The sequence below is a fragment of the Necator americanus genome, chromosome I (assembly GCF_031761385.1).
Source record: "Necator americanus strain Aroian chromosome I, whole genome shotgun sequence".
Lineage (NCBI taxonomy): Eukaryota > Metazoa > Nematoda > Chromadorea > Rhabditida > Ancylostomatidae > Necator > Necator americanus.
In genome coordinates, this window is record NC_087371.1 from 6,562,767 (window position 1) to 6,706,945 (window position 144,179).

The 144,179-nt window shown below is 38.4% G+C and overlaps 3 protein-coding genes across 7 annotated transcripts in view; all 3 read right to left on the minus strand.

The window, feature by feature from the left end:
* Positions 1–316: 316 nt before the first annotated feature.
* RB195_004727 (uncharacterized protein) lies at positions 317–50,099 on the minus strand (the record flags this gene model as incomplete). 5 transcript variants are annotated; one of them, XM_064182701.1, is made up of 26 exons in its annotated part: positions 317–385; positions 1,766–1,863; positions 4,896–5,005; positions 5,060–5,166; positions 5,338–5,397; positions 6,516–6,677; positions 9,769–9,894; positions 9,951–10,019; positions 10,079–10,180; positions 11,336–11,438; positions 11,513–11,654; positions 11,760–11,814; positions 13,687–13,870; positions 13,984–14,105; positions 14,884–15,017; positions 15,272–15,329; positions 15,390–15,501; positions 15,570–15,649; positions 16,042–16,184; positions 16,709–16,808; positions 28,368–28,400; positions 32,703–32,787; positions 32,834–32,926; positions 38,796–38,859; positions 38,935–39,015; positions 49,967–50,099. In XM_064182701.1, the coding sequence occupies 26 exons, from the start codon at positions 50,097–50,099 to the stop codon at positions 317–319; spliced, it is 2,625 nt and encodes an 874-aa protein (XP_064033965.1). The 5 variants fall into 5 exon arrangements, with proteins under 5 accessions (XP_064033965.1, XP_064033966.1, XP_064033967.1 ...); XM_064182698.1 differs by lacking the exons at positions 28,368–28,400; positions 32,703–32,787; positions 32,834–32,926; ... (1 more) ...; positions 38,935–39,015; positions 49,967–50,099 and adding exons at positions 17,610–17,678; positions 17,758–17,880; XM_064182702.1 differs by lacking the exons at positions 317–385; positions 1,766–1,863; positions 4,896–5,005; ... (16 more) ...; positions 16,709–16,808; positions 32,834–32,926 and adding an exon at positions 24,001–24,105.
* A 27,290-nt stretch (positions 50,100–77,389) lies between these two features.
* RB195_004728 (uncharacterized protein) lies at positions 77,390–84,327 on the minus strand (the record flags this gene model as incomplete). Its single annotated transcript, XM_064182703.1, has 5 exons — positions 77,390–77,555; positions 79,137–79,329; positions 79,398–79,593; positions 81,512–81,606; positions 84,174–84,327. 5 exons carry the CDS (start codon positions 84,325–84,327, stop codon positions 77,390–77,392), a joined length of 804 nt encoding a protein of 267 aa, XP_064033970.1.
* A 58,384-nt stretch (positions 84,328–142,711) lies between these two features.
* Positions 142,712–144,179, minus strand: part of RB195_004729 (uncharacterized protein) — a gene marked incomplete at both ends in the record, with an annotated part of 4,169 nt that continues 2,701 nt past the window's right edge. Inside the window, 6 exons of the mRNA XM_064182704.1 lie at positions 142,712–142,840; positions 143,297–143,416; positions 143,497–143,634; positions 143,721–143,803; positions 143,938–144,031; positions 144,096–144,179. The exon at positions 144,096–144,179 is cut by the window's right edge and continues 36 nt beyond it. Of these exons, the coding sequence (XP_064033971.1) occupies positions 142,712–142,840; positions 143,297–143,416; positions 143,497–143,634; positions 143,721–143,803; positions 143,938–144,031; positions 144,096–144,179 (648 nt within the window). The remainder of the gene's footprint in view (positions 142,841–143,296; positions 143,417–143,496; positions 143,635–143,720; positions 143,804–143,937; positions 144,032–144,095) is intronic.

Consider the following 144,179-nt stretch of genomic DNA (forward strand, 5'->3'; position numbering starts at 1 on the left):
TAAACAAACATTTTTCTACAAGTATGAATGGCAAGCAAATTTTTTTCGCCTATTAACAAGACGTTATCAATTAGTAGTAGATCGATAAATTAGTGCGATTCAAATGAAACGATGTAATGAAGACCGACAGTGGGCAGTAGAAGTCAGGCTCGTGGTAGACTTCTCGGAAATCGAACTTCTCTATTTTTCAGAAATTCGGCCATTTTGTCCTGCCATAAAGAAACCAGATGATCGAATCACTGTAACGATTCGACACAGGCTATGGAACTGCTGCTGCTTCTATCCCTTGATCGTTCATAAAAGTTTCATTCAATGATTATTTAGGCTTCTTTTCTTTTTCACGTCCATTTGACGATGGTGTCACTTTGAATTCTCGCCATTCACGCTGAAAAATCCGAAATTACAACTAAAACGATAGTTCACTTAAACCTATAAGAATCATATAACTTGCTTGTTCAGCTTTCTGAACAGGAACCTACTCTTGAGTTCATTTGATCGAAAATTCTTTAGAGCTGTACTGCCACCTATCCTATTTTTGCTCCTAAAGGCAGCATACCAAGAATCTGGGGTGGTACGGACCTCAGGTAGAGTGTCCGTATACGGTGTCGTAGATTATGGAGACCGGGGTGGTTCCGCTCATCTCCCCCTGAATCACTGCAAGCAGCCGGTCGCTGAATGCTGTTTTCCACGATGCCTTCTATTGCAGCGCGCAACCCTTGCACGCGTAGCGTCCCTTACTGCCTATCGGGGCAGTCCGAATTGATTTTCGACGAATCGCATGGCGGAGGCGGGGCAAGGAGTGGAGCGTTGCAATGGATGGCGTAGTACAAAACAGCATTCTGGAGGCCGCTGTTTGCAGTGATTCAGGGAGAGATGAGTGGATCTACGACGTCTCCATAATCTACGACCCCGTATACGGATACTCCACCTGAAATCCGCACCACCTCAGATTCGTGGTATGTTGCCTTTAAGCCTATTAACAATTTCAAAATATGAAGAACAACGTAAATATAATCAATTCGATTATTTAGTCGTGAAGTCGCGGCTTCTAATGTGCACCTGGGTTTTTTCACAAGTAGTTCACCCTTAACACTAAACCCCCCATCCCTATAATGCCGTTTTTATGCACGGAGCGGACTTATAAACAGAAAAAAATTATTTTCATTTTATTAGTTCGCACAGATGAACATGAGAACAACTCTATGATGATAGGAAGACAATTAAATCCACGAAAAAAAATTATCTTTTTATACGAAAAACTTCAAAAGATCTTCGTGCCGGGACCAAGGGCCCTCATAAACGAGGAGGCGATATAGTTTTTTTACTATTTTTTGCTTTGCTGATTTTGAAGATAAACTCTACGAAAATCCAACTCCATCGCTAGATGATTTTCATAGGTGGTTCAAGTTTGAGTTCGAAACTGTGACTTCAATAAATACGATTTGGTTCAGATTATATTTCGAAAACAAACTGATACGAGAAAGAAAATTTTTCGCAAGAACCACAAACGACGCAAAATACCAAAATTCGGTGGAAAAAAGTGATGGGATTGATGATTTGTGACTTAGAGTGATTTGTTGAGGAAAAAGTCCTACGTGCTACTTTTATTACGGTGGGAAACTCGCGCGAGAGAGGTAGGAGGGGAGAGGAGGAAGAGGTTTTTTGCTCTCATGACTCCTTGCACATAAAATGGTAGTTTTCTTTTTCTGATACTGCACTATGAAGAAAGTTCCTTAAATGAAAAGAATGCATATTGATCACTTACCAATTCTTTATCGCATGGTACCCTCGATAAATAATCTAACACTTCGTTATTATCAATGTAATGTGGATTACGTAGCTTCTTTGTAAATTTGTTGATACCTGTAATAGCAAACTTCGAGCAAATTCTGATGAATTAAAGGACCAATCACAAGGTCCCAGCAAGAAATGCACACTACTAATGGTTATCATAATATCTTTCAGCTGAGAGGCAATCGCGGTGGAGCATAACAGTTAGGATCATGAAAGAACCTTTTCTAGCATTAGTCATCGGTGCAGTTCTTTCAATTTGGCCCCACCTAGATCTCAGGCACTAGCTCCGCAGCACCGCTTCGAGCGCAGCCGCCTACGCAACTGCAGCCGGTTTCATGTCGTTTCATTCCAATTATAGTTATATGACGACTAGCGCAGAAAATCAATAAAGCTTGCAGCTCATTTTTCTCTGTTGTGCTCTTAGAGCGGATTATAGCGCCAACCAAAGATCAATCGATAATTTTAGATCCAATAATCTATGATTTGTTGGATTTGTTGATCTCAGCTAGAATTTAACTCGACTTCGCGGCTCACACTAACGTCTATAAATAGCGTGCATTAAGGTGAGCCTCTTCTCTTTTCAGAATTGCAACAGTTTTCCAACGGTAGTAAACGATAGCAGTTTTTTCCCTTGCTGAGGCGGCGTCGAAATTCCCTGCGAGTTCTTTTCCAACATTCTTAAAGGTGACAAAGTCACTCTGGTAGCACGGTTCCGCTGTCTTTCTCCGCCTGTGCGCTGTTTCGGTCCCGCCCCTGCGTTCGGCAATAAAATGACGACTGCGCTCTGCGTTATTCTTAGTTGTCCTCGAATAAGTGCAGGGACCAGCTGCATCATTGAGAATGGAGTGAGAACATCTACACATGTGTCGAACCACTACCAGTCAAGCAGCTTGAGGAGGAGGCGAAGCAGCTCCCCAGAGAGGTGACCTGGAATTCGCAGCGGCACGGGTTCATAAGTCTGAGGTTGGTCCATTCGTCTCCGCCACACTATTCGTAAGTAGTAGCCATGTATTTTAGTGCGGAACATAAAGTGGGCATATCCTGTTGTCATGTAGTGAATTCTGATGCAGATGGATGGAACCAGGGAGTCTCCCACTCCTACTCACGTCTGCACAATTGAAAGCAGAAGTCGGTAGGAATATGCCACCATAACGCATGTCCCATTGCAAATTTGTAATGCGATAACAACATTGAATGTGTGTGTAGGTCATGCGACAATCTAGCACTAAGATAAAGGCAGTATAACACGAAATTGATGATGCTGGAATCTCTCCAGGAAAGAGATAGGGTTGAGGGTGTAAGTTAAGAGAACGAGGGTGACCACGCTCAATTCCCTTTAATTGTCATGGAAAGTGACGTGGGAAAATGCTTCTTTGTACGTCTTTTTCTTCTTTTGCGGCACCTTATGCCCCAGTTTCGTGCACACGTTGGTTCCCTGACCAGCCTATCCATTGATTTTACTTGAATGGGCCTAAGGTCACGCTGGTCTTCGTTGCCTACAATCTTAAAGGCATCACACCACGAATCTGAGGTGGTGCGGGTTTTAGGTGGGTTATGCCTATACGGGTCGTTGATTATGGAGAGAAGGATGATTCCGTCCATTTCTTCCCCATTGCCGTAAAAAACGACCCGAAAGATACGACTTCGAACGTTCCGGCGCGCTATTTTCCACACGAGTTCGATTGGAGCGCACCAGCCTTGAACAAGTGCTGCATCTTCCGGGCAGTTTTTTTACGGCGATTAGGAAAAAATGAACGGAATCACCCTCTTCTCCATAATCTATAGGAATCCATAGGAACTCTCCACCTAAAATCCGTAGTACCCCCAATTTCGTGGTATGCTGCCTTTAACCGTATTATCACGAATGTGTTCAGTTTCATTTTGTTCAATTGCTACTTCTTGTAGCCTTTCTAATCACTTTGTAATGTCTTTTGCAAACGTAACGATGACTCATTTTTGAGTTTTTTCGGTCAACGTTGTCCAGCGTTGGATTAGCAGTTTTTAGCCTTGCACTTGCAACGATGACTCATTTTAGACAATCTTGTGTAATCCTGGCCGATCAGCAGTTTCTTTATACTATCACATGTGCTGGGCTTCATCGTGGTTCGCTGCGCCTTTGTTGTACCGTATAATTAGGGACGAAATGCTCGCTGTATCGTATCACCGTCTCCCTTTCCTACTTTGTTTGATCGCTCACTCATTCATAGTAATGTATGTTATTCTGTTGCTGTTATCGTTGTTATTATTGTTATGGTTTAAATACCAAGTTTGAGGGAATTGCCGATAAAGTAGTGAGTATCAAGCGTGGCAGCGACAGAAGATAATAGGAAACGATAAGAAAACCTAAAACAAGTAAGAGTTGAACAGACTAGGACTTAGCACATTCGTGATACCATCTTTAGTTGGAGAGATCCGAACATTGTCAATTTCCCGATATGCTGTCGTTGAAGACTAGGCGAGTTTGATAAAATTAGTGTAATTGGATCAAAATGGCTTAAAGGCATCACCCCACGAATCTGGAGTGGTACGGATTTCAGGTGGAGTATTCGTATACGGGATAGTAGATTATGGAGAGAGAGATGATTCCGTCCATTTCTTCCTAATTGCCGTAAAAAACGGCCCGGAAGATGCGGCGCCGCACAGGGCTGGCTCGCTCCAGTCGAACTCCTTGAAGAAAATAGTGCGCCAGAACGCCCGAAGCCGTATCTTCCGGGCCGTTTTTTACGGCAATTAGGAAGAAATAGACGGAGCCATCCCACCTCTCCATACTCTACTATCCCGCATACGAATACTCCACCTAAAATCCGTATCACCTGAGATCCGTGGAGTGATGCCTTTAACGCTCGCTGTACTGCGGCTGCAGGAAGCGGCGCGGTGGAGTGTGGCGGTTGTGATCGATAGGGGATCCTCGTTAGCATCAACTAACAGTGATGACAGCTCTCCGAGTGAAGCTACTTCTGAAACACTCGCTCCGCTTAGGGCTACCCTTCGGATGAGCGCCCAGAAGTGAGGGAGCGCAGTACTTCTAGCTCTAGCTATGTATAAAGTATTATATTCACAAACATTTCCTATACGGACAGTCATTAGAGAAGGTAGCTCACCCCAAATCATGATGATCCATCGCAAAGGCACAAAATATAGTAGGACGGTGACGACTGACAATACTGCTATAGCTAACCACGACAACCACGGTGATGAAAAGTTAAAAGTGCTAAAATGACAGACAGACTGAATTTGGAAATTAGGGGAGCACTTTAAAACTCACTTTCGAACCCGTTGCAATAGTGCACAAATAAATACCAGAGTGTTTTGCACGACCGTCAACGTCTCCTGTACAGAAGATAATGTGTCTCGAATAGAAGAAGATGACGACTGGAATGAAATGATGATGAAGAAGAACATGCAAGCAAACAAGAAAAACTGCTAGGATTATTAAATTAGGAAGGAAATCTCAAATTAGAGTGAGGTGAAGTTAGGTGAAGGTGACGTCATCTAAATCACATAACCATTCATGCATTCTTTTTAGAACTATGAATAACACACTTCCTTGTCCTTTGATTTCGTGGACGAGTTGTGAGTTTGTTTTGTGGGCGTGGGCAGATCCTGAAACGAGAAACGCACACAACAGTGCATGCACACAAGCAAACATCACACATACATACATACATACATACATACATACACATCAGACCTAAGATTTATTGTCAATAATAACTGCTACTGCAAAGATTACAACCATGAAGAAAATATCCAAAATCACATGCTCATTTCAGGGTGCACAACAGGCACGACACGAATATATATGTGAATACGCAGAACGGTTAGTGAAAGTGAAGAAATTCTAATCTAAATCTTAATTGAACAAGGAAAGGGCTTGAAAATTAAGGGCTTTAGTTAGTTAGTCAAAAAATCATCGTTAGCAACTATCAGAGGAGTAAAAGAGAATTTGGGGAATATTAGGAATCTTTTTGTTTTTGGAATTTAGAATCCATACGGAGATGATCACGTAAAATTACGACATAAATCCAGCAAAAGTGGGGATGTTCCTCAAACGCATGAAAATACCATAGGCTATACATTGTGTTTATATTTAACTGCTAGCAGACGTATGAGTAATTCAAGCGGAGTACAGCACGAAATTGACGAAGCTGGGAGCTCTCCTAGCAAAGATAGTGTTAGCGATGAAGATCACGAGTATGAGCGCTTTCTCCAAATTCTGCTGAAGAAACGACGCAGAAGACGATCTTCCCGCACTAATTTTCCTACGAGGCAACCTGCAATGCGCCACCCCTTTGCACGCGTCGTTTTTGTGGGCGAGCGAACGACAATCAACGTGGTTTCCATAGCGGCTTTTTCAACGAAAATCAATGAATATGCTGTGTTGGCGGAACCGTTGCGTGTGCAAGGGCGGCGTCGTAAAGTGCTTCGTAGGAAAATTCGTACACGAAGGTGTTTTCTCACGTCGTGTCATGTTAATAGAGTACCTCGTAGGAAAGTTCAGTTCGAATGCCGCTTCCCATCCCGTTTTTCACGAAGGTTACTGGTAGTTGAGCGTTCGTTCATACTCGTAATCTACAGTTCTAATCCTACCCTTTACTGGAGAGATCCCAATATAGTCGGTTTCGTGTTATGTAGCATTTAAGTTCTGCTGCTGCCGTTACAAAATGCGCAAAAAGAAACATTAGAATAATGCGGCGTAGATTAACGTTCGCAGATCTCACCTTCTCTTCTTCACCATCTTCATCGTATCGTAAGGAGATGTTGTCGTAACGGGGTGATAGCTCTTCTGCTACTCGTTTGTAGATGAGACATTTGGCGAATAGGAGTAGAAGCAGAAGAGGAATATGATAGAGTTCGAAGTAGTAGACGCTAACGACGAAAATCTATAAAGGAACAAATTCACATTTTGAGAATGACAAAGAATGCGAAACTATAATTTCTGTTGAAACGTTCGTCATTTAATGAGCCTCGCCATGGTAGGATGTCGTATCGATTTCTGATAAGCTGTACACGAGGCTGTCATCAAGTGATATTATTGTTATTATTATTGTTACTATTGTTGATTGTACCTTCTGTAATCTTTGCCTACACAATTCTACCCGTATTTGGCAGAGCATTAGTGTTTTCGAAAATTGTATCCCAGAACGGTGGCAGCCCACGTATACTCCGAGATGGGTTGATTTCCATCACAAACAGCTGGTTGATCATTGTTAGGATCTTCTTAAGCGTCCATTTGGAAAATCCACATAACTCTGCTCTGGATTTTTTCCTACCAATTTTTTTGTTCTTATACTAGTCGAACAAGGAACTTGAAATCTCGATACAACAGTGATTCAGAACAATGAGAGAGCAAATACCACAAATTGGAATGATACGCAACGAAATTGCACAATTCAAGAAGGAAGACCTGCTTGTCAAATGAAACAAAATGGAGGGAAATATTGCGACGTTGGTGAATGGGGCCGATTTAAAATTTCTTTGTAAGCGTTGTAAAGTCTCAAAGTTCTCTCCTAGTGAGAATGAGCTGTTCAAGAATAGCAACGCTAGTGAGTCGCTCCGCCTGAGGTCCTCCAGCGGTTTGTTCATTATCACGACGATGATAGAAAATAAATGAGGCGCACTGAGGAATGTATTGAATGACTTCTGTGTTGATTCACATGTTGTCATTATTGGAGTGCTTATTTACAGTATCATGCTAGATTATAGAGGAGGTTGTAGAAAAATGACAACAGGTGCATGTATCTTACAGTATTAATGTCCTAAGTCGTTTGGGATACAATTTTGTTACATGAATCATTAAGATTCTGTAACACGTGCTTAATGCTGATAGCAGTCATCGCTTGGATTGGAAGCAGGTGCAACATTTTTTCAAAAGCACCAGATGCATTCCTTCGTATATATAGTCGATGCAAGTAGGCTAAATCAGTGAGATGATAACTTTTGCGCCATATTCCTCTTCTGTACCTCTGGTTGTGTAATCCTTGGCTGATTTATCGTAGTCGTATGAGGCACCCTCCAACTCGAGATACCCTGCGACTCAGTCTGACCCCTCATTTTGCATTTTCTCGAACGGAACCGGCCCTGAACAGCCCATCTAACACAATGCACAACGGACGCGAGTTTGAACAAACGAACATCATGGTGAAACTTCATCTTCTTCTGCAGTGGTCGATGGTGTTCAGAAAGACTACTCAACGGATTTTCTCAAGGTACCTGAGGTTGCTCCAACTACAGCAAAACCATTTGGAGCTTGGTCTCGCCTGGCTGAAGGAATGGAACAAATTATTCGTTCTTTCATCTTGGCTGCTAAGAACGTGCCAACAAAGTGAAGAGCTTTCCAGGAAATAGCGAGGAACACAAGACGTATGCAACGTGCTGCTGCAACGGCTACGCGAATTGAGCTGGGCGAATCAAAGAATGGTGCGTTGACTGCTGCGATCAAAGGTCTCCGCGCCAAAGTTGAGGACTTTCGCGCATGCCTTGTTCGCGATCTGCAGACTCGAATCAGTCGTAATCTGAACATCCCAAAAGATGACCATAGAAAATTAATAGGTAAGGAGGGTGCTCCTTTGGGCCAGATAGAAGCTGATACAAACTGCCGTACCACAATCCCCAGCAGAGACACGGCTACGGCAGCGATAAAAATCGTTGCATCTCGCGAGGATGTCGAAAAGGCTATGGCGTGCATAAAGTCTGTATCTGAAAGAGTTGAAGGCTACAGAGTATATCGAATGCCCTCGGATCTTCTATCCATTCATCCGTGAACCTTTCAATGGCACTTACGACAAGTTCACTCTCGAAACTGGTGCCAAAATTAATATACCGCTAAGCCAATCTAACAATAAGGTAATCGTTGTAACAAAGGAAAAAGAAGGTGTACATGAAGCAATACCTGTGATTCGTGGAATTATTTCTGACAAACAAGCGACAACGAAATCTGTGACATGCACTGTTGCAAAGGTCCAAACGATTTGGAACGTTAAGACTATAAGATGCATGCACTTGTAGCCATTTTTCTACAATTTCCTTTATAATCTAGCATAATAGGGTGAACAAGCACTCTATTAATGACAACATATGAATCAGCACAGAAGTCAATCAACACATCCCTCATTGCACCTCATTTACTTTCTACCACCTTCGTGATACTAATTGCATTTGACATGAAGTGGCCCATTTTTGATTGAAGGCATCACCCTACGAATTTTAGGTGGTACGGATTTCAAGTGGACTATTCGTATACGGGATCGTAGACTGTAGAGAGGAGGTGATTCCGTCCATTTCTCCCTGTATTAGTGGAAACGAACGATCCCGGCATGCTGTTTCTTATGACGGCTTATGTTACAATGCGCAACGTTTGCGCTCCCCCCACCGCCTCCCCGCCTGTGATTCGTCGAAAACCCATCCGAACGAGCGAGGCGAGAGGCGGCGCAAGGGTGGCGCGCTGAAATGACGTCGTAAGAGACAGCGTGCAGGGGTTCTCCGTTTCTACTGATACAGGAAGAAATGGACGGATTCACCCCCTCTTCATAATCTACGATCCCCTATACGAATACTCCACCTGAAATCCGTACCATCTCAGATTGTGGTGTTTTCTCGATGTTTTTGTGGCTTCTGATGTGAGAGTGCCTCTTAAGATTAAGAAGTTTTTCCTCCACCAGTCAATTTGTTAAAAAGAACAAGTTTACAAAATTTGTCAATTGGTTTTTCCCTGTTGCTTTTGTTTTGTGGCACATTTATAGGTGTTTTGAAACAAATAAATAAAGTCAAAATATAATCGATTTCTCATCAACGTCTCTTTGAATCTACTCCGAATTTCTACATTCTCGCTCAATACTGCATTTTGTTATCTCTTGAGGTTCTACTAGGTATACAGACAAGTTTTGATCTCCCAGCTTTTTCAGGGACTGAGATCAGTTATAGAAGTATTAGAACGATTTTAATTCTTTTTTAACGCTCCAAGAAAGAGCTTACCGAAAAAGCTGTGATTGATCTGGTCGTTGAATGCCAATCAAAACAGCTTTCAATGTAGTTTTTGTAGTCTACTACAGTTAATCCAAACTCTTTCAGCTCCAAAACAGTGTTACGGAATAATCCAGCCTAGAATTGAAAAATAGAGGTCGCTCATTAGAGGTTTTATGCTGCTTCCAATTCACCTTGAACTTCTTCTCCACTTCGATAAACTTTCTTTCTCGTGGATTGAATGTACGAATTGCTGCTCTTAACTGTAAAAGAAATAATCAGTCAGTGAGAAAAAAAGAGAAAAAAAGACCAAAACACTCACTGGATTCCATATTACATCAAGTTCGAGAAGAATTTCACCTTTTACTCGAGTATTCAACTTTTTGTCTTTAAGAGCATACCATCGCCTTTCGCAGTTTTTAATCTGAAACCCCTTATATTTATGATCAAATTCTGGAAGATTCTGCGAATTAGTGCGAATTTAGTAGTTTTTTCGCTTCCCGTATGGAATTCCACAACTACTGGAACCACAAATCTAAAGGAATAGCCTGATCAAAACAACATGAAGCCGGACGCAGCTGCCGAAGCTACTGTGCTCGAAGCGATACGGTGGAGCGTAACAGTTGGGATCGAGGTGAGACCGTCTCAAACTGCAAGGAGTGGTGCTAACAAGGGTCCCATCTCGATAGTCAAGAATGTTTTAAGACCATTTCATGTTCTGTTCACTGGGAAGCATCATAAACACAGTTCAATATTGGAGGATAATAATCCCTAGGGAAATGCAAGTGCAAACTTGCACAGTAAATCCAAGTTCATATCAGTAGTAGATTTGCAGTTGTACTACTGGATCCTGATCCTGTCTGTGTTATGTGTTCTGTGGATCTACCGTCGGTGTTCGCGCGGCGTACGCGCCCTATTCCTCTCGAATTATCCGTGCTTACTCACGTATGAAACACTCAGAGTGATGGAGCGTACCGTTTCGGATCGAGGTGGGACCATTGCTAGCAGCATTGGTCCCGGCAGTTCGCGGCGGTCCCACCTCGTCTCCAATCGCTACGGTCCACCGCACCGTTTCGACTGTAGCCGCTTACGCAATTGCAACGAGTTTCATGTCCTTTTGAACTGACTATAACCGTTCACTTTTTCCTACTCTTCACATTTTATATTTATGCTTAGTTGTCCAGGATCTGACATAGGGAAGAGCCGGGGCAAAACGGCTGCATATGTGGTTACATTTTAATTTTCTTCTTGCTTCACCCATCCAGAATGAAGGCGTTCACCAACAACATGAGACACCGGTGACCCACACAGTGTATAAGACGAAGTGTGATATGGGAGACTTATTTTTAAGTACGTCTCTGGTATTTACTGTCACTACGTCAATAAAGCTGTCCACCTCTCAGTATGGTACCGTTCATTCGTCTGACGGACTTCATCGCGGCGACCGTCCAACTACCTAATATACCGTAACCTTTCTCTAAAACGGACTAAACGTTTGGTTCACTCCTGAGTTGCATAGCAAAAATTATATTTTCTCCGACATATCGAAACATAGAAAATAGGACCGTTCCAAACTAACCGACATTAGCGGTATAACGACTTTTCCAAGAAATTCGAACTTGTTGTTCGGATCTTCGTCATAGACGGTCACCTCCAAACAAGTATGGATGTCTTTTACACTACTGAAAATAATGCACATAATAACTGAATAACATAAACTGAAAATTTGGACCTTTAATTTATTTACAATGCTCACAATGTGAACAGCTTATTCCATTGAGGGTTAAGGGTCCTGTATTCTGTATGAGTTTGTAATCGTGTATTTACAAGCTCCAAAACTGCAAATGGATCACTTTTTCCACCGAGATCCTTTGCTTGGAGATCTTCAGCACGGAAAACTGGAAAACGGACCATTATTTCGTCGTTTACCGAGAAGAGAGAATATCCGCGAAGAAAATTTCCGTGCTACACCTGGAGCAGTATTAAGAATCAAAGAAAGATACCTTTTACAGTTAATTGACCGATATCCTTAATGTCGTCAAAGGTGTGCAGTAGATCCTGAAAATGAGGGTCTTTCACCCAAGAAAGAAGCGATGAGCAGTCGGATATCTGAATTGGAAGGAACCCTATGCATGCATGCAAATGCTCTGCGAAGACCGCAACTTTTGAGAGGGAATTTTTGAGGTCACGCCCATTTTATTAAAGAGTGATGATTAGTATCATCTAGGAAAACTTTCTAGTTTAGTGAATGCAGACAAGTTATTGTCGGAATACTTAACAAACAAATAGTTAAGTAGTAAGTAAATAATAGAAAATAACAATATATATGTAGTTATCATTATAAGGACACGACGTCTATTGCGCTTGATGCAATGGATTGCGTTAAAAGAAGACCTCCGCCGCCTCCTCGAATTTATTCGAACTTGAAACAGTGAATGCAGACAAGTTATTGTCGAAATTTTATTCATTTATTTCAATTCACCAGCTTGAACGTCCGGCTAAAGCCGGACTTCAGGCTTATTTTGGTGTTCGCTCCGCTCGTTTTCACCGATCAATAAGAAGTAGCAGTAGCGACATTTTTTTGAGAAATTAGAATTGTTTTTTTTTTCATCAAAGTTCTATCCATTTTTTTTACCCGAAAACTTAAGTATAGATGAATGATTTTATGGTTTTTCCTTAAACTCTCAGTTCTATATTTGGAGAGCAATCCAGCTTGATTTCACGTCTATGTTTCCCTCAAACCTCCACAATTTGAAACATCATTCGAAATATGAGTTTGCTCCGTTCTCAGCTATTAGCAAGAATGATGTGCTATCACGGAATGACTTGAATATCACTATCGTAGTGATAAAAATAACGTTCTACGTCAGATCGCGTAAATTGTTGGTTACTACTTATTGCATTTAAGCAGTCGTTTGCACGTGTGTTACCTCCTTTTGAAAAAGGATGACAACAGCGTTAGGGAGACATGCTGGGAAATAGATATGCGAAAGAACCATGCAAAGCCATTCTACTGCCTTGGGGCTCCCGCGCACTCCGACGCAATGGAACCCGTCTACCTTTCTGGCAACAGCGCACCATTTCAACCCCGTGGGACCCACCCCAACCCGTTTTACAGCTCTCTGGCTCCGGGGCACGAATTCGACGTCGTAGTACTCACCCAATTTTATCGCGTTGAGGTTCCAGCGCACCAAACTGACGCCATAGTATTTGTCTCCCTCTGAGGGATTTCTTGACTGAGACACACGCATACACAGATGCAAACACGTGGGAGAATAAGCCCGTTATTGTACAGCACGATAGTTTGCAATTTTGGGAGTATACATTCACATAAAAGTCTATTCACTCTCACTAACATATGAGAGAAACTAACTTGCCTTATCAAAACCAACATACATATTCAAAGAGCTTTGGACAATGGTAGAAAGGTAGAGCGCTCGCCTATCAGCTGTATGGCAATGGTTCGGCACCCAAGCGGTGCAGAGTTTTGCATCGTTATGAAGTATTTTCGTGACACACAGACAAACACACACACATACACACACGGACTAAGCGCGTTATTATATAGCATGATTTTTGTTTGACGATGCTACTGGTGGAGCACAATAAAAATAAGTATGAATACAAATAAATAAATATAAATACAAATAAATTAAATGTAAAAATGGCTACTTAGAACTAACTATCTCTGCTTTTATTTAAAAAAAGAAGACATGATTGCGGCCTTTTACAGTATACCATGATGTGTACCTACGAAAAATACGTTGAAATACTGGGTAAACTCGTTTTCTCGTTTCTCTTCTGATACGTAAAAAGTTTAAAAAAGTGGATAAAGCACTTCCTAGCGAGTAAATCTTTGGAATCACTTAAGCTATCCTATTCCCGCCCAAAGAACGTCAATTTGAAAAAGTTTGCATTCAAGTCGCTCACATATCGCTCCACCATCGAATTTCTCAGATCATTCTGATTGAATTCCGTCAAATCGACGACACTATCCTTCGAATGACTACCGGATACGGTAATCAGCAGCAGCAACGATCCACATGCATCCTCCAAATTGTACCATTTCTGGATGGTTTGATCACGTGGGAACGCGTGCAGATCAACTGCAATCCTAGACAAAATCGACACGTTGGCGAATAGAGGGTTAGAGTTGTGGGAGCTACATGTGGTTATGTTATGGTCAACTAATCGTATCCGATGACGGTACATATGTATGTACCTTACCTCCCGATACAACTTGTCGTACGTTTGTCCTGACACATAACTTCAAGCGTTTCCGAGCCGAATTCGTAAATATGTAGATCGAATTGTTCGATCCATTTCGGATCCGAGCAACGATTGCAGATCTGAAAATACTCAAAATTGTCTGCATAGTGATTCAATTCAAATTTATTCCAATGTTCTATGACATTTGTGTGGATATTTTCGATGAAATGCATATCATATTGAGATGGACCAGCCAAGTAAAATATCAGGGATTAGCTCTGCGAGAACTGGTCCCCGACCCCTATTCATTCCTCTTAAAAGAGTTCTTGAAGTACTTTTCTCCAATATCGAAGTAGTAAGAAAATCCGGACACAAACTAATCGGACAGAAACGCGTACTAATTATTACACTAATTATTACTGATTATAATTACTAATTAGGCGGAAGTTAAACCATGAAAGTTATGAATAACCAGCTTATAAGCATTTGAATCAAATTTTTCGTCCTTGAACGGAAATATTTCTAAAGTTACCTAAGATAGGACAAATTATGCGAACTATGATATAGACTAAGCCACGACCATTCTATTTTAAGAGTTTTTGTTTTAAAGGACGTGGGTTTACCATAAGTTATCAAAGAGGTAGCAGGCAGAGTTTGACTGTAAATGTATGCCAATTTAATTTTTTAAATGTAATTTGTTATTATATAATATTATTAATACAACTTCTAATCTATTTTTTTTCCTTAGCGTAATTTTTTCTTTCTAATTACCTCAATTACCCTTTTTAATGGTCGCAAAAAAAAAACTAAAAAAAATTTGTTTCGAAAAAAAGAAGTTTAAAACAAGTTACTGTCAAATGAGCTAATGGACCACGCTTCGTAAGTTAATTAGTAGTTTTTCTAAGAAACAAAACTTACTTTACTCTTATATTTTTCACATCCTAACTTGAATTTGCAGTATGGATCAGGAAGTGCGGTTGAGTTGTAATTCGGGTTGAGATTTCGTCCTTCAACGAGCACGATGTTCACCACGGACACCCACATTTGCACCACTATAAATCGAATATTCGAGTGTTCGAATAATTATGAACTATAACAGAAGAGGAGACTAGTGCATGATACTGAATTCTAACAGTAGTTGACGATTTTTTTCCGAGTGAGTATAAATCAGAACAAATAAAAGTAGGAGGCAAGTCTGGTTTGGAAAATCGTAATTGTTACCATCAAATATTCGAATGAGCATTCAATTGCTTCACTGGAATTTTTCTTTGTAGTAAAAATAGCTCAAAACTTCATAAGTGCTTACATTTTTCCTTTTTCTTCGCCACTTCCGACAATACTCCACGAACTGATTTTTGGACGAACTAAAAAAAATGAGCTAATCAATATATTGATCACGTTCGCGGTTAGAAACGTATGCTAGCCTCATCCTTCTCGTCCATTGTCAATGGTACCACTGAAATTGTCAGAGAAATAGTGCCAAGTTCTTCGGTCGGTGATGCATCGTCGACTAGATCAACAATCTTCTCAGAAGGTCTATAAAGAGACAGTACAAGCCAAGTATGAACTGAATTATAAAGTATAAAAATCAATAATTCACTTACTGGAACCATTTCACTTGACTGATGTCTATACTTGCACATCCCATAAAATCATCCGTACAGAATCGATCGTAATCGTATACCTAGAACGGTAGGCGCTGGTTGTGATCTAGTAATTTCAAATTTTCGAACGTTGCCGAAGTTTAATCCATGTTTGTTTGAAGACTCCAGAATTTTTTCTCAAAAGATCTAATCCAAAAGTGCACGAAAATCTTTTAAGGTGGGCGAAACAGTTTATTCTTGATCGTTTTTGTCGGGTCGGGTCGGGGAACAGTTCTCGCCTATCAACAAAACCGTTTGAAACATAGAGAATATGTTGGCTTGATGTTTCAAAAGTAGGAGAGCAGTTATTGTTCAAATTGTAATATCAAATGGGGTCCGTGCCTCAATTTCATCCAAGAACCTCAAACACCTCTAATTTCTATTCAGAACACCAGCGTTCCTCACAAAAAATCAATATTTATAAAAAACGTACTTCGATAGAGATCGGAGAGGTCATGTCTTCGGCAAGCATCTGAAACTCTTCATCCCATATTGGGTTCAAATTTTTGAATATTGTACTGCTTTTGTACACGATACGATCTTTGTACTTGAACTTCACATATGGATCGCTACTTCCTAAAATCATATCGATTGATAAACAAAGGAAACGAAAACTCAAATGTTAATATTAAATAATAATAAATAATGAAATAATGATAATAATTTATAGGGGAAGCAGAGCACTTCACTAACACTAAGGATGGAAACACGTCTGTTATTTTTCACGTAATTCAGCATTAAAGATTCTATTTTCTCTATTTTTTTCCATTTCCTGTGTTTTTTCTCCTCATTTCATCATCATAAGAAGAATCCAAACTTATAGGAATATATATGTGAAGTATAAAAATAAGAATTGTAATAAATATAAATATAAATTTTATATGAAAGATAAAAAAAAAATACTTAGCGGTAGCTCCACAACTTTTTTGAATCAAATTTCAGAGGGGAAAAGATTTAAGCACTACTAGTACGGCTTTAAACTGCCCTCCACCACAATACAATGCCTTATTTAAAAAAAAAAACAAATGACAGAACAGATTATATACAGCCATTACATTTTAAGAAATACTTTTTTTTCGTTTTATAGTCCTATTTCCTACCGGATGCATCTCGGATCGCAAGATTTTGTCCTTCTTTCAAGCGGATTTTCACGAGGAGCGTAACATACTTGATTTCATCGTCTTCAACTGTTTTTGAGGGCTGAAACAGAAGTAGAAATACCGATGGGATAATAAAATTAATGGAAGAGATCTCAAAAATTTCTAGAATTTTCAAATAGAAAAAACCTGTAATGTCTACTAGTAAAATAATATTGAATAATCAATAATTATCGACTATAGTTTCAAAGACTCTTTGCTCACAGAGATGAGACGTGAACTTAACAAATAAAACTTTTTTGTGAAAATAATGAAAATTTCAGTACTTTGCTCTTTGCGTCTTATAAACTTTTGTCCAGGAACATTTAACTATCCAAGAAATTTAAAGAAGCATTTTTATTCCCATTTGAAAATAATTTCTCTTGCTGAACGTTTCTTTTTAGTTAGTTCTACGCCTCTGCGATAATTTTTGGATATCATCATCACTCGGTCACAGATCGGTGAAAATATTTGGATACTCTTTCGAGTCAATCGAACACTTCTTCAAAACCTCTTTGTTCCTCTCAGTTTTTAAAAAAAAGTTTTTTTTTCTGATTGAGAGTAATGAAAAAAAAACTCCTCATCCCGACTAAACAACACAAATCGTAGGTAAGTCGAAGCTGATCTACCGGATCGATAATCAAGTTAAATAGGATATACTTTGGATACAATATCATCAACTTCATAAGATTAAACGATGTTTTACTTAGTTATAAATGATGATTATTGTTTACCAAGTACTGTAATTATGTAAATAATTGTTAGGAGCTAAAAATCACCAGTTTTATTGTTGTTCACTCATTAAATATTGGTTATTTATTAATTTTGAACATTTATTTATCTTTGAATCTATTGAAAAAATCACCAAGAGATCATAATATGCAAGCTTTCGTTGTAGCGTACAGTTCCTGAGGAGAATCTCTGTTTCAGAATCCTAAACAATTCTTTATTGTTTCAGAACGTCGTCAGAAGATTGTGACAACAGAAGTATGAGCTACTTAGGTTGTCCTCACCTCTCCATTATGCGAATGCCTATCAAGAGATGCTCGTCTTATGAAATTTTTCAGTCTTAATGAAACTGACGGCGGTTTCTCGTCGATTCGTGAAAGAGAATGTCGCTTTACAGCGAATTCCATGCGCAACTAATCGATATATCGATTAAAAGGATTAAAATGGCCAACGAAAACTAATCAAGAGAGTGTGTGAGAACAGTTACAAACTGAGACTAACAGTCTCAAAGAAGTAACGTTAAGCATCGAAAAAGAAGTGTTGCGGAAAAAACCCAAATTGAGCGACCTCAGTGCTGTAAATAACGAGAAATATTGACAGCGTAGGCGGATGATAAAAGGCCCGGACGATATTTCATACTTCGCCAAGCATTGAGAATAGAATAAGCTTGAGGGCATAATTCTCGTCCAAAGACCGACGCGTATAAAAGAAGTGCTCCACAAGAGGTGAGTGGATTCGAACATGTCCAGAAAACTCGTACTTCGATAACGAAAGGAACGAGAAATTTCAATCAATCAAAAATCAAGAAAAATCCAGATCATTTTCTTATTGAAAATTCCGGGAAAAAGTAGAGAGTCCAGAGAAAGTGAGGAAGAATAATAAAGCTCTGTTGTGTTGACCATCGCTGCTAATTGAGATTGATAAATGAGGAAAGACAGATCGAATGTGCTTCTCGTGAAAGCAGTAATTCAGGATGAGGAATACGGAGAAGCTTGAAGGAGTTACTGTGTGAACAGCTTCAAATTTCGAAATATAGCCTCATAAATAGGGAATTCCTCCAGAATGTTGAGCTTTTTTCTATGCAAAATTTCAGAACTAGAACTATAGAGAAACTCTGCTTTTCTGCTGTAGTGTAGATATATCCCTATTCGTGCAAAGATCGCAACATCGTTAATCTCGTGGCACGTTACCCTTAAGGATCATTTTCATCTTTTCTTTCGGCATTCTGGATCTTGCACCAATAATGGTGTAGTCCCGTGCCGCATGCGATAATTTCCTTTTCACTCCATTTTTCTTAGTGGATCTGAACAACATCACACTTCCCTTAAAGGCATCACCTCACGAATCTGAGGTGTTACGGATTTCAGGAGGAGTATTCGTATATGGGGTCGTAGATTATGGAGAGGAGAGTAATTCCGTCCATTTCATCCTAATTCCCGTAAAAAACGGGTAGGACGACACAGCTTCGAGCGATTCGGCGCGCTATTTTCTACAACGAGTTCGATTGGAGCGCTCCAGCCTTGTGCACGCGCCGCATCTTTCGGACCATTTTTTATGGCAATTACGGAGAAATAGACGGAATCACCACCTCTCCATAATCTACTATCCCGTATAAGAATACTCCACCTGAAATCCGTACCACCTCAGATTCGTGGAGTGATGCCTTTAAAAAAGCTGGGTCGTACGTTTCAACGAGGACACGAGCCGTGAACAACGAAGTATCACGAGACACAATAAAAATCTACAGCAAGGATACTGTAGATTCGGTCTCCAAGAAGTCAAGCTCCGAGTCTACTTATCTTTTTTTAGAAATACCAACATCTTGCACCGCCATCGAAAGCGCCTACAGAAAATTATCTTGGCTTCTTTGGTCATATATTAAGGAGACCAGCAGATGGCCTTGTTCAATGAGTTCTGAGGATTTTGTTGGGTTTAAGCTGGAAGAGGCCATCTTGCTGAAAACGGAAAGTTCTGGACTGCTGAGGTGGTGAAAGAGGAAGTGAGGATACTCGAGGCAGTTCAGACGAGACGTAAAGTTTTGCAGTACATGAAATAGCGATGAATGGAGTGATTCTGTGCAAGCTCTCGCAGAAGTTCGAGAAGGTTGGGAAGAGCTTAGGAGTTCAAGGACGACGCACATCGGCGAAGATGCGGTCAGTCGGGTCAGGCGATAATATCAGCCTGCCGATTAAGTTAAATAATTCATATCGCACGGATAAAAGTCATTGGAACACCGAGGTACGTTCAAATTGATTTGCAACACACAAGAAAATCATGCCGGACCAGATAAGTGAAATACAAGCAAGATCTTATAACTGATTCATGGTTCACGAAATAGTCATTTCTGGCTGTAGAACAACAGCAACCAGTTAAGGTTCTTTTGATTATAGAGACTGCCTTTCATTTTTTTATGATTGAACCGTTAATTCTTTCCTTCAAGGTATCACTGCGCTCGAAAGGGGTGTAGTTCCCCTATCGATCAAAAGATTAAGAGCAATTACTGTGCCGATGAGGTTTTTAGATGCAAACACTTAATGAACTTAAAAACATAATTAGCCTCATGTTTCGACTTTTTTGTCTTCTTCAGAGGCCTAAATAGAAGTTGATAAGAACAATCTTACGTTCATTCCGTCGCGCGTCACACTACCCTGGGTCAGTGTTCCGAGAATCGTTGAAGATAGTGAAAATAGAACCCATATATATTGAAACTAGTCTTCCGTAGTCCTTCAGTGGATGTTCGACCGCTAGTAGCACGCGCTTATCGCGCTGTACCAACAAATGGGTATTGCTGTGCATGGATCACCAACGACGATATGCAGTAGCGGGCAAAAATCAATTGACAAACGATTTTTGAGGTTTTCTCCTTTGGAATTAAAAGCTTATTCTGAAAAGTAGATCTCACAGCTTTTCAAAAATAATAGTAATAATGGAAAAGCTACGTAAACCTATTCTCAAAATAACCTTCTAATCCCAAATGACACATATGGTGCACGTTTGGGGGCGATTCAGAAATTTTCGGAAGAGAAACTCTCAGAAAACAGTTTGTCAATTGATTTTTGGCCGCTACTGTATGTAAGAGAAAGGGGAAGAATTTAAGTGCAGTCGGGAGCTGCACTCGTGTAGAATATGAGAAGGATGGGAACTAGTGTATTTATTAATTCATTTATTTATGAAGTCGATATAAGATGTACGAGCAGTTTGGTGGAAGCAAACGACAAAATTTCAAACAAAAGAATAGTGAACGCCTAAAAATTTGATAAACTTTTTCAAACTTTCTTCAACTATGATTTATGCACTTGTGTACAGTGAGGTGAATAAGATCTGGTCATCTGGAATGGACAGAAAATAAGAAAAGAAGATTGTAAATGTAAAAAAATTAAATAATGGATACGTTCAATCTAGTATGAGCACAGAAAACGTTGACAAAGTAGTAAAATGACGACTCTGTCGTGTTTAGGGAAAAAAATCGGAAAATGAAAAAACAACAATTCAATTCAAATAAATTCAATTAAATATTAAGATTAACGGTAAGCAGCAAATAAACATAAATAGCAACATTTAAAATCTGTGTGTAGTTGGCATAGAAAATGTGGTCGTTGCGATTGGGTGTGTGTGTATGTGTATGTGTATATGTGTATATATATATACGTATGTCTGCTTATTATTCTGTATTTCTGTCTAATTGTCTATTTGTCTGTCTGTCTGTCTGTCTCTCTGCCAAGAAGAGAAAGATGTAGCAGAAAGTGTAGCAGACGCAACATTTTATTCAGGAACCTTGCAAAAGTCATAGTTTCAAGCTATACGTACAAAAGATTTCCTTCGTATTTGTTCCTCGCCAGCCCGCCATAGTTCCAGGATATGTCAAATTCAGGCTTCCAAGTAATCTGTCGGCGACAGAGAAGTGTTTACGTGAGGAAAAAGCAAAAATGAGAATGTTGGGTACTTCTTTACTTCCGCGCCTATATTCACATTCCAAATCCCCAGCAGAAGAAGAAGAAAAAAAGAAAGGAAGAAAGAAATAGAGCTTGAGTGGTTAGGAATAAAGAATCAGAGAAGAGCATGGATAATGTGGATAATTACGTAATCCTACCGCTTCCTGCCCCAAAGAGGTAATCAAACAGCCATTTTCCTTCCTGACGATCAAGTAGACTATAAAAGACACTTAGTAGTAGGCGTGACTTTCCTGTGCTCTTTCCATCCACAAAAAGTAGCAGCAGCAGCAAATAAACATCCGGTCTAACGAAAAACCGGAACCAACAACAAAAACAACATGAACAGGCATGAAATCATTTCGTAATTAGAGGCCTTACAAATTCTACACAGGCAAAAAGACTAGTCTCTGTTTTTTTCCCCTTCCGTGTGCGCAAAAAAAAACGTTTTGACAGTTTTGCAAATTTAGAACCCATTCCCCCAACCCCTATCGGAGGTAATTACGTTAAATCATGACTTAAATCCAGAAAAGATGAGAATTATTTTCAAAAGCACGAAAATACCATCAGATATGCATTTTGGTTATCTCTAACTACTAGCAGATTTGTTAAAATTTCAAAGCCAGGATAGCTTCAGGAAGTTGACGATGTTCAGGCAAAAAAGAGTAAGCGATATAGATTAGGAGTATGAACATATTCACCCTCACTTCCCCCAAAGTATGCTAAAAAAAACGACGCTAGCGTAGACGAATTCCCGCACGAATTTTCCTACACCTTAGAACGCGCCACCCGTGTACACTCGCCACTTTCGCACGGGAACAGGAGACAATCAATGAGGTTTCGCCAACGGCCTATTCAACCAGAAGCAATGGATATGCTGTGCTGGAGAAACCGGCGCATGTGCAAGGGTGGCGTCATAAAACGCTTCGTAGGAAAATTTGTACATTAAAGTAGTTTCCCACGAAGTACTTCACAGCAAATAAAATAACAAATAATTCAAATAGGAGGATTCAATGTGAATGGAACATTAGTAATGTATATCCGTCACGTTATCGCTTCGTGGAGAGACCGTGTATGCTATTTTTGAATCAGGCTGGGAAAACTTCCCGGGGTTTATGGGATTTCACTCACAATATGGTGGTGAGATACATATAGGCTGGAAATGATTTGGGAAAAACGGGATTTTGTTCAAGCAGCTCACGACCAAGCACAATTTCATTTTTGCAACTGAGCGAGACACACCTCACCGAAACCAAGAAAAATAAAACAAGGAGGTTTGAAAATCAAATTTGAAAAAGAAACCTGACAGCCCACAAATTTCCAGAAAAATTCACATTTTGGAAATTGATTCACCGGTGGGTCACAGAAACGTCAACATAAACGCGTAAGAATAACATAAATTAGTTAAGCGAAAGAATATTCGCGAATGAATGTTATGATTCAAATTTTAGATTCAGGTTATTTAATTCCGAATCGTTTACGAGTTATGAGTAGTTAGTGTAAAGTTGTGTTTATACTAGTACGTCTACGCTCAGTTCGCCTACATATAACTCCAACATTTCGGATTCCAATGGAACGACCGAAGAAAGAGATTATTATTCAGGAAAAAAGCAAATGCTTGAAAATTTACATAGTGGAGAAAAAACTCTGCTGCAAAAATATATTGTTGAAAATTCTGAAAATGATGAAAATATTTTGCGAAATTTTTCCTGTCTTTGTGTGATAGCTAGTACAGCACAAACGCCTTTAACTCGGTCCAACTAACTATTCATCAAAGTTTTCTTTTCTGGAAAATGATATACACATCCGTAGAAGCTACAGTACTCTTCGTGAGTGATTCGTGAGCAGATGACAGAATAGTATTTTAACTTCATGTTTCCTGAAATACCAATAAAATCCTAACACAAGTACCAGGAGAATCGCTGTGTTGCACTAGAGCACACATTCTGGTCGAAATCATCCTAATAGGGGAAAGTAGCAGGGGGATAAATAGTGCAAGCTAGTAAGTATAGATCTAAAAAGTAAAGTATAAATAGTAAATCAAAAGAGCAATAGGAAAAAAAGAAGGTTTTTGAAGGAGAATGAAAGACGCAGAAAAAGAGAGTTATCTTCGTATTGCGGTCAGCTGATACATTTTTATTGTCACTGGCTTTCCGAAAAGTCATCGTCGAATGCGCTACCGTTTTATGTGACTCTCGCCGTTTCATCGCCGTGTGAAAAATCTTATCAATAAACAATAAAACATCAATCAATAAATTCTATTACCGGTCCGAATCACATTTGTTTGAAGTAAGCGCTAAAAAAATCTGTGCTATAAGGTGCGGTAGATATACTCGGCGCCAAAGATGTTTAACCGGGATAACGCGACGCAACCGCGACAGAGACGTCCACTGATCATAGATGCGATAGTAGAAGCCAGTGCCCTTTCATCTTTGCACGGTTCGCGAAGGGATTCCCACCACTTTCGCTGCACCCTTTCACCTAGGAAGATTCAGCTCCTCCCTATGCCACTGATATTTATACTAGCATTACTGCCCTCAGTCCATCTATATATACGTCCTCAAAGGAACGACAGAAGTAGGAAAATAGATTAAATCCTTAATTTAGAGGTGCTCGTCTATTGATACCGTAGCTTTCCCACAGCGACAGACTTTTCGGAATATCATTGTCTGCGTTCGTCACGCGTGCGTCGCGTCCGCCTGGCTGAACACGAATGACGTCGACTGCACAGGAACAATTTCAGGAATAGAGAAGTTATAAAGCTCCTGTATAATTTCCTTTTAATAGGTCGTTCCATTTCATTCACTTTGCTTAATCTTAGCGACATTTACAGAACGCGACTAAAGCCCCACACGAGCAAATACAACTCGATTGAAAGTAATTTAACTTCGGCATTTGATTGGTAACATGTTGTTTACGATGTAGAGATGGCAATCAAATGGCAAAATTAAACAACAAGCATTAGTGGATTCCATCGAGAAATTAACAAAGAAGAAACTGATGTATACGACTTAAAGAAAAAACGGAAAAAGAAGGGAACATGAAGATCACAAATTGAAATGTTTTCTCGTGAGAATTACTTAAGGAAAACACGTTGAAAAAAACCAAGCGGAAGCTAGGAAACAAGCTAAAGATTGGGCCGACGTTCCTCTTGGTTTAAAGCGGCATTCACAGGCAATAGTAACAAATTTATCTTACGTATTCGAGGACTTATCCCAATGAAAGGAGACGTAGTAGGCTCTCGACTCCCTTAACATTTGATAAATAAAGTTGAATTTAGAGCCTTTTTAACGGATTAGGTAAGACGTGGTTTGTGTAAACCACACCCAATCCTCCTGTTGCGAATCGCCCACCAAAAGAGTGGCATAACCGCGTCTCGCACCTAATTGCGCGGGTTCACACCAGCGAGGTGTGAACCTAGGCTACCTTCCCCGCGAAGCTCCGCCCACTCGGGCCCAGGCAATATAAAAGGTGCCGATTTCAGAACTCACTGTCTGTTTCTGTTCCTGTGATGCCTTTTTCGTATGCTACTGTAGGGTTGTTTTACTCCGGCATATAACCGCAGGTTTCGATTCTGTGCATGCAGTAGTATTACGTTGTGTATCGTGCGATTTAGAACGCACGTGCATGACATGTGCAGGGAAAGCAACCATAGTAGGAGAAAGGGATTTGGAGTGCAATATAGTAAGAGGAGCCACGCCGACGCCGTAATCTTTGGTGTTACAGGCATAGAGCATGTCCCAGAGGTGCTTCTCTCTCCTATAAGTACTCCGTATCAATTCTCCTTCATACTATGGTGTACGATGATAGAGAAGCTAATATTAATGTAATGATGTGTTATCGAAAAAGAAAAGAAGCCCTTTGCAGACATGCCCAGGACCCCAAGTTCCAAAATCCAGTAAGCTCCGAAAGAAGGGAATTTGGCCGAAATAAAACTGCAAAAGATAACTCTTCCATTCACCAGGGTCAACTTCACTGCATCGGGCAGAGGTCCGTGAAAGGTTGAACGTAGTGAAGCGAGTTTAAAACCATAGAAAACACTTTGAAGTTAAAAATTAATCTAAAGTCATCTAACGTAAGCCAATTTCCGGAGTCTAAGCACTAGAAGACACAAAAACTTCACGACTTCGAAGAATCATCTTATCGTTTTTATTGCGTTATATTCTATCATTATACCAAATCGTCGTTTAAAAAAGACGGCGTTGAAGACGTCGTTTTCTACGACTATTAGAGAGAGATGAGCGGAACCACACCAGATCCCGCAATCTACAACCCCATCTCTAGCCCCTTTCGTGGATTCACTGATAACGTCAGATTCATGGTATCCTTCCTTTAAGACAAGGTAGGTAATCTCTTTTCAATTATTATTATCATTTGAGCGTAAATTATCATTTGATATCGTATGGATTCAAAAAAGAAACACACTTCCATGAAAAGAACGGATTCAGAGAAATAGAGATGCGACAGACTGACATATAGACAAACAACTATCTTCAAAGAGCTAACAATATTTCTGCAAATAGAAAACAGGGTTTCGGTCCCCAAAAGAAACAGCCGATAACTGTGCCGCAAATGGCAGGAAGCTCCACTCACAGACAATTGCCGCATGGTCTCAACAATAGCAATAACTGTTTCAAGCGCTCAGATTATGGGTGTGACTTTAACGCAATAACGTCATCCATTTAAAATACTGCGTCAATCCTTATCTGAAGACGTCATCCACAAAAATTTCAACTGCAGGAGGAATGAGAGGATGCAGACAAGCAGACGCGAGTGAAGTCCTATGCGTAGCTGCTCTGCATCCCTGCCTTTTCAGTGTTTGGTGGTGACAGTCCGCAACGGAAATAAGAACTTTGGTGCAATTACTGTTAATTGGACCCCTCAGCGAAGTAAAATATACATTTAATGGAAGAAATTATGGTCAGATTTTGATCCGCAACAAAAAGTAAACCATTCTCTAAAGAAAATCCATGAACTTTCTAAGAAGGATCTCTGGTGAGCGGCCGCTTCAACACGTGCATTACAAAAGTAAGACATAGATGTAACAAATAGAAATACATTTGGACGAGTTCTTCATCGTTCCAGAGGAACGGTGTTTTTCTCAGAAATGAATTCGTCTGCGAAGAAACGTTGAACATTTTTGACTGAAAGAAGATTAATCCATAAATTCATGTCAGACAACGACAAGAAAACGCGAACCATAATGAGATGTGATGAGGAAAAAAATGGGCAAGAAAGATAGAAATTGGGCATTAAAACAAAGGCATTAAAAGTGGAAATTTGAGAAGGAAACATCGCTATAATCCATGATCATACATTTGTCGAGGACTACCAATTGCAGAAAACATTCTGAAGTCGCACGAATCTGAAGGAAATAATCCAGCAATGGAACATTGCTAAAGAATGACTTGGGATGGTCGTGATAGCGATAAGGACGACATCATTAAGAACAACCGGGCGTGTCACACGTTGTTCGATGAACAATTGTTAGTTCAAAGAAGATTAGGATTACAAAGACATTAGGATTGTCTTATGGTGCTAAGGCACTCGACCAGAATCCTCAAATATGAGCGGGGAATATGGGATGGGGGAAGTTGAGATATACAGTGGGAATATGAGCAGTTTGTGTGAAGAAGCCGTCAAGGGGAAGAAAAAGGAGAAACACGGAATTTGGAATACATTGTGGGCAATAAATTCTGATTCAAACATCTCTTCACTAATGCTTAACAGCTTTCATTCTGTTCTCTTAGCCCACGTAAATCCGCTCTAAAAAGAACGCGTGGAGAACGTGGAGAACTATGCCCCTCCTCAAGCACATTCAGCCACGCGCAGCTCTAATAACAAACTAACAGCAATCTTACAAATGTATCTAATCAATATTACAGTTGATTTATCAGTGTATATTACTTTATCAATGTAATTGTTCAAACACCGATAAAGGCTCAGTTACCCAAGTATGAGGTTACTCGGCATAGGCGGGCAATATATTATGACGGAGAATAAACCCGCGCGGCCACTCTACACGGAGGAAGGCGACATGCCGATCCCAAACCGTTACAAATATTATCGATTTTTTAAGGTCGCTTATACTTGTTTAACTCCTAACTTTTCGTGGTAATCCTGTTTATACTAAATGTAACAAGGAATTTGAATATACTCCCTGAGCGCGAACCAGCCACCTACCCGCAGTGATATGTTGGATGTCACTCGGATACGGTAAAAAGGTACTGCTGTGGAACACACTGGCAAAGCCTAACCAAAGTAGATCAAAAACCTAGGAAAAGCATGGAATCTTTGATCAAAACTCTCCGAATCGTTACGCTGAACTGCTGGACATTGTCGATCTGAAGTATTCGAATCAGTCGGTGTCGATAGGCGTTTCAAGCGAGACGCCAAATGTCCTAGGATATGGAACAGGACCAAGAGATGGATTCTTGCTGCTTTAGATCGAGAAGGTTAAGCAGAGCCGTGTTGAAAGACGACTTCCCTCGGCAAAGGTGCGTGGAACCTCGTCCGGTGACATCAGCCCGCCGATCACATCAAGTAAAGTATAGAGTGCCGAAAAAGTGAAGAACATAATCAATATCACACAGCTCCAGCTGCAGAAGCAGTTGTAATGCTATCATTATCGGTCATTCCGCAGAACAATGACAGCAGACACAACCGTGAAGGAACAACTTCACACTAATGCTTTTAAAAACACATATTTTTCCCTTACGAAGTGATATATTGACAAAAAAAACATTCTAGAAGGAAATTTTCAGTTTTCACGTCTCATTTAAATCAGGAAATTTTTGAACTAGCTTTATAGAGCATCACTCCCGATTTTTGCAGGGTTTCGCCGATTTCGATAGTCAAAATTAAAAAAAAAACCCACAATTTAAAATTTTTTCATATTGTTCAGAGATCTAAATAATGTTGAACGAGTAGCGCAGAAAAAGGAGAAAATATTTGAAGAAACTCACCATTTCCGTTTCAACCGGGGTGGTTTTCTCTTCCTGGAAAACATTTCATCAATGTCAGTGAAATCAGTTAGATTGACAAGAAAAAGGCATGTTTTTTCCTTTCTTTTGTTTTGCGAGAAAAGGACATCAGATTAAGAAATCTTTCAAATTTCTATATTATTCAACCGGTTTTCGTCGCAAAGCGTTCTACTGTTTTTAGTACTGCTTATCAAACCAATCATTGGGACGACCTGCCCGGAAAAAACCAACCTTATCAGATTTGGGAAAGAATGTCTTCGAAACCATATATATTTCGCAATGTGGTCAAACAAAAATGATATAGGTCTATGGATTCTTTTGATATTCACGGAAAGCGATATCATATTCGCACACATTTCACGATAACAGTCAATGCGAGAAAAGTTCCCGGCTAGAGACCAGACGGTAGAGTAAAGAAAATCGGGGAAAATTGGTTAACAACAGATCACGCACTCCTAAAAGAGCTATTTCTGTTTATTTCTTCTTTCTATTTATTTCTTTATTTATTTGTGGGTAAATGCTTAAAAAAAACAGAAAAATACGGAAGAGTCCTCCTTATTCGACGTATTTTTTTAATGTATTTATTAACTCGAATCCTCCGTCGTCTAACTCTAACTGGGCGTCTAACTCCGATGCACAGCGGAGCTTTGTCCTCCAGCAAGTTTCCGTCTCCCAAGCTTAGAAGGAACTTTACACATCCGACATTCCGACTTCTCGGAATCGGAAGCTTAGCTAAGAGTAAACCACTGCTAAGATTCACGACCGTCTCAGCAAAATGTCGCAAAGTGGCTCTCTGATACATATAGGTCGGGCGGCGACCTGTAGTGAAAGCTAAGCCCGCCGTAGCAGGACTGCTTAGTTTGGGGAAAAGTTTTCTTGCCACTCTAGCATACTCACTGCCCTGCACACTGGGCCCTGGCATCCCAGACGTCGGAAGGTATGGCGACCGGTAAGAGGCGATCAAATCTCACGTTGATCAGGACGCCTTTGATTCTGGACCAAGGCGACACAGGACCAGACGCTAACCTGCATGCCCTTCTCGGAACTCCAGAGCGTATCAAATTTCACCTGATTGCTCCGCAGGAGACCAAGTGCAGAAGGAGCGACGTATGAAAAATGAATGACGGTTCACTCGTCATTAGCGGAGAGAAGGTTCCGTCGCAAAATGTAGGCGGTTTTGGTTTTTTTGTGCACCCATCTGTCGTCCATCTTGTTGATTCTCACGAGATCCTGTCACTTCGTATGGCCATTCTTCGCCTCCGCCCTCTGCGTCAAAACCCATCAGCATCACCAACTGCTACTCACCAACATCAGCACCTGACGAATACGAATTGGACGCGTTTTACGAGGAGCTGGAGGAAGTGATCCGCAACGAGAAGTCCTTTTACAAATTTGTCGTCGGGGATTTCAATGTAAAACCGGGAAAAGCTACAGAAGACGAGCACACAGTTGGAAGATTTAGACTAGGGGAACCAGAACAAAAATCGCCATCGTATTACCGGCTGCTGTCCGCCGCTTGCCTCTTTCATGGAAATTCTCTTTTCATGAAGAAAAATCATCGTTAGTGGACGTGAGAATCACCCAATGGTGCGACTCGTGCGGAGATCGACCATATACTTACTAACCGGAGGCGGTGCCTACTTGACGTCTCGGTAGTACCATCTTTTTGTAGTAGTTCTGGTCACCGTCTCCTTCGCGCGAAAATACGACTTAGCCACACGACGGAGAAGAACTATCGGCAACGAAGGAGAAAAGAAGTCGTCTACGACGACTGCGTACTCGAGAGCTCTTTGCCCCAAGGCAGATGGAGAAGGACCCAAACGTGGACCACGAGATGCTGCTCAGATGATTACGAGCCTGTGCTGAGCGTGCCTTGAACAAACTTGGATAAAATTTCGAAGACCATCAAGGAATTGTTGGAAAGAAGAAGGACTTCGAGACTTGATCCGAAGCTGCACATTGAGCGGTTAGTAGTAAACACTAACTGCAGAAAAGCGTTGCAGGAGGATCCTTTGAAACACAGGCAGAAGAAGATTATAGAAGCAGCACAAAGAAGAACGAGTCTAAAAAAGTGCCGCAGGGATCTCGGCGGATATAATATTCCGCTAGCAGCCTTGTTGAGCGAAAACGGGGCTCGCACGTCTTCTCGTCGTGAGAAGGAAATCATTACGGAGAGGTTCTACTCGAACCTTTTGAAGTTCTGTTTCAATCTCGATTATTCCCACTGCTGAAGCTGCACCACGGATTCTCCTTTTAGAAGTACGAGTCGCTATCAAAAGCATGAAATCTGGCACAGTCTCCAGGTCTCCGGACCTAATTTTATATCAGCTGGTGGCCATCCACTTCATGTAATGTTAGCGGAGCACATGACGTCCTACCTTCAGAAATAAAGGATTCCAGAATAGCGGAGGACCTCGCGAACCGTTCTTATCCATAAGAAGGTGAGCGATGGGAGCTTTTGAAGTACCTTGTTGAGCGTGTTATACTAATTATTCACTAAGATTATCCTTACGCACATATCTAGGACGCCGGATGAAGCTCAGCTTCAAGAACAAGCTGGATGCCGTCGAGGGTCTCCTTGAACCATATCCAGACCGTGTCGAGGGTCATAGAGGTTCGCCGAGAATACTGCCTGCCCCTTGCTCTAACCTTCTTCGACCATGAGAAAGCCTTAGGCAGCGCAGAAACGAATGTAATACTGTCAGTGCTGGTCGATTAAGATGTAGACACGTCGTATGTGAGGACATTAGCCAACTGCTACGATCGATGCACCACTAAGATACAGCTTTTCCACCTCCTCCTCACCATAATCATTGGAAAGGGAGTACGACAAGGCGATGCTATATCGCCAAAGCTGTTCACGGCTGCATTGCAGTGGATAATGAAATCACTCTCCTGGGAAGAAAGGGGCATACGTGTTGATGGCAGATTTCTCTCGAACCTTCTTTTCGCGGACGACATCATTCTCTTTTCGAGCAGTTCCAATGGAGCAGAAACGATGCTCAACGGATTGAACGAAGCAGGGAGCAGAAAAGGACTGTGAACAAACAGAAAGAAGACGCAGTTCATGAAGAACGCCTACTGCAAGGACGGAGAAGTACACTTGAAGGCTCACAAATTGTGGAAAGTTCATCATACGTATACCTCGGATCTGTGAACATGGAAAACGAATTGAAGGAAGAACTGAAGAAGGAAGGATGAGAGCAGCATGGGTACCATTCGCACCCGTCAGGAAAGCTACGGACCAACTGACGGACCAAGATCTTTGTACCCATCTGTTCAACTCGACAGTTCTTCCAGCGCTCTGATACGCAGCGGAGACATGAGCAGACACTGCTGCCACGTCTAGGAAGCTACTTACTACCCACAGAGCCCTTGAGAGACGTCTTCTGAATATAAGATACAACAGCTAGCCGGTCTTCGCAGGTCTGACTTAAGAGGAATGTCTCGTCTTTGCGACCGTCTTTGTGAGGGGAATATATATCGAAAGCAAAACATAGATGGGCCGGTCACGTCATCAGAAGAATCGACGATAGATGGACCAGAAGAAACGAAAAGAAAAAAGACCGCTAGAGTTGATTCCAATAGATGCTAAACACCCTCGAAGGAGGCCGCCAACGAGATGGGGTCCGTGTTGGCTACACGGAAGGATCAGCTGAGAGCTCAGCTAGGTACGTCTCAAAGACCTCGTCGAGACGACGAAACGAGTGGAAGAGATGCTGGGCCGGCATGTCCAGTAAAGACGGGCCATCCAATTATCTAAGTAAGTATTACCTCAAATAGAGATTTCATGGGGAAAGACTTGTGCCCGTTTTTTGCTTTTTTTTAGCAGTTCGTCAACATGTCAGATGGCAATTTCAAGAAAAAAGGTCTCTGCTGGAAAAATCGTGAAAATCCTGGCAAGAAAGGACGTCAAAAAGGCGCAGCTATCTACCTGTCTTCGTTAGAGCGTATTTATAAGCACATGAATTCTTTCCAAGAGTTAAAATGGAGTCAGAAATGGAATTAGCCTCTAAATATGAGGGAAAACACGGGGATTCGAGCGGGAACATGAGGATGAGCACCAAACTTGTCGGGTTTCTTAGCGTTTTTAGAGGACGCGAACGACAACGGTAAAATTCTTCTGCGTCTCTGCCATCCTTTTATAGTGGCAACAGATTAGCAAATTCTATTTTTCTTTGGAGAATTGTTTTTAAGAGGAAAGTGTGCGATATACGTAGGTAAAAATTCAAATTTCCCTCGCCCTCGCAACCCCGCCCTTGCCCACAAACCATCACGGCCATGAAATTTTTGGAAATTTCAGGACTTAACACTCACCTTTTCGACTTCTTCACAAACGGTTAGAATATCGTTCTCATCGATCCGTCGGTCCAAATCGAAAGAACTTAAACTTTTCGGTTTCCTGAAACGTGAAATAATCGATGAATTTTGAAGTGGGCGTTGCTTACCGATATGGGTCCGACTCGGGTGTGGTAATATCGGTGCCGTTGGGGATCGTGTTTCGCTTAAACGCGAGCGGATCACGGTTCAAGTTTGTTCTACTGAATTTTTCATGGAATATAACTAGTACTAGGTGCTAAGTAATCTAAATGTAACTAACGTTGCGCGATAGAGTAAAAATTCCCAACACATAGAAGAATAAACGAATCACGGTACAGCGGGCTGTAGATGGGACTCTATGCTGGCATCGTACAACAAAAGCAGCGCCATATCGAAACTTATTAGTATTCCGCATAAAATCTCTCATAACGTAAAGGGAGGAACATCTATGTATAGACGAATCGGAGCATCCAATATATATTCTTGTATTTTATAGGTACAATCACTCAATCAATCAATCAATCAATCAATCAGTCAATGGCTGCAGATTAACGCTGATCTACCGACTGTACAGGACAAGAATTTTCTAGCAAAAAATGTAATGTGGATGCGGTTTCATACAAATTTCAAAAATGTACCAGAACAAAGCTTGATTTTTCACGTAGAATCGCATATTTTCCACGATCAATTGACTTTTTCCTCGCGGACAGCTCATTGTAGCTGTTCGTTGTTCGCATAGAAGCTGTGTAGCATATTATTAGTATCGATTTTGGAATGGCTTTGTTATTTATTTGTTTTTTTGCCACCGCTCTGTATCAAAACGATTTCGTGAAGTTTCGAAGGTTTTGGTGGTGGAGATGAGCAAAGTTCCGTATTTCCCACACACGCCAAAAACTAGCATATAAAATTTTCTTCGATTTTTAAAATTTTTTTCCGCAATGCTCTGCTAAAATTACTATTCAAAATGATTTGTTATTAGAAATAATTGTTTTGAGAAAAAATAAAATAAAATGATTTAGATAATTATTCTTAGTCATGTCAATTTCAAATCATTCAATTCAATTCCTCTCTCATCATAAGAACTGCTCTTAGTTTTAAAATATTTTGACGTTGGTTGAAGACTTGTAGCAATCCCTATCGATATCTTATGTGAAAAAAAAGAAGAAGAAAAAAGTATGAAAAGAAAAGAAGAAAAAGAGGCAGTGCAGTTTCTTTCGCGATTTTATACGCTAACTTAGATTGTTTTTTGTATCGATAAGTATGAGATGAAGTTTGTTAGTAATTCTTTTGAGCGCCCATGGGAAATTCGAAAATTGGCCCTCCATAATTTGAATATTATTTGCATTTTCTTTGAAATACAATAGCACAAAAGAGAACATTTTGAGATTTGAGAACGCTGAAAGCGTCGGAGAGAACAAGAGAAATTTTTCTTTTTGTCCTTCAGCTAGTTTTTTTCTATATTCAGTTCCTTTCTTTTGGGATAAAAATAAAGATAAGGAACCAATTCGTTCGTGATCGTTGATCGTCGCCTAGTTCTAAAATTAGGATAAGTATAAATAAGAGGATGGTCTTCGGCTTATTGTTGTCATTAGCTGCTTCATATGATGATAAAAAAGAATAAAGTGAAAAAACAAGAGATAAAAAAGGATAATGTATCTGCAGTTAATCAATCCGCTTGGGATGCGCCACCACTTCAATTCAGAAACGTTTGAGGTTCACGAACGCGAGTCTAGCCTCTAAAATGCACTGGGGAGGGGCTATGTCAACTCAGAGTTTTTATCCTCCCAGATAGGTCTGGTGCCAATGTTTCGATCCCAGTGGAATGAAACGCTTGGTGAGCACTAGGATCCGTATAGAAAGAACGAAAAAAAATCTCTTAAGATTAGGTTTAGCTTTTTGAATTTCTCCAATTCGGATTCGAACCTCCGATCGATCGTGCGGACAACGGAACCTCACACCGACTGCGCTACACCCGCCGGTACCCTATCAGATTTTAACGACGAATACCATATGTATTGTGACATGATATTTCTTGCTATAATACGATCCTTCTAAGTTTATGTCGAAAAAGGTGAATAGAAGAGGGAATGAGGCGCTAAATAAGGTTTGGTACATCCACACTGAGTGAAAATACAAGATAAGAGACGAGAAGTCTCGAACGGCTTTCAAACTGGTAGGATCTTAAAATGGGCAAACTGGTAAGATCTTAAAATGTAATAAAATTTATCATTAAATCAGCAAACATTAAAGAGATTCGAGCAATTAACGAAATAAGGACAAGAAAAGTGCGATTCAGAAAAAACCTCATTATAAATTGAAATGCCGAACATTGAGCAGCATTGCAATGATTCTTTCATTTTTTCACATACGGCTCAGCAAATTTATGCTCGACCCACAAATAAATTTATCGTCGAAAAAAATTTGTCAACAATAAAATTTCTCAATAACGCGTTAAACTGTATAGGACAGCGAATGGGCAGAAAGATGACGATAGACATCATTATCATCACGTCGGCCTCTATGAGTCTGCGATGCTGCTGCGTCAAAGTTGACGCGACGCTATGCGTGGCCACACGCTTATTGTATGTGCACGAGAATAGCACGACATAGACGAATCCAAATCAAATCGATTCACAATCGCTGCGATTAAAATCCCCGCTTATGTTAATATGAGCACAAAATGAGGGGGAAACACAATAATCGATTTTAGTTCGAAGGTTTTTTTTTTCGAGTCGTCGGGCGGAAGACACAATGACCGATGTCGTCCTGGATTTTTTTTAGTTGTGCCATCGAATATTATTGGATTTGTGGTTGAGAAACACGACAGGGAGAAAAAGAGACAGAAGTGTGACAGGTGGTGGCCATGAATGCGATCATTTTCTGTTATGAACCACATTTGAACAGCAATGAAGTATTGTTACCGTATGTACATTGTACAAATAAAATTTTTAACGACAAAGTGACGCATGAGAGTGAGAAAAATGATGAGCCCAAGCTTCCTGCAGACAGCGAAAATAAAAGATTTCCCTAACTGATCACCAAAATTATTCAGAATCGCAGCGATTCTTGTGTGATCACTGAAATTATTTGAATCGCAGCAACTTCTAGCTGATCACTGAAATAATTCGAATCGCAGCGTTCCCTAGGTGATCACCAAAAATATTCGAATCGCAGCGATTCAATCGTGATCTCAATCTCTTCGTTGCATTTTTTCTGCGTTTTCATACTATCGTTACTCTAAACCTTGAACTCTTGTTTTTTCCACCTCCATATTGCGAATTTATTCTCCACTACAATATGAAAGTTTTTTTAATCGCAGAAAAAGATTGCTCAAGCACGCGATATCGCTCAGCGATTGTTCATAACTAACAGCAATCTTATATTCGAGATTATAGTTCTTACATGTACAAAAAATTACTACTTGAAATATTCTTTGGCGATGAAAAAAAATATCCGCTTCCCATACAACACGAGGTTTTCCCATAATAATCAAATTTAAAGGAATGAGAGAGAGTAGGAGGAATGAAAAGAAAGAGGGAAATTAAGGATAGGAGGACACAAAGATTCCCAGTCAGCACACTAAATCAGTAATCTTTCCTTTTTTCACCACATAAACATGAACCAAAAGAAAGTCGACCAATGAGAACGTCGAGAATAACCAATAGGAATGTCAACCAATCAGAGATGAGAGTAATGAAAATCTTACACGATACTGAAATAAAATAAAATAGAATGATTGCTGATACAGTAAATTTTTGAAAAGCGCTGGATTCTAAAATAGATCTGTTTCTAGTGTCATCGGTATGGGTTCACGGATACTAACACAAGGATATTAACATTCTTCTAAAAAAAAACAGCAAATGAGGCGAACGCAGCAGAATCCGTGAGTGTCGCCGTGGATTTGAGCGGCAACCACAACGCAGTCTGAATTTTTCGCCATCGGAGCTCAATAATCAATCAATCAGGGATGTGTTTGTTGAGCGAAACGGGACTACATAATGAGAAAATGTTTCGAAATTTTCCGACTGTGCAAATACTGTGCCGATAAAATTTTGCCGTGCGCCATTTTTGGGGACGTGGAACATCGGCATCATTTGTTTTGGGACGTCACTTTCTCAGATTCAAAATCTTTTCGATTTTTGAAGGGTTAATAAGGTGGCGCGCCCCCACCCCCCCCCCCCAAAAAAACCCCCCGGGGGGTAAACCCCCCCCCGATTTTTTTTTTTCAGGAAAGAGCCTAATTAGGCTGTAAAAAGTGCGTGTGGCAAAACGGGAGGAGCTGTATAATTCGATGAAATTTTTCCTGCACCTTCGTTCGACTGTGATTTGTGAAATCCTTAAAGTACATCCAGAAATTGCAATTAGCTCAAACAATGCGAGAAACCTATGCATTCATAGTCCTTGATATTTCCGGACGTCTAGACGAATTTTAATCGATAATGAGGAACAGAAAGGGGGGAAATGAAGAGAATTGGTTGCTACAGTCTAAAAATGCCGCAAGAAAAATTCTCCAGAGCTAATTGAATCCGCTAAGATATTTAGTACTTGGTGGCGGTGGTGACTCTACGGTGGGACACACAATAAAATGCGTTTTTTTTTGTTGTTGCAAAAATATGCAAAATGGCGACAATTTTTCAAATTGCATCAAATTCCTCGTTTTATTTCCTTTTTTCGAAACATGAGATACGTTCACTAAAAATACGTTAACTATTTTTTTAACACTCGAAGAAGTCCGAGAACTCGATATCAAAACTTGAAGACGAACGAAATTCTCAGAAGGGGTTCAGAAATTTCCCAGCACTAAGAAAGATAATCTCCTTCAAATAAACTTCTCTCCTCCGATACGGTATTTAGTGTACTACTATTAATTCACCATTTTTTGCTGCGAAAACGTTTCCGCGTAACTTTTACGAAGAATTCAATTTTTATTTCAAGAATGTATAAAAATAGGACAGAGGAAGATGAAAAAAGAAGAATACATGCATGAGCGAAATGAAATAGTAACAAGAGTGTGATATTTTTGGAACAGCTATTTACCTACTTACTATGAGTCCATGTACAAGAATGTAAACAAATATTCCAGTAAGGAAACATGTAAACAATCGAAAGTCAGAAATTGGAAATACTAGCCAAGAAAAGTATTATAGAGCAATGAGGATTGACTGCTGCCCCGTACCTCATACCTCTGTAATAAAAGGATACTGTAGTGTCCGCTTGGAATTCAATTTTGCATTTATAATGGATTACGTTGAATAGTTTTTAGGAATTTAAATTTAAAGTAATTAAGAATTAACAAATTTAATAAACAAGTAGGTGTAGTTAATATTACTAATAGAGTAAATAACGATAATATGAACTAAAAAGAGTAATGAAATGAATATCTGTAATAAAAAAAATAAAGGAAAAAGAACAAAAGAATAAACAAAAGGGAAATGAACATTTCACCTTTTTGTGAGACCACAAACCATTTTCTCAAAATTCCAATAAATGATGAATGAAAAAAATAAATGACTAAATAAAAATATATAAATAAGAAATAAAGAGAAAATATAACAATTATTCGCGATATGAAAAAGCATGTATCATCAAATCCATCCAATTCCTATGAAAATGCCAAAGATCTGGGAACATCTGGGATTTAAGATTATCTCCACATTTGCAAAGCACGTGCATATCACGTGCCAGAATAGAACTGCAAACAAACATTTGTAGGTTTACATCTGGATGACTAGATAACATGAGCCGTGGCGGGTGAAAATCTTCAAAGTACGCAAATGCGACTTTTTTATTGCAAGCATTGTAAAGTGTTCAACTTTAACCTTTTGCCTGATCTTAGACAAATTCAGGATCATCTCCAGAAATTTTCCTCTTCAGAAACTATTTACATATTTTATAACGGAATAAATAGTAAAGTAGTAAATGAAAACAAAACGATAATAATAATATTTCAAACTTTCCAAGAATGAACCTCTCAAAAAAATAATGAAAACTCAGCGCAAATACCTTACTCCTGCTGACACACACCCCACACCCCGGTACCAGTTCTCGAATTAATGAATGAAACAATAACATCGAAATGATTTGACTCACTTAGTAGGCGTTAACGATGCAAAAATCTTCCTCAATCGACTCCGTCGTGCACGCGGAGACATTTCTGGAAAAGCGAGGTGAAATTTGTGGACACGGTGAGAAAACGAGCAAAAATTCCGTTCGAACATTTGAAATGAACCTGCCACTAATTCGCCGACTTCAACGATTTCGTTGAGCTGATAGGACGAGTCGAGTGACGGGCCGGCACATCCAAGAAGTTCTGAAAGCACAAAAAACGATCCTTTGTTCGAATTCAAAAGAATCCCCCTGGAAAATTCTTTTGTTCCTCAAAAGAAACGTAAATTAATTAGCGATGCATGTGCCGACGTTTTTTTTTCTGGAAGGAAGAATATCTTTCGCGTTACGTTGCTTTCTTTGTGTGCCAAAACGCTAATTTAATTTGTTGATGTTGATCAAAAATCGAATTTTTTGATGACAACTCAATTCTAACAAATTTTTCTCTCTGTTTTGCAGCAATTTAGAATTTCGAGATTTAAAAATAAATATAAAAAAATACATTTTTCTACTAATAACAATATTTTTCTTCGCTCTTTTCGATCATCTAATATATAATAGAGAGTATAAATAATATAATAAATATAATATACTATAATATAATATATGAATAATGTAATAAATATAATTATAGAGCAAAAAAAATTGAATTATTATTTCATTGAGTGTAATTTTTTGAAGAAATTAGCGACGGTACTGTAATATCATCGATACCTTTGTTTGCATGAGCGGCCGCGACGCATCCGCAGCAACTCGCGCACCGGCCTCTTAGCCTCTGCCCTTCCCCAATTCCGTTGAGCACGTCGCGGTCGAGCGAGCAAACGCTGGCATCGGAGCCTTTAAATGTACTTTGCACATGCACAGATGGATTCCAACCGAAACCTCACAACTACGTCAATTTTTACTGATTGATCGTTGATCATCCGATAAAAATTTGCATAGCTGCGAGTTCAAAAAATCAATAGCTGATTCCTAGAACTTTTAAACTCATATAATACTGGATCATCATATAGAATATCTCCGGATCTTTCGGTGAGTAATCCAAAAATTCAGAGCTTTTCTCCGCGATGAAGGAATGAATCGTGGAGTTATGTTTAGCAAATGAAATACCTAGTTTACACTTGACTTTTCTTTAAAAAAAACAACAACAACAAAAGGAACGACATGAGCTCGTTAAACCGCATGGATAGAATTTCAAATCGTCAAACTTTTGATCAGCTGACTTCATTCTAAGGAACGTAATAAACACGACATCAATCAATCAATAACTGATCGCTCTCCGAATCACGCAGAGATTTTTGCTGTGCAAACATGCAATAAAACAGGTTGAGGCTCTAAAAATCATCGCAAATAGGCCTTTAGACTTTTGACAGCCCAGAAAATGCAAGAAACTGATTGTTCGTCCGGAAAAAACACACACAAACACACATAAAATCAATGTTTGTCTGACATGATGGTCGTTTTCGGATAACGATGACTTCACGCGATTGTTGGTTGATGTGAAGAATGTGTCCGGAGCGATCCGAGGCACGAAAGAAAAAAAAACATCAAAATAATTAGCGCTGCAGAACGGGTTCAACTGTCTTCTTACAAAGGATTAATGGCGACATCAAAGATCTGGATTTTCGTTGTAGAGAGAAGAAATGTTCATTAGACGACTTCAATTAAAATCTTAATCAATCGTAATTATTATTTTATCATTATTTAATTAATTATGTATTTTATTTATTTTCTTTGATTGTATTTACATTAATACAATTGTTAAGTATTTAACTATTCTTATTATCATTTGGTTATTTATTACAATTATTATTAATAAAGAAGGTGGACGAATGACGTGTACGCAATTGCACCATAAACAATTGAATTAATTTATTAATTTTATATTAATTAATTTCAATTTAAACAATTAGATATAGGTATCAGCACGTATATCTACATCTGAAATCTGAATAAATAAATAAAAAATGTGAAGAATAAAAAAAGATCTGGAATCAAATAAAAATGAAAATGAATAAAATAAATACGAAATTTAGAGCAGAAAAATCTGAAACGAGTTTGAATACGTAATTCAATGAGACTGAAGAAAGAATAAGTAAATAAATAAATTCCTAATAAAAATTATAAATAAATTATAAATAAATAATAATAAATAAATTATAATTGATAATATGATAATTATATGCGAGAATTCCCGATAAATTCCTGTGGAAATCTAAAAACAGATGACGTGTCTGCAAATGCACCATAAACCATGGACTTTCGATTCCTAGCGTTAGATATTTGTGTTAGCGCATAACCACATACCCCGTATATCCTACGCTTATGCGCAAAGGCATAAAATTTAATTTTTGCGTGCCCATTACATTACATTTAGATTTAGATTTACATTTTATTAAATTTATTACTGTTTGCTGTTCGTAGAACACCTAAAGGTCTACGGTAGATGTTCATCAAAATCAAGCTGAGGATCGCGTAGCTCTGTCATTGGTCCATAAGGTAAAGCCACCAATAAGAGATGTCATAGGAACATGTGTATTTATGTTATTTACAGTATAATTAATAATAATATACGATTATATTAACAATTTAACTTGTTTTAAAAATATTTTTATGGGAATGCCACAACGATCCGAACAAAATTTAGAATAAGAGGAGAAAATAAGCTAGAAAAATCCACTGGAACAATTATCTGATGGAAGATAAGGTCAGTCTGCTACAAAAATTCAACTTCAATCAATAAGGCACAAAGCCGACTGGTTCTAATCAATTTTAATCAATAACAAAACGGGGGAACTATTAAAATCTAATGAAATCCTCCTAAACCGCGTGTGATCACATACGCATCACCAAGAACTCTGAGCACGTGACTTTACTGTGCTTGATGAGGAACGCGAGTGCAATTTGAGACTTAATTCCACGAAGAAAAACGTCGCCGAATTGGGCTAACTAGGGGGGTCCCACAGTCCCTGGAGAGTTAAGAATCTGTTGAATTCGACTAACAAGCAAGGTCCCAGAGTCAAGAGGAACTAAAAACTCACAACTGCTTATGTTGTTTGGCTTGTTGTGCTGTGACCACGCCCACAACGGTTAGCGTGCAGCAGATTCCCTGATTTAGCCATTTAAATCACGCTTGCAAAAATAAAAAAACAAAAAACCTCGAAAGATGATTTCCTGACAACTTTAAGGAAGATCATGAACACGTGTAAGAGTGTTCCGCCACATTTTTTTTTTTGAGGAAAAGTTTGCAGTGTTGTTAGATCGAGATTTACAAAAAGAAACTAGAGAAATATATCTAATATGAATTGTTGGTGGACTCTGCAGTAGGGACCAGTTCTCGTCACGACCATTCTCATCGTCGCACTTAGTTACGCATATATTGCGTGAATTAATTCGACGGCTTCCGATTATGGTGAACGCGAAGTTTACAACAAAAAAGTAGAGAAAAATGTCTAATATGAACTGTTAGCAGACTGACACCGTTCGCTGGGGATCAGTTCTCGTCACTCCCATCCTCATCGTCGCACTGGGTAAACATATATTGCGTGGATCAATTTAATGTTTCTCGATTTTGGTGGATGCGAAATTTACAACAAAAAAAAATCGGTGAAATATATTTAATATGAACTGTTAGCAGACAGACAATGTTCGCTAGGGATCAGTTCTCGTCACAGCCATTTTTATCTTACACTCACTCTTCACTTAGCTGAGCATGTCCTGCGTGATTTACGACGATGACTCCTAATTTTGGTTAAGGTGTCAATGACAGGTAGGAGAAATCTGCGTTGATGTCGAGCGAGAACTGTTCCCCTGAAAGTGCAATCAACCTAGGACCAACCTTTCATTGTATTATGAATAATGAATTGTTGTAATAAACGAATAGAACACAAAATAAAATTATTTCCAGATTATTGAGACCAACGCCCATCATCTTTATACACAAGTTTTAGAGACGGAGGAAAAATGCAGGGAATCATAAACAATGAAAGAGGACACAAAAAAAAGAGCAAGAAAAAAAAATGATGTAGAAGGTTGAGAAAAATCGTTGCAAAAGCCGCATGCGATTCCAATATCCACAAAGAAAAGTGAAAAATGTGATTTCGATGAGCCAATGAAATGTCTAGGACCAGGTGTACTGGAGGGAAAAGAAATAGCTGACGAGAAACAAACAACACGAGCCATCGCACCACCACCACGTGTATCCATAGCAGCGTGAAATATTTCAGGATGAAAAGCAACAATCAAGAACTCTTCCCTGTTTTTCACGTGGTTATTCAAATAAAAACAAACAACAAATCAATAAGATTCTGTGTTGTATCGATCATTTTGTTTGTTTTCGAAGAAAAAAAAAACACAAAATCTACACGAACGCGTACAGCATAAGAGGAACAACTGCCACAAATTGTTCGCCTGGATTGTGCCAAAACTGTTTTTTTTTGTCGATACACTGAACAGTTCTGTTTTCTTATAGATGATAAATGACAATGATAAAATAACAGTGTGGTTAAACACATCGTAGAATCGATCGATCGATTGGAAATCATGAAATTAGAGAAGATAATTTTCAAAATTATCCTCTGAAATATGATACATTGTGTGAGCGGTGAAATTGAACCACATGAAGAACGAGCGTTTTTGGGGAAAGAAAAAAAAACAAAGTGGGGCTTAAAGGGAAAGAAAATAGTGATGAACATAGTTCACATAATGAAAATTGCAAAAAAAAACTTACCTTAAAGGCATCACCACACGAATCTGAGGTGGTACGGACGGATTTCAGGTTGAGAGTTTGAGAGTTCCTATACGGGGTCGTAGATTATGGGGAGGAGGGTGATTCCATCCATTTTTTCCTAATTGCCGCAAAAAACGGCGCGGAAGATGCGGCGCGTGCACAAGGCTTTCGCGCTCCAATCGGACTCTTTGAGTAGAAAATAGCGCGCCGGAATGCTCGAAGCCGTATCTTCCGGGCCGTTTTCTACGGCGATTAGGAAGAAATAGACGGAATCACCCTTCTCTCTATAATCTAGGGCTCCGTATAAGCATAACATACTTGAAATCCGTACCACCTCAAATTCCTGGGGTGATGCCTTTAACTAGAAGAAACTGATGAATAACAAAATATGTGCAAAAGAAGGTTTAGGTATAAGTAAGAGAAGTAAGGTAAGTAAAATAGGTAAGAGTAAAATAAGTAAAGCAAGTAAGATGTAGTAATAAATATATAGTATAAATATATTACATTGCTATCCGCGGCATGAATTACATCTCCGCAATGATATGTATAAGTAGATGTGAATCTCTTCAGGACCTCCAACGGAAATCAGGAAAGGCGATTGAACTCGGTGGTGAATCCAATCGCCTGCGTTGTTGCGCCAAACGACTTCAATGGCTACGTGAAGGATACGCAGCAGAAATCTCGCATTTAAGTCTTTCACTAAGCGTTTCTTGACTCTTTTCGTCTACGAAGTCATTCCTTCCTTTTCGACTTTCAATGAACGTCGGTATACTAGGATGTCGTATGTGATTGAAAGAGTAGGCATGGAGTTTATTTATTTAGTTGTGAAGAGATTTGATCGTTTAAATTGTGAATTGAATCGCTCATTTCAAGCTCTGAAGAAGGGGATTTTGCCAAAATGTTATCCAATAAATTCTTTAACAGCCTCGTGTACGGCTCGTTAAAGACCAACACGACATCTATGAAGTCAGGCTACAAGTCTATTTCTCTCCTTTCCAGGAATCCATGATGAACGGAGAGATAATCCACAAAAAGATCAGCTAAAGCTTGCTCAGGATTCAACCCAACGAAATGTTTCCGATCGGTTTCTAATCTTGTAGCCAAAAAAGTCAAGCTAGCTAGTCTACCTATCCGCTATTCGCCCTAACAATGATCTTATACGGACACAGGGAACACCACTCACGGTAATGGAGATCAAACTCAACGTCTCGAAAAGGAAGTGCTGAGACTGCTACTTGGCTACTTAATATACAGTATACATCTAGAATGATCGTTTCTGTTCCTATAAACGAGTATGGAGTGAAGCTTCATCGAGACCAATGATGATGACTTCTCCAGCACGGCCACTGGATACGTAATCGCCTCGGGGGCATTTACTGAACAGTCTGCGGAAGCCTCTTTACGGCTCTTTGTGTTTTCCCTTTCTCGGTTACGTCATGCGGAGACTGTTAGATCGTATTTTCAACTATTTAATACCATTCAATAGGAAAAATAAAAATAAAGATATCAAAATAAAAACAAAAAAAATGAGGCGGGTGTTGCGCAGTTGGTCAGAGGTCCGTTGTAGCCACACGGTCGATGGTTCGAAACCGCCCTAGTGCAAACCGAGCCGTTCATCCCTCCGGGGTTGATAAATTGGTACCAAACTTGTCTGGGAGGATAAAAACACTGGCTTGATCATCGGCTGGCCCCCGCAAGTCATTCGATAGGCCAATACGCCTTCGTGGACCTCAACGATTACGAATTGCAGTATAACGCGTTGGCGCATCCCAAGTGGATTGATACAGCAGTGACTTTATACTTTACTTTTTATTATATATGTTTATTTATGTTTTTGTTTATACCATTATTATATTAGTATATTTGTTCTTTTTATACATATGCAGTGCGCTGAGCGCCTATAGAATTAATAGGAAGAATAAGTTTCGCTCCAATCTACGTAAATCGTTACGCACCTTAAGAACGCTGCGCTCATTCCACACTCGATGCGCGACCCCTTGACCAGCTAATTTCCGCTCGTAAGCTCGCTGACTATGTTCATGGGATGCTACTATCTATTAGCTATTCGCTTTAGTTTATAGTGACTAGCGATAATACAATATTTACTTCAACATGGTTGATTTTTATTATTTCTTATATATATTTGTATTATTTATTTCAACATAGCTGATTTTTGACGATCAATCTCCAACAACATAGCGTGCATTCAGTTTTTTTTTTGTCTGAACCAACATTTTTCGAACACAAAAGAATACGAAAAGAATCTTTCAGAGGGGGAGCATACCACATTTCCTGTGTTCGCCAATGAGGAAAAAACAAATGTCAAAATAATGACGAAATGAGAGACCCAAACCATGATGAAAACATGACGGATGCTTCATGAAAGCTATTCTTGTTATTTGTTTAAATTTCCTGGATTAGGTTTCATGTTTTTCTTGGATTAAATGTCGGCATTTCCTAGTAAAAAAAGAACTATTTTCCTTCATGAAAACTTGTAATAAGTGGAGCAAAGAGTGATGTGATAAGTGTGGATGTGAACAAGAGAGCCTTCAGAGTTTTTCCTTCAGACTACGAGTTTTCCTGTTAGAAAGAGAAAAAACAATCAGAAATTTGAGACATTGCAGAAAACTTCCACTAGAATAGGACTCACATGTCAGCAATTCGTTCTAGTGAAAGGAGGAGGCTTTCAGTGCTGTTTCTATAACGTTGGCTCTTTTTAAGAGCACTTAGCAATCAGTTAATGCTCTAGTTAATGACCATGAAAAAAAAATAGCACATTCTCTCCACATCGCTAACGATTTGGCTAGCAAAGTCATATTTGAAGAACTTAAAACTTTTGAACTTAAAAAAATCAATTCACAACACATAGCTTTTTATTGATTTGCTTGAGCTGTAGCCAAGATTGGTATTGATATTTATTAACAGCTAGCGTTCATATGAGGTAAACACTAGTCGATGCGTTTGTTGTCCTTTGAGTTTGCTCATCGTTTGAATGCTTTCTGTAGGGTGTCAGGGCGCTTGTGGGGAAAAATCACTGATGGCTTTGATTCTGCCAGGCTCTAACAAAGGCAAAAACGCACAAGCGTTAGCTGTTAATAAAGATCAGTACCAATCTTGGGTACAGCTCAAGCAAATCAATGAAAAGCTACGTATTCGTGAAGATGCCATGCCATGCCAAGATTCATAGACAGTCGAACATAAGAAATTTACAATAATTCACACACCCCTTTTACAAAATTCCTTTTGATTTGTTTCGCGGATTCCAGCGATTTTGATAATGTCAAATACTATTCCACTGGACTATGTGTCCCAAGATATATTGCAGTGAACCAATTTTCTTGCGACCAAAAACATGGCGGTCTTATAAGAATACCATATGAAAGAAATGAGTGATGATATAATCGATGAAGTTAACCTCTTAAAGGACCCACGGATTTCAGGTGGAGCATTCGTACACGGGGTTGTAGATTATGGAGAGGTGGGCGATTCCGTCCATTTCTTGCTAATTGGCATAAAAACGGCCTGGGAGGTGCAGCGTGTGCACAAGGCTAGCGCGCTCCAATCGAACTCGTTGTAGAAAATAACGCGCCGGAACGCTCGAAGCCGTATCTTCCGGGCCGTTTTTTTTACGGCGATTAGGAGGAAATCGACGGAATCGCCCCCCTCTCCTTAATCTACTATCACGTATACGAATACTCCACGTGAAATTCGTACCACCTCAGATTCGTTGGGTGATGCCTTTAAGCTCTTATACCGTATTCATTCGTCATGGTCGACTGACTACCGTGACGCTCATGACGTATACATCTGCATAATAGAAAAGTTAGATTTTCAAATTCAATGGTTATAACGTACAATTTTTCAACTATAATGGACGTATATAGCTGCGATGGGCGGGTGTAGTGTAGCGGTTAGAGGTTCCGCTTCCTGCACGATCGATCGGAGGTTCGAATTTGCGCTAGTGCTCACCAAGCCTTCCATCCCTCCGGGGTCGATAAATTGGTACCAGACTTGTCTGAAAGGATAAAAACACTGACTTGGCACATCGGCTGACCACCGCAAGTCATTGTATAAGCCAGTTACACGTTCGTGAGCCTCAAACGATTCTGAATTGGAGTGAACGTGGGGCGCATACCAAGCGTATTGATTAACGACAAACACTTTATCCTTTATCCTTTATAGCTGCTAGTCTCCCTATCCGCAACTTGCTCTATCATGATGTGCGGATCGGAGACTTGGGCAGCGTCGTCGACGGTGATGGAGAAGTTTGACTGCATGGAGAAAAAGCTGTTTATACGACTGTTAAGCCAGCTTTCGCCAATGGTATGCCATAACGAAGAACTTTACTCGGAAGTGGATATGGTGTACCGGCGGATGCTACGTGGAAAACATCAGCACCTTGTTAGGCTTTTCCAGAAATAGTCACAGAGAACCGCCTCCGCTTCTTTGGTCAAATTATATGGAGATCGTCTGATCGTTTTGTCTAATGGTGTCCTGAGAATGGTCCCAGACTCGAATTGAAAAAGGTCGTAAAACAAAGTTCTGGACGGAGGTGGAAAAAGAAGATTTGAGGACACTTGGCGTTGACAGACAGTTCAGTCGAGACGTAAACTTCTGTCGTTTGTGAAATAGCGCTTAGAACTCGGTTGCCCTTAGTCTTTTTTCTATCCACAACAAAATCGTTTTCTGCTCTTCCCGAACGTCTTCATTAGCACGTAAAACGAACCGCGTGCGAAACGCCCATTGCGTTGCAGTTTCAGATTCGTAATTTTTGAAAAAGCCTCCAGTAGCAAGCCTCATGTTGACTCGACTACGGTATGGCTTATCGGAGCAACTGCTTTGGGGATCCCATAGTGATTTTGTGAACAGTGAGAGCTATCTCTGTTGCACGCAGTACATGTATACTCGGGCTAGCATTGGAAATGTTCATCCTTTAGGCGCCTAGGTCCCACAACGAAACACCATTGCACCCAGAAAGTAGACCAAACAGTATTGGATATCACGGCTGCAGAAAGGCGTTGCAGATAGTTCTATTTACATCGTAGTTATCCTCTCAAGGAGAAATATACTAAAGCAATATGATGACATAAGGATGCGGGTTTGAGATAGCGATTGGGGTCATGACACGTAGCCGAGGATGCAAAAATTTTAATTCGCGACTCATTTTAAGGCTCAGACCAAGCAGCTTTTGTGACATGTAAACTATTTTTAATGTGTTCTCCACAGAGGATTTTGTATATATTTTTATTATGCGACACTATACTCGTGAGTTCTATAGGCGCTCAGCGCACGCACAAAAATGTAAATAAACATATATAATAAAAAGTAAAATATAAAGTCACTGCCGTATTAATCCACTTGGGATGCGCCAACGCGTTTTACTGGAACTCGGAACCGTTGAGGTTTTGGAACGCGTGTTGGCCTATACAATGACTTGCGGGGGCCAGCCGATGTGTCATGTCAGTGTTTTTATGCTCCAGACAAGTCTGGTACCGATTTATCGACGCCGAAGGAATAAAGGCTTGGTTTCCACTAGGGCAGTTTCGAACCCTAGACTATGCACTTATATAAAGGATAAGGGATAAAGTGTCTGGCGTTAATCAATCCGCTTGAGATGCCCCCACGTTCACTTCAACTCAGAATCGTTTGAGGTTCACGAACGTGTAACTGGCCTATACAATGTCTTACGGGAGCTAGCCGATGTGTCAACTCAGTGTTTTTATCCTCCCAGACAAGTCTGGCACCAATTTATCGACCCCGGAGGGATGAAAGGCTTGGTGAGCACTAGGGCGGATTCGAACCTCCGATCGATCGTGCAGGAAGCGGAACCTCTAGCCGCTACACTGCACCCGCCCATGCACTTATATAGTCGGATCAAAACGACATGAAGCTCTGTGCGGTAGTGTAAGCAGCTGCAGCCTAAGCGGGATGGCGAAGCTGGTGGTTCCGAACGAGCTGGGATCATCGCGAACAACAGCGATGAGTGCTGCTAACGAAGGTCCTCCTCAATCCTAACCGCTACGCCCCATCGTACCGCTTCGAGCGATATATCTCACATATCACAGATAGCTCTCTTGAATTGGAGAAATGTTCAAGTTACAGTGTTACAGGCCTTTTTTTCAATCAAGGATCACTAGTATTATGTTGTCCTAATGGAAGGTGGGGGTGTTCGCCTAATGAGCTAACTCTGATGTCATAGTTGTGTTTAGTTCACTGGAAGTGCTCAATTTCTGATCATCTATTTCAAAGATCGAAAACAGCGGCTAGAAGAAACATTTGCGAATATATCATGCTAACTCCGTTCATTCGGCAAATTTATGACATATTCTATACACTACTTACTGCATATTGCTGCAAATTCTCTACTCGAAAGAAAAATTAAGAAAAAAAAGAAAAAGAAAAAAAGAATTACCAAGAATAAACTTACTACGCCTACGTTGAAACATGGGACTACAACCGGCAGACTTCACTTCGCCTTGTTGTTGTAGCGGCTCGTTGACGACGTCAGAGTCTTCTGGAATGGCGGTCGTCGAGCGCCAGGAGACGCGTGGCCGCGCCATCTGAAACACCTCTTTCCATTCAATAATCCATAATCGCCATTCATTATTACTATCGAGATAAAAGGGAAACGACAAAGCTTTCAATGACGAACAGAATTTCAATGAGAGTTTTTGGAGAGAAAACCGGTATTCATAAGTCAGCCATTTATGAGAAAACTAGAAAATTATTAGTTTGTTGAAATTAATGTCTCAGCAATTCCTAGTGCTATCCATCATTTTTAATTTCCGGTTCCTCTCCCACAAATATTCTCGCATCTTCTCCTGTGAACTTCCCTTTTGGAGAATTGAAACATAAAAATTTGTCAACAATGCATCAAATCGTGTCAAATCAAAGAAAAAGAATAGTACAAAGAAAAGGAAACGAAAAAAAAGGAAGCAAAATGACACTATGGACAATGAGTGTATTGATATGCTGGGGGCCGAATGAATGAGTAAATGAACGAATGAATGTATGAATGACAGAGCAAACAAATAAATAAATGATTCTAACATCCTATCTCAAATTCTGGATAAACTCCCTTCAGGAATTGGCTAGTATGGACGGATCAGTAACGGAAACCTCAGAGAAAACGTTGTAGCTTTTTTTCCAACGAGGGACGTTAGTGAACGCCCCTTTGCACACGCTCCGATCTCCTCAGCATCCTTTCCACTGGATTTACTTGGACAGACTGGTGAAGAGATTTTATTAATTTTCGACCGCTCGCGCGTGAACGCATCGCGTGCACGAAGGTGGCGCGTCCTAACGTGCCTCGTAGGGAAAAACGCCGTTCTCACAGCATTGTTTTGGACGATTAGGGGAGCACAAGCGGAGCCACGCTCGTTTCCTTAATCTATAACCTAAACACTACGTTTTCCATTGGGTTTCCGTACCATTTGATTTTCGTGATACGCTGCCTTTAGTGTTAACCGGGTAAGGGGCTGGTGTCACCACCCGATGCGGTTACTAGCGTCCTCGTAAAGACGTGTCGTCCTTGAGTATAGCTTTGACCGAGCTTCTCCATCTACATTTCACACAGAATCCATCTACTTGTGTCTGTTCCGTAGCTTACGAGGCTTCGTGTCTAGCGTAAACTGCCTATCGACACCTAATGACTTCACGTCGACAGTATGCGGCGATTCAACGTGACAAAAATAATTACTTGTTAAAATATAGCTAGTTAGAATGGATTGGTAACGGGAGCGCAAGACTGTCGTCAGTAGCTTAAGCTTTTAGCTGTTATCCAAGACACTTCCAACGGTCTACGTGCTACAATTTCGGGTTCGTATGAGAAGATCGAGACAGCTACAGCAAATGGATAGTCGTAACGAACTTCTATGCGATGAGCTCCACATGTGCACATATAGTCGTAGTATAGTAGCATATATATACGACATCAATCACGGTGCATTTGCGTACGCGCTCGAAATGGCGCGGTGGATTCAGCAGCTGGAACCAAGGTGAACCAAATCGCAAATTGCAGCGATGGCTGGTGCCAGCAAGCGTTCCAATACGGTCCTAACCGCTGCTCTCAACCGCACGGCTTCGAGAAAAGCCGCGTACGCAATTACACCGTGCTTCATGTCGTCTTAACCCGACTATATGTGTATGATTCATATGCTGCACACGTAGCACCGCTGCTGTAGAAATTGAAGGAGTTGGTTACGCAACTGCCTTATCCGCCATAATCCCCGGACGTTTCCCCAACGAGCTATCACTTCTCCAAGCACTTCGACAACTTTTTGCACAAGAATTACTTCCTGATACCAGTACAAGGTCGAGAACGCTTACCACGACTTCGTCGTCGACTCGAGAAGCCCGGATTTCTTTTCGACAGGAATTAATTCACTTGTGTCTCATTGTGGTAAAAGTGTGTTAATTCCAATGGCTTTTACTTTGACTGATAAAGCTTACTCTAACTTGAGAAAATTTGCCTTCAGAAAATTGGTCAAAAATCTGCATTAATTTCTGAACAACCTAATATTTTTGGTAGAATACATTACAATTAATATTAATTACTACTAATTATTACTATGTCCTTAACTTTGCAAGCTCTGGGGATACGACTACGCCAGAACGTTACCGGTTATACGTGTCATTAACAACCATAGTTCTGCGCTCCACTTCAGACTTAAAAATGTATGGATGAATTTAGAAAAAAAAAACAAAAGAAATCCGCATTATAAAGCTTTTTGGCTTAAAATCGCAACATAAGCATTTTTTGATTAAAATCATCATACTTTAAATTCAAAGAAACAATTTTTTTCTGGAAGCTAAAAAATTTATTAACAAAAATCAAAACATCCTCTCATCAGAGCATATTTTCAACAAAATTTCATTAACAAATGCCGAATGAGTTAGAATTCAATGTGACGAGAAAAAAAAATGAAGGAGAGGGATAGATTTAGAGGTCGACGGAGGTGAAACGCTCTCGTCTTTTGAAGTTGAAAACCAATTTCAGCTTGTCATTTTGCATGTGATGTGGTCGTAACCATAAACATGGAGGGTATACATCCATTTACAAAATGGCATCCAAAAAAAGTGTAATAATTCTGGGAACCATTAGAATTCTTTGGAAATGACTTTTCAGAGTAAAAAAAAACAGGGAACTGGAGAACGCCATTTTACATCGAAACGGTGGGGCGGTAGGGGATGATTTCCCAGAAACACCACGTTTTTTTGCGATAGCGTGAAGAGTGAAATTGTGGTTCTTCTGCGGCTAAAATGAAAGATGATAGGTTTCTCACGGATTTCTCAATCTGTTGGTAAAAAAAATATCTCACCTAATGCTTCCAGAAGAAATTAAAGTGTTCAAGTGATTACTTGAACACTTTAATTTTTTCTGGAATTACTACGTGTAATTCATCTATGTATAAAAGATCAAGTTTTTTTTAGGAATTTCTGCAAATTTCCTGCTCTTTTTTGCTGTCAAAGGGTAAATTCTTGAAAAATGTGGTGCTTGAGAATTCTGTGTAATTCCGAATTCACGGAATTGCAGAATCTGTGAAAAATCTATCATCCTTCATTTTAGCCGCTGAAGAAGAACACAGAACTCTTAAGCACCACATTTTTCAAGTATTCACCCTTTGACAGCAAAAAAAGACCAGCAAATTTGCAGGAATTCCTAGAAAATTGATCATTTTTCTTTGGAATCTAACCTATGTACATGTACTTTAAACACAGCATCAAGGTAATGAGCCTAAATCTCGATCGAACACAGAACTAAGAAAATTCTTGGAAAATTGCTGCAGGAATCTATCGCAGATTTTTCTTTCTGGATATTACCACGGGCTAATTGCAATTTCTTCAAATTTTCTTCGAAAGAAATGAATTCCATGGATGAAATCGGAAATCGGAGTAGATTTGCACAGAAATAAAGGATTGATACTAAGGATTGCAAAAAAAGTAATTTTTTGTGCGAGCGAAAACTTAAGGTCCTGTTATTTCAAAAGATTTGTTTCCTGTAGAATTTGCAGACTGAGAGCCGTATCCACAAAAATCCTCTTAATTGTGGAACCAAATCGAAGTGAATTTTTTTTGAAACGATGGAGTTCGTGTCTGTGCTTTAATTACTGCAAATTTGACCAGAATATCGGATTATTTTCACGTCTCACGTGTTCGTAATGGGATGCACTTTTACGGAAAACGCTAGCAGCTATGTAGCATGTTGATATCCTGGGAAATTTCCCGGAAACTCCTTAACAGTTTCCCCCTTAGGAAACTCATCATAAATAACACTATCAAAAAAATAAATCAAATCATAAATAACACTTGCTAGTTTAACACAAATCCCCTAAGGCAACGGTCATATTTTCTGGCTGCAAGAAAACAAAAATGACGAATGAGTGGTTGGTGCGATTAGTGCAGGGGAAGTCATGGCGAGCGCGTGGTGGCTTCGGAGCAACACTCATTTTTCCCGACAAACCAATTCCCTATTGGGAGCCATTCAATTAAAAAAAAGATGCATTTGGCAGCCATTTCCAGCTAAAGGAACTTCAAAAATTATCTGGCACCAGGCAATAATTAGAACCGATAGAAAAATAAAGGAGAAATTCCAAAGTTCCGAGAGAAAAAACTGTACATCTGCATTATATGCATGTTTACATAATGCTCTGCAAAAAAGCTGATGCTGATTTTTTCAGTGTCAGAGAGCAAGAAAAGAGAAATCAAAAAAAAAGTTCATCAAACATTTCCAGAAATTCTCAAAAATTTCGAACAAGGCATTAACTGCAGAGAATAAGAGGGAGAAAATTCTACAGAAATGTTTCCCGCAAATAAAAGATTTCAAATTAAAAATATTTCAAAAAATTTTTACTTCAAAAGCATCGTATCAAAGAACTGACTATGTTGAGACCTGTGCGAGCAAGTATAGGGTTCGGGGTTGGATAGCTTGAGTTTAAAGGCTTCACCCCACGAATCTGAGGTGGTACGGATTTCAGGTGGAATATTCGTGTACGGGGTCGTAGACTATGGAGAGAAGGGTGATTCCGTCCATTTCTTTCTAATTGCCGTAAAAAAAACGGCCCGGAAGATGCGGCTTCGAGCGTTCCGGCGCGCTATTTTCTACAGCGAGTTCGATTGGAGCGAGTCAGCCTTGCGCACGCGCTGCATCTTCCGGGCCGTTTTTTACGGCAATTGGGAAGAAATTGACGGAATCACCCCCTCTCCATAATCTACTATACCGTATACGAATACTCCACCCGAAATCCGTACCACCTCAGATTCGTGGGGTGATGCCTTTAACCTTGGCCCAGCCGAATTCCCCCTGATCGTCCTAGAAAATGGCGTTGGAAACGAAACGTTTGCTCCTACGAGGCACGTGAAAACGCACCAACCTTGCGTACGCTCCGGTTTCCTCAGCAGCATATTCCTTTTTTCCACTTTTTGAATAGGCTGGTGGGAAGACCTCATTGATCTTCGACCATTCGCTCGTGGACGCAGCGCGTGCGCAAGAGTGGCGCGCTTTCACGTGCCACGTAGGGGCAAACGCCGTTTCCCTGGTCGTTTTTCAGTACTTTGAGCGAGAATTGAGAATAACCACGCCCATAATTGTAATTCACATCCTGAAACCTATAATTGCCCTCGAGGACACCAACATTCTCAGTTTTGTGACATCCTGACCTCAATTTAATTTGATTTGATTAAATTCCAACAAAAGAAATTGTCCTTGTCGGGTGTTTCTTACAATGAAAAAAAAAAAACTTTCGTGGATCTCGAGGATCTGCGATTTCCTTAATCATTCGTAGGAATAGGAATAATAAAAATCGCTAGAACGTAGTAGATCAACGGAAAATCCCGAGACATTTTTAAATGGTTTTTGAAAAATGCTAAAACAAAAAGAAATGTAGAAAGAGTGTATAATTCTAGCGTTTAACCCGCAGAAAACACGTATTTGAAAGAGAATGCCGCAACCGCTGTCGACACGTGGAAATGAGTATAAATAGTGTTTAGATTTAGAAAAAAATACACTGATAGCGTAGAAAACTCTCTTCAATACGTCAGCTGTTTCTTCAATGTTTTCCGTTTTCACTGAAATCACCTTGAAACTGGAGAAAATTGAACTCTCAGGCGACAAGGTCAAGGTTGTTGTTGACTTCTTCATAGGATGAAAATATTTCTTTTTGAAAAAAAAGGAAAAAAACACTGTCCGATTAGAAACAAGGGAATAATGTATATCTAGGAAGCTAAAATGGGAGTTTTTCTTTGCAGATAATCGCAGAGCGATATCGCACCACGCAAACGCTGCGATTTTGCTGCGACGTATATAATTTCCCGATTAAAGATATAATAAAGTGCTTTGCCCAGTTTAATTCATAACTCACCTAAGCGCACTTATTCACCCAGAAAAAAAATTGAGAAAAAAAAACAAAGAAAAAATAAAACCGAACGCATTCAAGAAGAACAAGTAATTTTTGAGTACATTCAGTCAATAAGAATCATCTATGTTGTAAACATACAGCCGTTAAGTAATTTATCAAAGCTTCACCACATTGATGAAAGAATTTTCGTTAGACAGCTGACGGATGCACGTAAAATTAATAGTGCTTCGTGGGAAATTTATGGATCGATAGTTTTCACCAACACAAAGAAAAATTAACGCCAAAAAAAGTTCTAAAAACATTGATGACTCATTCCAATGGTGTTCCAACCGTTTTAATAACGTTAAACGAAATAAAATCCCACAAAACGAAAACCAATGTCTCCTATGTGATCCTGTCCCGCCAACGAAGCAACTTATTACAAATGGTAGGACGCGGGCAGTCCGCAAAGTGTTCACAATTGTGATGCAGGGACAATCTCTAGCATTTATTTCCGTTTCGTTAGATTGAGAAGGTTCAACAACGACGAAGTCCCCCACATTTTATCGCGTAATAAGTAGCATCGTAGGGAAGACAGGTGCACACCGTGTTATTTCACACTTTTTCTGGATAACTATGAAGAAATTAGCGTAATTATGACCATATTCTTAAACTAAACCCTAATCCTATCTATTCTTGGAGATCCGAATCCCGTCAATTTCATGTTGCGCTTACGTTAATCCATCGTACATCACTTTTGCTGGTAAAAACAAGTGTTTATACGTGTTTACGGACTATGTATATGTCATTGCGACAATTTCAAGTCAAGGTAATTCGGATAGAAAACTTTTGCAGTTTTGCACGAAGAGATTTTTATAGGATAAATGTATGTCATCAAGAAAAGTGAGCACTAATTGACTTCAAAGAACGACCAGCAACGGAATTTGCAGAGAATTTGCAGAAAAATCGTTTGTTTTTATGTTTGTACCTCAATTCGTTATTTCATTTTGTTTTTTTTTTTTAAATTAGGGTAATTGACTAACCTTTTAAATAATGCCAACGTCATTCGCACATAGGTATATGACATAAAATCTACCGTCAATAAATCCCGAAATAGGAGGAGTTGAAGTCAGACCCATACCCATCAATATTATTTTATTTTTGTAGACTTTTTTGCTTCGATTGCAACCGATTTGACCTATCAATATCCGAATTTATTGAAATTTATCAAAAATTTACTTGGATCCTTAGAAATTGTGTTCGTGATTTTTCTTGGAAATGATGCAATTTTTTTCGAGCAGTTCCCTCAGACAGAAAAATTTCCCTACATTCAAAATTACTATCTCCTTTCTCAGTGCAGCTCAATTCAGAATCAGCTGACTCATTGGAAAATTTACAGTACACGCCTCTGAGAAAGAAATGAAATTTCTTTAAGAAGAAGTAACCTTAAGCTGTCTTTAAAAAATGAGTGACCGGGAACTGGTGGCATTAATGCCATCTAAAGATTGTTTTTTTTTCTATCTGGCTTTCCAAGGATCCTATTTCTCTGCACTCTTTCTTCTGGCGTTTTCTCATGGAAATGCCAGACATTAAAGCCGTTTGCCTATATCTCGTGTTTGCCGGTTGAATATCACTTAAAAATATTTTTGTTCAAACGTTTTGGGGAAGGAATTTTCCCCGGAGATTCCAAAAAAACTTGAAATAGAGCAGGAGACTTTTCAAAACCATCATTTAAAATCATCGCAGCGATTTCCTTAGAGAATTTCACTCGTTCAAGGGGCTGCCGAGATGAGTCCATGGACACTTAAAGAAATCTTGAGAATAGCTAAAAATTGGGGATTTTCCTAACTTTATGCGGGAGTCGGTAGGTGCGCAGTAAGAAAAGATTCTCGCTGCATCCTATATTCGCTAATCCACTGTGCAGCTTCATATAAGCTCATGCAACCGGAAATCCATTTAGTGGGATTACTCTGAGGGCAACGAGGACGACGATGACGACGGCGGCGACCAGATGACGACAAATGAAAACCGTCAGATTAATGAGAAACAGAGAAACATACAGAAAAATCACTAGACACCAACGAATTCGATGCATGGGCGTGTGTAACCCAGAAAAAAGTGGTTCTCAAAGCATCAACAATGAAATTAGTGGGCTTGACGTTATTGACGTCGAGACTCCGGCAAGCTTCAAGGGCTTTGATTTCACAATTTCTACTTCGCAAGTCTTCCAAGACAAAAGAAAAACGCGGGGGGAAATTTTTGAAAAAGGAACAGAGATGAAGTAAAATAACGTTATTCTATGAAGCGCTACGTAGATGTTGTTGTTCCTAGTTTGTTATTTATTATTCCTAGTTATTAGAGGAATGAAAAGAGACTATATAGAAAAGAAAACTTGGAGAAAAAAATCAGTCAGACAGTTAATGACTGGAGAAAGAAGAAGCGCTTTTTACTGAATTTTCCCTTCTCCGGAACATGTTAAAATTTCTGCATCGTTCTAGAATGTTCCAGAATAGGATAGACAGCTAAACTTTTCAAATAAGGAATAGAATGAAGTAAAAGATATATATATATATATTCTTTAGGACTAGGTTATTGTAGAAAAGAACAGAGAGGAGATGAGGAAAAAAACTCGCGAGACAAATCATGCAGACAATGACCCGTCGCTTCGGGAAAAGGTAGCCCTCAATGAATTTTTTCTACCCCAGAATAAAATCTCTCTAAAAAAATTTCCACATTGTTCCAGAATATTCCAGGATAGAATGGACAGCTGAAGTGTGTTCATACGCGGGTTCCGCGTGCAATAAATGCCTTTCGTTGCTGTCAAGAGCGCTTGGTGAAGAGATTCCAAACACGTTGACAGCCAGGGAGAAGCGAAGCAAAGCCGTGGGTCCCTCAGAGACCATACTTCACCTCATTGACGTCTGCTCTCTGGAATTTCTCCTCGTTCGCTGCTCCGGCAACATCGAACCTTCTCAGCATCTCCTCCTCCTTTCTGTGAAAACAAGCGAAATAAACAATTATGCGTTTCTATAGAGATAGCAGCAGATTAGTGGAGTATTCTCATGAAATTGCAGAACTTAAGTAAATTTCCCCTCGATTTTCCTTGAGAAGGAAAAAGGATTAGTTTAGTGGGGGTTTTTTTTATAAGTAACCAAGGACACTGGTGAAAACATGAAAAATATACGAAAATTAGGAAAAATTACTGGGTTGCAGAGGTTCAACAAAATTCACAACAACAACAAAAAAAACAGCACCCTCTCTCTCTCCTAAGGGACATTCAAACAAAGAAAGCATTTATGCGTAAACATGTTTGATGTATAAGCCAGTGAGCTATGTATCAACAATTTTCTCCTTGCAAAAAAAGGTTCCAAGTGTTTTCAGGAAGAAAACAATTTCCAGAAAGAAAAAATTTAAGACGATTAGCTTGAGGATATTAGAAATATTTTATCGCTCTTGAAAATTTACGTAAGAATATTGAAAATGAAATTTCAGACACGGTAACAAGGTGGAGTTTTTCTCTGGGTAGTCGAAATTCCTCAATCCGTCCTGTCAGACCAAAATGGACGTAGCTTCAACTAAGCAGAAGAACTAAGAACGTAGAACTAAGCGCACAACCGGAAAAAAAAACCTCTACAGGAACAATCCATCAGGATTTATGAAGGCTGCTGCTATTGCATGTAAACCTCGTCCGTTTTTTTTTTGTTCTTCGACGTAACCATGAAAAAAAGAAAGAAAACGTGGACAACGCAGCAGAAGAGCGACACAAACACAAGGTGGGCGGAGCATGCATTTGACAATGGATCAGAACGGGATTCTTAACAGTCAAAGTATAGTCAGAATGATTATAAAATTGCTCTTCAATCTTTACTAACGTGTGTAATGAATGGACGAGTTATCACATTCATTTGCTATGTCCGTGAAAATTTCTGGATTTATAGTGAGAAGAAAACGAAAAATTAGGCAACTATTTTAGGGAAAAGGATGAAGGATAAAGGATAAAGGATAAAGTTTCTGGCGTTAATCAATTCGCTTGGGATGCGCCCCCACGTTCACTTCAATTCAGAATCGTTTGAGATTTATGAACGCGAGTCCAGCCTCTAAAATGCCCTGTGGGGCTGAGTCAACTCAGAGTTTTTATCGTCCCAGATAGGTCTGGTGCTAGTGGTGTTTTGACCCCAGAGGGATGAAGGGCTTGGTGAGCACTAGGGCGGATTCGAACCTCCGATCGATCGTGCAGGAAGCAGAACCTTTACCCGCTACACTACACTCGCCCTTAGGGAAAAGGAAAAGTGAAAATAATGCTTGAAATTTTTAAAGCAGGAAAAAACAGCTAATATGTCTGTTAAGGATTTACGCGAGAGAAGTCAAAATTGCGCAGCGGATCCTTAAAGTCCCAAACAAAGTCGAACAGAAGAGAAAAAAGACTATTTCATACAGGAATCATGCTGAAATCATACATGAATCAAGCCTTGATGCAGGAAAATAACGTGATACACACATGCACGTGATACTGCCTTGTGCTAAATACGACAAATTAGATATTGTCCGCGAGATTTATCGTGCGCAGGCTTTATACATAGTTTTTTCTATCAAATATCAAACGAAGAGCGTCGCAGAAGCTATGGATTTCTAGGAAGCAATCCTTCTATTAAAGGTTAATCCTTAAGCACGACAAAAGCAGCAGAATAAGGAATCCAAGCACGAGAAATAGATAGGCTTAGCAGCCAGGAAACTGTCTACGTAAAATCAATCATCCATAAGGCCACAGACCTTGTAAAAACAACGTATTGAAAATTTCATTGTTATCGTTGTTGAAAAGTGCAAATGGCCAACACAGCCACACTGCAATGTGTACATTGCTGGAATTTCATTGCTATCCATGAAAAAAGAGATATGAAACGCATATGATAGCAGAGATTTAAAAAAAAAACATTTTTTTCTCAAATCTCCTACGCACGAGTGATAAAAATGTCCCTTTGTGAAGTGCGAATGGTAAACAGCTCGAAAGTATGAATTGAAGTTCCCAACTTTTAGTCGACATTAACACCGACGTTCGAATAGTCGAATATTCGAAAAAAAATCCCCAAGAATAGGAAGAAAAACATAGAATGCAGAACACTCACTATGTGCTACTTACCTATATACACAATATATAATCACAGCACTTATGTTCACGCAGGCAACCGCGACGCGTCTGCAGCAAACGAAGCGCCGTATTCCCTGTGCTTACTTGTGTACTTGACGTGCACACTTGTTTTGTCGCTCTTCCTTCTCGCAGTCAAACATGCGTCGCTGTCGCCCAGGTGAACATAAACATCGAAGAAACATTGGGAAGAGATGGGATAGTATAAATGACGCGTGTCGCTCGATCAATCGATATGCACTATCTTTACACTAGTGACAGCTTAGTGTAAGTGAAAACGCGGCTAAAATGGCTTGCACGATTTGTAAATATTCTTTAGGTTTTAGCTGGTTTTTAGCTTTTGGCAGGTGTTAGCTAGAAATTCTTTTAATTGCCATTTAGTAATCTCGCTGAGTTGCTTCCCAGAAAGTCCTCAGTTGTTGACGTCGGCAAAAATATTGTCCTCTTGCCTGGCCATTCGGTTCATAATGAAATTTTCCCCGCTAATTTTAGTAGTCATTCGTGCTTGTTGACGGATTGACTGAAGCAGCGGTGAGTTCTCAGAATGAAGTTCCTCCCGTAATTACATTGAAACATAACCGAGAAGATTCCGGAAAGACAACCTATGGATGGAAAATTGCTTGAAAAATAGAAACACAACAAAATGCGCAGATTCATGAATGCTGGCGATAACACGAAAACTGGAAAAGTGCTCGGATTTCACAACGATGGTTATGTCGACCAGAAATCACTTTTTGGACGATGCTCAAAGTGTGGAAGTGACGGATGCGTATGTATGCAACGGGAAAGGCTCACCATAGTTACACATGCGGAAGTAAAAGTGGAAGTGCATGGAAGGTAAAATGAAGAAATTCGTCTACAGTCGATTTAATCTCATGTTTTATTCATCCTTCCCTCCATTTTCCTCTATTTTCGCCGGCATATACTTGAAAGATACAGTGGAGTACATAGTTATGAATTTCAGAATAATATCTATTAGGTCTACCGGAAAGTTCTACTAGTTTTCGGAATGAAACAAAATACAAATTTTTTCCTACTGTCAATAAACTTTAATGAATAATATAGTTGCCATTATTATTAATGCCTTGTTGCCAGCGTGATGACAATTTGTACATCCCATTTTTGAAAAACGTTTCATCTTTTGATCATACAGTGCTTATCTGACATCTTCTTCATTTTTTTTATTTTTTGCCATTCAAGGAATTCTGCAAAGGCAAAAACAGGTGACAGCCAGAGGATGTTAAGTCTGGAGAATACGGTGGATGTGGCAGAATTTCCTTACTTAGTTCTGACATTTTTTTTACGAGTCCCCAAAGCAGCATTTAGCATGGCCTGGCATTATCATGATACAGTATGATGTCCTTTCTATATCTAGACATCGTCGGCCTCTTTTCATGGACTCCTGTCTTAAAATTATCCAGTTGCTGACAGTACTTCTCCAAATTAAGCTTTTCGCTCGGTTTTGAAAGCTCATAATGTATTGACCCTCGAATAAGGTCACACCATATACACGACATTCTCTTATTCAGAGTCAAATTAGGTTTAAAGGTAAAAGGGTTATTAGAAAGCTATCCTATCACAACTTCACCTTCACCAAACCAACACGAAAACCAGTGAGCTCTCCTCGACTGGCTATTCAAGTAAAACCAAAGAATAGGCTGCTAAGGGGACCAGAACGTATGCATAGAGGAGCGTTCTAACGTTCCTCGTTGGAACTAAAGCGGTTCCCACGTCGGTTTTTAGGACGATTAGAGAGAGGTGAGCGGAACCCCTGATCCCGTAATCTACAACGCCATCTCTAGCTTTCCCTGCCCTTCACCACGTCAGATTCGTGGTATGCCGAAGGTTGATCTCTTAATAGAATATCAATTTTCTCCGTTATTTTCTTTGTTGACTTTGAAATACACATCTCTTGCGATCAAGGCGAAAAAATAAGCTGTCATATAAAAGGAAAATAAAGATACTGAGATGATTTAGCAATAAAATAAGTTGTCGAGATGATCCTATGTAAACGAAAGGAATTGTAGATGATTTGAGCGCCAAAACTGGTTCCAGAAAAACATCTGAGCAACTTCACATCGGTACTCAAAAAAACCTCAGTGGAACCACCAAGGAAAGAGACTTTTTATCATGGGAACAAAAACTGTCCAGGGAAAGTTGCTATTTCAAAACCCTTCCTCTCTACGCTTGATGAGCGAATCGCAGCTGGAGGGCACTATATTCGTATACATATAGGCAACATAGTTGTTTTGGAAGAGTTTTTGTTGTGCATCGACTGGAACAGTTTTGCTACCCGGTCTTCGGAAAGATACCGCAGAGGACACCATCGACGACGAATATAATCGGCTCGTAGAACATCTTCACGGCTGTACGAGGAGAACGGATAGTCACGAAACCACCATGAACTTCTGTCTCCGGAAACTTTAGTGCGAATACTTCAGCGTAACACTGTGTGAGCCGCAGTTAACCACGTAGTCACGTCCGAGGTTTACAGAAGATAAAGAAACATCTTAGAGAGAGGGAAGAGCGACAGCATTGGCTGGAGCAGCAGAAGCAAAAAAGAACATTTGCGTTTCGTTAAACAGAAATGACCAGTCTCCAACACTGCGTTGAGAAAAGGGAATGATTGCGAAGATTATTCACGACTTCCACTCAAATCTTCTCGAATGCTGCGTCCACTTCCCTTTCCAACACACTTCACCTTCGAGAAAAGATCGACAAGTCATGCCAGATGTCCTCCCTTCCGAAGTCGGATATACCATCATGTTGGTGAAAACTCTAACTTCGCCCAGTCACGACCGGTTTAAGTCTGAACATCTGAAGAACTTAATTCCAATCCTCATCAACACACAAACGAAGCCCTTGACACGTTACCTGTTGGAATGCAATGAATGCTCCTAAGTAATTAAAGACCAGCAAGGCCGTGCTGCTGAATAAGAAAGGAAATACGCATGTACAGTGACAATTATCGGCTAATCTGTTAATTGTGTTTGTTTACAAGCCTTTTACAAGAGTTATTCTGAATAAGATTGAAAAAACACTAGATGAGCGACTGCTTTGTGAGCAAGTAGGATTTTGAAAAGGTATCAAGGGGATTGATAACATGTACAGTTCCAAAGCGTAGAGAGACATTGCAAGAGTACAAGATGCCGCTGTGTCTCAATTTCATGGAATTGATGAAGGCGTTCGATTAAGTTGAGAGGCTGCCATAGAAATTCTAGACTAGCAAAGTGTCTCTACTCGATCACTTAAAACACTGTGAGATATGTGGCAACTTCACTGTCTCCGTTCTACAATGACGTCGTGATCGGTGAAAGAGGGGGTAACAACACAAGCTCGTACGAAATATCTCATGCTACTTTCGAGAACGTTATCCGAGGATCGCGATAACATGGAAGTGGAAGTTGATGGCAGGCAGATATAGCGTCTTCGTTCCGCTGATAATATCGTTCGGCCAACATCAGCTTCACTCAGGTGAAGCGAATTCGATAAAATGTGTTTAAAAAGTCGGTCTTCTGTTGAACCCAGACGAGACAACGTTCATGAAGAATGAGTAGGTTTCTGATACCTATTTGCGCTCAAAGGAACGAATATTTCTGGGTGCCCCTGCTACTTAAATCTAGGTCCGGATATTAACATGACGAGCGACCTGACCTCCGACCTAATGAGCTGGACAGGAGGAAACGAGCTTCTTGAGAAGCATGAAGGATGTAGTGCAGAAGAGAGAGATCATCCGGCTCCCGTGCTCACCTATTCGAAACCACCGCTCTTTCTGCTTTGACGCACGCTTCAATGACCTAGGTGTTCCGTAAGCAGGAAGAAAATATAGTCAGCGTCAGAAATTGCCAAATTGAAAGGGGTGATGCTAAGAGTATCCTGCTTTAAGCAGGTGAATGAGGCAATTCTCTCTACACAGGTGAAAGAAGCTTCAGTCCCACGTCAACGATCGAAGATCTCAGCGGCTGCTGCATATTTCAAGGAAGCTAAAATTAGGTGGGCCGGGCACATGAAGCGTTTCAACAACAATCGTTGGACCAGAACTGTGAGCGGCTAAATACCATAAACAGATATTAAACGCAATATAGGAAGACAGCCGACCTGATAGTCGGATTTTTTTTGCGAAGACCTTTTAGTAAGAATATGATATCATTTGAGTTCGAGAAGGGAAGCCACTAGGCAACACTTGTTTGCGATTGGTACAAATGGAAGTGCTAGTGGCGCTCGCTCAAGCAAATCCACGAACATCAGGAACAAAAATGTAACAGCTGAGAAGTGATGCAGAGTTCTTTTTTCCAATCTTGGTAGATATGCTTGGAGATCACTTCATGAATATCCACTAACGAGTGTTATTGTGGATCCACACGTCACGGAACGTCTACGCAGAGTCACTCTTCAGTAGTCTTCTTTTTCAAACTCAACTTCCAGCAATTTCCTTTTCCCTCAGGGCCTCCAGTACATGTGATCAAATGGAAAAAAAACCTAACTCGATCAAGGCTCAAATTCTCCGTCTTGCAGTTTTCTTTTGGCATCCCATCTAAAACAATGCAAAATCCTCAAATTTTCCGGCAAAATCAGAATTAGAAAGAAAGAAAAAAGAAAGAGAAACTCATAAAACAGTGGATTTCTTTGGTTAGCCTAAGGAATTCAACAATTTCCAAAGAGATTCATGTCGAAGCTCCTGCAATGTAAGAGAATCACCGCTCATGAGACAACCTATTTTTATTGATTTTTGAGATAAAATCCATAATGGATTCAGGAAAACCACGAATCACTGCATTAAAAAAGGATAATAGCAGCGCTCATATAGAGGAATGACAAAGGAAAAGCGATGGCGCTGATGATAACCACATTTGAGCTCGCCGTTACTCTTTACCTTGTAAACAACAGCGAAAAAGGGCGGTGACTGAAATGCAATAACGCTGGTCCATAGCTCTGATGACGGGGAAAACAAGAGGAGCATTCGGGAGAAAAATGTATCACACCTATAGATCCTTGATAACACCCGCAAAAATACCACCATATTTTTCCCATTAAAACAAGTTTAAAAATTATTTTCGAAGCTACTAAGAACACAGAACAGAAAGCAGAAAAATTCGAATAAAAACTAATGAAACGTGGAACTTGGAAAAAGTAGTAGTGCATAATTGCATGCGATTTTTAGAAATTTCCAGATAATCTGATGGCATTTGAGGGATTTAGAATCTTCTCCGCCCTTTCGTTTCGTTTTTTTGTCGGAAGAAGATCGATACTCTGCTGCCAACATACACGACGTGAATATGATGGACAAATTCGTCAACGAAGTGATTTAAACGACGATTTGAATTGTGAAATGCGTAAAATGAGGTCGAATTTTAACGAAATGAGATGCCAAAAAGTTTATATTTTATTTTTTTCTTTAACAGATATTGTACCATTCCAATTTTTTATATATATATTTTATATTTTATAAATATATCATTTAAAATAACATCCAAAATTACCGCTAGGAACTCGGTTGATCTCGTGTCGAATTTGGGTGGATTCCTGAAGAAAAAATATAAGTGAGATATAAATGAATCTCTTAAGATCTACATAATGCAATAATGCAATACTGGTCCTTGTTTTTTCTACACAAAATCCCGAACTGAAGTCACAAATTTCTAGCAGAATTTTACTTAGCAGAATTTGCTAGAAGACCCCTGGAAAAAAGTTCAAGGAACCGCTAAGCAAAGGGCTAACGATCCATGAAACTAAAGTCTTTGATTATAATGGTAGTGGATATAGCAGACTACCAGTATTCGCTATGGGATCGATAATAATAGAGCTGTGTTGCAAAATACTTTCCATAGGTCATACAGGTACTACAGGTATACGGTACAGGTATACGGTCATTTCTTCCGGAAATGTGCTCCATTTCAGTTCTCCTGCACAGAAGTCGATTAGAAAAATAACCAAATTTTTTTCACAGAACAAGTGTTGACGCGACTGTGTAAATTTACTGATTTACGTTGCAAATGCAGAAAAATATTGTGCAAAATGATCTCAATATATCAAAGGAAGTTCCGTCCAAGAGTCAAACGTTTGGCAACACTCCTCGGACACTTAACTTGGTTTCACCGTTTGATAGAAAAAAGCCTAAAGAATGCTCGAGAACTAGGAGAGAACTGGAAAAAATGACCAAATCTACAGTATTACTCAAAAAATTTAGAATGCTGTTGCTTGACACATGACTGAAAACCCTTCAGAAAGAAACTGATCTATTTGATCTATCCTATCTTTGAAAGAAAATATTAGAACGAATTAGAAGACAGCTCAACTTAAAAATCACCACGATATCTGATCTTTCTAATGAATCTGACTTTCCTAGAATTAAGCGCTCAAAAATCTTCATCTTCATAAGAATCTTCATAAGATACAGATAAAATATGAGTGTCAAGAGTGAAACACCTCTAATACCTACAGTACCTTCTCAATGATGAAAAAAACGAGGATATCAAAGGGATGCAGCAGAAATTAGCAGTTATGGTTGATTAAGCGCGCTGCTCACCGCATATTTTGCAGCAATCCCAGAACATGAGTGGATTTTTCAGCAATATTTTTAGGAATTGTGGATTAGGAAAACGAATCTCATAGGAGGACTTTCCACCTTCTGCGAATTTTAGTGCAGATTCTCCTTTTCCTTTCTTTTTTAATAAGACACGATGAGATTCCATTTTTGGCGCACCGTGGGGGTATGTGGACAAATTTGAAAAAAAAACTCCCCCGACAATCTTCCAGAAGGGTAATGTGAGTGAGGAGCTCTGACGGCATAACATTTTTTAAACACAGATCCTCCTCTTCTGAGAAGTCTTGTGCTTTTTTCTACAATAAACAATTATTCGAGGATATTTACATACTTACTTACGTACTCTGTTACTTACTTACTTACTTACTTAAAGGCACAACCTCAGGAATACACTGATACAGAGAGATGAACGGAATCACCCTCTTCCCCACAATCTACGACCCCGCATAGGCATTACCCGGCTGAAACCCGTACCACTCCAGATTCGTGGGGTGATGGCTTTAATCGATGGGCTGATATGATCGCCTGACGCGATTCCCCACATCTTCGCCGAGGTGTGTTGTCCTTAAACACAGCTCTGCCCAACCTTCTCGTCCTTCTGTGAGAGTTTGCACAGAATCAATCCATTCGTTGCTTTTTCATTAATAAGATTATTAAAAACAATTTAGCACATTCAATTCCTTATTCTGACCTTTCGACTATTTCAGCACATTTGCCACTCGAATCGACAATACAACAAAAACCAATTGTCCCAGCAGAACCACTACCAAGCTATTTCATATCACAGGTCTGCAAAACCTTACGTCTCGCCTGAACCGCCTATCCACGCCGAGTGTCCCCAGGTCCTCCTTCACCGCCTCAGTCCAGAACTTTCCGTTCTCAGCCAGGTGGCCTCTTCCAGGTCGAACCCGATCAACTTTCCTGAACTCGTTGAACAAGGCGATCTGCAGATCTTCTTAATAGACAATCAGGGAAACGAAGGCGATTCTCCGTAGCCACTTCCGATGACGGTGCAAGATGTTGATATCTCCACTCATTCAGTCAGTGTCATTTGCCGGTACACCACATCTATTTCCGCATAAAGCTCTTCACTGTGGCATACCCGAGGCCAAACGTAACCAAACAGCCGTCTAAGCATCTCCCTTTCCGTGCAGTCAATCCTCTTCATCACCGTAGACGGTGCTGCCCAAGTCCTCGTTCCTCACATCATGATGAGGTGAATTGCGAATAGCTAGATAATACGTTCGATGATGGGGGTCGACCACCGAAATGTCGTTAAGCAGTTAATTCCACAAGCAGCCTTAGTGAATTTGAAGAAAAATATAAAGATTGTTAAAATAGGCTACCATCCGTATTTTAAAACATCGCAAAGAAGTTAGCCATCAGAAACTACACATTTGTAGCAAAGCTTGACGTTGTTTAGAAATTACATTCGTTTCTTACCATAAAAAGAAAATCTTGGACTAAAAATTCCGGCTAAAAATCGCTTACTTCTCTGAATTACTTAATTCTCTCCGGGTCATTGGGGAACACAACTATGTATACGGTTGCTTAGGTTCTGATAAAGATTATAGCTAACGTTTAACCGGAGTTGGTTAACTACGATCAGCTTTGATCTACTTTTTCGCTTATTTCATCGGACAGCAAATTTAAATTAATTAAAATAAAATTAAAATTAAGATTTAAAAAACTATGATAGAAGGAACGAGAGGAACAACGTTGTATGCGAAAAAAATTAGTGCAAGGACGTTATCAGCCTCATCTACCATAAGCTCAGTGCAAAATTGGCGATAGCGGTCAACTGCACATGCACACTAATCGATAGGCGATAAATGGATCAATCCAGCCGATGCCCGGCTGGCGACGGCGGGATTTTTCGCGAGATTCTTCCCTGAGAGTTACAACAAGAGTTTCTTTTTGCTTATTTTTAAATATTAGCAGAGGAGATTTATATCCACTGACGTTTTTCTACAGTTTCCAAATTGCTGCACTTCATTTGTGCTGCTATCATAAACACTGCTGCTTACCTTATTTGAACAGGATTGATGTAAATGTGTTTTTTTTTTCGGATGACTCATAGAAAACACAAAAACAGGTCCGAAAATCACCAAAATTGACGTGCTAGAATATCCAGAAAATAAATTCAAAGAGGAGATTAAAGTTGATGTGTTGGGAAATTTCCAAGCAAGTAAGCATACATCAGAGAAATATCATCACAAAGCGTAGAATCTTTCTTTTTCGGAATTCTCATCCGGGAACTAAGACAAGATGCTCACTTTTATTCCAGGCAATACTTTTCCACGATACATACATTTCCCGAATTCTTCTAGTTCTTTCCTAATTTTCGTCGTTTTTTCTTATAAAGAAGGATTTTCAGAAGTGGTGAATAAAAATCAAATGTAAAGTCATTATTATTATTATTATTTTATCACTAACGATATTACTATTATTGTTAGAAAGGTTGTTTTTAAAAAACTCTCATTAATTACATTTATTTTGCTTGACAAAGGTGCTAAGACGACTTTAACATCTTAAAATTTTATTTAAATAAATATTTATTCTTAGAAATGGATTATTTTGCATAGGATTCCACGAGCCATCCCAGCCGAAATCGGCGGCAGCTCCTAATTGTGCAAAACAAGCATGAAAAGAAATTTGAAGGCATGACTGACGACCATAAATTAACCGAGAAGCGTTGAGAATACTTAACAACACGTGAATACGTGGAAAAGAAAATGGAGGAATGCGTGGTGAAAAAAAAAACTGAGAAAAAAACTACTTGATGGTCGAAGAAGGAACGGAGGAATATGGGCGTAGGCAGCAATTTTGCAGCTGAACAATTATTATTAGTTTCGTTCGCAATTTCACGATCAATACATGAGTCGCGTGAAACGAGTTTGCTGGAACAAATCCTTCTGAGTTTTTCGTATTGGTACAGAAAGAAATTTTCCTGAATTCAAATCATTAAGGTAACAAAATTTATGAAATTCAAAGAATTTTTGAACACAAATGTAGCTATATGTAGGAGAGTTAGGGAAAAGAGGAATAACACAGAAACATAAAACTTTTAAAGTTTGAGAAAAGCATGAGAACGATTGGTTTCTTTTATTCATTTATTAACAGTAGACCTATTATCTATTTATTGATTTTTTCCTCCATATAAGTTTTTGTTTCAATTATTTATTTTATGAAAAAAAAAACATTGTTCAGTAGTTATTATTCAAATCATTTCTCTTATTCTGTTAGTTTTTTCTTCTGCCTTTTAAACTTCTGAAAAAAATTAGCTTATTTTTGTTGTGAACATTACCCAGAGATTTTTTTTTGGTTTTTTTACTAATCATATATGAAACTGCAAATTAGTTATGCTATTTACGGTCAGCTAATCCAAACCATCCAGAATAACACCGAATTTTGAAACAAATTAGAAAAATTTGAAATTTCAGCTTTGGGGTATGGATGAAATAAATAGAAAAAAGTTCGAAAGAAGAGAAAATCAAGGAAAAAAGAAAATCAAGAAGTCAAGAAAACGCTCCTTGAAAACGTTGAAGCAAATTAGAAAAATTGAAACAAATTAGAAAAATTTGAAATTTCAGCTTTGGGACACAAATGAAATGGATAAAAAAGTTTAAAAGGAGAGAAAATCAAGGAGAAAAAAAGAAAACAAGGAAACGCTCCCCTAAGAAGAATTAGAAACGCTGATATAAGGCAGATTAATATGGATTTGAAAAGCCAGAGGAACGAGAAGAATACGGACGCGGCAGAGAAAATTTTATTGAGGTCGCAAAAGGCGCGCATTTTCGAAAGTGCGGTTTTGATTGGCTCAGGAAGATTTTGATCTACATTCGATAGTGGATAGCTTCCGCCTGGTTGATTCCGAACAAATTTCGAACTGTCGAACGTTGTAAAAAATTACGAAAACACAGAAAATTCCTGGATGTTCCATTTATTTATTGGAAGAATATGGGAAAATAGGGGTTACTGGGAATTCTAAAAACTCGTTTAAATTCACGTCACCTTCATATATCCAAAAATGTTATCTTTGAAAATAGATCAGAAATCGCCGTCTTATTATTTTTCCATCAAATCAATCAAATTAAGGCATATCATATATTAAAATCGTAACGAGAACGCCAAAGAAACTTCCAAGGAAAATGCGACGTCTTGACTAAAATAGGAAGGAGAGTAGAGATAAAAAAAAATCTATTAGAGACAGTAAATGAATTTTTCTCCTCTCGTATACATGTGCTACCGTATCAAATCGATTCTTACTCAGGGTTCTGTACAGAAAAAGGCAATAATAAAATCTTGGATCTGTTTCTGGAATAGTTCACGCTTTAACAACACAACCCAACTTTTAACACTACAACCCAGTGATCACAAATCACCTCATTCTCAATCCATAGGTTCCACCTGAAGCTTGCACACGAGGTTTAATACTGCTCCGGCTTTCTCTAAAGCTGACCCAGCTCATATTTTTATAAAACTTATGAGACACAGCACTCAAAGTTGTATTTTTCATTCAATAAAAGGGCAAACTGTACCTACTCTTCCTTTTCCTTTGTCTACGCTTCAAATCTTCATTTTATTTTTTACTGAAATCAGTTGGGAATTACTTGAAAATTAGACGAAATCCAGTAGAAATGACGGTGTTCGACCAGTTCGTAGATTTTCTATGAAAATGTTTTGCGCAGTGTCTCGATTGAGCATCAAATTGGCTTGCGTTGACGATTAGGGCATTTTGCATTATGATCACCTTATTCGATGTCTGCATGTCGCAGAAAAAGAGGGAAATTCAAATTTGAAATTGGTCCCAGTTTCGCGACTGTGGTTTTGATGGGCGTACGTGAGACTCGATTGAACCTCTCGTAAACAACAGCGAACAATGAGTGATGGTGTAGATTTTGTGAGTATCAAAAAGAAAGTTTTTTATGTTTTTTTATGAGTGTTTTTTTTAGTTTTTTTGTTTTTCTGCGTCGTTTCATATTTATGAATACGTAGTTATTAATTTTTCTTAGGGAATGATCAATCATGTTATAAAGTTTAAGATTAGTAAACGATGGTCACATGTTTAATTCTAGATTGTTTTTATGTTGTTATGTAATGTCATAGAAAGGAAATGTGTAGCTGGACATGATCTTCACTCCATGTGTCCATTCAATTTCGCATTGCTTCTCAGGTGCTGTGAATATTTTAGGTAGATTGTATCACCTGTGAACCCTTTCACGTAATGATGATATTTTTAGAATGGCAGATTCGTGTAGTTACTGTAAATTAAGACCTTTATGTACTGAGTGGAAGTTTTGTATTAACGCTTCGTTACTAGTAAAGGCCTTCTTAAGTATAGGAGGATTTTATTTATACCTATGTTAAGTGAATATTGATGGCTAATTGTAAATGTTGTAGTTGTCTTATAAACCTTTTAATTATTAATATTTGTAAAGTTGTAATAAGTAAGAATTGATAGTGATGATATTTTTTATAAGAAAGGTTTTTTCTTTACCTTGATAAGTAAGGAATTGATGTTATGAAAGTTTTGTTTTTTTATTTTACGTGGTAATTTTACAATATAGCATGTGTATTTACGAAAAATAATGTCATTTCCTAGATGGTAGAGGCAGGAGGCTGTAAGATCGTAAAGTGTAATGATTTTTCCATTCCCTTCATGCAATGGTTGTTCTTGTTCAGCTGTATCTTGTTTCACTGAAGTTGCGCATGATGCTTTTTCCTTGTGCTTCGAGATTTGTTTTTTTAAGGTTTTTTTATGTTTGAAAGCCTTGGAGTCAGTAAGTTTGGTTCCTGGTGTGTGTCAGTGGGTATGTAAGTTTAGAGGTTTTTTTTTTAATATTCAGCCTTCTTCCGCAGTAAAGGTGTTTACAAGCGGTCTATTCTATGTTGTCATTGCGAATCTTCAAGCGTAACGTAGCAGATCCCAGTTGATGGTAGTTCTGGATTTTTTGCTAACTTGGCGGCTTTTTGCTTCCGCGTAAAGAAAATCTTCTGAGGCGATGGTCGATCGTATAAACTTTGACAAAGCACATCCGTCAGAACCTTTTATTGACGATGATGTGTTATTCATTACGTACCTCACCGTGACTCCACGTGCGTGAGAGAGGCTTTGAACAGTTCTGATGGTCTTAGTCATGATGAACTCGAAAGTTCCCTGGTCATTCCATTGTAGGCCGTGGGTCCCGATGAAGTTCTCCGGGTTCTTCTTGGGCCAACTTTGGCGTTGAAGTCGCCAATTATGACCTTGTAAAAGGCATGATCTTCTCGTAGAACTTAGGTCCATATAAAGCTTCGATTTCTTCTTCGTAGCTTGATGTTAGCGTAAGCGACGAAGATAGTAGTTGGACCACATTTCATCCGACGTCGATTCGGTCGTGAGTTGTTCAAAGTCATGTTCTTGCCATACTCGTGTTGACGAGGACGCCAACTCACAAACCTTACTGTGCATGTTCCTAAAAAGTTTTCTCCGTTTCAAATACAGGTTAAGGACGTGTTGTTGGTGTCATGACGTGTATGATTTTTGGCTTGCACCATATTTGATGGCGCTTCATGAAGTGCGTGGTTAAGTAAGATCTATCCTGTCTTTTCCTTTCGTAGCCTACTGACTCCTGCAAGTCTACCTGGCGTACCGTACCAGTTTTACCAGTAAATTTTTATTACTGTTTTTTGCATAAATTTAAAACCACGGGCAGGTTGAAGTTAGTCTGGTTTTAGAACTTCTTCTCCAGAATTGAGTTATTTGTTGAGGCGACTCCAAACGCCTCCTTGCACCTCCCAGTAATTGATTGCAGTTTTGGCCGGACCGACGTGCGGGATACAATGATTTTACGATCAGTCCTGGCACAGCAAAGCAGGAGTCATCCCTGAATCCACCTGGTTCTGCACAGGTGTTTTTCCGCGGTTAGCCCCCTATCCGCCACCTGGGGACGCGCCACGTAGCCTCGCGACTAACCGGCTGTGATCCCTCTAGTGAGGGAGATCCGTGGTTTGTGAGATTAAGGTTGTTAAATGATGTCGGATCATTTCGAAAAAAAAATGGAGTCGCATGCAGACGATGAGGAATGAGCGGCAACGGAATTTTTTTCCACAAATATTTTTTTATTTCCCACTTCGTACCCATATTTGGAAGTTCTTTTTTACTCATATCTTTATGAACGAGTGTTTTAGGAGGGATAGAACTTATAGGAGCTACACAGAAGCTATTCCTGTTTTTTTTCTCATTCCTTCTCAATTTTTTTTTGACGAAACAACTAGTTACGCAACTTTGCAATGGGTCTCTGCATATCTTTTCTGCCACATTTGATTTTTTTGTGTTCCGGAATTCACCGTGTACTATTCTGGGATTGCTGGAAGGTAGTCAGACAATCAACCCTAACTTCTGCTGATGTAGCTACAAACGCTGGCCGATGTAGTGTGTGAAAAACTCCTAAAACATCTCGCGATCTCACTGCTCCACGATAACGCGGGACCTTATACGGCAAAGGAGGGAAAGGCAGCAATTTCTGGGTGGCCTTGGCTGCTGGGCGACCGTGCCTCACCATCCTTCGAGTATGGATCTTGCCCCGTCCATGACTATCACCTGTTTCGGGCCGTGGACCAACATCTGCTAGAAGAAAAAACGCTTTCAAAGACCTCGACGACCACAAGGACTCAACGATTGTGTTCTTATCATTGCAGCCCCTCCACTTCCGGAAAAATGGCTTTGAGGCCTAAGGCCCATCATTTGGGTAGATATTCCTGATAATGATGGTAATTACAATTTTGATCCTTGAATTGTCCTTATAAAATTGAAAAAAAAACTTGAAATTTTTCGAAAAAGAAGAGGGGAAAAGGGTGTGCCAAGGCTCACTAATCGCTGCAGCGGCGTTCGTACCTTGGATAAAGCTTGTACCACCAACCGATTACTGTACAACTAGTTCCGATCCGTGATACTCAGACCTGGGTAAATTAGTAACCGTCGTCAATTCTACCCAGGAAAGATAATCAAAGTTATGAGCAAGGCTATTCCCATAGGTATCCATAGCGCATAGTTCGGAATTAATTGGAGGTAGTATTGGAAAGGTTAGCGCGGCTAATTCACAAGCGAAAAGTGCTCTGAATCTATGGACGTCCTCCCGAGATGCATCCGTGGCCAGGTTATAGCGCTATAAACGAAGCGAGTTAGTAGCACTTTTATGCACGAACACTAAATTACGCAAACACGTCTTTTATACTTTGCAATGGTCAAACGCATTCATTTGAAGAAGAAGATTTGGCAGAATTAGCGAAAGCAAAGGGACCCTAACATCTTTGAGGACAAGTTCACGTCAGGTTCTCCTATTCGCGCTCCAGTCAAAACGGTAATCTTTTTTCACTTTTAATACTATTTTATTGTCATACGTAAGCAGAATCATTAAATTACAGTGACCAGCACTAAAAAAACTGTTTTAGGTAATTGAGTGCGTGCCTAAGATTAAATCACCAATTCCTAAGATAAGCAGGAATCGCTTTATTCTTTATTTTATTTTTTTAAGCTTCATTCTGTCTCATCTACTGTCAGCATCAGCTGATGCAGTGACAAATAATTTCAATGTATTCAATAATTCATTTGTATAGAAAAAAAACGTTGCTACCTTCAAAGACTTTTCAAGGGGATGGGCGGTCCTGTCGAGCCATGATTGGCTGTCGGCTCCACCTTGCTCCGCCCATAACTCCACCCACTTGCTGGGTCCCATCATGCTCTCCGAGAACAAATTAAGATATGTTAGGGTAACGAATATTGTCGCTCTGTTCCTCATTCATAACATTTCAAGCAATCATGCAATAACAAATCCAAAAACACACCAAAACAGAGTTTTTAGTCTCTTTATTAAAAATTTCACTCTATTCATTATTCAATACAATCCTTTTTGGGAGAAAAACGCTTAAGAATGACACCTTATAAAATATGTCATTTGGAATCATATACAAGTACGAGAATGAATTTGAAAACACAGGTAGTTGTCCAAGTTATTTAAGACATGACGCAAAGTCGTTCAGTACCCGGTCACAACTTAACATCTTAGATCCTATACTGTACGTGTATATATGTATATGTATATGTAAATATGAGAATGCATAACGATGTCTTAATATGCTTTGAATGATCATCTCATGTCATAAGAATCGATCAATAATCGACCTGAATCCAGTAAAATTCCAATTTATAAACGATATATGTCATAGTGATGACATAGGTTTTAGGAAAGCAGTGTAGAAAAATCTATTTCTTAAAAGATGTTAAGAATCCTAGCGAAATACTGCTTCTGGTAAAAATTACATAATACGAATTACAGTAATACATAAAGTTACTATACTTTTTTTTTAGAGTAGAACGTCATTGAAACAAGTCACCCTGAGTAAACGACGCTGATGAGATACATGCATACTTACGGCTCGTTTCAATAATCTAAGCGTGGGCGGAGTCTTGCTGTAGACTCACCGCAGCATACGCAAGCAAGCAGCTGAATGATCTTTGATCTTTGAGGTTAGGAAGCGAGCATTAATTAACCGGGAGGGGTTAAGGCGTACGAGCTACCAGACGCCGCCGCACACACGCCCGCGCCGCTTGCAAAACCTCGCCCATCGCTGAAAAAATTTCCAATGAACCGCAAGTATATACGTACTATGTACATCGCAGATGTGTGTGTGCAATACTTTCAAGAAAGAATGACGTTGATTAGGCGCTTAGTGTGGAGGAGCACCCGAGGTGGATATCCGAACCGGGGACGGTTAGGAAGAAGAAGAAGAAGAAGAAGAAGACGTTTAGGGCGGAATTATAAGTGAAAGAGCCGCACGATGAGTTTAAAAAGCCGAAAAGAAAGGCCGTGATGGGGACGTGTAAAGACTGAACAGGCTATCACGAGGTTTTCTGGATGGTGTTGGCGACAGGAACGAATATTGCATACTGCTCGACGATACCGCTGGTGATGTGGAACGTCGAAGTGTGGTGGTGATTGGCCGGAGGTTGCTGAAAAAATCAATACACATCAATTTCACTGTATGTTGATTCATGAAACGATTCTCGTATCATATTTCTCACTTTCTTCTTTAGTATATCTCTGACTAATTCGTACAAAAATTTTAACCAAATATTTCCACAAAAAACCCAGCGGAAACGATTTTTTTGTTAAAAGATCGTGAAATGTGTTATAGTCGAAGCTTACAGGTATCACAGCTGATTCCATTGGACCCAGAATACAACAAATAAGGAACACTATAAATACTAGGGGCGGGTGTGGTGTAGCGGTTAGAGGTTCCGCTTCCTGCACGATCGATCGGAGGTTCGAATCCGCCCTAGTGCTCACCAAGCCTTTCATCCCTCCGGGGTCGATAAGTTGGTACCAGACTTGTCTGGGAGGATAAAAACACTGACTTGACACATCCGCTAGCCACCGCAAGTCATTGTATAGGCCAGATACACGTTCGTAAACCCCAAACGATTCTGAATTGAAGTGAACGTGGGGGCGCATCCCAAGCGGATTGAATAACGCCAGAAACTTTATCCTTTTATCCTTTATAAATACTACTGACAGATTTGTAGCAGACAGCAGACAGTCTCACAACTCTCTAACTCCATAAAATTTCGTTTCCGATCGATTGATCAGTCGAAAACCCGTGTTGACTTGCGTCACGCTTTTCGGATAATGCTGCGAAGTTCGAAAATCGAAAAATCGCATAACTGCCCGACCAAAATTAGGAATTCCGCAAACCTTTTGCCGAAGAGCTTCGGATCATCGATGGTTTCACTTATCATGTGGCCATTTTTTAACAAAACTATTTTTGAACGAACACAGATGTGTAGCGGCTAGTGTCGCGACTCGCTTGTCGCTCCCCACGAAAAGAACGGCTGGGAGCGTTGATCAGCCGTGCCCCACAGCAAAATGCTCGCGCTCATACCAACGAGCTGGTGCATAGGCTGCCCTCTTCGGCAAAGCTCCGCCCACTCGCACCCGGGCAATATAAAGGTCCGGTTTCACCAGTTCGTCTGTTTCATTTCTTTCCTGATTTCGTGATAGAGTTGGCTCGGTTACTCCGGCATATCACTTCGCCTTTGTATTCGCTCGTGTGCATGCAGTGGTATTGCGTTCTGTATCGTGGGTTAATATGAATATTGCGCACGTGCTCGACACGTGCTGCGAAAGTATAGTAGGATGGGAAAGGAAGAAGTGAAGCACAATATTGTAGGGAGCGCCACTTTGTCCCCATAATCCCTTGGCAACACGCGGCCAGAGCTAGATGACATGGTCCAAATATAGTTCGCTCTCCTCCTTTAACCAGTTATATATGAGTTCTTCTTCACGATCGAATAATGTAGCGTGTAATAATGAAGAAGTTAACAAACAGTGATGAGATAGCGTTATTGGGCAGGAGACAAAAAAACTCCAGCAGGCATGCGTTGAACACTAAGTCGCAACAGCTAGGTACGTCATACGATTAATGTTTGTAAGAACCCATCCGGACCAAATATTCGGGCGATAAACTCATCGGAAACAAATTTTGGGTTAAGTGATCATAAAATGTCTTGTAATGAAAGCCTGAAGGTACTCACCTAGCAGAATATCCACGTCGTTTCGTCACCGACAACGCGGATATAGGTTGTCTAATAAGTGAAGTGCTGGAGATCTTCTGTTGTTGCTGTTGTTGCTGTTCTCGTTCCTGCGCTCGTTTGAGATCTTCAACGTAAATGTCTGGGATCGGTAGATCACATTGGTTCGTCATTACCATTGTGACCGAAGCAACACCTGAAGGGAAAATTCAGAATTTTGTTCCCGATTTTTTTTTTGTCCTAGCGCTTTGCGTCATCACTGACCTCGTAGCCGCTTCTCGTAATCCACCATCTGCTTCCAGAATCCAACATTTGGCCGAATCACTGGTCGTGCCGATTTCACATAATGATAGGCTTGTCGTAATGTCATACGTTCATACTTCACCAAGTATATCATCACCAATGAAGCGGATCGTGAAACACCAGCCATACAGTGTACGAGGGTCTTACCACCATGATCCTGAAAAGCCTGCGCATACTATAGAGGAATTCATACACTCCTCCCATTTTTAGCATTCCCCCACCGTTAAGGCTCTATTCCACTTTACGCTAAGTATGAACAGCTACATTCTAACATAAAGAACTTGTCTACATAACTAGTATTTCCTACGATGATTTATAGGACCGCATTCCTTTTCTACGACGAAACAACCGTCATAATTCACCCATGACTGAGTTTACAGTCATTTTTCTACTTGAAAACCCGTTTCAAACTACGCACGAACAAATTCCATACGAGAAACGTTATAATTCGGAAAAAAAACATCCTTACAACAATCTGTTCACCTTCACATTATACGCAATCGAAATTAAAACTGAAAAGAAGACTCAAATTCGGAAAAAAAAATCGTAAATAGGACGGAAAATAAAGCTATTGGTGCCCATTCTAGGCACACTCATTTATTTGCAAGGAACAATTACTAAAATTTTCCTAAATGTTCAATATTATTCGAAATTTAGTTCGCTTACTCAGCACTGTTAAATTTTATTTGACAAATTTTAAAAAAATAATAAAATTACTCAAAAAAGTTTAAATAAGCATAAAAATATGAATAAATTCAGAAAATAATCTGAAAATTTACTAAGATAAAGTTAATGAGTATTACTTGAAATTACAAAACATCAGAAATTTTAGAGAAATGAAATAATATGAAAAAAATATGAATAAAGTCGATAGTCATCTTATCCGAAGAAATATGTAATCGAGTTCTTCTCGCTCACATTTTCATTTTTTAGCTCACGACCTACCCTGATCTGATATTTTTGCTGGCCTAATGGGGAGAAGGAAAAAGGAAAAACGAAAAAAAGAGTGCAAATGTGATGCTTTTTCCGCTTTCTACGAAATATTCACTATCGAAATTAATGGTCCTAGAACACTTGGGGATTAACCAATGTCTCCCACAAAAATTTGGTATTCACATCAATTTCGTGAAAAACAGTTTCTGCTTGCCTGCAGGGATTTTTCGCATATTATTTATGTTTATTTTAATTTGATTTCCTAAAAAAACTATAGTTACCGTGAAGAGAGAACAATTTTCATCATGGTGATTTTCCCTCGGTAAAATTGGGAATTAGAAAATTGGTCCTCAAAATTCATTTTCCACATAGTAATGTCTTCAGCACATGATGAAGAAACGTTCGAAATGTTCACAATCGTTGCGTGCGAAAGGTCCTCAACAGAAAACGCTGCACTGTGGCTTTGCTAGCTATGTATTTAGCTAAAAAAAAAGTTAGGAAACGTTATTTTCTTTTCAGACTATCATTTCTGTCGATATGTCGATGTCGATTCTTTCTATAAGACGCAATATTGCAGAACATACGTGCGTAGGAAAAACGGAATCGATCCGACTGGATTTTTCCAAATTGCACACAATGATCGCGGTAATTGAGGGCACTTAAACTTTAAATTCATAATTAATTGATTAAACGTTAGTATTGATTGATTACCAATACAGTTTACCGTTTTAAGCCAAATATATTAGATTTTGACATAGTCTAGCCTTATTTGATGGAGGTTCATCTCGAAATTCGAGAAAGAGTGATTTGCAGAACACCCTATTACTGTAGTTCATTAGATTTACAAAGAGAATCACTAAATTTCCCGGAAATCACTCAGAAAAATACAAAAATATGTAAAAAAAAGTCGTGTTAGTGGATGGAAAAAACCACTCATATCCCTCTCTAACTCTTCTCAATAACCCTATGTCTAAAAATTCCGGATTTTTTTCCGGTTGGTAGAAAAACTCACCTAAACTCGATCTTAAAAATTTTAGTTTCGAACCCATAATAGGATTTAACACTTCTGTCTAGCACTTCCGACCAACTTTGAACTTCGCGGGAGGAACTTATTTTAAAAATCAATTAATCTAAAAAATTACCTTAACAGATTTAATCTTGTCCGCCACTTGATCAAAATAGTCCTGGATACGTGCGTATGGATGATCGTCTATCCGGACTTTCATGTATTCAACTCCTGAAAACACGGCAAAACGTTCAACATATCATAAATAGGACCAAAGGACACCTTTTCAGGGTTGTCAATTAAATGAAAGGAAAATTGAAATGAATTAAAGGTGATTAAAATGGAATGAATTAAAGGTTGTCGATTAAAAAAAAAACTTCAAAAAATTTCCTCTCATTCATCAGTATAATTTGCAGATCCTTATTTATTATTTATTTTTGTCTTATTTTTATTTGCTTCTACTTTAAAAAAAACGATGTTTACATCGGACTGCGGTGTTTTTTTAAATTTCCACTTGGTTCTACATAGTAAATTATTGAATTCCTACATTCCTATCTCCTTTTTTATTCATTTGCCTTAATTTTGTTATACTTTCACTGAGAATTCATGCTTCTTTTATTTGTTTACTTTATTTTATTTGTTTGTTCGATTTGCTGCAAGATATCCTTCACTCCACGCGTATCAGCTCTTTTCGTGGTAGATAAATAAACAGGTAAAGTAAATATCAGCAAGAGAATTAGGAAGAGTAAATACCGATAGACAAATAAATAAACAAAAAAACTGAAAATAAGTCAATATAATTAATTAATAGAATAACATATGTGTGCACCAGCACATCATTAACAATCTTTTATCTGTTGTGCAAGTACACATTTAGAAAAGTACCGTAGTTGGGTGTCCACTAAAAATGATTCCTGCTTATCTGATTTGTCGACAAAAAAATTAACCGAAGGTTTTTCTTTAGTTCCCCTCCTAGGAATGATTAAGGCTGATTACTAATTATTATTCAATTTATTAAGCAGCGTCCAATCAGAAGAGCGTTAAAAGCTCCGCCCCCTTCCCCCAGTCCTGTCGGCAAATCGTTAAAATAGTGCAAAACAAAATAATAATGAAAGATTTATTAAAGACCTGACCCCCAGTTAAAGATATCTGACGAAAAAATTCATAGAGGATCCAGACTTGAATGCGATCCGCCACTAACTTTATGTAAAATTAACTAAATATCTATACCGTATCCATAATATTTTAGTTTCTAGCGCTGAAAACATCCTGAATCCACGTCCCAACATAAATTGCCCAACAAATCTCACAAAACACTGTTAAACAGCTGCATTCCAGATGATTAATTAGACATTAGAGGTTTTAAATGAATGAACACATGCAATGTTTTCGTGTCAGGAACCAACACCAGCTGTAATCAGTTCAATAATTTACTGCTAGCATTAAGCTCACAGAACTAAACATCCCTGTTTGAACACTGTTTCACAACAAATAACATCAAATAGTTAGAGAATGAGTAAAGAACAAACTATATGCTTCATCTGTGTGTTTTTCAGCTGCGCTTGTAGCGATCACCCATAGTTATTACGGAAATTTCCACCATGAGAATTATGAGAATTGATTAACGAGAACGTAGCGATAGGAGAAGTTCAATCAACCAAATAACCTACTGTTATGGGTTGTGATAGTTTTCCCAGAAATTTTCGAGACCTACATAAATCCATAAATATTCTGTTTTTTTCTCTAGTGTAAGAAAAACAATGCATTCATTTTTGTTAACTCCTTTGTATCAGCTATTTACTGGATAAATGAAAAAAAAAATAAAGATAGACAATAAGCTCGTACATTTCTTTTTTTTTTGAAGCCTTTTTTATTTAAAAAAAAATTGTTTTGAGTTCACCTCGAAGAGGTATATGAGGATAGCGGTGAATAATGAGCGTGATCACGTTCAGCCCCCTTCGAGAACCAGAAAACGAAGCGTGGGAAAGTTTTTTTTGTGACCCCGCCTTTCCAACGATGCAACTTATTACGGGTAATAAAACGAAAGCAAGGCGCAAGTGGTCACCAATTTTGCGGATGTATGTTTGTGGGGCCTATCTATTATTAAAGAGTTTCCAACATCGTAAATCTTGAGACGCATTTCTTCAAATCATGGAATTTTCCCGCTTTTCTTTATTATGTACAGGGTGTCATTTGGTAGCACGTAGGAATTATCTTCCTCAATTGACAAATAATATCAGTAATATCACTATACTTGATTTGTCATAGCTTATCCGTTACATGCGCATCACTCATACATTATACTGCTCGTAGCAAAAAAAAATCTTCCTGAAAAAAGGAGTCCAAGGAATCTACGCGAGCAAAGCGATCTCTACTGTGTGGAATTTCTTCGGTAGTTCGAAAAAATTCGAAGATATTTTGCTTGTCAACTGCCGAAAATCAATGATGTTTTCCTCAAAAATGAAAAGATCAACTTATATATTTTTTTCTTATTGTGTTGTTTTTCATGTTGTTGTTAAAACGTTCAAAGTTAATTTTTCATTGTTTACTCTTTTGTTTTTTTTTTTGATTTTATTATGTTCAAAAATTGTTCAAAATTTATTTTTATTCCTATAAATCTGCCTCTATAGTGATTCAATACATTTAACCCCGATAGCAATTCTAGGACAATTCTAAGAATTAAATTAGAAATAGGTCTTCTTTCAAGAAAAAAAAGGATCCAGAACAGGAATATTCCATAGAGAAAGGTGAGTAAATCCAGAAAAACGAAAACGATCACCATCATCAAATCCACCGACCTTGAATGTATGTGTTCGGCTCCTCGGTTGTAGCGTTCACTATGAACACGATCCGTTTTTGTCGAATTTTTTCCGGTTTCAAACATCCGGCACCGGACAGATACAAATGATCGGTGATCTCGGAGATTTGGCCAAATACACCGATCCGAGACATTCTGAAATCAGCGAAAACTTTCCAGTTTTTCTTTTCCTATATTGCAAATCAATAAGTATCGTTTACACGCGACGACGAAGAAAAAAAAAACAAAGAGAAAACAAAACAAAAAAAAAAACGTAGGAAGGTGATGCCGGTGAAGCACGTGATGTGGGCGGGGCTTGAGGAAGTACGTGGGCGGAGAATTTTCATTGCTTATTAGCTCAATTATAATCCTTGTAAAATCTATAATTTCGAGAGGAAACGGTTTAAAAAAATCCTGTCAATGCGTAAGCGAACAACGGAAACAAAAAAGACGGCACTTCAGTGTTCCGCAATTGCACAAAAATACAACGACGTAGTTGACTTAAAGCAATGAAATTCGCTACTCAACAACGCTTTTCACATGCAACATATGCGTTTGTGATGGGGAAAAAAGAGCAACCTCAGGAAGATCTCAAATAACATCGTCTACTGCCTGTTGTAATAGATAACCGCACCAAAATATGTACTATTGACGAGCAAAGACTGACATGAGGAACGTCGAGCGAAGGTTAAGGGAAAAAGTCCATTGCTATTATGCTTCTCGACATATTTTCGAAGACATCAACAAGGCCCCTGAAGCACTGTAGGAGCGGTTACGGTACAAGAAGTCAGATACAACCAGAGAAGTGGTTTGAATACAAAAAAAAACGAAAGTGAAAAAATGAAAATGGAAAAATGAAGCACTGAATGCAGAATGTTTGATCGGTTTCGTTCAGAATAGGGAATGTTTTTGACAGCACAATAGCAGCACTTCTTCCCGAAAAGTTGTAGAATCGCTGCTACGGTTAGAAAAAGCGTTAGTGGACGACATTTAAATGTAAACATAATTTTGACGAATCAGTGAGCAAAAATTAAAATAGAGAATTTTAAAAAATCAGAAAAGTAGAAGAAAAATTACGTTGGATCAGCGAATAAAAAAAAGGATATTGAGTAAAAGTGTAAAAGAAAACAAGATCTTTATTTAAGGCAAAATCCCCGAATAAATTTTCAAAAAATAAATAAAATACTTTAAAAAATATATAAAAAGACCCGCAAAATATATAGACAAATAAATCCAATTCTCATAGAAATAAAAATTTCAAAAAATCAAAAAAAAATTCAGAGCGGCGCAGAAAAACCTAATCTACAGCAGCCTTGCCAGCCGGATGCTATCTTGGCTCCAGATCAAATCCATAAGAAATCTTCTGGGTCAGAAAAAAAAAATCCGTCACTGAATTTTATGCATACAAAGAATCATGCGGTTCCATGCGGATCCTTGCGGTTCATACCTTAGTACTTGAACGTACTAAAAGTATGAACCGCAAGGAGTCGCGAATTCCGCAGCACAAAAGCAGCAGCATGACAAGCGCACCGTGACATCTATTTGTTGTTGTTTTTTTTTTGAAAACTTTTGTGGGCTTTACTGTAGATAGATCTAATAGAGCTAAAAATACGTGACATTCTCACGAGCTACATCCTTTTTTCGCAGGAACAGCCGTCAACTGTTTCTGATCCGCTGGACATTTTACTCCTTAAAGGTTGTCTTTGTTTTACTGGATTTTTCACAAAAAAAAGTAGTCCATGTAAAATACCACCAAACCCCGCGCTATGCACTATCCGAATGGAGAGACGAATTAGTTTGGAATGGGGCCAAGAGAAAAAGTTCCACAAAGTGCAATAGGCTTAACATTCTCGAGGATCATGGCGTTAAATTCATTGTGTAAAGTGCAAGTGCAGAACGTTGGCAGAAAAAAAAAACATATATGGTTGCTAGCATCAAATATGATGGCAGGGTAGGGCCATTGAGGAGGGCAGAGGAGGTAAGGAGGGAGGGGAGGAGGAATTTCTTCTGTATGGCTTCTATACGCTTATTCATCAGCCAGGAGGATGAGAATCTACGGCGGGGGCGGGGGAGGAGGAGATTTCAAAATAATCGAAGATCTTGGAAAATCGATCTCTGTTCAGAAGAGATTGTTTTCCCACACAGACGCCCATCTGATAAGCTTCAAAAGTGTTTTCCTAAGAAAAATAAAGAAAAATTTCTGTTTTTATAAATTAGGTTATTAGGATTTTTCTAAACTTTTCTCACTTTCTTAACCTTAGATTTTTACTATTAATTTGTATTTTACTTATTCACTCATTAGCTTTATTTATTATTAATTATTAATTATTTATATTTTTTCTACATTATTTGTTTATTTTTATGTTTATTGTAATTTTAAGATTTTAATTTTTTTTTCATCACTTTCGTTAGACTCATATGAGAATTTGTTATTATTTGTTTTTGTTCTTATAGAAATTTTCAATTAATAAATTAATAAATAAAAATGATAAATAATTGAAAAAATGAATATTAAAAATTTAGGAGCTTTTAAAATTTCTATTCTAAGCTCACCACACCATATGCAGTTTCGAGGGTGATTTTTTCAAATTTCAAATCCCCAAGGACCTTAAACTTCAAAATAATTCATTTTCTTTATTGAAAAAGAATAATTGGACGTCCTTATAGCTATTCTACGGGGAAATACATTCATTTCATCACATCCAGCCAATCAACCAATTTTGTGTGCAATATTGCGTGATTTCAGTGACATGTGACATTTCGTCACGTAAAGACATCCGCTGTTCATCGCAATGCATTATTTAGCGTTACTTCTTCACTTGATCGGGGGTTTTCTTCTAAACGTAAATCTTAAAATTCGTGAATGATCGAATATTCATTGTGTTGGGTTGAATGTTCATATATTTTATGGACATATAACACTACAAAAATAAATTAAATAAATAAAAAATAAAAAATAAATATAAATATAAAAACCACCCATAAACGATACAATAGGGACGAAATAGGACACAAAACCAGCAAGGAATTAGGCCGCTTTTTTTACGACCTAATAATCCATAGTTTATCTTTGTTTTTCGTTCTTTTCCCTTTCCTGCAATTATCGATTTGTGGCAGCTGTCCACGCGGGACAACTGCCATAAATCGATAGTCGCGAATAATTTCAGCCATACAATCGCTTTCTTTTATTCGCCATTTCGCCAACTTTTCTGATTTTCCCTGAATTCGTTCTTCCACGACCTGCAACGGAAGACCCAATAGGAGATACGAGAAGAGACAAATTCTTAATTCTCAAGGATTGTTGGATTTCTCTCGAGGAAGCGGAAGCAGCATCCGTATGACTCTATTCTCTCAAAACAATCCTTTTGACATGATTCTCTTCCGAGAATACGGGGAAATGTCACATCTAAACTAATCCTTGACAATCAGACAACACTAACCTAATCCGTATTCAGGATTCACGAACGTCACACCGGCGCCATAAACAGGATCGAAAAACAAACTTCACTATTTCGAATATTCAACGAGTTCCCACATAGATGGATGTGAATAATGTCGATGATAAGCCATTCATGGGACGTTGGTTTATTTTTAATGGGTAGATGACAAAGTGCCTGGCATTTTCATAAATCCCTTTGAGACTCGTCCACGAACCTGGACTTAAATTTAGAGTGGTTTGAGGTTTACAAACTCGTGTCTAGCCTAAGGAATAACTTGAGGAGACTAAGGAGTCTGGGCGATGCCTCAGTTCAGTGTGTTTTTCCCTCTCAGACAACTCTGGTACCAATCTGAAGAATTCGGAGGGGTGAACAACTCGGTCGGCTCTAGGAGGTATCGAACCTTAGACCATGTAGTCGCAGACGAACCTCTTACCGACTGCGCTACGCCTTCACCGATGGTATTGATGTCACTATTTTTTATCTTCACTTCCACTAATATTACCGCTATTATTATTATTACCACTACTATTATTATTGCTATTATTATTGTTATAATTATTATTATTTTTATTACTACTACTATTATTATTATTACGAACACTACTATTATTATTGCTATTATTATTATTATTATTATTATTATTATTATTATTATTATTATTATTATTATTATTATTATTATTATTATTATTATTATTATTATTATTATTATTATTATTATTATTATTATTATTACTCTATTCTCTTACGGAAAGAGACAAAGAAGAAGAAAAGAAAGTAATATAGGAAAAACTATAAGAGGATATAAAACTAAAAGAAAAAGAATTAGAATTACTAGAACCATAAGGATTCTTGAAATTGATGGAATTAGAAAATTAGAATTGGTTTCTGTAGGAAATCCAAAGAAATCCCACGAACGACAAAAAAAGCGACATTCCCATCACATGACACAAGTGAATAATCGAAAAAGAACATGCTATGGGCGGGATTTGTCAGGTTAGCTTCGAATTAGTCCTCCGATTCATTGCGACACGTACATATCAACTTTTCTCCTGCTTATTCTAGGAATTCTAGGAAGGAATTAGAAGAAGAGATGGAAAAAAGGACTCAGGTGAAAAAAAGAGAATATGAAGACATGGAACATATGATAATAGTAATAATAATAATAATAATAATAATAATAATAATAATAATAATAATAATAATAATAGTAATAATAATAATAATAATAATAATAATAATAATAATAATAATAATAATAATAATAATAATAATAATAATAATAATAATAATAATAATAAAAGATTTCTGTTGGAGTTGCTTAGGCGCACGGAACAAAAACATTTCGTGTGAGCTAGCAGAAAAGTTTTAAAAATAAGGGAAAAAGAGAAAAAAACGAAAAAGTCGGAGAAAAATGAAGGAATAATTTTAGAGTTATTTACAGAAGTGATCGTGATTTTTGTCTGAGAATCCCAAGGGGCGTGGACTCACTTCGAATGTTTCTGGTAGATATTAATTTCTATTTCTTATTTTTTTTATTTCATTGTTTTTTTCACTCTAAAAGCCGTCCTCGTTTATATTATTTTAGAACATATGTATATATATATAAAGCTGTGGTGCTTCAATACTGAACCATAGCGCCTCACAAATTAACCTAATTAAATAAGATATAGTTCCGAAGGAATTCCACGTCCCATAAGTCACGCATGGGTTTGCCGAAGCCATTTAAATCCACTTTTTACTTTGTCCTATTAGCGCATTTTCATCTAAAATTATATAGACCGTAACCTTATGGTATTCTTACGTTGACAAGTCCTGTACCATCTACATATGTCTTGCTATTGATCTTTCTTCATTTTTTTTCTAGGACTAATAATCTCTTTTAAAAAAATATACACGAACGAAACACAAGAACAAAGATAAAAGCAGATGAAAATTGGATCCTAGGGAGAGTTCCACGAAAAAAAAACACAAAATTACTCAGAAGTTGGTTACAAGAAGTTACGTGTTTATCTTATTATTTATCGTGATATTTGTCGTATTTTCATATTTTAATTAGCATAACTAACTAAAATGTGAGATCAAAGATCAATTTGTACTCGCATATGAAGCATGGAAATCAGAAAGGATGGAAAAGAAGAAAAAATATGGATAAGACGGTGAACGGACCGAGTAAGTGAAGAATAGCAATATCTGTTCAAACTCCTACCAGAGGATTTGAGCATCACCTGACAACGTAACATGAAATATTCAGGCTTCGGGTTCTCGACAATAATTTAAAAATTCTTGAAAATTTTCAACCCGTAGGAAATAAAAAAAGAACCGATGAAGAAGATATTGATTAGATTTCATTGGAAAGGTGGAGAAAAACGAGACCAACACATTTGATTCAGAAAAAAAAATAGAAGCTCAAAATAAAACCAGCCTATTTCTTGTAAAACAGCTTTGTAAACGAGAAGAACGAGGGATCAATTCTCGCTTCGTGTCCTTCCGGAGACAACAATGATTTTCTGGCATCGAATATTAGTCAGTGAATGATAAGGGAAATCATCATAGAACAATAGAAAACAATAGAATATGAATCATTTAACTGTGTTTTTGAGGTGAATCACAGGAAAAAGTCTTCGGGATTCGATTAATGACCATTGGGTTTTTACCATCGGCGAATGAGGACCACTTCAGCACAAAAAAAAATTCGTTGCTATTATCACTAGCAGGAGAAGTGCAAAAAAAAACTTGTGTATGAATTAAAATAAGCTTTTATAAGCGAAAATTTAGAAGAAGAAGAAAGAGAATCTTTCAGTCAAAAACAAAGTGAAAAAACGAGAATAGGTCCCCAAAATCTACATATAGTCTTAAATAACGATAGAATTTCTTCAGAGCATAAAAATCTCCTTGTAATTTGTGAGCTTATCAGATTAGGTAATGCCATTCGGTAACTCCTTTCTCTCTTTTCTCTAGGCCCGATGGATCCTCTCAGAGAAAATGTTAACCCTCAAGAAACCATGTGGAAACGAGGTTTGCTACGTTTTGAGAATGATAGTCTGCAAATGTCCTGCACCGGGTTTTTTTTTTAATTTTAGTCTTCATTAATGAATTTTAGTATTTGATATGTTTTGTACGAAGTTGCTTTTACCAATTAGCTGAAACTATTTTACCAGGTTGCAAATGTCTCAGAAATGCCAGCTAGTATCGTCTGATGGCTATTTTCCCAACCCCGACTAGTTTTGGTCGCCTCAATGCGAAAATCAAGGTTGATTTTACCAATAGAGATGTTCTTGTCGGAAAACATGTAGTATCAGAGCCAAGTTCTATGTAATGAAAAATGAATGATGGAAAAATTTCGTCTTTCCGTTACATTCCCTCAGTTGTTACGATCCTAATGTATGGAGGATTCTGCACACGATTTCAGAAGCACGGGATACTGTACCAGTACATACACAGCATGTTCGTAGAAGTTGTTTTGTGTGAACTGTCACAAAATTAAAAAAAAATAACTAAAAAGTATCTTCAGCACAGAAGAACGTCTATGGAAACGGTGCAGTAATAGCGCAGCAAGAAGTTGCACACATTCACATTTCCTTACATGAATTTATAATTCTAAAAAAAAATTAATTCTAAGAAATGATACAATTACAGTACACAGTTACGTTCAAAAAACAAGAATTTTCGTATAATAAAAATAAATTTTAGGAGTGTTGTCATCATTACAGTAGAGGCGTAAATAATAATAAAAACAAATACAAGCAGCACAAGAACTAAGCCTGCAGCGATCTAAGCTGCCGGATTTCCATGTCGTCCACGACGACGACGAGGTGAGACATCGAATAAGCTACACGGAGCGGCTAAATGTTATTCGATGGATGCTGTTAGATGATTTGTTTTGACTGGGACGATGCAAGCGGATACGCTTATACGCTACCGTCGTGCGTCATATCAAAAATGTCCCTGTCATGATCGCGGATAGCCAGCCGTAAATAGTCGAGTCGACCGCGCCGATGTACTAGTTAAGAGCAGCTGTCACCGGCCAGCGGACAGCGAACATAGCCCCAGGCCAAAAATCCTCATCGTCTTTCCGACTCATTAAGCCCGGACCCCATCGCAGCCAATTTATCATAAAAGTAGGGAAAAGATGTACAAAAGTGCAGATATTTTCTAATAGTGTGGCTGCGAGGTTTTTAGATGGAACCCTTTATTTGCCTGACAGTTCGGCTTTCTCCCGTGTCTTCAGAGGTCTAAATAGAGGTTGATTGGAACAATTCTACGTTTATCCCGTCAAGTGCCGCACTACCCTGGGTCAGGGTTTCGATAATCGTTCAAGGTAGTGGAAACCATATACTTGAAATAGTTGAGCATGGTGTTTCACTGTTCCCACCTGTTCAAATTTTCTTTACGCATACGCAAACACACAGCATTCTTCCAGTTTTCCGGATATAAGTAGCTTTGCACGCCAGTAAAAGCCATTTATACCGGGCAACTATCTTTCAGACTACTCCGATCTTTGCGTGGATCGTCTTCGGTGACAATCTGTAAGAACGCAGTATTCGCAAGCCTCGCTAGTTGGTAAAATTGATCAGCTTGTTGCCCTTCAGAGTCCCTGCATAGTGGGTTTGGAACGATATCGATGCTCCGCGAGTAAGGAGGAGATTGGAGGGTTATGCATAGCATCCAAAAACTTCAGACCACTATCAGGCCTTTGATAAACACAATGTTGTCAAAACGTCAGGCCATAAATTCACCGAAACCTGGTTGGCAAAAGAAAAAAGACATGAATCATATTTCGTTCTAATAGTGTGGCTGCGAGGTTTTCAGATGGAACCCTTTATCTGCCTGATGTTTCGGCTTTTTCGTCGTCTTCAGAGGCTTAAAGAGGTTAGAGAGGTTGGTTGGAAAAATGCTACGTTTATCCCGCGTCAAGTGCCGCACTACCCCGGGTCAGCGTTTCGACAATCGTTGAAGGTTAGCGAAAAAACAAATAATAATGAAAAAATAAAAAGAAAGAAAGAACTAATGAAAACATTGAAAACTACATTGAAAATAGTGTTACGTGTTACTCCACCGGATATGGTGCGGATGGTAGCACTCATTTGTCACTCAGTGTACCAACAAATGAGTTATGCTGTGTGTAGATCACCAACGACGATATAGATGATTTGATCTACACACACAATATCAGGCAATTGTAGGTCACAGAGCGGTACAAATGGCAAGAACTCATTCGTTATCGACAAGCATTCATTCCTATTACTCCTTGAAGGATTTCTTCTAAGAATCCAAAACGCCTCCTCACCTCGTTGTTCATGGTAATAACTGAGTGTCGTCGAAATCGCTGCGATGTTACTTGTTCGCTATCTCGCTGCTAGACGTTGAGTTTATAGTTTTCGAGGCGAGTGACGTAAATGAGTGACAAGTTTTTGGCAGAGACATTGGCTACGACTTTGCCGGTCTGCAAAGTTTTACAGCTCCTTATTTTTACAGTGCTACAGACCTACGAGGTTTTCCTTTTCCGTTTTCTGATATTTCTGTTTCGTGAAGGGTAAACGTCCGGCAAATAAAGGGTTCCATCTATAAAACCTCGCAAGCACACTATTAGGAAGTAAAGGCAGAAGTATGGCTGGATTTCAAGAAAAGAGAACGTTTGAATTACTATAAAAGTACGGAAGAGTTCACATTCGAACATTCGAATTGACTGCGATGGGGCCGAGCTCACGTGCTCAACACACAACTCAATGACGTACACTCGAGCGCTTACCTGATTATGTGGGTTCTCCTCGTTGATTACAAGTTACGCGTTACTCAATCGAATCAGCGCATCGTAGCATAGCATCATGATCATCATCATCATCCTCAGAAAAGAACTACTCTACGTTAGGATGAGGATGAGAGCTCCAGCTCGTGCTCAAATCAAATCCTATTAAGCTCACGGACACGCAACGCAGTGATCCACTGACGATTTCTCGATGAGTAACGAGTAAGCAGTGGAATGTAAAGTTTTTTGAGTTGGCACGAGGGGAAAATTTGACAGATAGCTACGCTGATCCTTATTGATTGATTTGAAGCTGAAGCTCATTCAGAGGTTAAACGCAGCAGTGAGAACTCGACTGTGACCAGAATCCAGAATTAAGAGGATAATTTACTTGATGGGTTTTTTTTTTTAGGACAACAACCAGAACTGTTACAATTACCCTATTTGTTTATTTTGTTTATTATATTTTGTTGTTTATTTTTGATTTTATTGATTTTATTTATTCATTAATATTATTATTTATTTAACTTATTGTTATTACTATATTCTTATTATTTCTACCAAGAACTTTAAATCCCAAAAACCCTAAGTAAGATCAGTAAAAGTCAGAAAATCCTAAAAAGAGACTCAACTTCCGCCGAGGGCCGAAAAAAAAACAATTTTAAAATGGCCACAGCCCCTGACCACAGCGCTACGCTGACCCCTAACTGTGAATATCCGTGGTCACTTCCGAGGTCAACTCAGCTCTAACCCCCATTCAAAGAAGATATGTACTACCGTGGTTTTTATCCTGGCCACTACTTTTTTTGTTGAAAATTTCCTCTTATCAACTATTTATTCTCATTTACGAAAACTAAACGACCAGTTCTTTTCGTTTTTTTTTTCTTTTTCAAAAAAAGCAAAATAAACTCGTTAATTTTCTGGTCCGAGAGAGAAAACATTTAAAATGTAACTATCAACAAGGAAACAAGAAGAACAAGACAAAATTAGAATTTTCTCAAAAATTTCAATTTCAAAAATGTTTAAAGATAACTCAAAAAAGTGTAGCTAATTATAAAACTTTAGAAGAGCCAAAGAGCTTAATCCTCAAAACAAGTTTTGATTTTAAGAAATAAAGTAAAAGTCATAAAGTCACTGGCGTATCAATCCACTCGGGATGCGCCAACGCGTTTTACGGGAATCCGTAATCGTTGAGGTTTTGGAACGCGTGTTGGCCTATACAATGACTTGAATCTTTAGATCTTTGGAGAGAGAGAGATTTAAAAAATAGCTGCTCTCATTAAACACGCGGAAAAAAAAACGGAACTTAAGGATGAGAAAAAAGTAGGAAAAAGTGAAAGATGAGAGTGAAAATGCATAGCAATACGAGAAAGTTGTTTGGACCGCAAAATAAAACAAAAACAAAAACAAAGGATTAGAACTGGTAATTCCATAAGTCGCTAACGGATCTACTTCACCTCCTCGCCTCACCGTCCTCACGTCGCCGGGGGTTTTGCGCATAAGAATATGTAGATAAGAAGACGTACGTACGTACGAGGCGCTGCCGTCGTTGCTGCACCAGCACACACGCAGGCACTAGATCATCAACTCAAGCAGCTTATCAGCAAGTAATCAGCGCTAACAGCAAACACGATGGGTTGTTTTCATCGAAACGAAGGCAACGGTAGCGGAGCGCCGACGAAAATTCGTGACGTAAACGAAGCGGTGAGAAATTCGTGCGACGATACACGTGGGTGACGATTTGATTCGGTTACGGTAACTCTTTAGGTTCGTATCCAATGGGTTCAATCTTCAAATGCTTTGCTTCTTATTATCCGAAACGAAACGATTAGCTATTTTCAGGATTTTTTACTTCAGAAAAAAAAAATAAAAGGGCTAGTGGCAACGTCCATGAAAAAGGCGTAAAGGATGTAATTATGAAGAATTAAAAACCAAAAGAAAAAAATCTAAAAAAAAGACCAAAAAGAAAGAAAAGAACTTAGATTTGATCTAAGAATCTAAAAAAGAAGAAAAGAAAAAAATCAAAAAGAAAGAAAAGAACTTAGATTTGATCAGTAAATGTAAAATAAATCAAATATTGTAGATTTTATTACGGAACCATCGGCGACCACCTCTTTTTCCATGCGCAATGTACAATATTGTTGAGCTGGTACAAACACTGTGCAACGGTACTTCGCTGCGGGACCGCAGCACCATTTATAAGGGATAAAGGATAAAGTCACTGGCGTATCAATCCTCTTCGGATGCGCAAACGCGTTTTAAAAGATGATCAAGCCAGTGTTTTTATCCTCCTGGTGCCAATTTATTGACCCCGGAGGGATGAAGGGCTTGATCTGCGCTAGGGCGGTTTCGAACCCTCGACCGTGTGGCTACAACGGACCTCTAACCGACTACGCCACACCCGCCCCTTTACAGAGGACCATCTATTGGATAAATATTTCCAGTGCTGCTTGAAATTAGTGGATATGTATTTCCAATGCAGGTTATAGATTTTCCTAGAGTAGGAAATTGGACATATTTGTCCACGGAGGAAATTTTTCCATTAAATGTAGATATCAGAAATAAATTCTTATTAGCAGTGCCACTAATCCAAACCCAGAGATAAGTGAGATCACGTTTTCCAGTCGGATAAACGATATTGGATACGAGCTCTGGACGCCTTCGTAGGACCTTCTTCGAGCTATTGATCGATATCGACATAGTATTACGATCGAATCGAAAGGCCATCGGTGATCAGCGGCGGGTACGAGGGACGGTGTGAAACTACCATGAAATGTTTGCTCAAGCGGGTTTCTCATTACCCCAGGCTCGAATCGAAAATAACGAGCAAACATATCACACGTCAGTCTCGATACGATCATGACATCGGGAACAATCAAGATTGCTTTCCTATGTTTCTAGAAATCCTTGTTACAGGTTGTAGATTTTCCTAGAGTAGGAAATTTTCCGAGAATTATTTCTAGTAAAATATCTGGAAGAACGGTTCCCCTTTTCCCCATCTGCATTAAAAAAAAGACTAACTTAGGGAGAAAATACAAAAAAAGGTTCACTTAGAGGTTGAAATCGACGTAAACGCTTGAGAGTCAACCAGAAATCTCTGGAACACACCATGGTGGGTGAAGAAATCCTCGGAAATCCAAGAAAATTAGAGGAATTGAATTTTTCAATGATATCTGAGACATGCTAGTAATTTTTGGCAGCTATGAACAATCCCTTATATAATCGGTAAATTCGCTTGGATACTTAATTATTTGATATTTGATTAATTTAGTTACATAAATTATATAAATAACAAGTAATAATTAATAATTACTCAAGTTAATAATTACTTAGTTAATTAAATATTTGGAATTATATCTGAAATATTGAGACAAACATGTTCCAGTCAATCAATATATGTCTCTATCAAAATCAGCGTATCAGGAAATTGACGATGTTGGGATCTCTCTCCACGAATAGATAGTGGCATTTCAGTTCATGAGTATGAGGACGATGATCAGGCTTAATTCTTCCCAATAATCCACAAAAATACCTGTGAAACAGCTTTGTGTGATTCTTTCCCTCTAACGATGCAACTTATTACGGGCAATAGAACGAGAGCGCTCCGCAACGCGTCCACGGTTGTACGAACTGGGCAACTTCTGCCGCTTGTTTGAGCTGCGTAGGACTTTGGACGCGGATATTGGACAGCAACGACGTTGCCCGTTTTCTATCGCGTAAGGAGTTGCATCGTTAGATAAACGAGTCCACAAAAAGCTCTTCCACACGCTTTTTTCTGTACAAAGCCTTTAACTCGGGAATTGACAAAAGGTTTCTGAGGTATTTATGTACTCAGTAAAATACAAATATGTACTTAGTCAAAAATACTTTCCATATTTCAAGGATGTATCCAATTCCAGAGCTTCAACTAACAAGGACTGCAGCAAACCAACTCAGAAGCATGAACTAAACGTTCACGGCGATTCTGGCGCTGAAACCACCTTGATCAGCACCAATGAATCGGTTCGGGACCTATGAGAAGATAGATGAGCAGCGAAAGAGATAGAAGAAGACGTATTTCCAGCTAAAAATCAGGAATAAATGCGATCACCGGCGGAGCAAACGATCGGGAGGCTAACAGATACTTTTCCGCGGAGGACAAGCGAGCAGCAGTTGTTCAGAACACAAACCCCACAATTCGCCAATTCTTACTGAGCACACGAAGATAAAAATGTAATTTTAAATAAAGCAAAAATAACAAAGAAAAATAGAAGGACAGGTAGGCAAAAATAAAATGAAGAAATCAACGACAAAGAAATTACTCATAAAAAAGAATTTTAAAAAATTTAAAAAATGATAAAAATAAATAAATTGATAAAAAAATAAGGAGAAATAGGAAGCGAATTTCCTTTAAGACCTGCTAAGGTACAAGGAGAATTATTTAGCTTTTTCTTATTTTGCTTCGATGGGTTCGTTGAATAAAATAATCTCAGAGAAAAATAAAGCTATTCCTGAATTTAAAAAATGAGAAAATGGTGAAAAAACTGCAGAAGAGGGAAAACAAGAAGGAGGGAATTCCGAATGAATGAATAATGGTGAAAATTGAATGCTAAACTATTGATTTATCCAGGAAATACCTCCAAAAAGAAAAATAGAAAGGGAATCGAACATGTGCGCAACGTGCGTGGTGGAATAAGACGGATTACGGCACCTCATTACTGGAAATTAACCAAAGAACAGTAACAGGTGTTCGGTAAAAATCGGAGATCATTCGATCGTCCGCTGCTGTTCCTCGTAGGAGCTCGGAGTGTTCTATCCTACCTTAACTACCCGCAAAAAAATACGCAAAAAAAAGTGATTAAAAAAATCAGTTAAGAAGCGATTCGTGAACGAAAAGTAGGGCTTTCTCATTACATTTATAATTTCAAGAAAAAAAAAGATTTCGGAAGAAAATTCATCTTCGCGGAGAGAATTATGCAAGTTGCAGCAGAAGCGTCGCGGTCGTGTGGGTAAACATAAACATTGCCCCTTCTGAAAAGTTTTTTTTTCTAAAAAAAAAGAATACTGTTTTAGTAAGCATTTCAAAAAAGAAATTTCTCAGGAATTTTTGTTCGTTCTGCTTTCGTTCTCGTTTTTCAAACTTCCAACCCACTCGGTCCATCTCTATCCTATACGTTATTCTGTTTTATGCTTAAATTCACATTTTTAATACAACTCGACGTTAAAATTAAACTATAAAATAATAAACTAATAAATAAAATGCTAAATAATAAATAATGCTAAATAACTATTAAATAATATAACTAATAAATACAAATGACTACTTAAGTAGGACAAAATGTCAAATTCGCTCCCAAAGGAAAATTATGTTTTGTTTAAATTATGTTGAAATAAATTGTTTTGTTTAAATAAATTATTAAAATAATAATAATTTAAATTATTTTGTTTTGTTTAAATTATGTTTGTAAACATGTTTTTATTCTGAAATTATTCTTTTCTTTAGAATAGCTTTCACTTTTATTTTTGTATTCCACGATGAGCGAACTTCATAAACCATGGGAAAGACGACTATTCGTTGTTTTTAATCAGTAACGAGGCCATGTACATATCCAGACGGATACAAGAGAAGAATTTTAATTTGGTTTTCAGTTTAATTTAATTTTGTTTTTTTTTTCTCAAATTCTGGATTCTAATTTCCAACTTAACTATTCAACAAACGCTCTTTTCTCTAAATTTTCATTCAAAAGATTTACTGGTACTCGATAATATGGTACTTAAGGCTACTAAACGATGATAATAGTAATGATATTTATAGAAATGAGAATCCGCTATGCTAGGAATGTCCGAGAGAGCACTTCCCAGACTTCCGCTACTCACCGGGGTGAACATTCGCAGAATGAAAACAATGTATTCACACATAAATTAGCGGTAATGGATAGAAGCGCATTAATTACGAAAATATTCAGGGGAAAACACCTGAACACCGTGGTTTTATAAGTTTTTTTCTGTGATACTGGAAAGGAGAATCGTGAGAAGCTCACCACGTTTCCAAGTTGAAACTCGATGAATAATCCCTCATGGGAATCTCATTAAGCGCCGTAATAATATGGAACACGTAACCATAGCAAGTGCTTTTGCGGAGCTTTGTTTGAAGGAAAAACGTCAAGCCACATATTAACGATACATCCATTATAAATAAAAAAATAAAATAGGAATAATTCGATACAAAAAAGAAAAATAGAGGAGTTTGCTCACCTAATCCAGAAATTCCTAAAAACCATTCCGAAAAAAAAAAAGAAATTGGACAGAAAAATGCCTAGGAAATGCGGGAAAACGACAAATTAAGAACTTTCAATTGAAATCAATGAATCGTGAAATTGTTTTTTTTAGCAGCATATGTTGATGATTTTGAGACTTAACATAAAATTTTAAGGTATGATTCGAAGAGAAAAAATATTTACACAACAAAAAAAAACAATCCAGCTAGTACATAGCTTGTACAGAGAAGAGTAGGGAAATCGAAAACTATTTTTGAGAAGATGTTGACAAAAAAAATCTGCGGGAAAGTTTTTGGTACCTAGAAAATGGAAGGTTTACTGGATTGGAAATTTATATAAAGGAAAAAGGAAAAAGAAAGAAAAAAAGAACAGGAAAACAATTTTAGAAATCAGTCGTTTGAAATCAAAACCCTCTATTAGTCAGTAATGAAACAGATGTCGAGCAATTTTGCAGCAAAATCGAAATTATGGACGAAATTATGAAATCCACCTTTATTTGTTTATTTACTTTAATTCGTTTTTTTATTCAAAGAAAATACCGAAAAATCGGAAATTTACGGATTCTAGAGAAAAAATCCGCTCAGCGTTCGAAAAATCCAGAGAAAAAGTCACATAAGCACTCATTTAAAAGCTATAGCTGGTTGATTTTTGTTTCCTGAATATCATATTTCTGAGCCACGAAAATCATGAATGATTGAAATACTCGAGAAAAACAATTATAATAAATTTTTACAGCAAAAAGACCTCTTTCGAATAGTACACATTTTCAGAAATAATGCGTAAATAATTATGAGATAAAATTAAAAATAAAAACGCTACGGACTTATCGATGAACCCAATATTTATTTGCGTTAGTGAAATGCGTTTTTTTCTTTAAAAAATACCACCGTGAAAAACAATAAAACTACAAATTTGAAAAAGAAAATTTATTTGCGAGTTCAATTCAAAAATTCTGGGGAAAAAGTCGTCAGAGCTCTAATTCAACATCTAAAACTATTCGCATTTCCTCGCTATTTAAAGGTTTTTGAACCGGGAAAAAAGGAAATTAAGAGGAAAATCGCATTAAATAGCTAAATTCGTCTCGTTAAACGAAGCTATCTACTCCATCGATCTACTCTTTCAACAAAATAAAGTAAGCCAATAAAAATAAATCTAATCAGGATAGGATTTTGATGTTCGGTGAGCTCGTGCCATCAGCTCACCCTCAGCTAACATTTCGGCTAACATAACATCGCATCCAAAAAAAAACACTACATATATGCTCAGTAAATAAAAAACACATTACAAATATTTTACAAATATTTTTTTGAGTAAAAACCATAAACCTTTTTTTTGAAAAAAAAAATCAGCATGAGCATTTTTCCTCGAAATAATTCTTTTTTTTATGTTTCAAACTAACTACATAATGTTACGGTAGGAGTCCTAGTGATCTTCATGCTGCGCTATAAGCGACAAACGGGACTTTCACAAAATAAGAAAAGGGGTTTTCCATGAAATAATTCTTTTTTATGTTTCAAACTAACTACATGATGCTACGGTGGGAGTCGTAGTGAACCTTATGCTGCGCTATAAGCGAAAAAGTGGATTTTCTCAGAGTAAGAGAAAGAATTTTCCCGGAGAAAGAGTGCAAGCATAACGCAAAACGCTCCCATCTATCTATGTCACTACCTCATTCTTGCGCTTATTTGCCGTTGTCACGGTGATCGAAATCTCATCTCACCCGTCCTCTCCGCCCGTAGCCTGCACATTGCCTTAGGCATTCTACATATACGTATGTATATATGACTGGAAACGATGACGAGAGAAAAAAAAAACAAAGTTCGATATTATATGCCGGAAAAAAATAAAGCCACACGAATATCAGAATTCGAAACAGAAAACGGGGGTGAAGAAATTTCCTCTTAGTTCTAGTAACCTACTTAAGAATTACTTACCTATTTTTTTGTTTTGTTTCGGTTTCAAATGAATGAATGAATGAATGAATGTTTGGATTCGCTAAATCAAATAAACTCGGAAAACAACAGAGGGATTACTGAATAAACAAAAATATGAAAAATGGCGAAAAATAGCCGGAGAGCAAAAAGGAGATGCAGAGAATCCTGAATGAATGAATAATGGTGAAAAACTACAACATAATGAAAATAAAGGCAGAAACATCAGGACTGAAAACAGAAAAAAAAACAAAACAAAATAGAAGCGTAGAAAACAATTGGGGAGGACCGTCGAAAATTCGCTACTAGCGTCATTTTTCTTTTCATTTCTTTTTTCTTTTGAGAATTACCCAATTTAGAAAAAAAACAAAGTATATTAGTAGCATTAGACAATTTCCATAGAAAAAAAAAACAAGAATAAAAATGAAATTCTGGATGAAATGAAAAAAACACATGAGCGTTTCGGCGGTGTTTGCTGAAACCTCCAGACGATGCTCGTAGACGATGACAGAATGCTGATTAAAGCAACGTTTTACGAGGGTTTCATGTCGAGGAATGAACAAAAACACTCGAAAAAAAAGAGCCTGAAGCCTATCGAGCTTGGTATATGGAACAGTGACGCTTTATTGATGAGCAGAAATGAGAGAAAAGAGAAAAGAAAAGAGGAGCAGGATGGGAAAGGGAAAGGATGATGAGGAAAAAAAACAAGACGAATAGAATCAAGACGTTGTTTTTTCGTTAAAAAGGCAAAAAAAAATATTCTTCTGTTACGATGGCCGAATGAACGAACGAGTGAGTGGATAAATGAATGTGTGGATGAATGAATGAATGAATGAATGAATGAATGAATGAATTAGCGAATGAATGAATGAATGAGCGAATGAATGAACGAGTGAAGAAGAGAAGGAAATGCCATTGAACTTAACAAGAAGTTATGCACTAGTGAAAAAATTAACAAGAAGAAAGCCAGAGAAGTGGAGAAAAAAATCAGAGAAAGTAAAAAAAAATGGAACAAATAACATAGAGGTGCGATAAAAAGCAGAAAAACATGTTAGAATAGCGATTACCTTAGAAAAAGCGTTTTAAAAAAAACTGGAACGAAACAACGAAAAAAAAGCAAAGTGCAAGTGAACGTGTGATTGATGCACAAACACGGAGATAGCTAAAGGAAAACGCCAAAGAAAAAATCGGGAAAAAAAAGAAAGGCATTTAGATGGCGGAGGGAATGAACTGAAAACGAATGAAAACAAAAATAAACGACGAGCGGGGAAGAGAGAATTTCGCTAGTATACGAAAAGTAAAAAGAAGTAAAGAAGATGGATCAAGTGAAGATTTTCTTAAATTAATAATTAAAACAAATAAGGACGCTTAAGAGCAGATGAAAGTTGAAGTGGGACGGGATAAAGAGAGAATTTCTAAGAAGAGAAGAAAACTTCAAGAAGGAAAAGGGAATGGAAGAAAGAATAAAGATCAAGAGAAAATAAAGGAAGGAAAGTGGAAAAAAGTGGAAAAAATGAATTAAAGATTACTATTCCGGCTGCGACTAAAAAAGACATGAATACAGAATCGCAGAGGTTTAGAGAAGGAACAGAGAGGATACAAAAAGTGAGTGACAAGGAAAGAAAATAGGAGAAAGAGAAGAACTACGAGGAAATCTCCAGAAATTTGGAATTTAAGAAAATGTGATCTAAGGGAGTAAGGAGAAGACTCAGAAATTTATATGAAATTTCAAGAAACTAAGAAAAGAGAATGGGAAATGGAAAGAAACGGAATCGAAACAGAAAAGAAGGAATGGAAAAGGGGAAAAAGAGAGGGAGAAACTCGGGGAAAAGTAGAACGAATCCATCGAAATTTGCATGGAAATCGGATAAAAGAGCAATGAGTCCTAAAATGAATGACAGGAAAAGAAAATAGGAAAAGGAAAAGAAGAACTAACAGGGAATCACCAAAGAAATTCGGAATTTCACAAAAATGTGAATTTGTGTCAGTTGTAACGTAGTATCGATTTCTTTCTTTCCCCCGCCGCCTAATTTTTCAAGTTCAGAACGGCAAAGTGACAGCGAAGGCGGGCGGCAACAAGGTAAACGAGCCAATATTCCTCACATACACACTCGCACACACACACGGCCGCCCGGACACACGCATCCGCATCCACAAACACTTGAATCCGCGTCCCGTCGGTTGGCCCATCCGTGGTCCGTCGTCGTCGTCGTCGTCGTTCACGAGAGCGACGAGAATTGACAGAGTTTATCCGTAAAGATGTAGTGGTTAGAGACGCAGAGAAAAAATTCTTAGAAATAATTCTTAGAACAACTTCCTAGTATTATTTCGTGGATTCGCAGAGCATAATCTTTGTGGTGTGTAAATCTGTGTAAAGTGTGGTCCACCTGAAATGTAACGAAAAAAACTACCCACCCACACCAATTTTTGCACCAATTAATCCCAATAAGAAATATTTTTTCTGTTCAATAAAAAAAAAACTCAGAAAATTCTATGTAAGTTCTCACTCATCACACATACAGAATGACCGCATTTAACTGCAATCCAAGCATCGAATCTCTTCCGGAAATTTTTGAGGATGTGCGCGCGGTTTGCAGTTCCTATGCTCCATGCCTTAGAGCCCTTAGAGCTCCTCCCAGCAAATCCAGCGACTTGTGCTTAAAGGAGCAGAATTTTTCCTCTAGAATCGACCAGGCAGCAAAATCCATAAGATTGAATCCATAGATCACCGTCACACCTCATGTGGACCTCCCTACACACACACACACCACTACTATAAGGTACTCCTAGAATGAAATAAAATTAGTGGAGCAATGAGTTCGCAACACACACACACAAGTGTAGATGGATTATATTAGTCTTTGGTCAGGGACGCAGAGGAATGCCTTGGAGAATTAAAGAAGAAGAGTAAACCAATCCAAAATTCATGGACATACGTCAACTTCCGGAATATCTAAAGCCTAATGTGTGCGTGTGTGTGTCTTTTTCTTTTCTTTTCATTTTCTTCAAAATTTCTCAACAACGAGTAGAAAATAACAGGAGGATACTGTAGCTGTAGATCTAGAGAAGTTCTAGAGAAAGAGAGAGAGAACTAAAAGTGGAGTTGAACGGTTCCTAAGAGAGATACTGTAGACAGTGACAGTGATGTGTACAGTACCCCTAAAGGTACCCATGCCATCAACGGCACGTGTCATCCTTCGGTGGAACCGGCCCGATACAACACTGATGACATTATGATGGGAATGACGGTGCACAAGTGCGTGAATTCATTCATTGTGGGGTTGTTCCGTGCGTGGGCGGAGCCGTCGGTCCGAGAATCAGCTTTAAAGGGACGGTTATGATGAATCAGACGAGAAAAGAACGAACAAACGAACGAACCGAACCGAACCGAACAAATAATCGACGCCATCGCCATCTCCACCCCACCGGAGACGATAATGGCAGGCAGGTGGTAAGGCGGAAATTTCTCTAGGATTTCTTCTTTGTTTACATACATTCATTCCAACAATCCATGGAGAAAAATCGAAACCGGAATAGTTGTTATATGGGACAAAATTCTGGAAGAAAAAAGTGAAAATAAAAAAGGGAAGATATACGGTAAGAATATAAGGTGCGATGGAGAAGTGTACGATAAGAATTCGAGATTAGGGCTCTACATTCAAGAAAATTAAAATTTTGAAAAAATTCCAAAATAAGTATAGAATATAATGCCGCAGGAAGAATATAATGCCAAAAAGCGTAGCGTAAGCATTTTTTCTCGGGAAGAAAAGAAAAGAACAAATTTAGCGACTAGTAAAATCTTTCTATAAATATATTTATATATATCTAATATTTTGTTTTTTTATATTTTATATTTTTTTCTAAAAAAATATATCCACCTTTACCAATAATTATCAGTCATATTTATTTATATTTATTTATATTTATTATTTATTATTGCATTCTTAATTAATTATATCCATTTCTATTATCTATTTAAATACCTTTCTGACGCTAATCTATGACCACCTTGGTTTTTTCTATCGATTCCAAAAACGTACTAACGAAAAGTGGTTGTTTATTTCAAAGTGATCTGTTTTTACGGCTCACGTGAACGCCACGTGATCCTTTTAAATTTTACCGGAAACAGGAAAACAATTGGAATTATCCCTTTTATCAAAACAAAGATTGTTCTACAAAAGACATATAAAAAAGACAACATAAATAAAGGAAAAAGAAACAAATAAAAAAGTGAAAAATGTTCTAAAAAATATATTTAAATATTTTAATTTTGATTTGAAAAAAAAAACAAAGCGCAAGTAATAATGTGCATCTTTTCTTGTGTTTTTTTTTTTCGAAAATGTATTATTGTACAGTTTCTGTGTGAAACACCTAAAAGAGGAGTTGATTGTTTGTAAAAAAAAAATAATAATAAGCTACAATTTACAGTCGATTCATGCGAGACAACTCGTCCGCGTACGTCGTCTGACCAGAAATGACAATTCGTCCGCCAGTGACTGATTTGATTGGAGATTTATGAAATGTTACACTTGATTGCACTTCGGCTCGGATAATCAAGCTAAGAACACATTTCGGATCAGGAAATAAATGGACGAGTTCACGGGGGACGGAAAATATTCACTGTGTCATCTTTTCGATAATGACATGTAATTGGACGCAATTCGGCGAAGTTCAAGGACATTCCGGGTGGGGAAAATTCGCCACATTTCCCCCATTTAAAAGAGGAAGATGGGGAAAAAACAACAACAGAGAATGGAAAAAAAGAGGATGAAGTAGAGAACGATGGCTATGGCGATGACGTCATAACGACATTGATCGTTTCAGGATCATCACGTCACGCAAAATATCCCACCCTATTCTCATTCGAGAGTGGGTTCCGATGGCATATACAGAGAAATGGGAAGGAACCGGTTCCACGGTTGCACACACCGAGCGCCCACACATACTGCCACAATAATATCACGAGAGGAGACGCGAAAGTAAAAGTTCGATGATGATGACAGATGTTCGATGAAGAGGCGAAAATATATGGTCGAGTCGAGTAAACAGGTAAACAAATAAATAAATAAACCCCTACAAGAGGAGTAGAGGTGGTAGTAAAGTGGCAGTTAATGAGCTGTGGGAGTTAATGGTGATCTTTGGCGTGGCCCGTTGAAAACATATCAATTGATTACACATACCCACACACACACACATACACACACACACACACACACACACACACACACACACACACACACACACACACACACACACACACACACACACACACACACACACACACACAGATCTAACAAACAACACAGAGAGGAAGAAATGAGTGGGCGTGGCCGAAGAAGAAGAGGCGAAACTGACGGTGGACGGGGGTTAGCGGCGCTAGCTCGGGAAATAGCGGAAAAATAGCTGATAAACCTGTCGAGTTGTCATCGGGTTGTGCTCAGGATCACATGATCCGCGGCGGTTTTTCCCGCCAAGTGGTTGCTGCTCCGGCGCCAATTCTCTCTATCATCAGCTCCTCTCATTCACTCCCTGAGTGAGTAACGATCAGCGAAGCAAAAGTCTTACGACGATCGACGATCGTACTTTTTAGAAAAAAAATCAAATTATCATTTAATTTAATGATTATTCAATTGTTAATTATTTTATTGATCGATATTGATTTAGAAAAAACCAAATTAATCAAAAATCTTACGGAAGACGATCGTATATGTCCGTGGAAACAATTGAATACGATGGGGGCGGAGCTTCCCAACAAAATGACTTCTACCTCTTAGTCAAACCTCTTCTGGATCACCCCACACCAAAGATCAATCGACAACGGAAGGATCAATCGATAATGGAAGTTTTCCCGAAAAGAAAAAAAGTTCTATTTGAAAGAAAAATTGTTATTAGCTTAAGTTACTAATGTGTTATTAAACAAATAAACATTTAAATAAATATATATATAAAAAAATTAACTAAATATTATTATTTTAGCTTATTAAAAGGAATTATTGCTTGTTAGGAAATTATTAGAAGATTGGATTGAAAAAAAGCAGTGAACAAATTCCGATTTCTATAATTCTGGCTTAATTAAGTGGGCTCATACTTGATTTTTTTTCTTCTAGGAATTTCCGAGAATTTTATTTGACTTATTTTTTAGAGGTGAAATCACCTCACCCCAACTCCATGTAACTTCTGTAACTCTCCCTTTTACGGCCGAAGTAATATGTCCAGGAAGAGTTTTGATCGAAACTTAACGTAAACGTTAGGCTCCACCCGGGGTCATCAGGCAGCCTATGGTTCAAAGTGGGTCAGTATTCCAAACAGAAGTAAACTGTAGAAGATGATCCTGATAAATACCGTATCCTGTGAAGCACTCCTGAACGACATTCTCGACACTCTTGAACGACATTCACGACAGCTCCAGGAATAAAGCATTTTAAGCAAGTTATCCAAAAAAACTCTTTCTAGATGTTCATAAATTTTATTATAAATTGAGTAGTAATTCCAGTTATTTGAAGTTTATCGATCCAATTATGTACGAATAACGAGAGAATATTCTGGATTTTTTCTTCCAGAAAAATTTCAAATATATTGCAAAAACAACGAGAGAACAGCGTTTCGCGGCACCAACGATGGGGTCACAAGGACCACGCCCACACTCAACTGTCGGCGAGGCTTAGGGACAAGGTCCCACTCTCCCTCTCTCTTTATTTTCTCGTTTCTCTTTTCCTCTCCCTCTAATTGTATAAAAAGCTAAAAACTCACATCGATAGGCTTGTGATTTTTGCGCGCGGAGATTTTTCCTGCAATCATTCGAACAAAATTCACAAATATTAGTTGACTCATAATATCTTCAACGATGTGGTGGTTTTGCAGATTACTGTAATGAAACTGGTAAGGTGAATTGCACTTAAGCTAAGCAAATAAACGCAGATTCGCATGAGCGACTTAGAAAGATTGATACGGACGCGAAAAACCACCCGGCTGCATCGCCAAGCAAACGATTTCGGATGTGAAAACTAAGTGGGTGGAGTTTTTTTCCGGATGAGGGTGGAGCATAAGAAGAAAAGTGTTCCCGTGTCCGGATAGAAAGCTTAGTCCGATGTTAATCGTAAAATTCATAGTTTTGGAACAACAAAGACGGTTTTTTTCCTAAATTGGAATGGAAATTTCTGGATACAAACATAAGCGATTGGGGTGTTTCGGGACAATAATGGGACCTATCTTGAAAATATGAGAAATTAGCGACTGAAGCATAAAAGTCCTTAAATTCTAAGGATAGGAGACAGCATTGTATGTAGTCGCTTGTGACGATATTACATACACATACGGTCACACAAAGATTTTTCAACAACGATGCAACTAAAAACAAAATACCGGTTTCGATGCGATATTGCTACTGCTTTTTGTGTTTCTGTTTAAAACGCCCGTTTCACTTTGTGGCAGGATCTTTTTGCGTCATAGAATTTGCAATTATTGACAGATGTAATTTCGTTTGCTGATCAAAGCACGTAATTTTGCGGACTCTATACTTAATTTTAATTTTCTGCAATTTCATTCCGAGAGGATCATTTAAATATAGAATATACGAGGTTGACGATGTGTTGGTGTTTCTCCACAAATAGACGAGGGATGAGGGTGTAGTCGGTGAATATGGGACTGATCCACGCTCACTTTTCCGTAGTAGTCCAGAAAACGCCGTGTGAAAAAGCCTTTTATGATCCTGTCTACCCAACGATGTAACTTTTTACGGGTGATAGAACGAGGGCGATTCGCAGCGTTCACTAGAATTGTGCGGATGAGGCAGCTTCTCATTCTTGTCTGAGTCATAACACTAGTTGGATTGCAGGCGTTGGGGACGAATACGGAGCTGCGGGCATTCTATCGCGTAAAAAGTCGCGTCGTTGGGAAAAAAGGTCCAAGCAGGGCCGTTTCACACGCTCTTTTTATGAATGACCTCACGAGAAATTGAGTGCGAACATGCTCATATTTGTGAACTATACTCCTAATCCTATCCATTCGTGGAGATACCTCAACATGGTTACTATTTAGGACCAAAAGGAAAAACAATCAAAATTTTATCCAGAGAAAATCCTAGCCTTAGTGTAAAATGCCCCGTAATCAATGAAAATTCTTTATAGACACCAGTTCATTTGTTGTCTTTTAATCGACATCAACAAAAAAAAAACGTCCGCAATTACACAACGGGAACGAATGAACGAATGTAACTGGACCGGAAGTGTGATGTTGGTGCCTCTAACCGAGCGACAAGTGTTATGTGGCAGTTGTCCGACGGTGTGAAATGTGGCCACGATGTGGAGCTCTTCCTATCCGACGTAAAGAATAAAGGATAAAGTGTCGGGCGTCAATTAATCCGCTTGGGACGCGCTACCACGTTCACTTCAATTTAGGATCATTTGAGGTTCAGAAACGCGTGTCCAGCTTATACGTATGTCCTTGGGGGTCATCCATCAAGTCAGTGTTTTTATCCTCCCAGACTGAGTCTGGCACCGATTCATCGATACCAAAGGGACGAAAATCCTGGTTGGCACCAAGGCGGATTCGAACCTTCGATCGACCGTGCAATCACAGTGGAACCTCTTACCGACTACGCTACACCCGCCATTCTATCCGACACATAACATTTGCGAATGACAAGCACATTAAAAGAATTGATCGACAAAAAAGTTTCTCTTGCATATTTTTTTATGGATTCGTCGTAAAATTCAAGCGACTGCAAGAAAATAGGCGATACAATCAAATCAGAGAACGTTTCTTTACGGTTTTCTGACACCAACGAAAAAAATTCAGAATTTTCTGTTTTAGATAGGGATCGTCGCTGCAAATTCTAATCTAATTCGAATGTAAAACAAAAACATTTTGAAAAAAAACTATACAGTTCGCATATCAGATGTACTGTAGTTCAGCTATTCTGTAAATACGTGCATTTCTGCACTAGTACATAGCTCAAAATGGTTTTTTTTTTTTGGAATAATTTAATTTCACTAAGGTTCCACAGAAATGAGACCAACTTATTTATGTGTTTTGTTAATTGAACGGAAAATTCGCCCATTTTCAAGTGCATTACCACATGCTCATTTATCCTGTGGTTTTATTAGAATATCATTCAATATTTAAAAATTATTATTACATTAATTGCGTCATTTCTATTAGATTATTAGAAGAAAATACGATAAATAAACTTAAGAATTAAAAAAATTTAGGTCGCGAAGAAAATACGATATATGAACCTGAAAATTAAAAAAAAAATGAAAAAAATTCAAAACTTGAAAATGACAAAAGTCAAGTGAATGAGTTTTGAACAAAAAAGAATCGGCGCGATTTCCGCACCGTTTCGCCAGGGTTATTGTGCCGATTCGGCGCGACGAAGACGCTACGAACGATGGCCGGACAAGAAACGCTACAAATCATTTTTGAGATGTAGGAAATTCAATCTTAGACGTTCTCAATAGATTCCGATTTAAATTGTTTTAATATTTATAAATTACGAAACATTTAATTATCTCCAGTTAAAAATTTCCCTTTAATTTTTCCCTCGATTCTTCTCTGTCAAACAGTATGATCCAAAAAAATGGTCACACTTGAATAGTCACCCGGAAAAAGTAATTTATTTACTGTTTTGAAATCTTAAAAAAAGTTTTAATTTTAAAAATAATTAAGTTAAGGAAAGGTAGAGAATCGCATGGGACCAGCACGAATCACAATGCACTTTACGGCTCAATGTGATGCTCCATTGCCAAAAGCTGCTCCAACGTCAACCTCTCAACTATACTGAACAATATTACAAAATTAAACCGAAGAAATAAAAGTAACCGGAGCTTTTCTGGAATTTCAATAATATCTCCCAAGAAATCAATAATTTCGATAATATTCGTGGAACGTAAGTGAATAGAAAATTAAATTTTGATTTTTTTGAGCTAAAGTTAATCTCCGGAGAGAACTTTTCAATTCGAATGGGACGAAATAAAATAAGTTCTAGGAGGGACGACTAGCACTCCACCGCCTTGATTTGCTCTTCTGCCTAATAATTATAGGGACCATCTAATTTTTGATATTTTTGAGTGAGTCTCCATCTCGTTTTTCTCCGGATCTGATCATCATCACATTCCGCTCTTATTCCTCCTCGCTGGCCACGGGGACACAGAAAAGAAGTGGGCAGGGAATAGTGTAAGAATTTTATCGACCACGTGTTGGCGGGCGGCCAAGGCGCCAAGCCAGCGTGCTGTTAATTCACGATCTTCGCCTCAGAACAGCAGTGCGGATTCTCCTCGATCCTAAGCGTAAGTCCAAACTTCAGCCGGGACACATTTCCCGTAATTACTGCACAAATTACTGCATAAAATAACGAGTGAAATATCGATCGATGCCGTTAATGGCCGACATGTCGGTTGGAGCTCATCTTACCGAGCCGAGCACTTCGTGTCGGAGTAATTAACTTAAATAACGGAAGCTCCTCCTCTAACATCCCCATCATTAGTGAAATTAAAAATTCATGAAAATCGGTGAAAAAGTTGACAAATATTAGTGAAACTCGAAGTGGAAGAACTGGAGATCCAGACGTGGCACATTCTTTTTCCGTACGGGACCTCAGCCCGGAAAATGACGGATCCTTCTCCACCAAAGCTTTGGTGTTATTCAACAAAATACGCTTGTCCTTTGAAGCCAGCCGTCTAAAACCACCACAAACAATCTCTCATCCATCGTTAATCCTCAACAGAGATCGAACGGAGGGAAATCCAGGATCTACGGTGGAGCCAGATGGAGTCCTATACGTGCCAGGCACGAGGACATTAGTGCAGCTAGCTTGAAAAAAAAGCGCACACATTAATTTCTGATGATCTTAGATTTTCCTATAAAAATCTTTTTTTTCAAAAAAAAACATTTTTCCCGTCATTTCTACTTTTTCCCAACAACAAAAATCTATCGATCAGTAATGTAGCCATCGAAGTAATCAATAGCCTTTGCCCTGCGATTTCGCGTGTATTTTGTAAACTGTACCATTGTAGTTCAGGATTTAGGCGATAATAAATCGAAAAAAAACGGCGAGCGTTAAAATAACCTAACCGGGGGAAAATCGAAAATGAGAACAGATTTTTGGCAAAAGTCAGTGGGAAAAAAGAGAAAAAAGTGAAATTTCCAGGATAATTTGAGAAATCAACGTGGAAATCAGTGGATAAAGAGGGTTAACCTGCTGTTTTTATTGTCAATTTATTTTTTCCAGAAAAAGAAACAGCTCATAGATATGTGGGAACGAGAAGAGAAAGCATCAAAGCAAGGCTTAGGATGGGATCATCGTTGCAGACTTTTTTCCCCGGATATTCGTTTATCCATTCATTTTCTCAGCCGCCGGATTCTAGCTTCTGAATATGTCAGGACAGAAAAAAATTGTGGAATTTGCTAACGGAATGAATGAATGAAAAAAATCACCTCTATCATCCTTCAGCCGAGCTTTAAGCTATCCATATCATCTAGCAATGAAATCAGGATCAGGGAAAAAATTGATTTCTGGATATAAAGGCGAGAAAAGCGAAAGTTTACGGAGCCTAATGCCTCCTCCATCACTAAAATAACGAGTGAAACATTACCGACGGCCGCGAATGGCCGGACGTCAGTTGAGCTCATCTTACAGCTAGTCGCTTCACGACTGATTAATGTTAAATAAGCAAGTTTTTTTCCCAGGTTTTTTCTTCTCGTTTCAAATTTAATTCAAATTTCAAACCTCACCCGCCCATCATAAGTGAAGTCGAAAACCCGATCAGTTACGAGACAAGTGATCCGATTGAAAAATTGAAATTTGGAACACTTGAATTTTTTTAGAACTTGAATATTTTTTTTCTGAAATTTTGAACTGTAATTTAATTACATGTGATACGATGAGAAAGCAAAAAACGACACCAATGTTCCACGTATTATTGCATTTATATTACACTGTATTTTTTCATATCCGTTTTTTTTTTAAATTTCAGTTTAATTCAAAAATATTTATTATTTAATTGTTTATTCGTTATATTAATTACTATTTTTTAACTTTAAATTCTATATTGCATTTCTATTATATACTGGACTTCAATATCTGCATATGGAGAGGTATTTTAGGAAGATAATAATTTTAAACCAGATAAGAATTAGAAAAAGAAAAACAACAGAGAAGAAAAAAAAAGCAGGAATTTGAGAAAATTTTGGAGACGACATGCATACATCCAAAAAGTGGTTCGGAAAAAATGTCCCTATTAATTTCAAATTTCAAAATTACACATGATCGCTGCCATATCCATGCCCTTAGAACAACCGGTCAACAATCCAGTGGATCCAACCGCCAAACTATCGACGATGCATGAGAGGGCGGGTATAGCTCAATCGGTAAGATGCAGTATACTGTAACCGCACGGTCGATGGTTCGAAACCGCTCCACTGCCAACCAAACCCTTCACACCTCTGGAGTCGATAAATTGGTACCAGACTTGTTCGGGAGGATAAAAACACTAGATTCATCATCTGCTGGGACCCCGCAAATCATTGCATAGGCGAACACGGGTTCATAAACCTCATATCTAACTATATCCTTTATAATCAGAATTCTCTCGGTATTTCTGTGCGGGACCAGCTCAGAGAACAACGGCTAATCGATTACGAATTCCAGGAAAACGGGTTGGTGCATCCCAAGTAGATAGAAACACCTTTTGACACATGAAAATGGGCTTATGGAAGGTCCCACTGTCCAACATCACTCTTGAAAATTTTCGAAAAAAAGAAAAAACTCTTGGAAAACAATGTAACCCCCTATCCTTCTCTATACTATATCCTTTATAGTCAGGATTCTCTCGGTATTTCTGTGCGGGATCCTCAGAGAACAATTGCTAATCGACGCTACATAGTCATTCGTTCTATGGTTTTCGTTTTCATTCGAGGAACTCCACGTAAATCACGGGAATTACGCATGAATTCACGCGATTATGCACAACAACGCACAATAAGAAAGAGAGAAAGAGGTAAGGAGGACAAGAGAGGACGGAGAGATCTGTGGGGAAGAATGAGGAATAACTCTGAGCGCATCGTCGCAGCATCCCAATCGTATTTCTAGCAATTCCATAAACGGAGGAAAAAATACAGTTACGTAAATTTACAGAATTTTGTGTACAGTATGGGAGAATTCACGAAATGACACATAACTCAAGAAACTGCGTTGTTTCAGAAAAGAAACAAAAGTAAGAAAAAAAAATTAAAAAATAAGGGAACAGTCAAAGTAAAATATAAAGAAGAAGATCTCCTAAAAAAATAAAAGCAAATTTGAACAAAGGAAAAAAGAGGAAAATTCCTATCAAGAAGAAGAGAAAAAAAAGAATACAAGGAAATTTTCTATTAGCAGAAATCTCTGGGCCTATTCTTCTTATTATTATTACTATTCATTTATTTATTTATTTATTTATTTTTCATCTATTTGTCCGTAAAGATTATCCGAATGTTTTGAAGTATATACAACGTATTCACAAAACCCCGGACTCTTCCGAAACTACTCAGCACAGCCTCCCTGGCCCCTCTAAAATTCCACAAATACTCACTTAAAAATGGATTTTCTTTCCAGGTCCGCTGAAAAGAATGCATGCATGCTCGCATGAATCCGTGCACAAATCCTTCAAACACACGTTGACTATTTCCTACGGGGGGAAAAAATCCCCCCGAGGAGGTTGCACTTGAAGTGCATCGGCGAAATCCCAGGAAAATCCCCCACCACGCAGCCACTGCCGTTTGAAGTACCGAGCTGAACTGGTGAAGAAAACGTTGCACATTCACTCCACTCAGTTCCAGGAATAGCAACATTCTCAATGACAATAACATTCAAAAGTAATCACTCATGCATTCATTATTCAAAGGAATTTCTCTCTCCGGCAAAGTCTTTGGAAGAAATTTTTGAAAGACGAGAACAGCTTTGTGTCACGCGAAAATTCGATTAATTCGTCAATGGAGAAAAAAAAAGAAGCGAATGGCAGCAATAGGACGATGTCGCCCAACGTCAACGATGAATCAGAGGACGGGACGGGGAATGGAAGACATTCTCGCGGGCGGAGGGAAATACGAGTTCGTTTCCAACTCCACAATTTAATTCCCAGGCTACAATTTTTGCAATTTCTTCACATTTTTGATTTTTCCTGCGAGAAAAAAAAATCGGTCGAGTTAGGCAGCGGCGCCATTCTGCGCCACTGAATCGAGACCAAGTGCTGAATTTTTAGTGACTGGGCAGCTTTTTTCTATTATTTATGATGTCAAGATGGGTAATTCACCGAACTGGAAATTGACATCGGCAAGACAAGGAGACAAGAGAACATTTCCGATATTTAATAAATTAGACAATAAACAAGAGAAGAGGGAAATTTTCAACGAGAAAACGAGAAAAAGGAAGACGAATTGGTGGTGGACATTTTAAAATAAGGAAAGAAGGAAAAGAAGGGATGAGGACGGGATGAAGACATAGAGAAACGAGAGATGGATGAGCTCATAAATCACGGATGGCTGGCGCGGTTGCAACCTTCTATGAACTTCTAACATACGCCTACGACCACTTGCTGCTACTATAAATATGTAGCTTAGTCAGAGGTAGTAACCTCAGCCAAAAAATGTTTTCGATGAGTTTTTACGGAATCAATGAGTCATTCCGGCTCATGTGGAAATAGATTTCGTAACGATGAAATCCAAAAAAAAATCACGAAGCTATGACAAAGCACTGCAATTCCCACTGACTAAACAATTAAAGCACATATTCCGTTTCTTTTTCCCTCACTCAGGATAGAGAGAGCGAGGAATTTTCGTAGAAAACTGGTCCTACGGACCTACATACTCACCTCCTTCAGAATTCCGATAAGAAAGAGATTAGGATGACTAATAAGAGAGAAGAAAAAGAAAGCAAATAGCAAGTAGATGGAGGAGAGGAGAGAATAAAACTCAAAGTCACATACGTTGCGGATATTTGAAAGCGAATAAAGTTTCCCAAAGGCGGATTTCAAAGTCGGTGTGAATTATTACGGGATAAAATTCTTCTGGGGACTAGTTCTCGCAAAGGTTCAACTGCAAGACTATGAAACCATCTTATGCTAACCATAAAAATAATAATTTTATTTCAAACCACCTCTATTTCATCAAAGAAATATTGCAAATGTATTTATCTATCTACAATATCGCCCTTATTCATTAATGTCGCTGCACTGATGTCAGAAAAAATAAAGATGTGGGGAGGGGAGGAGGGGAAGGGAGTGGGGAGCGCCCTCATGTACCAACATCCGATTATATGCAGCCGAATAAATCCCTGCAAAAGAGCCTGACAAGAAGAAAAAGCAGACATATTCTATATCCGTTCTGATCATTAAATTCCAGTCCACCCCACTGAATTCGCATTTGATGTTCGTTGCAATGACATGGCAAAATTTGCTCCTACGAAAAAAAGAAAGAAGAAAACATAAATCTGACAAAGTGATAAATGTTGAAAAGTGGGATTCGTGGACAATGAAAAAGAGTTATTGGAATATTTCTAAAAATACTAGGATAAAGTGGATAAAGGACAAAGTCCCTGGAGTTATTCAATCCGCTTCGGATGCGCCATCGCGTTCACCTCAACTCAGAATCGTTTGAGGTTCACAAACGTGTTGTGTTAACGCTAACGTCCCGGACGATACGGCTTCGAACGATTCGGCGCGCTATTTTCCACAACAAGTTCGATTGGAGCGCGCCAGCCTTGTGCACGCGCCGCATCTTCCGGGCCGTTTTTTTTACGGCAATTAGGAAGAAATAGACGGAATCACCCCCCTCTCCATAATCTACGATCCCGTATACGAATACTCCACCTGAAATCCGTACCACCTCAGATTCGTGGGGTGATACCTTTAAGTGTTAGCGTTAATGTCGTGTTAACCACGTTAACGGTCACCGGGAACTAGCACTTCCTGGAAATTTCTACTACTGTATTAGTAAAAATTCAGTACATACTGTAGTTTAAGGATATAATTATAAACTTTGAATCCATCATTTGATTTGAAGCTATAATTCTATTATCCATAAGAAGTACATAGAAAAAGAGGAAAATCCTTCAAACTCGCTACAGAACCATGAATGAGGTGCTGTGGTGATTCCTAATAACCAACGGGTGACTTTAGCCAAGAATCAATCAAGAATAAAGATTAAAGGCTATTAAAGACAATTAAAGATTAAAAACTATTAAAAAAATAGTCTTGAAATAAATAATTCTCTCGGAAATTTCTTTCCAGATGATTTTTTCATTTTAAAAATAAAACAAAAAATAAAAAAAACTAATAAATATGACAAAATATTATAATAAAATATAATTTAAATAAATTATTAATTTTGGATACTAAATTTAAAATCTTTGGTTTATTTTAAAATATTTATTATATTAAATATAATTTATTATCTTAATCTTTATTTGATTAAATTAATAATTATTATTTGTTTAATTTTTATATTTAATTGCACCGTTTTTTGTGTGGATATTATTGTGCTGCTGCTGCTTATCCTGGATTAAGTGCCCATACATTCATATGCTTAGATTTCCCAATTATCCTACACTACTAATAACCTCTAAATCCGAAACCATAGATCAAAAAATCAAAGGAAGTGGGACAAAGATCATAACGCAATGAGATCAACGAATCGTTGCTGGAAAAAAAAGGAAATTCGTACGGGTGTGGTCAGATTACATTTTACGGCTCATTTCGTCTACTATTTGACAACCCGAGCATGATAACCTTTGCACACAAAAAAAATCCCATCGCTACACACACACGGGGGGGGGGGGAGAGAAAAATAGCAAAACGGGTGAAATATGAGAACCAGAGCACACTACATACGTTTTCACACACACACACACACACACACACACGGCATTCTTAAGCATAGCAACGAGGAGACGAGAGGAAAAAAATCCGTGACACAATAGGAAAGGGATAAAGCTCATCCTCGGACAACCTGAGCCGCTCGCTTACAAGAGAAATCCACAAAAAGATCTACAAAAAGACTACATTCAAGGAGAGTGAAAAAATAGTTGGGAAGAGCAGGAAAAAAATAGCTGGATTTATCTTGGACATCTGACACAACAATCGTTTTTCAAGCGCAAAGAATAGCAATAAGAAATCCGCTTTTCCTGCACGAGATGACACGAACGAAAATAGCACAATTTTCTTTCTTTCCTCTTCTTTTTTTCCCATTATTTCGTTTGTTTCGAAAAAAAAAAACAAAAACAGTTATTGAAATATCTGAAAATATCCATCCAATTCTCTTAGGATATGATATTCTTCCAATAATACGTGAATTCTTCAAAATAAAATTAGATAAAATTAATAAAATAAATAAATTAGAGATTATAGAATATGTTTCAATGAGACGGTACAAGATAAAGAAAGCGTGACCCACCGGTGTATCACCAAGTTGTCGTTGCTGTCTCTAAGACCCCTTCTCGGAAATAAGACGAGTTTTCGTTGAAATTAATCGGCAAACAATAAAATAACCTATTTCTCTGAACATTTTATTTTTCCCTTTCCTTAAAGAATTCAAATAAACCGTTTAAACGCGTTCGTTAACTGTCCAATAATTAGAAAAAGTGTAATGGAGTCGTGCGTCAAGGTCGACACAGGTTCATATCAATAGCCCCCCAATTCTAGGAAGAAGAAAATCTCTAAAAACATAAAAGTGCAATTTAAAAATGTTCAGTATGGTTTAAAGGGGAAATTCCATCTCTTTTCCAGAGACTAACTTTCAGTTGATTTCATAAATGCCGAAAAAAAATGTGAAAAATCAATGGAGGCACTTTTATGGTCTTTATTTCTGCAAATACAGGTCCTATCACCTTTCCTGCAACAGTTCTTGTCACCTTTTTTCGCCGATGGTCATATGACTGAAACGAGTAGGTCCATGGTCCTGGGTATCTCCTTCGAATATACTGGGTGATCTCCCTTCCCTCCACATTTTTCCCAATCCTTTAACCTCCATAAATTAATTTTCGTTGTTTCAATGAATGTCCTTCTAATTTTTCTGAACTCTTGCGATTTTCTTTTGAGCAAAAATGTAGATCACAACTTTCCGCAACTCTCCAATTGAACACTTTTCGATTGATCCACATTTCGGTCTAATTTTTAAGAATTTTGGTCCCAAACCATGGACTAAACCTTTTCCAGATGCAAGAGAAGAAGAGTCTAGACGAACGTTGATTTGTGAGTGAATCAATTCACATTTAAGCAAAAAAAAAAATAAAGAAAAAAAACGGAAAAAGGGAATTTTATGGAAGAACCAAGAAAAATCTGAAGAAAGATCTAATTTTAAAAATCGGGCTAATACTCCTCGAAATTAAGTTAGTCCCTCCTAGCTATCGCTACATACAAATCATAGTGTTCTGCGAGAACTGATCCTGCTTGTCTTCGCAGAGACTAGTTCTCGCTTCCGTACGCCGTTAAACTCACTGCGGTGGAATTTAGACAAATCGGCCAAAAAAGGCGTCATTTCCAATACTGTCATTTTTAAGGATAATTTGTAGCTGAAATTAAATCAATAAATAATAAATAATGTAAGTAAAACTTTAGTAATTTGAAGTCTAATTCATTTGGAGAGTACCCTGAAAATCCGGGAGCAGAAATGTTGGGAGGCACGAGAAGTTAAAGAATTCTGAGATAAAACCTTCAACTGAGGCATCCGTGAGAAGATAACCATCAGAAGAAGACAATAAGGACGTGACGTCCCGAGAATGAGCCAGGTCATATGAATTTCTGATCGCACCACATCAGAAAACGTTCACCGACGTTTGCCGCTGACGTCTCCAATGAAAAATCAACCACGTATATTATGCCGACGGATTGTTTCAATAGAAAAACCATCTTAATCCGTGCATTGACCGATACCGGTTTCTTGACATAAAGTCATACGGTAAGTGGAGGAGGATTAAAGGGCGACTATGAATCATTGGATTTTCATTGACGTCGTCCACATGGTGTTATCGGTAGAGAGAAGGTATGGATTCAAAAGGTGGCTTACAGGAAAAAAGTGTGTTGTGAAAGAAGTTGTGCTCGAAATCCCAAGTCCCATCTTCGAAATAGTTTTTGTTGTTGACATAAATTGTTATTTATTTTTGAGGAAAAAAGACAAAAACATAACATACAGACATAGTCTCTGCATTTGGAGAAGGAAAAAACAAGTTACTGTACATTTAGAGAAAATCTTGCCGGAAGAGACGAGTTCTGAAATTCAGAATAATTTCGGTACTCTTTCAAAATAAAATAAAGACGTTTCCAGAACCTTAAACTACTTTAAATGTGGATTTTTTCAGGAAAGATAGTGGCTGCTGATGGAAGAGCGGGCGAAAACTTCAATTCCCAGCTGGAGCAAGGAAAGGAAGCATGAAACATAGAAAATATGAAGCAGCAGTAGAAAGTGTATGAAATTTGCGAATTATTTTTTCTTTCTTTTTTTCCGAAGGCGACGACACCGAAACGTTAGCCAGAATAAAGATCAATAACAATCTTGGTTCTGCTTGAAAAGTAGTACACAATTTCTTTCTTTCGTTTTTTTTCGTTTTCACTCCGACAACGACAAAATATAATTTCCTTTTTCTAAGCGGCACCGTTAAGGTGTATGTGAATAAATAATAAAATAAATTAGCGATTATTGACCATTTCGAGAGAACAATGCCGTGTGTGTTTGCCCCGTTGAACCGGTTCATAATTCCTTCTCTTTTCCAACTGGCATAACTCACGCGTGATCGACAAACTTTGTACAATCGAGAAAACAAAGACCGAACGATTCCAGAAGTAATTTAGCAAATATCAGAAAGAATCAATCAGAAAGAGAATAGGAACAAAGAAGAAGAGAGAGAGAGAATGACGACGACGAGAGAGGAAAAAGATGAATAGAAATTCAGGAAGATAGAGATATTCTTGTTTCTGAGCACTGCTTCTTCTTGATTCTGTTTTATAGCACAACTATGGGTGTTTTCGGATAAATTTAAAAAAATAAATAAATAAATATTGACAGCAACCTGGAAAGAAGTAGAAAAAAATTATATTAGAAATCATAAAAATCATAATTTATAATTATAGAAAAGAAAAATTATGAGATAGAAATCATAAATCAGAATTATTAGAAAATTACACGGACCATCGATATTGTGGAATTCAACCATATTCTTTCGAAAGCTCAACAGATCATAAACATTTAGGGTGATCGATAGGTATTCCATGGTTCTATATACGTATAAAATGAGTCAAGTGACCTCAGCTTCAACGGCAATCATTGTTCTTCCATAAAAGTCAGATCAACGTTCCTCTGTGTGGTGATCTCCGATCACAGAAATGAATGAGAAGGCTTTTTGCTGGAAAAAAGGCTACTGATTTCTTCATTACCTGCGTTATCGGTGTCCTGACCGATAAGGCAGGTAATGAACCCGACTAGATGACGGCTGTACGCTTAGCCGACGAATAGAAACAGAAACAGAAAGAAGGAATAATTTTCACGAAGTGAATCACACTACCGCCACTATCTTCTGGAGTTCAAAAGAAGTATAAACAGACTGACGGGCAGAAGAACGACAACGCTGCGAGATACACAAACTACGCAGTTTTTGTCCTTAGAATGAAAATGTGTGGACTACGATAAACAAACTGACGTATGGACACGGAAAAGATACCAGAAAACTCAAACTGTCGCACAAACAAAAAAAATAAAACTAATTAATGTTACCATATTTAGCACTGAAAATGTGAAGAAGAAAAAACACAAATCACGATAAAAGAAGAAGAGATAGCGGTCCAAAATGAAAAAGCAAAAGAAAAAGGAGAACGAATGGGTAAATTTTAAAAAAAGCAGATAAAGAACGAATTATTTAAACGGATTGACATTGAAATGTAACCAAGGAGAACAGAGAGATTGTAGCCAGACAGGAAGGAAATTAAAATCGATATAAGTCCATAAGGCCACAGTCGGCTTTGTGTGGAAATCTTAAAACAACCCCATAGTAACGTAGAGCTCAGATTACGGTGGTTAAAATCAGCTATAAAGAATTTCAGCATGTTTTTCTTTTCGTTTCAATTTCAAAAGGAAAAAAATGGAATTGAATTTCAAAAAAAGTGAAAAAAAATACAAACAACGATTTTTGTAAATCTACAATCTACTTTTATGCTATCATCATCCGACGGTTGTAAATATGCCAAGAGGAAGTGTTCGTCTCAGTAAACCACGAGCATTTACGTCCATTGGCTTAGTTTATGTACGAAAACAACCGTTGACAAAACACTGAACACCGATTACTCTACGAGCAATCGATTCGTATACATTGCACTATCTGAGGATCTGTGTCAATCCTCAGTATTCTTCATAAATTATAAAAATAAATCATATCTTAACATATCATAATAAATCCTCTGGGACAATGAATTCACAAACTTGTTGCTAGCAATAAGCATAATAGTAGCGAGACATTTAAAGGCATCACCCCACGAATCGGAGGTGGTACGGATTTTAGGAGGAGTATTCGTATACGGGATCGTAGATTATGGAGGGAGGGGTGATCCCGTCCATTTCTTCCTAAATGCCACAAAAAAACGGCCCGGAAGACACGGCTTCGAGCGCTTCGGTGCGCTATTTTCTACATCGAGTTCGATTGGGGCGCGCCAGCCTTGTGCACTCACCGCATCTTCCGGGCCGTTTTTTATGGCAATTAGGAAGAAATGGACGGAATCACCCCCTCTCCATAATCTACTATTGCGTATACGAATACTCCCCTGAAATCCGTACCACCTAAGATTCGTTAGGTGATGCCTTTAATAGAGCTGCTAGGTTGTGGGCGGGGCGTCTGCATGAAAGGACCAATCACAGCTGTGGGGAATAACCAATCACAAGCGTTGGCCAATCAGAAATTCCGAGACTTGATAGCAGCAAAAATTGCGCGGGTTTTTTAGGCACCCTTTAAAAAAAACCATTTTATGAGTTCTGCTAGCCAAAGAATACGATGGTCAAACTATATGAATAGATTCAATTTAATCAACAATGTTGGCAGCGACAAAGAAATTCTTCTCACTCTTATACTTACGAGAACTTTCCAGTATATTTCTAGAGATTCCAAATTTCCCGAAATGTAAGATTTCTTGGTCAACATTTGTGGAGAACACTTGATTTTCTCAACATATTACTTGAAGAACCTCGCAAAAAAAGAGGAGATGATGTCCGTAGAAGAAAATTCTAGAGAACAATATTGTTGTTGCAGATAGCTTGTTTTCTTCGAAAAATCAGAGGAGGTGTGAAAGAAACATAGAACAAAGAACTGGTTCCTTCTATTCCTTATTCGATAAACAACGCATGCTGTAGTCACGCTTTGTGTTCTGTTATGGCGGCGGTGCATTGTGACGATGGGACGAGTTGTCGTGTGAATCGCAGGAAGCGATAATGAAATCATCGAAGAGACCACCGCCGGCGACGAAGGCGAAAGCAACCGAAAGTGCCACATGGTTGGTGACGATGTCGAACGGTTCCATTCAAAAGTGGCATTCGTTCGAATGTGGTCACGGCTGATTCGATTCGATTCCACGAAGCGAAGAAAAAAATGAGGTTGTTGGCTGAGGGCGGTGGCGCCGTAGGCGGTGGTCTGTGGTCGTTGGTGGTCGACTAAAACGAGAACCAGGTGGTTCCAGCGCCGTGGGAGATGACATCAATAGACAAACCAGAGACAAAAACCAAAGAGCTGTGCATTGCCCGAGGCTACGAAAAAAAAACTCGGACGAAATTCGCCGGACGCATCTTTTTACTGCGAATTTTTAGTCGCTTCTCTCTCTCTTCCTCTCTACTACATATTGATTTTCCAATTCCCTGAGGAGATGGAAAATTTACGTACGCATCCACGGGAGTGTTGTCCATATTACTAACAAATGCGCTCCTGAATCAGGAGAACGAAAAAGGACTTGAACAGTGAAAACAATTTTTGGAGAAGAAAAATCCACCAAACCATGAAAAATCATTCGTCTGGAAAAATTCTTTCCAGGAACGAACATATGAATTCTATGGTCTTCAAAGCTTTGTCATTTCCATGTTCTCCAAAAAATTCGTTCATTTCAGCTCATCTGACATGTGCAGAAATTTGAGCAGTGAGGAATTAATAGAATTAATTCCAGCTGATTCGCTAGTAGCGCGCGGAAAAATTGTACCCACAACAAAATCTGAGTTTAGTTGGACGATTTTACTTCATTACGAGTGAAAATACCATGACTACTAAAGTTTTTACCACAATTTTCTTTATTAGCTCTTAAAGTGTATGTAAGATAATAGGAAAAGCAGAAAAATCCATTGTCCTGTATCTCTCTGCCAATGGAAAGCAGAAAAATTGAAAACACAGTACAAGAAAAGATGTGTTTATGATTCAGCCGATCTGGAAAGTTTAAAAATTGAAAAGGAAATGATAAAGAAGAACGTTCACTATTTTAATGTGTAATTAGGTATAATTTGCTCATCGATTTTTAATTTTAAAAAAAAGTAAATAAATCTTTGACAAATCTATAGTGTGGGATAAATATTTTTTTAGTAAAAAAAACTAATGAGTAATAAATAAATAAAAAATAAAAATATAATGTGTGTGTCAATGTTTTTAAAGGGCGAGAAGCTAAAGAAAAAATCCAACGAAAAAAATTTAAAAAAAAACGAAATACAACGGAGGTTTTTCCGGAAACTCTGGTAGAAGCTCTACAAAATCGATTGAAGAAGAAATTATTTGTGAATATTGCATGCGTTTCTGCGAAAGATGTTCCGGAAAAGGACGAAGAGCAAATGGAGTGGAAAATTAAGAATGCTTTCACCACTTGCTTCCATCTGAATGCTGTCTCTTGAGAGCGAGAGCACAGGCACTGAATGCATAAGTACAAGGCGAGCAAATTGCATCAAATAACTGGAAGAGGGAAGGAATTCTCGACGGAATAATGTGGATTGAAATATCACAAAAGTCACGTCCCGGAGCGTTGACGTCGCTGGAGGTGGTCTTGAAACGAAACAGAAAGTTTGCTGGTTACCACTTTATTCATTCATTTATTCATTCATTCATTCATTCATTCATTCATTCATTCATTCATTCGTTCGTCATGTTTCTTATTGGCTTAGATTAAAAAAAAAAGAAATCATAAATGCATCTAAACAATTTTATTTTTTAGATACACCACAAAATAATTTAATAATAATAATCAAAACACATTTTTCAATCAAATTAAAACCTAAGAGATTTTTTCAGTGCAATTTTTTTTCTTTACTCTTCCTTTCGGTCACTTTTTCACTTTTAGACAACGAAATAAATCAATCTCATCAACACAGATCTTTAGATCACGAGTGAAAACGGAAGAGAAATGAGGTGGAAAAAAGAAGAGAAAAAAGAAAAAAAAAGTCAGAAATAAGAACAAAAAATATGTAGAGACGATTGAACTAATGCAACTAAAACAAACGTTTCTAATCAACTTTTCAAAAAAAAATAAGAATTTTCCAGTTTTGGATCAGTACTACCGGTTTATGAATTCTTCCATGTACTACAACATAATTTTTCTGTGTACCTCTAGTTCATAAACCGGTAATACTGATCCAAAACTGAAAAAATCTCATTTTTTTTTCTATTTGATGAGAAACCTTTGTCCCGTTCGCTTAAGTTTCCTCGTCTCCACTTTTCACTTTCGCTTATTTTTATTTTATTGCTTTTTCTTTTCTTTTTTTCACTCCATTTCTTTTCCGTTTTCACTCATGCAGAAGTGGATGGAGTGACGGGCATGGATGTTGTCTATTGTAGTTTACCTATTCGTGGCTGCTTAAATATCATAGTATATCACAAATACAACTGTTTTTATTCCGTTAATTCCAGAAAATTCCAGAAAATTACAGTAATTCTCCCACATTTTCGGCAAATGTTTGAAAGCGTACAACGTAAGGATTTCATAGAAGCGTTGGATTTCTGGAATTTTTTTTTCGTAATCCTACATTTATTACTTGTTTCATTCATACTTCTCTCTCTGTCGTTATTATTTTTACTTATCGTCGTTTCTATAATATTACCGTATACATGTTACATCGTATCGTCGATGACGTCAAAAGGAAACATAATTCTCAAATCTGGTACTGTTTAAGATGAATAAAAGTAAATAAATCAATAATAATAAATAATAAATATATGATAGCAATCACAAAAAAAGATCATTTCATAGATTCAACAAAATATTAGTTTTCTATTTATTCCTCCTTCTTTCTTTTTATTTATTCATTCTTTATTCTTTTTTTCATTCTTAATCGGATTATTTTCGTCAAATCCTTAGATTAGAACTCAGCCGCAGCCTCTATAATTTTCTGTTCGTGGAGCAAAATAGATTTTTTTTCTTGGATCAACTGTAATTGTTCCCTTTTAGGCTCATACTGCCATGAGAATTCGCTTAATTTCTTTGCTACATCGTCCGTATGACTCATTACGTAATTTCACTAAATTACGTAAAATTGCACAATTTCTTCGTCACGACTCCTACGTCTCATCCAAACCTTAAAATAAAAAAAAATCTGCAATTTTACGTCAAGTTCATCATTGTTTAATTAATGCTAAACAGACGATTGAAACAGGATCTCGCATAGAATCAAAAAAAAAAACTATTTTCTAATGTCATGTGACTTCTTCGAAGATGAAGAGCAATTATAGCAACCATGGTCAATCAATATATATGTTATGTACATGTTTGTAATTAAAGTCGCTATTGGTGGATTAGAGTCGTTAGAAAAGTATAAATGTGTAAAATAAAAAATATATTAAAAATATGAAATAATAAAAACGAAATAATAAATACATATGTAAAATAAATGTGAAAAATTAGCCAAATTATCAAATTAGTCAAGCGAATCCATTAAGGTTCATGATTTTTTGCTGTACGCTGAGTAAAGAGATACAACATATATAATAAATTAAACATATATAGTAATATTTTTATTTATATGATATAATAATATAATACTGTTTTAACACATATAATGCTATTTTTAGAAGATATTGATTGAAAAAAATAGAAAATTAGTTTGAAAAAAATTTTATACCCTGTACACCTGGTTGATTGAAAAAGCTCACATTCTCCGGCGTGAGTCACCGGTGGATCACGCAGTCACTCGGTGGTCAGAAATCCGTCGTATGTCGATGGCTCATAAGTAACTCTAACTAACATAAATTAAATAACGAATTAAGCGACATCTTCTCACCTTCGTTTCGTTTTCGCAGCAAAGCTAAGATATCGATTAGTTTCAGTAAAAAAAAATTTCTCGGAAAAAAATGTACTAGCAGAAGAGCGCAGAAGCCGTTAAAAACGATCCCATTAAGCCGTTTCACCTCGTTTTTTTTTGCTGGTTTTCTAATTGTATGTTCAGTTGAGCGCGTCCGTAAATGTGATGGAATCGGAAATTGGGATGAACGCGCTCGCCTTTACCGTGCACCCTTTAATTACCGACGTAATCAACGCTCATCCAGTCTGAAATGAAATTTGAAAGTCTGCATGAAAGGATGAAATCGACGAGATGGACCACTACCGTATATTTAACCCTGGAACGGATGGATAGGAATCCATGTCCCCCTTATGTCAGTTCCATACATTTCTGACGCGGATTCCGAATAAAAATAGTATTTTCTATTGCAAGCGGTAATTTTATTTCTTTCTATTCTTTCTATTTCTATGCAAGACGATGATTTCCAATTTTCCTCTATTCCGGCAATTTTCTCGGCAAATTTCTAACAAAACGATAATCTGAAGGTATAGCTTGAAAAAAGAGTTACAGTATCCTTTCGGATAACTTAAAGCCGAATAGTCTTCAGCCGAGTAAACGAAACGCTTCCGCCGCAATACGCGCTTCTTAACCTTTCGGAATCGAAAGCGCATCGGGCTCACCTGCTCGAACATACTTTGCGTCGACTATGTACGAGTAGCCTTTACGACTATCATGATGCGAAGTTCGCAACAGAAAATTCTGGATTAGAAATTTTGAGGATTTGAGTACAAGGTGAATTCCTGAACGATAGCCGCCGAACAATTCACCCTTTTAAGTAGGGCTACTTTCAAAAAAGTCTCGTTTTGGGCTGTTCAGTACCTCCTCAACAAAGTGAAACCCAATCCTGAAGCCCAACATACCGTATCCAGACCACTCATCTGACGTTGTGAGGATAATTTGGATAGTAATTAAGCTATTGGAGGCTTCTTTTTCTTCGCAACTGTGTTCTATTTAATAATATTTCAATATTTTCTTCTTCTATTTGTTGTTATATTTGCCTTTTTATTTCAATATTTGTTATGTTTACATATGTATATATTTCAATATTTTTCAATATTTGTTTGAGTCCCTGAGACAAACTCGACGCAGTGTTGATTCGTTGCAGGACCTAAACGTTTTTTGGAGAAAACTTCTCAATGCTAAAGCGAGTGGATACGTATTTCCAATGCGTGGAGCGTTTATCCATGGAGAAACTTTGATTGGATAGAAATATATCCACCGTAGACCCGCTTATTTGTCACAGCGCGTTAATTCAGTTGGATAAATATGTTGTGTATGAAAACAGAACTTTTGTTTACGGCCAGAAATCCCAGAATTCGCTCTTAATGCATTCAGAATCTATATCTAAGCATAATTCCAGATATAATACGAAAACTGCATTTGAAAAAAAAATTGAAAACGCTAAACGACGATAAGGGGGGGAGAGCGGCGAGAAAGGAAAGTGTGAGCGAGTGCAGTCAGTCAGTAATCGTTGGACATTTTATGGAGAGAGTTACTGAGGGGCGCTGGAGTCGTGGAGAGAAGTGTGAGGAGAGTTGGTGGTAAGCTGACAGCAAGTCCATGGAAAAAAGCACCAGCACGAAGAACGAGTGGAAAACTGAAGCAAAGAGTGAAGCATTCGATCCTTAAACGCTCCTGGACTCGACCAACCCAGCAGTATTGCACTTGCTGCATGGCACGGATTAATGACGTCAACGATAATCTCCTTGGAGATTTTCTCATCGAACGAGAAAAGATGCTGGAGAGAATAAAACTCAACGCTTATCATATTTCATATTTTCATATCGTATTTCGCTGAGAAAAGGGAAAAAACGGGAAAAAACGAGGATTTGAAGGGGAAGGAAAACGAGGACTGCGTCTCGTCAGATAATAGGCGCCGAAAGGAAAATTCCCCAAAGATGGAACAGCGAGAAATATTTTTGGGGAATATTCCTCTTACATACCAATTTTTTTCGAGAGAACAAAGAGAAAAAACAGAAATGACTATAAGTTCAAGCTTCATTCTGCCTAACACCTCTAATTCTTCTCTTCTTATTCGAAAACAATTCATTTTAGGGATTTCATTTCGTTTCAGGACTATAGAGCTCAGTCGAACAAACACTCAAGGAGGAAAAAAGTTGAAATCAAATTAAATTCTTAAATTTGAAAAATTAAATTCTAATAGTCCTCCATTCGAAATTTTTGGTTTAAAAAAATCCTTCCACAATTAAAATTTATTATGGATCTAGGACTTAAGACTAAATTTATTTTAATTTTTTCCAGTGATAACATCAAGAACATCATCAGGAACTAACTGTGAGGTAGATGTGTACGGTAGACCCCGCTAATAGAGACACGGCGCAAATCAAAAGCGGCGTGGAATTTTTGGCTACACTATATCTGTGAAATTCCACACATGAATGATTATCCCCACAAAAAAAAAGATGTCTAATAATAAAATAAAATAATGATGATAAAAAAAAGCAAAAAAAAGAATTCGAAAAAAAGATGTGCTCCACAGGAAAAATAAATAGTTGTTATGAACAACACATCCCTGTTTTTCTTCTTTTTTTTTGCAAAAAAAAAGAAATTATTGAAAATTTAAATTCTATGACATATTAATACGCTTGGGATTCACCAACGCGTTTCACTGCAACTCGGAATCGTTGAAGTTTGAAGAATGTGTGCGGTCGGCACTAGCGTGGTTCCAAACCATCCATCGATCGCGCAGTCACATTGTCGCGCCTCTTACCGACTGCGCTACACCTGCCTCGAAAATTTTATAAATTTTCCTAAATCGTACCCCCTGCTATCGCTACCTTAGCATTTAATGTAAGTGCTCATATATTGATGTATTTTAGTCAAAATGAGATAAATATTTACAAAGGAAAATATGTCTAAACCGAATCAATTTCTATAAATCTACTGTAGTAACCAGTAAGTGTTACTGTATACAACAGACGAGATCAAACAGTAATCCATTATACATGCATAATTGTGCTAATGGCAGATTTAAGGCAGAAAAAAGAATACTGTAGAGTTCCTTTGAACAGATAAATTTTCTTACATATATTTCATATTATGATCAGACATAAAGCTCATTTTTTTCTATTTTCTACTTCTATTTTCTTTTTTTCTCTATTCTATTCTATTTTTTTTAAATCTAGACATGACCATCGTTACAAAATAGTTTTCCAGTAGGATCACAATTTACGGACGTGGCTGGTAGAATAGGATCAAGACGACATGACGCGCGGTGCAGTTGCGTAAGCGGCTGCGCTCGAAGCGTTGCGGTGGAGCGCGGCGGCAGGAATCGGGGTGGGACCATCGCGAGCTGTAGCGACGAGCGGTACCAACAAATGTCTTCCCTTGATCTTAACCGCTTCGCTCCACCACACTGCTTCGAGCGCAGGCGCTTACGCAACTGCACAGTACGTCATGCCGTTTAGACTTTACTGTAGTTCCACACGAGACCTAGACAATATAGCCTACAGTATTCAAACACTATATATAGTATGTACCAGAAAAAAAAATTCGAAAAAGTTAAAGGACATCGCAATGCGGGTGGTTATGTGGCAAAAAGTCGATCATGGCCGCTAATTAACATGAATAATTCAGGATGAGAAGGAGTCTCATTGGATTCCCTATTGGTTAAATCATTACCACCCGCATCAGGCACTCCTTCTCTTTCCCTTCTTCCTTCTCCTTCTTTCTCTACCTCCCTCTTTCTCTCTCTCTTCCTCTCTCTCTCTCTTCATCAGCTACATCAACCACATGCGAAAATTTTTAATTCAATCAAAGTTATTAACTTACAGAAAAACAGTAAAATGATATGTTCATCCCTAACTTTTCCACACGGCTCAGGATTTACCCGCAGCAGTTCAGTACAGTCATTAAGGCGAAGCTATTCGATATCCAAGCATAAAACATGAAGGAAGCGAACGAGTCAAAGATGTGGGAACCAGAATTTGTGCGAAAGATAAGCATTGCAGCAAGAAAATCGATTTCAACAAAAAAAGGGGGTTCCGCAAGGATTGCTCTCCTCTCTAGTCCTTTTGTCAATGTTTAAATGTTCATGAATGTATTTTGGGGGATTAATCGTGGGAAAAAAAGAATAGAGGATAAAATGTCCGATGTTTATCAGTAGGCATGGAATCCATCAACGCTCTCACTTGAATTCAAAATCGTTTGAGGTTTACGACTAGCCGATACGTCAAGTCAGTGCTTTCTCCCCTCCCCCCCCAGACAATTGTGAGATAGCAATTTATCGACCCCAACCCAAAAGGAAGAAAGCACTGACTTTTTTTGGCACTGGCGCAAATCCGAACCATCCAATCGATCGTTCAGTGACAGCGGAACCTCTTACCGACCGTGCTAGACCCGCCGCTCCGCTTCAGATGTAGGGAATTTTAAAAAATTTCAGTTCTACAGCAGCAAAAACTGAAGTAATGTGACTTAGTGCTGGGTTACATAGTTCCTCATGAGCTGGACCCATCTCTGACCCACCTTTGGGTCCACACATTCATGAATAAGGGGATAGAGCAAGAAATATAGTCGCGGGTGGCGCCGATCCAATTCTGATACACGCTGGTTCCCTCTGGAGTCGCCCGTCACGTGTCATCACGTGCATCGCCCAATCATCTCTTTTTATTTCTCTTTTTTATCTTTTATTTTACGCCATCGCACCTGTGTCACACGTGTGAAACGTGGTTCAGTGTGGCGTTTATTCTGAGTCGTAGAAAATTGCCCGAGTCAACCAGGGAACGTCGCCAACATATTTTTCCACTTGGATAAATTTTGGTGGATAAATAGCCCTGATTTGGATGCTTTGCTATCCAATAAAAATTCCCCCGTGGACAAATGCGTCACATAGTGGAAATACATATCCATTCGTTCTAACATTGGAAACGTTAATCCAACAAATAAAGAGGTCCCGCAACGAAATATCTACTATATTGGACCTAGTTTGCGTCAACAATTCATCTAAACCGTACTCAGTAGCATTGGTGGAGAAAAAAAAGTCCTAGATGATTCCATTTTCATCATGTTTATCCATCGAAGGGCGAAAATATTGTTTACTCGGGCTTAGGGTCAGCGATCCAGTACAACTTCTCCAACTGGATAAAAGTGAGATATTTAGGGTAGTTTCGATTTTTTTGGAGCGAATTTTTGAGTTTGGATATGTCGTTACTCAATAAAGATATGGTTTAATCTTAAAGGCCGCAGAAGAAATTTTTCGATTTTTTTTTTGAATTGAAGTAAAGGTTTACAAGGATCTAAAGCAGCAGGAAAATTCTTTCTTTTTATTTTTGTTCACTATATGAGAATTATATCTAGTCGCCATGAATTCCACAGATGATCTCACCTTCTCAAAATCTCAACGGGGGAAATTTAAAAGAACTGGATATAGTATTGCCAATGTTCGACTGTTCTGTTGAATCTCGCTTTAATTTTTCCAGGCTCTAACGAAGACGAAAACTCCAAAACGTCAGCTTTTAATAAATATCAGTACCAATCTTGGCACCAGCCGAAGCAAATTAATAAAAAGAACTGGATATATTTAGCCGAGAAGGGACTAGGTCCCACTAAGCGCTGCGTTGTACTGTATCACCGCGCCCGAAAATTCCTGCGAGAAAAAATCAAGGATATCAGTCTGAACTCCATGATGGTAAGAAAAAAAAACAAAAGAAAAGACGCGAATGGCTTTGGTTTCATAAAATGTTCCCTCCCCTAAGGGGCGAATGTATCAAGTGTCACCCTGGATTTACGCATTCTTTTCCTATCCTAGATTCTATACCTATACAAATTCTATTTCTATTCTAAATTTCAATTTTTTTTAAATTTAAATTTTTCTAATCTGATTTCTATTCCTATAAATTCTATAAATTGTAAACCTGACGATTGCGATACGACTGTACGTGGAACAGTCGTATCGCATCAAAGAATGAACATATTGAAGACCGGTCCCACCCCTTTTTTTGAAAGAAAAAAACAAGAAAGATTTTATGGGGGATGTTTTTCCTACCGCCCACATATTTCCCCCTATCTCACAAACGCTATGGATAGGATCCTAGCACAGTAATCAGAGTCTGGATAGGATACTCATGATTATCTGTAGATACCATGTGAAGCAAGCGAGAAATCCAGGAAAACAAAATAGTATTCTTAATTTGACGAATTTTAAGCTGACTATCAAGTAGAATTGGAAATTGAAACTACGGAAACAGCACGACGTAAGCACAACAAAAACTGATTTTCTCGCTGTGGTACTCAGAAATTGCCTGATTCAATAGCAGCTTGTCGAGGTCTCGCAGCGAAAAAAACAGTAATCGTTGGCGGAACAAATATACATGCATAGTGTTTCTTAGGTCTAAAAACAACACAAACACAAAACATAAAGGCATGAATTTGTAATGCAACGTGCAATTCCCACTAAAAATGTAATTAATTAATAATTCAACTTAAAAAAAAGGTCGTCGAACATTTCTACAGTATATTTAAAGACAGCATACCACGAATCTGTGGTGGTACGAATTTCAGGTGAAGTATTCGTATACGGGATAGTAGATTATGGAGAGGGGGTTGATTCCGTCCATTTCTTCCTAATTGCCGTAAAAAACGGCCCGGAAGATGTGGCGCGTGCACAAGGCTGGCGCGCTCCAATCGAACTCGTTGTAGAAGGTAGCGCACCGGAACGCTCGAAGCCGTATCTTCCGGCGGTTTTTTTTTCACGGCAATTAGGAAGTAATGGATGGGATCACCCTTCTCCCCATAATCTACGATCCCGTATACGAATACTCCACCTGAAATCCGTACCACCTCAGATTCATGGGGTGATGCTTTTAATACCAGTACTACAGACACCAACTCACATTACATTATTATTACATTATCATTTCAAAACTATATTGATTCAAAAGATCTTGGTTCTGTGTTCTGATCGGTATTTGTTCCTATCTCAGCAGCTGTAAAATATAATAGAAATTGAAAGAATGAATCTATGAGAAATATGAGAGAATTTAGATGCGTTTTATTTTGAATCAACGTAAATCTCGACTCGATTTGAAATCTAAGTGTAAAGATTCCGACAGATTGCAGCCGCACTGTTTATTGAATAAATTCTAATACATCATTAAAAAAATCTGTAAACAATTGAGTAAACTCACTGATTTATTCATTGTCTATGGCCTCTCGTGTCTACGATTCTGATTGCTACCTGCTCACGGTGGCCCTATATATACTAATAAATGCATTCAGGTATTTGAGTAGACGTTCTGGACACGTATGAGCTATGTAACTTGCACAGTTGAATGGAGGAAGTTATCCAGATATTCCAGGAAAGTGCAGTTGTCCAACAAAGTGCCAAAACCCCACTCAAATAGGTCAAGTAGCAAGAGGACGCATGAAATTTCTGGTGAAGCGACGTCGTTACGTTGCGCTGAACCACCGGAGATTTTCCATTATCCTGGAAGCGCTCGGGTCACTCCGTGTCCACAGGCAGTTCACACGAGATGCCAAGACTCGCTGAAGCACTGAAGAATGGATGGATTCTTTTTCCTGTAAATCGAGAAGGTTGGGTGACCAAGGACGACATGCCTCCGGGAAGATGTGGGCCACCACGTCACGGAAATAAAACCAGCCAGTCGATTAAATCAAGTCAAGTAAGTCAATTCACTCTCTATTTATTTGTTTGTTTATCCATCTAACATCGCAAACATCCATCGAGTAAACTTCTTCTGCGGAAGAATTGTCGCATAACCAATCCAAAGAGTTAGCCAGATTTCCACTAAATGTACTACTTTCTGTGGCGGTGGTGGTTCAGTCGGTAAGAGGTTCGGCTGCGACTGTACGGTCGGTATTTTGGGACCGACCTGGAGTTAACTAAGCCTTATGTCCCTCCGAGGGCGATATATTGGCACCAGACTTGTCTGAAAGGACAAAACACTGACTTGACATATCGCCTGGCCCTCGCAAATCATCAAATATACATTATACATGCCCTCATAAACATCAAATGATTCCGAATTGAAGTGAATGCGTTGCTAAATCCTTAGAGGCAGCATACCACAACTTCACGATCTTGGGATCTATCGATGGAAACATAGGTCTAGATGTGATCGAATGTAGGCGTGCTCACGCTTAATTCCCCTCTATCGCCCCAAAAAATAGCGTAAGAAACAACCCTCGCGTTCGAATTTGGCTACGAGACACCTTATAACGCATGGCTCCAGACATGTACCGGCTCTCTAGTAGATCATCCAATCGTTTTGATTGAATAGGCTGCAGAGAGAGCACCACTGAATTTTATCCGCTGGCCCGAAGACACAGAGCGTGTGCAGAGGTGGTGCGTTATGAGGTGCCTCGTAGGAGAATTTGGACACTGAAGCCGTTTCTCACGCCGTTTTTCAGGTCTAGTAGGGGGGAATTAAGAGGTGATAACGCTCATACTTGTGATTTATCCCTACCCCTCCCTATTTTTTCTTTAAAAGATCCCAAAATCGTCGATTTCGTGTTACGCTGTCTTTAAGGGAGCTACATAGCAACGTGGTGCACTTTATTCTCTATTCATACTATAGCTACGCTTCAATGATGCACCATAGATCACCATTGAATTACAGTATTCTTTTGATCCCATAATCTCCTTCTATAGCGTTCCATCATTGCAAACGATCTCTAAATCCACACACTGGATTATCGCAACTACACAAATAACCATACGGGATTAGCGAAAAGCGTGTTAATGATGGTGAATCTGGGGATTTGCGCCGCGTAGACAACTACGTAGGGAATGTTCGATGAGGGAAATTACTCAAGATCTCTGAATCAGCCTTGTTTTAGGGAGAAAATCTTTTCAGTTCTGATCCAAAAAGAAATACACTTAATTTTTCAGAAGTTTTACTACTCGGACACTAACAAGTTTTATATACTTTTATTTTATGCTGGAGGATGCTTTTTTTTAAATGCATTTAAATTTTTTCGAAGATTTAGACGAATGTGGAAAAAACCATGAAATAGAACAACAGTTTCAGAAAAAACCAGGAATGAAAAACTCTGTTGAAGAGCAGAAAACACGGAAAGAAAATATCAGGGTCAGAAATCACAAGGAAAATGAATGGCCGAAGCAAAGAGGAAAAGAAAGAAAGGAGGAAGATAAAGATGACAGAAAAAGATGAATTGAGGAAGCGTTCGTGAAGATTTCGTACAATTATGTGCGTAAGAAAAAGTGCCAGTACTCATGGGGGATGTTCTTGCCGACCTCCTCCTTCTCCTCCTTCTCCCTCGGCAAAAACAAATCACTAGCGGTTGATTGATGTTAGTCTCGTTCTCGCACAAATCCACTTCAAATTTTTTATGCACGATATTAGTGGATTTGTCAAGAAAAGCGTTATACCTATAAGGATACCACAAAACGGATACGATGTGCAATTACAGAATTTTCAAGAAAAATTGTTGTCACAAACGCCTCAAAAATTAAATTGAACACGTTAAACTTTGTATTTTTCATGAAGGTTTGCATTTTTAGAAAAAATATCCTTGCGGGAAAATTGTGGATGAATTATAACATAACAGTATAACTCCGTATTCCGTTACAACATCGTGTCGGGACCGAAACATAGAATATTTTCGAAACTAATAGCTTAAAGCATTCCTGAGCAAGATATTCGACACTTCAGAATACAAAGAGAGCCTTACTAGACGCCTTACGATTAAGTTCAAGAATAAAATGGGACCTAAATACTTGGAAGGAATCTACCACCATAATAATCACTTGAAAGTTCTCTTTGAGAACTAGGATTTAGGATTTAATAAGGAAAATACTGAAAACCGCCAATCGTACAAATTCGGGATTGATCCAGGCCAGAATCTTGAATCCGGATATAACAACGAAAACGAAGTATTTTCAAGATGACTGGTCATCTTTGAAGTCAGAGAGAAAAATTTAATGATTAAGAACAAAATAAAATTTAAAACTGTAAATAATGTAATAATATTAATAAAATAATGTAATAATATTAATAATATTGATATTAATATTAACAATGATAGTAACAATAGTAATAATAATGATAGTAATAACAATAACAATAACATTAATAATAATAATAATAATAATAATAATAATAATAATAATAATAATAATAATAATAATAATAATAATAATAATAATAATAATAATAATAATAATAGTAATAACCAATTATGGTGTAACAGAAAATTGAAAACGACTCAGAAACAAGTTCCCAACTGGTTCTACGAGGATTTTCAGAAATTTTTCCAAAAATTCTCCTATTCTTAAAAAAAAAATATGGTTCGCATCAATGGTGGATCAAAACATCCATTATCGCCTTTCCGCTATAAGGGCCGCTAAGCCCCCGTAAACGATTTCAAAAGGAATTAGAAATTTCCAAAAAAAATCTCAGTGAAAAATAAAGATCTCTTGGACACCTTCTAGAATGGAAAAAAATTAACTAATAAACAATAATAAATCGAAAATAAAAAAATAGTGACAACAAATGATAAAATAATAAAATAAACAAATAATAACGGGATAAAAGGATAAAGTCACCGTCGTATCAATCCACTTCGGATACGCCTACGCATTTTTCACTGCAATTCGTAGTCGTTGAGGTTTTGGAACGTATTTTGGCTTATAGAATGACTTGGTTGGTGCTGGGTCGGTTTCGAACCATCGACTGGTGTGGCTACAATGGATCTCTAACCGACTGCGCCACACCCGTCCCCGTAAACAAATAATTTTTGACTTACTTCAAAATATAAATATTTTATAGTATGACAATAATCCTTCAAAAACAGTAACAGTAACATAATAAAATAAACAAACAAATAATGATATAATAATTAAGCAAAAAGCTGAACTTTCGTCCTAGGGTGACCCAACAAAGTGGTCAGTTTTGTCGTCGGCGGGAAATCACACGCACGCACACACGCACACACCGTCTACGAACAGATCCAGTCAGAATCACAATCGTAGTCCTCAACACGCCCACGCACCACACACACACACAAACCTCTCCTTTTCGCTATTCGCCACTTGAAAATGATGGCTGGGGCTAATCTGTGAGGTGTGTGTGTTTGTGTGTGCTGAAACTACCTCTTCATACACACTCACTCACATGCATAAACACACACACGCACATACAAACACAAACACCAACACACACACACATGAAAACCTCACGCTTATGTGTGGAAATAGAAAGAAACGCGTAACGTAACCGTTTCGATGAGAAAACATATTGAAATGATTAGAAAGTGTGTGCGACGCACCGCAACGCTCACGCTCACCCTATTCCTCTTTCCTTAGAGTCTTCTACCCGTTTGATTGATTGATTGACTGATCGTAGATCATCGTCGTGGGTGGTCACAGTCGCTGGGGTACGCAGTGAATGCAAATTTTCCTTGGTGGTGTAGTTCTAAGGAAAATAGTTCTCTTCTCAATCCATAGAACACGGTGAAAAGTGAGCCTATTACAGTACGTCAAGATTATTGATTACTTCACTAACTTCACTTCATTAATTAACTCATTGTTTCCTTATTTTCCATATCCATCCTAAACTATAGGAATTTATTGGGTGGGTGGAATATCGTTTTATTTCAACCGAGCGCCTCTTTCTGCTGGAGTTGAACACGCTGTTAAATCGATGGATTGGCAGATCGATCCATTAAGGTACTAATAAGGGATTCAAGTGAAACCTCAATGGATCAGATATGGCAGATCAAAATATTATCAATAAAGCCAGAAATAGTTCGTTACCACTACTATTACCACAGTTGCACTTATCCTTTGGAAAAAAATTCTTTGGAATTATTCTGGATGATCCAGTATGCGCATAAGAGGTTTGTAGAAAATTTTGATCTACAAATCTTGCCATATCAGTATCAGTCGATTAATGGCTATTTCTGTTGTTTGTTGCATAGCAAAAATTATTTCACTAGCTTCTGCTTGACATATTCGAAACCTTCCAGAAAAACCGAAAGAGAAACACCGCCAAAAAAATAGTCAAGTGATAATCCATAAGAAAAGGAAACTAGTCGTTAAATGAGATTAATAGTAAAAAAAAAAGATAAAGTGCACGGCGTTCCTAAATCCTTATAGAGGGGCGCTTAAAAGCATCACCACACGAATCTGAGGTGGTACGGATTTCAGGCGGAGTATTCGTATAGGGGATCGCAGATTATGGACAGAGGCCTGATTCCGTCCATTTCTTCCTAATTGCCGTAAAAAACGGCCCGGAAGGCGTGCACAAGGCTGGCGCGCTCCAATCGAACTCCTTGTATAAAATAGCGCGCCGGAACGCCCAAAGCCGTATCTTTCGGGTCGTTTTTTACGGCAATTAAGAAGAATTGGACGAAATCACCTCTCCCCCCCCCTTTCCATAGTCTCCCATCCCGAATATACGAATACTCCACCTGAAATACCACCTCAGATTCGTGGAGTGATGGCTTTAAACGTTTCTACTCAACTCAGAATCGTTTGAGGTTTATGAACGCGTGAACGAACGTCTAGCGTATCAATCCACTCGGGATGCGCCAGCTCACTTTACCGTTATTCGTAGTCGTTGAGGTTTTGGAATGCGCGTTGGCCTATACAATGACTTGCGGTGGCTATTCGATGTATCAGGTCAATGTTTTCATCCTCCCAGACAAGTCGGGTACCAATTTATCGACCCCGGAGGGAAGAAAGGCATGGTTGGCACAAGTGCAGTTTCGAACCATCGATCCTCCCAGTCGCAGCCGAACCTCTTACCGACTGCGCTACACGACGTAGAAGTGTTATTATAGGTAACAAGAAATTTCTAGAAGTTTTTTAAGTGTCAAATTGACTCATTACATTTCGCATGAATTGTATAAATCCCTATTTATGCCGGTAAAACCGAAAGGATTCTTTGCAGGAACCAGAAGAACGAATAACCCATACACCATGCAATCCATAAAAACACAACTAATATTACCCTAGCTTGAATGGAAGCAAATCCTTGGTTATCGATCGCATCATGCCTGAAATCCTCTACAATTTCCCATGCAATATGATCTACAAGGTTATTCCTAACCCAGATATTTTTTTACCGTAAACATGTTTTTGCATGATGAGTATCGTAGTGTATCATAACTTTATATAAAACGTCAAGTTACGCGTACGCGAGAATTCCAAGCACATTCGAGGAAAAGTGAACTACAAACTTAGATAATTGAACCAGAACACGAGGTGATTTCCCTACTAAAAAATAAATAAATAATGAATAGGAATTGAAGGAAAAAATCGAAAAAATAACGAATTGAAGGATAAAGGATAAAGTTTCTGGTGTTAATCAATCCGCTTGGGATCCGACCCCACGTTCACTTCAATTCAGAATCGTTTGACGTTCACGAACGTGTATCTTTCCTATACAGTGACTTGTGGGGGCTAGCCGATGTGTCAAGTAAGTGCTTTTATCCTCCCAGACAAGTCTGGTACCAATTTATCGAGCCCGGAGGGATGAAAGGCCTGGTGAGCACTAGGGCGGATTCGAACTTCCGATCGATCGTGCAGGAAGCGGAGCCTCAATCCGCTACACTACATCCGCTCCAATAATGAATTATACGTAATAACAGCTGTACCGGATGAAGGTAATCCTAAAAACGAGCGTTTTCCCCCACTGTACGTTCTTTTTCTGTTGTATTCAATTATGGATCAATCTGTAAATTGAGTATGTTCAACCTCTTCCACGTATCGCACTTCATTCATCCTCAAAGTTTCTCCCAACTCTAATCCCTAAGTATAAATTCTTACTTCATGGAAAGTTTTACATCTCAGTTACGATGAGTGCCTCTATCTTGAAGCCATGACTCAAAATCCTAACTTAAGCATGGATTCTTTAACTTATCTCTTAACTTTCTTCTCACGATCATCAGCTCCACAAATATTCTTTCTCTTGATTATATTTATAATATTTCAACTTTCCTTCTACTTTTAAATTGTTCCTCCTTTGTGTTCGCACACATCTTCCCACTTTTAATGCAAAAGATTTTTGCCAGAAACAACAACATTCTCTTGAGACCAAGTTTTCTAACCCAATTTTCCAAATTTAAAACTTTTTAAACAACAGTAACATAAGAACTCCTCCAAAACTTCATTCACATATTATTCAAATAAAGACAAAAACTTACCAACAGTACACCACCCAAATTATATTCAGAGCAATATGTTCATTACTCTAGAAAGTTGTATTACTCACGTGGTGGTGTACCTTACTGACAATTAAACTCATTAGTACTGTTTAGCGTAATCCAATACATGAAAAAAAAATCCCATTTTAAATGACAGTGGTGCGGATGACAAAAAAAAAGTAGAAGTCAAAAAAAAAGAAATAACATGGAGAACAAAACAAGAGACGCTTACCAAACAATAAGAAACAACAAAGAGGTCCGAGATACCAAAACATTAAAGTGAACGCTCGGGGTGATCCGCTTGCAAGGCAGCACAATATCGATACTCTTGAGAACAAATTATTAGGAAAAACCAAACCTAGTTCTTTGTGTGAGAGTTTTACTTCCATTTACAGCTACCCTGAAAGCTTCACCGCGACCGCTCATTAGCCTTGAATGACAACACAACACAACAACGGATGACGATAAACTAACACTCGGAAAATCGTATACGGTACGAGATGACGTCAGAGAGATATCAAACGTTTGGAAGAGAGGAAAAGCTGGGCGAGATAATGATGGAAGTATCCACGACACACTGCTATATCAGCATGTCGACGGAGAAAAAGAAATAAACGGCAGCGAACTAGAGGAGCACGGTCTTAAGTGCTTAGAACTAAAGATGAAAACATGAGGAATATTCCATAAAATGAGAGTTAGTGTAGTATCAGAGCATTTCACATAATGCTGCATCGCTCTGCAGGATCGGATGGGTCTGTGGATTCATCCGACTCAAAAGTAACCGATGATCGGAGATCTCCTTCATGATCCTCGAGTCGTACAGAGGGATTGTCACCAATCGGCCACTAGAATAAATTGGAATATGAAAAATAAGACAAAGCCAAATATGGCGAAAACAGTGCATCGATTCCAATTAATTCGTAACTTTTAGAGTTCCTGACGCATTTTTCATAATAACGATAATATACGAAGTATAATTTTCCTTCCCTACATTCACGAAGCTTCAAGCAATTCTCAATTTCAGCAATTTTCAATCTGAAATTGCTGGATATCTATGTCCAATTCAATAAGTTACCTACTAACACGAGACAACTTCAAGAGTTTTCATTAAACGTAAGATAGAAAGCATTCTTCACGAGAAGGTACATCATCCCAGAACGAAGATGGCTAAAATCTATGACAGATGTTGCCCAAAGCACTTCGCTCGCGCATATCCATGCAATAAGTCATTCATAGCCTTGCGGGTCACGTCGCCCCACTAAATAGTGGAGACAAAGTGTCAGATAACATAAATAACTCACATTCTGTTTCTTCATAACAAAATCAGTGGGCGGGCGGTGTTTCTCACCAGAATCAGCCGAGTAAACGGTGGCGTGACCGTGAGGATCGAGTTTCATGCGGGTGTTGAACTGATAAGTTACCTGAAAAAAGCCACAATAAAGCCATGAAAAGCTTCCTTAGCACCTTAAAAAGTCTTTAAAAACACATATCACAGACTTACTTCTTTACCGCCAGCGCGAACAAGTAGCTTCCAGTGTGCAATGCTGACCTCCTCATCTGTGCTGTTTGAGATTCGTACCCATTGTCCATTAGGGTCAATCTCATCAATACCAACCGGACCATCGACGTGCTTCTGGAGCTTAAATAAAACACGTAAGTTTGTGTTTGAAATATTCGCTTAAATAATGAACAAAAATAGAAAATACGTACTGATGCTTTACTAACCTTCTGACGTAGTCTATGGAAATCGAGTTCCTCATCGCCGTTCCATTCAACTCTGGCTCTCTTCAGACCACGTGCTCCACCTCCTACATAGCAAATGATAACTACTCACGTAACAAAATAGCTTACTAGCAACAAGTAAACAATTTCTCCAATGTTATCCTCATTAATGAAATGAAAAAGAAGAGATAATAGTTGAGATGAAGAAAAAAAAACTAACCACTTCCAGATGAGTAGGAGACATGATGAGATGTCATGCTGTTGTCACGCGACTGACCACCACCACCAGAGATGTTGAGGCGAGTTTCTTCAGACTAGAACAACAGAACATAACATGAAGGAAACGAGCACAGGAAAAACTCAAACAGAATAACTAACTTCAAGCAGCATTCGGTAAGTGTTCAACTCAGTGTCAAGTTGGATTTTCACGTCAAGCAGATCATGGAATTCATCCATCATACG